Raw genomic sequence first — 118,112 nt, forward strand, 5'->3', positions numbered from 1 at the left:
TCTCATGTCAGAGGTGCTGTCCAGCTTTAGAGTTTTTTTTCTGATAGTGGAAAGAAAGTTGAAGATTTGACATAGTTTTAAAGGCAAAAATTGAACATGTTTTTATAGAAGGTGTGTCTATGTTTAAATTTGATTACCATGATGACAATCCTGTGGTTGGATTTTCACCCTCAAAACAACAGTTGATAACTTTTTTCAAATTCAATGTATTTTTCATGTAGATTCCTTGTCACAATACACATTGACAAATTACATTGAAACAATGTCGATTCAACCAGTTTTTTCCCAGTTATTTGAACCAGATTCTTCTGGTCTTGGGCAAAATATTATCATTATGTTATTGAAATGGCATTATCGTAATGTTCTGCCACAAACCTCATGTTTTAGTATTGTCTTTGTTATGTAGGTGTTGAAATGTAATTGCAAACCTTTCATAGTCACCACTCTAGTGAACATACAGTGCCTTGCGAAAGTATTCGGCCCCCTTGAACTTTGCGACCTTTTGCCACATTTCAGGCTTCAAACATAAAGATATAAAACTGTAAAACTGTATTTTTTTGTGAAGAATCAACAACAAGTGGGACACAATCATGAAGTGGAACGACATTTATTGGATATTTCAAACTTTTTTAACAAATCAAAAACTGAAAGATTGGGCGTGCAAAATTATTCAGCCCCTTTACTTTCAGTGCAGCAAACTCTCTCCAGAAGTTCAGTGAGGAGCTCTGAATGATCCAATGTTGACCTAAATGACTAATGATGATAAATACAATCCACCTGTGTGTAATCAAGTCTCTGTATAAATGCACCTGCACTGTGATAGTCTCAGAGGTCCGTTAAAAGCGCAGAGAGCATCATGAAGAACAAGGAACACACCAGGCAGGTCCGAGATACTGTTGTGAAGAAGTTTAAAGCCGGATTTGGATACAAAAAGATTTCCCAAGCTTTAAACATCCCAATGAGCACTGTGCAAGCGATAATATTGAAATGGAAGGAGTATCAGACCACTGCAAATCTACCAAGACCTGGCCGTCCCTCTAAACTTTCAGCTCATACAAGGAGAAGACTGATCAGAGATGCAGCCAAGAGGCCCATGATCACTCTGGATGAACTGCAGAGATCTACAGCTGAGGTGGGAGACTCTGTCCATAGGACAACAATCAGTCGTATATTGCACAAATCTGGCCGTTATGGAAGAGTGGCAAGAAGAAAGCCATTTCTTAAAGATATCCATAAAAAGTGTTGTTTAAAGTTTGCCACAAGCCACCTGGGAGACACACCAAACATGTGGAAGAAGGTGCTCTGGTCAGATGAAACCAAAATTGAACTTTTTGGCAACAATGCAAAACGTTATGTTTGGCGTAAAAGCAACACAGCTGAACACACCATCCCCACTGTCAAACATGGTGGTGGCAGCATCATGGTTTGGGCCTGCTTTTCTTCAGCAGGGACAGGGAAGATGGTTAAAATTGATGGGAAGATGGATGGAGCCAAATACAGGACCATTCTGGAAGAAAACCTGATGGAGTCTGCAAAAGACCTGAGACTGGGACGGAGATTTGTCTTCCAACAAGACAATGATCCAAAACATAAAGCAAAATCTACAATGGAATGGTTCAAAAATAAACATATCCAGGTGTTAGAATGGCCAAGTAAAAGTCCAGACCTGAATCCAATCGAGAATCTGTGGAAAGAACTGAAAACTGCTGTTCACAAATGCTCTCCATCCAACCTCACTGAGCTCGAGCTGTTTTGCAAGGAGGAATGGGAAAAAATGTCAGTCTCTCTATGTGCAAAACTGATAGAGACATACCCCAAGCGACTTACAGCTGTAATCGCAGCAAAAGGTGGCGCTACAAAGTATTAACTTAAGGGGGCTGAATAATTTTGCACGCCCAATTTTTCAGTTTTTGATTTGTTAAAAAAGTTTGAAATATCCAATAAATGTCGTTCCACTTCATGATTGTGTCCCACTTGTTGTTGATTCTTCACAAAAAAATTACAGTTTTATATCTTTATGTTTGAAGCCTGAAATGTGGCAAAAGGTCGCAAAGTTCAAGGGGGCCGAATACTTTCGCAAGGCACTGTATATTTTATTGGTAGATGTCAATGTTGTTGATAGTTTAGTAAATAGCCTTCTATTATTTTATGGTGAATCTTCATAATTACCTTTTATCTTTTAGTGAGGTGGCAACATGGTAAAAGAGAGTCTCCGAGCCTGGGTCCAGGACGCTGAGGATATCCTGGTGCACATCAATGTTGGAGGCCTGAAGCGCAGCCTGTTCTCGAGCACTCTAAGTAATTTCCCCGATACACGTCTGGGACGCCTGCTGGCCTGCGAGTCCGAGGAGGCCATATTGCAAGTTTGCGACGATTACGACGCTCAACAAAAGGAGTTTTACTTTGACCGCAACCCGGGACTCTTCCCTTACGTGCTGCAATTCTACCAGACCGGCAAACTCCACATCATGGAGGAACTGTGCATCTTCTCTTTCTGCCAGGAAATTGAATACTGGGGAATCAATGAGTTCTTCCTGGACAGCTGCTGTAGCTACCGTTACCATGATCGCAAACTAGAGAGCCGCCACAAGAGCTGGGATGAGGAGAGTGATGTTAGCAGTGTGGACACTTCTGTGGATGAGATCTCAGACCTGAACAAGGACATCCAGCACTTCCAGGAAATGCGCTGTGGAAACGCCCGGAAGTACCTGTGGCTGACTCTGGAGAACCCGGGCTACTCCATTCCCAGTAAGCTTTTCAGCTTTCTCTCCATAGCTGTGGTTCTGACCTCCATATCCATCATGTGCATTAACAGCCTTCCAGAGTACCAGCACTTTGACGAGGATGGCAAACAAGTGGAGGAGCCGACCCTGCAAGCGCTGGAGTTCTTCTGCATCTGCTGGTTCACCTTTGAGGTAGTGACGCGGATGCTTTTGGCGCCCAACAGGAGAAAGTTCTTCCGCCACCCGCTTAACATAATCGACATTGTGTCGGTGTTGCCCATCTATATCACGCTGCCCATTGACCTGGCGTTGGGCAGTGAATCAGAGCTGGGGAACCTGGGCAAATTGGTGCAGGTGTTCCGCCTCATGAGGATATTCAGGGTTCTGAAGCTGGCCAGACATTCAACAGGCCTCAGGTCTTTGGGAGCAACGCTAAGGGTGAGCCATACCACTACAACTACAATACCCCATTATATGTGAAAGTATCATATCACATCTATCATACATTTTCATACAGAACATGACGTTATAATTGTGAGTCATTCTGTGTTGATAGTGTCAAATTCATAATCACATCGTATCTTTATAAGCAGTTTATCCTACGGTGAAATTTAGCGACTGAAATGTAGCACTCTTGCTGTCAATTACATCTGTTTGAGCTGTCTGTTCAGTTTTTTAGGCCTATTTTGTATCACAAATTGCATAATTCAAACTAGAAACTGAACAGGGGTAATCTTGGAAGGCACTGCCTTTATCTCTGATCCATTTGGAGAAGTGTATTACAGGGCATTCAATTCCCAAATCATTCACCACCCAATCCTCACCTGTATTGTCTTACAAAATAAAGTCATAATCTAATATAACATGCAAATGATCACAAATAGAAGAATTTCTGAATTTAATGGAATTTATATCACATACCCACTCTGACATATTGTGTTTATCTGCCACTGTGTGTCTCTGTAGCACAGTTACAGGGAGGTTGGCATCCTGCTGCTGTACCTGGGCGTGGGTGTGTGCGTGTTCTCTGGCTTTGCCTATACTGCAGAGTATGAGGAGGACGTGGGGCTGGATACCATTCCTGCCTGCTGGTGGTGGGGCACCGTCAGCATGACCACCGTGGGCTACGGCGATGTGGTGCCCGTCACGGTGGCCGGCAAGCTGGCGGCCAGTGGCTGCATCCTGGGTGGGACCCTGGTGGTGGCCCTGCCCATCACTATCATCTTCAACAAGTTCTCTCACTTCTACCGCAAGCAGAAGGCCCTGGAAGCCTCGGTGAGAAACAGCAACAAGAAGAAGGTCAAAGTGTGCAGTGACAATGTGCAGGAGGAAGAGGATGAGGATGGGGGTTTGGATAGGGATAGCCAGTGTCTGGAGGAGCTGGATGAGGATGAAGATGATGGAGGAGTGGTAAATTATAGCTATGTTGATCATCCACCGCTGCCTATGGAGAGGTCCAGCCCGTTGGCGAGGAGGAAAGAGTTCTTCAACTCTGAGTGCTTCACCATAAACACAGGACAGATGACAGAAGAATTATTACAGGGAAAGTAAACACAGTATATACATGAACTGAAATGAATTATAAGCACCCCATGTTCTCTGTTCTGTTTGGTGTTACCATAAGGTATTGATTCAGCACTGTGCTGTCTCTGGGTTTGAAGGAACTCTTCCTGAATCCAAAATTGTGACACTGTTAATGGGAAATAATGCCATTGTAATGAAGCTAATATCAAGCCTCCACTAGTTCCTATGGTGTCTTCTGCTTGCCCTGTACAGAACAGAGATTAATTTGGATATGCTCCATCAACACCCCATTCTGAAGTTGCGCAGTGTTCTGTTACTGTATACTTTTAATCACAACTCAATACCAAATTATACCAATGTATTCCTTGTTGGAATTCCTACTTCCTCTTCATATTTGTGAGGGTCTCCTATTACAAAATAGAAAAGAGGCTAGCCTAGGTCTATATTCTACCCTATAGGTTGGAACTTGGAAGAGTTAAGCCAGTGCTGCATTTAGATGAAAGAGGAAAATTATACAAATAAATTGTCTTGCTCAAAACAAATGAATGTATGACACAGCAAACACTTATTATAACATGCAGCTTTAGACAATCCTAACAATTTCCCCTTTTTTAGAGAATGCATACAGTATTGCCACAGCTAGAGCAAGTTTTGAGTGTATAAAGTGTGTAAAAATGTCTGGACACTGCATGTTCTCAAAATCAACATTGTGGGAGGCATTCTCCGCAAGGTCGGCAGAATGCAGATGTTTCCAGGGATCAGGCGTCTTTTTACGCCTGTTATGTTAGGTAAGGTGGGAAGTAATGGCCCTGCTGTACGGTTGAGTGTTGCAATCCACATACAGTGCTGTACCTCCACTAATGCTTTTAGACTGGCCTGCTTGGAGTACCCATCTTTCCGGAAAGTTTGTCCTGTGTCAGAATCCATTAAATGTAACACAAGCTTAGCTCCTGGAACATTAAGGGAATCATTCACCTGATTGAAAACAGATCCTTCCCCCACAGCAACCTTGTCGACTTACTTAAAGACCAACATCTTGTAAGGCAAAGTAGTAGTCTACAGTACTTGTCATTTTGTTTTGCATTATTTTCAATCATTTTGGCAACTATAATTTACCATGTTAAATTTCTATCTTTATGATATGGTAATACTTTCAGACATGGCCGGTGACTCTGCTGGAAATATTCATCAATCATTTTGTGAACTTGACTCCTCATCCAAATTTCTTGCACAACAATGTGCCATAGGACACTATTTGTTGCGTATGTTAATCAATGTCATGCTTCAAGTCTGGCTGCTTCTCCCAGCAGTCAAAATTGGGCACATGACATAATTTTCTTGTTTGGTTGAGAAGATGTCAAAATGACAGAAACATTAACTTGCTTGACCATGCTGAATTTATTCTACCACTGTGTCTTCTTATTGTCGCGGTCTTTAGGCCTATACTGTATATCACGGTCACAAGGCATATGAATTAACAGGTTATAGAACAAACATCGCAATTATCACAAAACATAGGTTGCTGCCAGACAGTCCTAAGTAAATTATTGCTTGAGAAATTGCTCTTTTTAATAAGAAGCTATTTTTGTTTCTGTTGGACCATTTTAATTGAAAACAATCACAGTAAGGTACTACATTAATTGAAAAGATTTGATATTGAGATAAAAGCACATGTATTTTTTCTGGTTGCTGAAATGACTTTAAAAAACTTCCTTTTTAAATTAATATACAACATTTCCTGTTGCTTTTCATCTTCTACTGCTCTCACACCCTTCACATGCCCATCCATATTTTCTAGTTGTTTACTTGAACTGTTACACAGCTTTGTTCATGAAACCAAATTGAGATGTTTCATTGTGGCCACTTGATATGATTTGCTGTTCATGGTGCAATGCAAGTCATATATGAGTGGTCATAAGAAAGTGAAGATACTGAAAGCTTTGAAAGTCAATGCATTTCAAATTAATAAATGCAATATAAAACCTGCTGTTGAGCATTGCTTATAAAGGTCGAAATAGTTTTGTACGTAGTTATGTAACTGCAAAAGCATATTAGGAGTAACTTCTACAAACACAGACACACAGACACAGGCTGAAATAGACACCAATGCTCCAGACAGCTTGAAGGAGACAAGGCTCAAATTCAGAGTGACCCTATTAAAAATGCATCCCTGCTATTTTGGCAAATAAAACACAGGACGAAATGACAAGAAATAAAGGATAGGAAACAACCTTCACCTTTTATGTTTATGAAGGATTTTAGGATTCTATTTAAGTACCAGTATTTCTCTCTTAACAAGAAAATGAAATTGGTAGTGTGTACATGAAACCTAAATCAATATTATCAATATATGACATCCCAAACACTCATAAAAGTACACTGGTTCCAACATTTATTTCACCTTTATTTAACCAGGTAGGCAAGTTGAGAACAAGTTCTCATTTACAATTGCGACCTGGCCAAGATAAAGCAAAGCAGTTCGACAGATACAGCAACACAGAATTACACATGGAGTAAAACAAACATACAGTCAATAATACAGTAAAATAAGTATATTTACAATGTGAGCAAGTGAGGTGAGATAAGGGAGGTAAAGGCAAAAAAAGGCCATGGTGGCGAAGTAAATACAATATAGCAAGTATAAACACTTGAATGGTTGATTTGCAGTGGAAGAAAGTGCAACGTAGAGATAGAAATAATGGGGTGCAAAGGAGCAAAATAAATAAATACAGTAGGGAAAGAGGTAGTTGTTTGGGCTAAACTATAGATGAGCTATGTACAGGTGCAGTGATCTGTGAGCTGCTCTGACAGCTGGTGCTTAAAGCTAGTGAGGGAGATACGTTTTTCCAGTTTCAGAGTTTTTTGTAGTTCGTTCCAGTCATTGGCAGCAGAGAACTGGAAGGAGAGGTGGCCAAAGGAAGATTTGGTTTTGGGGGTGACCAGAGAGATATACCTGCTGGAGCGCGTGCTACAGTTGGGTGCTGCTATGGTGACCAGCGAGCTGAGATAAGGGGGTACTTTACCTAGCAGGGGCTTTTAGATGACCTGTAGCCAGTGGGTTTGGCGACGAGTATGAAGCGAGGGCCAGCCAACGAGATCATACAGATTGCAGTGGTGGGTAGTATATGAGGCTTTGGTGACAAAACGGATGGCACTGTGATAAACTGCATCCAATTTATTGAGTAGGGTATTGGAGGCTATTTTGTAAATGATCGAGGATCGAGGATTGATAGGATGGTCAGTTTTACAAGGGTATGTTTGGCAGCATGAGTGAAGGATGCTTTGTTGCGAAATAGGAAGCCAATTCTAGATTTAAATTTGGATTGGAGATGTTTGATGTGAGTCTGTAAGGAGAGTTTACAGTCTAACCAGACACCTAGGTATTTGTAGTTGTCCACATATTTTAAGTCAGAGCCATCCAGAGTAGTGATGTTGGACAGGTGGGCAGGTGCAGGCAGCGATCGGTTGAAGAGCATGCATTTAGTTTTACTTGTATTTAAGAGTAATTGGAGAGTTGTATGGCATTGAAGCTCGCCTGGAGGGTTGTTAACACAGTGTCCAAAGAAGGGCCAGAAGTATACAGTATGGTGTCGTCTGCGTAGAGGTGGATCAGAAACTCACCAGCAGCAAGAGCGACATCATTGATGTATACGGAGAAGACAGTCGGTCCAAGAATTGAACCCTGTGGCACCCCCATAGAGACTGCCAGAGGCCCGGACAACAGACAACAGACTCTATCAGAGAAGTTGTTGGTGAACCAGGCGAGGCAATCATTTGAGAAACAATACACAAATCAAACACTAATGTTTAACACATGCATGACTTCCACTGCATGATTTAAGGAATGAACATTTCAAAACAATTTTCTTGGAATGAATACTAAATTTAAGGACCCGTGGAGTCTTTAGAGTACACACCAGTTCTTAATTCATATTACAGTGCTGGAATGCTTTCCAGAGATTACAACTTCAAAGAATGCGTTTCAATATAAGAGACAAAAACATTAGCCTGCCTATAGAACGTTACTCACAAAGAAATGGCTGTAACAATGTGATAAATCTCAAATAAACATAATCATAATAACATAATAGCAGAGCAGGTTTAGACTGAGGGATATTTTAAAGGTTTGAAGAGTTATAGCGGTGTGAAAAAGTATTTGCCCCCACTGATTTCTCTATTTTGACACTGAATGTTTTTAGATCTTCAACCAAAACCTAATATTAGATAAAGGGAACCTGAGCAAACAAATAACACAACATTCTGATGGTTATTTCATTTATTTGATAAACAAAGTTATGCAAAACCCAACGCCACTGTGTGAAAAAGTAATTGCCCCATTTACAATCAATAACTGGTTTTGCCACCTTTAGCTGCAATGACTCCAACCAAATTTTCAACTTTCTGTAGTTGTTTATCAGTCTCTCACATCACAGTGGAGGAATTTTTCATTCAGAAATGCTTTAACTCAGAGACATTTTAGGGTTTTTGAGCATGAACTGCTCATTTCAGGTCCTGCCACAACATCTCAAATAGGGTTTAGGTCTGAACTTTGACTAGGCCATTCCAAAACTTTAAATGTGTTGCTTTTCAGACATTCTGTTCTAAACTTGCTTGTGTGTTTTGGATCATTGTTTTGCTGCATGACCCAGCTGAGCTCCAGCTTTTGAATGGATGGCCTGACATTCTCGCTCAGAATTATTGGATACAGGCGAAGAATAGTGCCGGAGGGGATAGCTGCCGTTTTACGGTCTCCTGACCAACTGTGCTATTTTGTTTGTTTTTCTGCATTGTTTCTAACGTATTTCTTTACTTATTTTGTACATAATGTTGCTGCTACCGTCTCTTATGACCGAAAATAGCTTCTGGACAACAAAACAGCAATTACTCACCTCGAACTGGACCCACATTTTTTTTTTGACAAGTCCGACGCAAAGGACATACTGCTTTTTGAGAACAAGCCCCGTCATTTGCGTGAAGAAAAAACTGAGAAAAGGGGGCAGAGGTCGGCCTGCCTTCTGAGAATTCGTAGATGAGTGAGTAAACCTCCACTATCATCTGTTCTATTGACCAACGTGCAATCATTGGAAAATAAAATGAAATCCTGCAACGGCCTCAGACAAACCATCAAATAGGCAAAGCGTCAATACAGGATTAAGATTGAATTCTACTACACCGGCTCCAACGCTCGTCGGATGTGGCAGGGCTTGAAAACCATTACGAACTACAAAGGGGAAAAAGCTGCAGGGATCCGGGGATCCGAGCCTACCAGACGACCTAAATGCCTTTTATGCTCGCTTCTAGGCAAGCAACACTGAAGCATGCATGAGAGCACCAGCTGTTCCGGACGACTCTGTGACCACGCTCTACGTAGCCGATGTGAGCAAGACCTTTAAACAGATCAATATTCACAAAGCCGCTGGGCCAGATGGATTACCAGGATGTGTACTCAAAGCATGCGCGGACAAACTGGCAAGTGTCTTCATTGACATTTCAACCTCTCCCTGACCGAGTCTGTAATACCTACATGTTTCAAGCAGACCACCATAGTCCCTGTGCCCAAGGAAGCGAAGGTAACTTGCCTAAATTATTACCGCCCTGTAGCACTCAAGTCGGTAGACATGAAGTGCTTTGAAAGACTGGTCATGGCTCACATCCACACCATCATCCTGGAAGCCCTAGACCCACTCCAATTCGCATACCGCCCCAACAGATCTGCAAGTGACGCAATCTCAATTGTAACACACACTGCCCTTTCCCACCTGGACAAAAGGAACACCTATGTGAGAATGCCGTTCATTCTCTCTGTATTTAGTGTGGTATACAGCTTATCATGAGATACTCTACCTCAGGCAAGCAAAACCTCAAGAATTCCTTAGATATTGTGCACCAGCTGTTGTTTACAAATAAACATAGTCCACCACTTACCAGACGCTGCTGTTCTATCCTGCCGATACAGCGTATAACCAGCCAGCTGTATGTTGATAAGGTCGTCGTTCAGTCACGACTCCGTGAAGCATAAGATATTACAGTTTTAATGTCCCGTTGGTAGTTTAATCTTACCTCGTAGGTCGTCAATCTTTTTTTGTTGCAATGATTGCATGTTAGCTAGTAGAACGGAAAGCAGTGGGGGTTTATTCGATCCCCTATGAATTCTCAGAAGGCTTCCGTCCTCTTTTCCTCTATCTTCTCTTACGCAAATGACAGGGATTTGGGCCTGTTCCCGGAAAGCAGTATGGCCTTCATGTCAGGCTCGTCGGACTCATTAAAACCTCTCTGGGATACCTGAGGCCTCTCTGGGACACCCACCTGGCCAAAAGCCAGGGAAAATGCAGAGCGCAAAATTCTAATAAATTACTATAAAAATCTAACTTTCATTAAATAAGACATGCAAGACAGCAAATTAAAGCTACACTTGTTGTGAATCCAGCCAACATGTCAGATTTCAAAAAGGCTTTTCGGCAAAAGCATAAGATGCTATTATCTGATGATAGTACAACAGTAAACAATGAGGGAGTAGCATATTTCAACCCTGCAGGCGTGACACAAAACGCAGAAATAAAAATATAATTAATGCCTTACCTTTGACTAACTTCTTTTGTTGGCACTCCAATATGTCCCATAAACATCACAAATGGTCCTTTTGTTCGATTAATTCCGTCCATATATATCCAAAATGTCCATTTATTTGGTGTGTTTGATCCAAAAAAACACCGCTTCCAAATTGCGCAACGTCACTACAAAATATCTCAAAAGTTACCTGAAACTTTGCCAAAACATTTCAAACTACTTTTTTAATACAACTTTAGGTATTTTTAAACGTTAATAATCGATCAAATTGAAGACGGGATGATCTGTGTTCAATACAGGAGGAATACAAACTGACGCTACTTTTCTGGTCACGCGCCTCTATCAAAAAGTACACATGAAGTGACTCTCGTTCTGAGCTGTGCTACTTCTTCATTACACAAAGGAAAAACCTCAACCAATTTTGTACAGACTGGTGACATCCAGTGGAAGCGGTAGGAACTGCAGGAAAGTCGATTAGAAATCAGGATTCGCCATGAAAACCCATTGAAAAGACAGTGACCTCAATTTTTTTTAATATGAATGGTTTGTCACCGGGGTTTCGCCTGCTAAATAAGTTCTGTTATACTCACAGACATGATTCAAACATTTTTCGAAACTTCAGAGTGTTTTCGTTCCAAATCTACTAATAATATGCATATCTTATATTCTGGGGATGAGTAGCAGGCAGTTGAATTTGGGCACACTATTCATCCAAAAGTGAAAATGCTGCCCATTATCCCGAAGAAGTTAAAGGAAAAAAAAGCTTATTTCAGTTCATGGAGAGTAATCGCTGTTCTGATGTCCAGAAGTTAGTCTTCGGTTATAAAAGACAGTAGCAACAACATTATGTACAGAATAAGTTTTAAAAAATAAGTTACAAGCAACGCAAATAAATAAACAAAAAAACACATTTGGTTAGGAGCATGTAAAACGTCAGCCATCTTCTTCGGCGCCATGATATGCCATGATGGTTCCTTCTATTATTAAGGCAAGTTGTCCAGGTCATGGGGCAGCAAAGCATCCCCAAACCATCGCACTACCACAACCATGCTTGACCATTGGTATGAGGTTGTTTCTGTGAAATGCAGTGTTTGGTTTTTTCCAGACATAACGGGACCCTTGTCTTCCAAAAAGTTCCACGTTTGACTCATCTGTCCATAGAACATTCTTCCAAGAGTCTTGACGATCATCCAGGTGCTTCCATGTGCTTTTTTGCAAACTTGAGTCTACTTTTTGGACGGCATGGATCTTGTTATGTCTGGTATGGCATGGGTCCCACAATGGGATAAATCTCAAATAAACATAATCAGATAAATAGAGCAGGGTTAGGTTGGGTCATATATTAAAGGTTTGAGGACTTATACATCTACAGTAATTAAATAATTTGAATTCATTAAAAAACAATTGACATAGATCATTATTCCAATTATAATAATGATCTATGTAATAATACGTTTGGGCTCCCGAGTGGCGCAGCGATCTAAGGCACTGCTTCTCAGTGCAAGAGGCGTCAGTACAGTCCCTGGTCCGAATCCAGGCTGTATCACATCCGGCTGTGATTGGGAGTCCCATAGGGTGGCGCACAATTGGTTGGGGTTTGGCTGAGGTAGGCCGTCATTGTAAATATGAATTTGTTCTTAACTGACTTGTCTAGTTAAATAAAGGGCACATTTTTGTTTAAGTTGGCAGGATAAGGCAATATTTGCTTTTTGTTGGAACAAGCAATATTTTCAGAGAACTCAGTTGTGATTTTTGGTCATCAAACTGGGTTATTTCGATGAATTTCTTAATTAATGTCCTTATACCTTATACTTAAGGTATATTTTGTAGGATGATGTTTTATACTCTGTGGAAGAACAGGCAGTTCTATGACGCCTAATGTGATGTCTGGGCTCACAGGGGTGTGGCCACTGACTAGTCTTTATATCAAAATCCGTAATCTCATTTAGAAGGTTAACATCACATCACATCTTTTCACAAATAGTTTCATGTTTAATCAAATAAGTTTCACAATATTTAGATGTAAACCTGACAGCTGGGAAATGTACACTTTAAGAGATACAGTTATGTGTGTTTCCTATCCCTCACGAGACCATTAAATGAAACACACTAGTCATAACTGTCCCTTAAGTGTCCAGGGACCATTCCCACATTCTCAAAAGTAGAAATATTGTCTAATTCTCCCATTTTGGAGATTAGGAGTTTGGCCAAATCTCTCTTTGTTCTCTCTCCCTCAATACTGCATTTCCAAAGGGGGAGTGGGTCCCTTCCAGGAATGTATGACCTGTCGATGATACTCCCCCAGAGACAGTCATGACAGAGTGAAAAACCCAGCAGCTTTGCGTGTGGCCCAGTATGTGCACACGAGTGTGTGTCTACACTGTGTGTGTATGTCACACTATATTCAGAAGGGAAAGCTATTTGTCCAAAAATGGCGTATCATTCTCCATCACACACACGCATGCACACAGCAGCGTTGCAATTCTTGACACAAACCGGTGTGCCTGGCACCTACTACCAAACCCCGTTCAAAGGCACTTAAATATTTTGTCTTGCCCATTCACTCTCTGAATGGCACACATACACAAATCATGTCTCAATTGTCTCAAGGCTTAAAAATCTTTCTTTAACCTGTTTCCTCACCTTCATCTACACTGATTGAAGTGGATTTAACAGGTGACATCAATAAGGGATCATAGCTTTCACTTGGGTTCCCATGGTCAGTCTATGTCATGGAAAAAGCAGGTGTTCCTAATGTTTTGTGCACTAAGTGTATATTGACCTGCTGAAAGGTGAATTTGTCTACCAGTATCTGTTGGAAAGCAGAGTGAAACAGATTTTCTCTAGGACATTGCCTGTGCTTGGCTCTATTTAGTTTATTTTTTATCCCCACCAAAAAAACAAAGTCCTAGCCGATGACAAGCATACCCATGACATGAAGATAACATGAACATGCAGCCACCACCATCCTCTATGATGTGTTGTGTTGGATTTGTCCCAATCATAACGCTTTGTATTCAGGTCACAAAATGTATTTCTTTGCCACATTTTTTTGCAGTTTTACTTTAGTGCCTTATTGCAAACAGGATCCATGTACTATAATATTTTTACTCTGTAGAGGCTTCCTTCTTTTCACTCTGTCATTTATGTTAGTATTGTGGAGTAACTCAAATGTTGTTGATCCATTCCCATTTGTCTCCTATCACAGCCATTAAACTCTGTAACTGTTTTAAAGTCACCATTGGCATGGTGAAATCCCTGAGTGGTTTCGTTCCTCTGTATCTTTGTAATCACTGGGTGTATTGATACACCATCCAGAGTGTAATTAATAACTTCACCATGCTCAATGGCATATTAAAAGTCTGCTTCTTTCAATTTTACCCATCTACCAATAGGTGACCTTCTTTGCGAGGCATTGGAAAACCTCCTTGGTCTCTGTGCTTGAAATTCACTGCTCGACTGAGGGACCTTACAGATGATTGTATATGTGGGGTACAGATATGAGGTAGTCATAAAAAAATTGTGTTAAACACTATTATTGCACACAGTGAGTCCATGCAACTTATTATGTGACTTGTTAAGCACAATTTTACTCCTGAACTTATTTAGACTTGCCTTCGCAAAGAGGTTGAATAGTTATTGACTCAAGACATTTCAGCTATAAATCTTTTATAATGTGTAAACATAAAAAAATAACATAATTCCACTCAATTATGGAATATTGTGTGTAAAACAGTGACAAAAAAATCTACATTTTATGCATTTTCAATTTAGGCTGTAATACAACAAAATGTGGAAAAAGTCAAGGGTTGTGAATACTTATAAAGGCAATGTATAACAAATAACTGTCACTTATGTATACCAAAAATGTGAATGTAAAAAAAAGAAGTACAAGCTGCTCTATGGAATGTTGACGATGAGTTATGAACAAAAATAGAGAAGTAACTGTACAGTGAATAACAACAAACAAAGTGCACAGTAGTTTCCCTTACATTTTTCAAACATATTTTAACCGATTATGCATTGTACCTTTTTGTCCATTTTCTAATATAATAATTCAGGACCAAATCCCAGATATGTGCATGCAATTTGACGTTTTGTTGAAATCAGCTAATCATGTATCTGAAGTTAGAATTTGGCCGTTAGTGAGGCACAAAAGTACATTTAACGAAGACTGAGGTACTATTTCTTTAATTACATTTTAATGAAATTAAGGTTCTACTGGGTCATATAAAATTATACAGTGTATGGTATAAAAGTGATCTCCAATTTCCAATGCCACACAGTTGTTTTAGGAGTACCAACAGTGGAAGATAATAAAATTGTACCACATGAGTGAAAAAATAGGTAGCGCTGGCAGATCTCCTTGATCTCCTGCTCCATCTGGGGGTCCAGGGAGGCCAGCTCCTCCACGCTCCATGTTCGCATAAAAGGGGTCCCCTTTATTACCGCATGCTATTTACCCTGAAATTTGACACTGGTTCAAGCATAGCATGGAATGTTCACGCAAAGTCATCAATTATATTAAGTTTGTACTTGAGCTGAAAGATGTATAAGAATCACAGGTTCAAGCCATGCACAAACACCACCAATACAATTACAACAACAAAAAAACATTTAGATCCTTACAAAATCCTCAAATACAGGCTCTCGGTAACAATTGATAAGAGATTGACAAGATGGGTGAGCATTGAGGCTCACACACATTGCACCAAATGTGGATGTAGCGTCCGTCTGCCATCTGACTGACAATATTTTCACGATTCCACATGTAAAATCAGTGCGCACTCGCATCGCAAATTAAAGCCAGCACTCAAATCAAATCAAATGTTATTTGTCACATACTTCGGAAAAACAACAGGTGTGGACTAACATTGAAATGCTTACTTACAGGCCCTTCCCAACAATGCAGAGAGAAAGAAAATTGAGAAAGTGGCGCTAAGTGCTCTCGGCCAGCAAATGCTATTGGTGTGTGTGAGCCTTTATAGTAGTTAGGCTATATGCCAGATTAGGATCTCATGTCTGGCTATGTTTCCCCTTGGGATTCCCCCTGAGCTTTTACGAGCAATCTAAAGCTAATTATATCCCCCACCACCACCTCCACCAGTCAATAGAGTAAAAATAACAGTGGTGTCTTCATCATAGGCAGAGAGCCTTGAGAAGCCCCTGACAACCTACTGGGCCAGAAGAGCAGCTGACAGACTCATCGTAGAGCACAGTGGGTAAGATAGATCAAATGGCCAGGTTATTAATTGAGATATGGACACACCTTTGGCTCATCCATACAGGCATGGACGACTGTGTGTTCATGTGAGATACACCCAACAAAGAATGGTAAAGAACCATGGGACAATAACCCAATAGCTATGTGTAACTGATAAGGTTCATTTTTGGATTTGAGACACCTAGAGTTTTATAAATGGGGTGGCCAGGGGGTGGCCAAAACTACTTCAGGGGGTCCATAGACCATGACAGAAAATTTGTATGTAACCCTAACCTGGCATCTAAGGAGCATGAATTAATCCAATGATTGCTGATTAGAGGTAGAAGTGATAATTCACTTCACCCAGAGTTCTTCAATGTGGCAGATAGTGTGGTCCAAAAGGGTTACTTCACTAGAATTCTTTAACATACTATGATTGAGACACTGACTAATCTCGGAACCGCAGCTCAATTTCTTTCTCTCTCACACACACACTGTACTGTACTTACATACATGGAGAGTCTTGGGTCACTCTGTTTTCATGAATATATAATCTGGTCTATAAGTGGTGAACATCCAAAATATTTTCAGAAAATAAAGTTCAAGCACCAAGGAGATAAGATAGCATTTGTGTGTTACATAAATTGCATAGTTTATTTACAAAAAAGTACATTTACAAAAAAACACTGCAACTTGGCATACCAGGTATCAAGCAGAAATGGACTTGAAAAATACAAATCATTTTGGTGCCCATCAATATTACAAATTTACAGTATCATAAACTATCATAAAAAAAGAAACATCCCCTTTTCAGGACCCTGTCTTTCAAAGATAATTCGTAAAAATCTAAAATCCATTGTAAAGGGTTCAAACACTGTTTCCCATGCTTGTTCAACGAACCATAAACAATTAATGAACATGCATCTGTGGAACGGTCGTTAAGACACTAACAGCTTGCAGACGGTAGGCAATTAAGGTCACAATTATGAAAATTTAAGACACTAAAGAGGCCTTTCTACTGACTCTGAAAAACACCAAAAGAAAGATGCCCAGGGTCCCTGCTCATCTGTGTGAACGTGCCTTAGGCATGCTGCAAGGAGGCATGAGGACTGCAGATGTGGCCAGGTCAATAAATGGCAATGTCTGTACTGTGAGACGCCTAAGACAGCGCTACAGGGAGACAGGATGGACAGCTGATTGTCCTCACAGTGGCAGACCACGTGTAACAACACCTGCACAGGGTCGGTACATCCGAACATCACACCTGCGGGACAGGTGCAGGATGGCAACAACAACTGCCCAAGTTACACCAGGAACGCACAATCCCTCCATCAGTGCTCAGACTGTCCGCACTAGGCTGAGAGAGAATGTACTGAGGGCTTGTAGGCCTGTTGTAAGGCTGGTCCTCACCAGACATCACCGACAACGGTGTTGCCTATGGGCACAAAACCACCGTCCCAGGACCAGACAGGACTGGCAAAAAGTGCTATTCACTGACGAGTCACGGTTTTGTCTCACCAGAGGTGATGGTCAGATTCACGTTTATCGTTGAAGGAATGAGCGTTGCACTCTGGAGCAGGATCGAGGCCTGTACTCTGGAGCAGGATCGATTTGGAGGTGGAGGGTTCATCATGGTCTGGGGTGGTGTGTCACAGCATCATCGGACTAAGCTTGTTGTCATTGCAGGCAATCTCAATGCTGTGCATTACTGGGAAGACATCCTCCTCCCTCATGTGGTACCCTTCTTGCATGCTTATCCTGACATGACCCTCATCCTGACATGACCCTCCAGCCATTCTGCTCATCCTGTGTGTGATTTCCTGCAAGACCGGAATGTCAGTGTTCTGCCATGGCCAGCACAGAACCCGGATCTCAATCCCATTGAGCACATCTGGGACCTGTTGGATTGGAGGGTGAGGGATAGGGCCATTCCCCCCAGAAATGTCCGGGAACTTGCAGGTGCCTTGGTGGAAGATTGGGGTAACATCTCACAGCAAGAACTGGCAAATCTGGTGCAGTCCATGAGGAGGAGATCCACTGCAGTACTTAATGTAGCTGGTGGCCACACCAGATACTGACTGTTACTTTTGATTTGGACCCCCCCTTTGTTCAAGGACACATTATTTCATTTATGTTAGTCACATGTCTGTGGAACTTGTTCATTTTATGTCTCAGTTGTTGAATCTTGTTATATTCATACAAATATTTACACATGTTAGGTTTGCTGAAAATAAATGCAGTTGACAGTGAGTGAACTTTCTTTTTTGCTGAGTTTATTTATGCTCATATATATTATGTTAACTAATAGCAAAGAAGTTTTGGAATTGGCCTAATCAAGACCTAATTAAATCTGTGTGACATGATACCCTTTGGATTTATCATTTTAGAATGTCAGTGTACTAGCTAGTACACAGTGCAGGTTTTAATCATGATCAGAGGGACCGCCTAAGTGCCAAATTATCCTAGGTAGATTTAAAACAGCATAATTCTGCAGTTCTGGTGAGAGCTGGCAAAATGTTTCACAAACTCATCCACTCAACACTGAGAATTCCAAGGTGACTTTTTCTTTTTTTATTACACATGGAGTAAACAATTAGAGTTACACATGGAGTAAACAATTAACAAGTCAATAACACAGTAGAAAAAAAAGAGAGTCTATATACATTGTGTGCAAAAGGCATGAGCAGGTAGGCGAATAATTACAATTTTGCAGATTAACACTGGAGTGATTTAACCTGTCATCAACTATTGTTGTCCTAAGGTGGGTTTTAATCAGTTTTAATGCTGAGAAGCTTCTCTGTAACAACAGAAATCTTACAAAGTCGAAATAGCTCATGGATGACCTCTTTATAAGGTTCTAGAAACACAACAAAGTCAAGGAGAGTGGACGGTCTGTCACTTCCACTTCCCTCTCTCCTATCAAGAAGCCGCTTGGTTTAATGAACCTCATGTTTGAGGTCTTCTAAATCTGACTCAAAGGTCTGAGCAAAGGCAAACAGAGGCTCCTCATTCAAGAACGTTGTACTCTTTGGGTTGAGAGACTAGATCCTTTGCATTATCTCGTAATTCTTCTTTGAAAAACGTATCTGCAGTTCAGCTGTGAGATTGTCAAGCAGCTGATAAAAGACAGCTCTTTGGGAGCTCTCACCAACACTTTGGTCACAATTTTTCTGTCCTACAGTGCTCATCATAAATTAGTCGTGAAATCTTAATGTTTTAGGCTGTCTTTTACATGCTGTTTGTACACTTATTTTGCGGTGCTCTGGAATCTCTTCAACCTCTTTCCATAGTTACCCTCACTTCTGTAGTCCTGTAATGTGTCTGTAAGGGCACCTGCTAAATCCACAGCCTTTGCTAGGTCGAGAGAGCTTGATTGGAGCATGTCAGAAAGACATTTGGCATCACCAAGCACGTTACAAAAGTTAACCAGAAGCCATATGAAATGTAAATCTATATGAGAAAGAAGGCCCTTTGCCTCCACTAATCTATCACCACTATTTTCAAGTGTGATATCCTGTAGCACTCTTAGAACTGCTGGAAGCCTGTCCCTCAGATTACGGCAGGCCATGTATCTGCATGTCCACCTTACATCCATCCGTAAGTCTTTGTAGTTCCCTGGGCTGCTGCTGTTTCTGAACTGCAAGCCACTTGAGATGAACGTACGAGCCAGATACAATGATATAAAGCTACTGCAGGAGAGCAAAAAAGTGAACTGCCTCAGGCACTGATTTTACAGCATCGACAATAACCAAATTCCACAAATGTGCATTTCAGTGCACACAAAATGCAAATCTGTTTTTAATCCGTGCAGACACACCAGAATGCTTTCCGCTATACACCGTCATAGCCTTGCCCCACAAGAGTATTTCTGTAGTCCAGACCATGTTTTGCAAGGCGATCAATTATAATTTTTGTGAGACCTGCTGCATCTAAGACTGAAAGTGTAAAAAGCTTTCGTGGATGGCCCTGTTGTAATAGTACCTCACAACTAAAGACATTTGTTCTATTTTCTTTAAATCTTTGGTTTCATCTGCAATTATACTAAAAACTTCACTTTCTTATTATTACTTCACTTTCTCATATTATTTCACTTTGTACCATCTCAGCTAAGCCCTCAAGAACTTCATTCTGGATTTGGTGGCTTTTGTACTTAGCATTGCCAAATGCATTCATCCTTTTCTCTCATGCTTTGCTATTTCTTCTAAGATTGTCAAAAAATTACCCTTGTTGTGAGAGTCATCAGACTCTTGATGACCTCTCTGCGCTATATTATGAGTGGCAGTTAATTAATAGGAGCACATCTGCAATTGTTTTAATGTAAGTACAGTTTTCCTCCACTTTTGTTTTTCTGGTCCTCAATGAGTTGCTGTCAATAGCCCTCTTATGCTGATTCCAAGCATACATAACATTGATATGATGCTCTGCCATCGAATGAAGCTTAAACCCAGAATCTTTAAATAGCGCCGTTTTCCAGTTACAAAAACCTGACAGGCAAATTCAGGTGTATTGGGCAGAGAAAAATGCCTACAGGCGAAACAATAAGTTGAATCTTGATTTACAGAATATTCAAACCATGAATTGTCCTTATACCAGGAGCTGTTGAAAGCCACTTTCCTAGTACCATGCTGAGTTCTGGGAAATGTTTTCAAACACAGCTGTACAGGACCCTCTTCTCTGGATCTTGAAATGTCTGAAATACACGTTAAATAATGTGTCATACCTCTATGGAAATGTATAATTAAGGGATCCACAAGATTAGACACTAACAGCTGCTAACTAAAATGTGTAGTTTAATGTATAGGCCTGGCCTACCATTGGGTCCTTTTGGAACAGAAGTCTGATATCTCTCCCTTTCTTTTCATGTTTAATTGACCCTATGCAAAAATAAGTCTATGGTTACATATAAGCATCCAATTACCCACATTTTAGTTAAATCTCAATCTTAATTACAAATCCCCATTATCATAACTGTACCTTAAAATCAACTACCAGCCTAAATTACTAGTTAGATCATGGCTAGCCATACTCTGCAGTAAGTAACTTAGCTAGCTACAATTTTTTACACCTTTACGACAACAAACAGGGTATCTGAGGATTGCGGTAATCTTTTGAGTAACGTTAACAGATTGATAATAACAATTGTTCGTTTTGAGTTCAAGTACGAAAATCTAACTGAGTTAATGGATTTGAAATAGCTGAATGTTAACTTGCTGAACACCAACAGCTGTTGCCTACTAGTTACCCCACATTAGCTAAACATTTGTATACTGTAATTTACGACACAACACTGTATTACTAGCACAACTTACTTGATGTGAGCTTCAAGTTCCTTGATGTCCACATCACCAACAAACTAGAATGGTCCAAATACACCAAGACAGTCGTAAAGAGGGCACGACAAAGCCTATTCCACCTCAGGAAAACTAAAAAGATGTGGCATGTGTCCTCAGATCCTCAAAAGGTTCTACAGCTGCAACATCGAGAGCATTGACTGATGTCAATTAGCATCAATTAGTACGGCAACTTCTCAGCCGCAAGGCACTACAGAGGGTAGTGCATACCGCTCAGTACATCACTGGGGCTAAGCTGCCTGACATCCAGGACCTCTACACCAGGTAGTTTCAGAGGAAGGCCCTACAAATGGTCAAAGACTCCACCCCAGTCATAGACTGTATACTATCGATAGACTCTATACTATCGCATGGCAAGAAGCACCAGAGCGCCAAGTCTAGGACAAAAAGGCTTCTCAACAGCTTTTACCCCCAAGCCATAAGACTCCTGAACAGGTAATCAAATGGCTACACCCCCCCACACACTTTATGCTGCTGCTACTCTCTGTTTATCATATATGCACAGTCACTTTAACTATACATTCGTGTACATACTACCCCAATTAGCCCGACTAACCGGTGCCACCCAGACTATCTGCATTGTGTCCCACCACCCGCCACCCCCTCTTTTACGCTACTGCTACTCTCTTTTTATCATATACAGTATATGCATAGTCACTTTAACTATATGTACATACTACCTCAATTAGCCCGACTAACCATTGCCTGAATATAGCCTCGCTACTGTTATAGCCTCGCTACTGTTATTATTCACAGTCTTTTTACTATTGTTTTTTATTTTCTTACTTATCTATTGTTCACCTAATACCTATTTTTTCTTAAAGATTGCACTGTTGGTTAGGGCCTGTAAATAAGCATTTCACTGTAAGGTATCACACCTGTTGTATCCGGCGCACGTGACATACTTTGATTTGAGATGTAAACACAATGTTATGCTAAATTGGAAACCGATCTCTCTTATCTGATTAACTGGCTGCTAATGGAGCCAAAGGTCTAACGTTAACTTACACAGTGACTCAATGTCATAAAAGTTGTTCCGGAAACCTAAACCGATGCTAAACCTTAAAATTTACTTCAAATATGATGCTTTCGCCAGTCGCAATTAGGAGCTCATGGAACTGTGGAAATATTCTCTCTTCTGTATGTTCTTCTTATTCTTATACTTCTGTATCTCACAACCAACGTTAATATTCTCTCTTCCTCATCCTCGATTTGAAAAATGCGCCGCCGAACATCAAAATAAATGCATCTTTCAACAAGGAATTAGATGTCAATTAGCATCAAACTGCCAGTAGCGAATTAAATGTCCAGTGCCACCCTGGACACCCCTCTGGCGCCGCCCCTGCTAGAACGTCCTTTAAGAGTTTGCTCCGACCCCAAAACAGACCTTCTAGTGAGTTCCAAAGTCAGGTGAAAGACATGGAGAGTGGAGGATGATGGAAACTAGCCTAACAAATTGGACAAATAGAGGCTATTCTCTATGCTATGTAGTGATAGTACAGTGCCTTGCGAAAGTATTCGGCCCCCTTGAACTTTGCGACCTTTTGCCACATTTCAGGCTTCAAACATAAAGATATAAAACTGTATTTTTTTGTGAAGAATCAACAACAAGTGGGACACAATCATGAAGTGGAACGACATTTATTGGATATTTCAAACTTTTTTAACAAATCAAAAACTGAGAAATTGGGCGTGCAAAATTATTCAGCCCCTTTACTTTCAGTGCAGCAAACTCTCTCCAGAAGTTCAGTGAGGATCTCTGAATGATCCAATCTTGACCTAAATGACTAATGATGATAAATACAATCCACCTGTGTGTAATCAAGTCTCCGTATAAATGCACCTGCACTGTGATAGGCTCAGAGGTCCGTTAAAAGCGCAGAGAGCATCATGAAGAACAAGGAACACACCAGGCAGGTCCGAGATACTGTTGTGAAGAAGTTTAAAGCCGGATTTCCCAAGCTTTAAACATCCCAAGGAGCACTGTGCAAGCGATAATATTGAAATGGAAGGAGTATCAGACCACTGCAAATCTACCAAGACCTGGCCATCCCTCTAAACTTTCAGCTCATACAAGGAGAAGACTGATCAGAGATGCAGCCAAGAGGCCCATGATCACTCTGGATGAACTGCAGAGATCTACAGCTGAGGTGGGAGACTCTGTCCATAGGACAACAATCAGTCGTATATTGCACAAATCTGGCCATTATGGAAGAGTGGCAAGAAGAAAGCCATTTCTTAAAGATATCCATAAAAAGTGTAGTTTAAAGTTTGCCACAAGCCACCTGGGAGACGCACCAAACACGTGGAAGAAGGTGCTCTGGTCAGATGAAACCAAAATTGAACTGTTTGGCAACAATGCAAAATGTTATGTTTGGCGTAAAAGCAACACAGCTCATCACCCTGAACACACCATCCCCACTGTCAAACATGGTGGTGGCAGCATCATGGTTTGGGCCTGCTTTTCTTCAGCAGGGACAGGGAAGATGGTTAAAATTGATGGGAAGATGGATGGAGCCAAATACAGGACCATTCTGGAAGAAAATCTGATGGAGTCTGCAAAAGACCTGAGACTGGGACGGAGATGTGTCTTCCAACAAGACAATGATCCAAAACATAAAGCAAAATCTACAATGGAATGGTTCAAAAATAAACATATCCAGGTGTTAGAATGGCCAAGTTAAAGTCCAGACCTGAATCCAATCGAGAATATGTGGAAATAACTGAAAACTGCTGTTCACAAATGCTCTCCATCCAACCTCACTGAGCTCGAGCTGTTTTGCAAGGAGGAATGGGAAAAAAAATTCAGTCTCTCGATGTGCAAAACTGATAGAGACATACCCCAAGCGACTTACAGCTGTAATCGCAGCAAAAGGTGGCGCTACAAAGTATTAACTTAAGGGGGCTGAATAATTTTGCACGCCCAATTTTTCAGTTTTTGATTTGTTAAAAAAGTTTGAAATATCCAATAAATGTCGTTCCACTTCATGATTGTGTCCCACTTGTTGTTGATTCTTCACAAAAAAATACAGTTTTATATCTTTATGTTTGAAGCCTGAAATGTGGCAAAAGGTCGCAAAGTTCAAGGGGGCCGAATACTTTCGCAAGGCACTGTACCTCACTTGCTTTGGCAATGTTAACATGTGTTTCCCATGACAATAAAGCCCCCTGAAATGATTTTTTTTTACAAAAGGATAGATTTGGAGTTAGATAAACGTGGATTTTTCGACAGGTACATATACAGGTTTGCTACTCTCCACAGCATGGCGTTCGCTCCAGATCAAAACTCCAAACCTACAATCTAATTTTGACCAACGTTAACTGGAGAGATTACTGCTTCCAATGTTTTATTTTTCCAAGCTATAATGGAGGGTGCTCTAGCAAACAAACAGCAGAGACCTAAGGACACCATCCAACCTGGAACTGAGCTGCCAGGCCTGAAAGGACAGACCAGATACAAATTCAATTAGCACTAGGGTGTGAAGTAAAAGGGCTTTTGGCCCAACAAGTGTCAGGACTATTTGTAGTGTCCTCTGAAGCTCCCTCCTGCTGTTCAAAGACCATTCACTGGCATTTTCTACAAGTAATCTGCCTCCAGAAATAAAAGCTTTGTCCAAGTGGCTGTGACACTCATCTACTCCCATTGCCTCCTACACACACTACTGCTTGGATTCCACCTGGCGATCTGCTCACCATCTGTCCTGGCCTGTCTTCACCTGTCTGGTACAGGTACCTTACACCACACACACCCCTCTCTCTCTCGCCTCCAGCACACACGCACTGTTGGGGCGAGTGACTCTGAACTTACAATGGCTAGCCCCAAGTCGTTATATATATATATTTTTTTTCTTGTGCATTTTGCCTCAAGACTCTGTTGCCTCAATGATCTTGTTGCCACCTGATGCACATTCAGATGTCAAATCAGCACTGCAGAGCTCTCCCAGTGCCTTGATTGTACTATCTGGAAATATGCATGTACACCCTGGCCAATCTACTGTTGCTAGCCCCAATTCTGACTCGTGCTCTGATAACTGCTTCACTGATTTCTGCTATCGTAAAAGTCTGGGTTTTCTGTATGTTAACACTAGAAGCTTATTACATAAAATGGATCAATTGAAAGTTCACAGCTCCAATCCAGATGTGTTGGTCATTACTGAGACGTGGTTAACCTTAACCTGGTTATAACCTTTTTCAGCAAGACAGATCTTCCAAAGGTGGGGGAGTGGCAATCTTCACCAAGGTTCACCTTCGGTGTTCGATTGTCTCCACCAAGTCTGTCCCCAAACAATTTGATTTGCTGGTAATTAAGCATTACACTTTCCAATAGCTAATAGTTGACTGTTGCTGGGTGCTATTGTCCTCCATCAGCACCGGCCTACAGCCAAGCAAATACCCCAAAATAGTGTCCAGTGGGGAATGGGGTGCAGTGTGAAAACCCCTGACGTTGGTAATTGGCCACAGCCCTTACCTTCCTTTACTTGGTGTGTTCAGAGTAGAGGAGCTTTTGGAGACAAAAACGTGGTAATTCATAATCTCTCTCGTGCATAATGCAGATAAATGCTATCCCCCAGCTGTTCTAGCACACATTCATCCAGAGTTGCAATTTAAGGTAGCAGCATGGCCACCTGTTCTACAACCATAATTTCATAAGGCAGAAAGTACTTCCATAAAGCATTCTGCCCACAGACTGTCTGTAGTGACATTTAGGTCAGTGTTTCCCAACTATTTCCTTGAGGTCCACCAACCATCAGATATTTGTTGTAGCTCTGGGCTAGCACATCAGATTCAACTAGGTAATGGCTTGATTTTATTTTGTGTACTAGTTGAACGAGGTGTGCTTTATCAGGGTTGCAACAAATATGTTAAAAAGCTGGTGGTTTCTGTGTTTGGGAAACACTGATCTAGGCCTAGACATGTTACCTTGCCTGAAATGTCATTGCAAAGCCAAAATACTCAATGGTCCCAAATAGGTTTTAATAGGCACGCAACAAATACACAAATCAAACACTGATATTAAACACATGCATGACTTTCATTGCACAATTTAAGGGATCAACATTTGAAAACCATTTTCTTGGAATGAATACTAAATTTAAGGACAAGTGGAGACTTGAGTACACACCAGTTCTTCATTCATATTACAGGGCTGAAATGCTTTCCAGTGATTTCTACTTCAATGAATGCCTTTCAATATAACATAAAAACATAGACTGCCTTACTCAGAAAAAATGGTTGTAAGTAACAATGAAATCTCAAATAAATAATCAGATCAGAGGTTTAGATTGAGTGATATGTTTGAGGAGTTATAAACCTACAGTAATTAAATAACTTTTTTTTTTTTTAACTAGTAAATTGACAGGTGATTATTACAATTATAAAGCAGAAAAACAAATAAGTAGGCAGTATAAGGCAATTCAATTACATTCCCTTTTTTGCTTGTAACAAGTAATATTTTCAGATAACTAAATTGTGCTTATTGGTCATCAAACTGGGTTATTTCGTTTAATTTCTAAATTAATGTCCTTGTATACGAACCTGAGAATATCTGACCTGAGAGGCTAGTTTGCACACTGATGCAAATTTCTGTAGCACAACAAATACAAAATGTATCTTCCTCGTAAGGATATAACTGCCTAAACTATATATACAAAATGATTGCCCTTACGTATACCAAAAGTTTGAATGTTAAAAAAATAAGTACAACCTGCTCTATGGAATGATGACGATGAGTTATGAACAAAAATAGAGAAGTAACTGTACAGTGAATAACAATGAACGAAGTGCACCATGGTTCAAAACAAACAGTTTCACTTAAATTTTTCAAACATCTTTTAACCAAACCTCATTGTAATATCTCTAAAATGACATAATTCAGAAACAAATTCCAAATATGTGCATAAAACTTGACGTTTTCTTGAAATCAAGCATTAACATCAGCTATGCCCGTATATATGTTTTTTATTGTGGCACATGCATTCAACTCTGGCTGAGGTACTATCTATTGAATTTAAATTCAGTTTCTCCTGGGTCATACAGTGCCTTGCGAAAGTATTCGGCCCCCTTGAACTTTGCGACCTTTTGCCACATTTCAGGCTTCAAACATAAAGATATAAAACTGTATTTTTTTGTGAAGAATCAACAACAAGTGGGACACAATCATGAAGTGGAACGACATTTATTGGATATTTAAAACGTTTTTAACAAATCAAAAACTGAAAAACTGGGCGTGCAAAATTATTCAGCCCCCTTAAGTTAATACTTTGTAGCGCCACCTTTTGCTGCGATTACAGCTGTAAGTCGCTTGGGGTATGTCTCTATCAGTTTTGCACATCGAGAGACTGAATTTTTTTCCCCATTCCTCCTTGCAAAACAGCTCGAGCTCAGTGAGGTTGGATGGAGAGCATTTGTGAACAGCAGTTTTCAGTTCTTTCCACAGATTCTCGATTGGATTCAGGTCTGGACTTTGACTTGGCCATTCTAACACCTGGATATGTTCATTTTTGAACCATTGCATTGTAGATTTTGCTTTATGTTTTGGATCATTGTCTTGTTGGAAGACAAATCTCCGTCCCAGTCTCAGGTCTTTTGCAGACTCCATCAGGTTTTCTTCCAGAATGGTCCCGTATTTGGCTCCATCCATCTTCCCATCAATTTTAACCATCTTCCCTGTCCCTGCTGAAGAAAAGCAGGCCCAAACCATGATGCTGCCACCACCATGTTTGACAGTGGGGATGGTGTGTTCAGCTGTGTTGCATTTACGCCAAACATAACGTTTTGCATTGTTGCCAAAAAGTTCAATTTTGGTTTCATCTGACCAGAGCACCTTCTTCCACATGTTTGGTGTGTCTCCCAGGTGGCTTGTGGCAAACTTTAAACGACACTTTTTATGGATATCTTTAAGAAATGGCTTTCTTGCCACTCTTCCATAAAGGCCAGATTTGTGCAATATACGACTGATTGTTGTCCTATGGACAGTCTCCCACCTCAGCTGTAGATCTCTGCAGTTCATCTAGAGTGATCATGGGCCTCTTGGCTGCATCTCTGATCAGTCTTCTCCTTGTATGAGCTGAAAGTTTAGAGGGGCGGCCAGGTCTTGGTAGATTTGCAGTGGTCTGATACTCCTTCCATTTCAATATTATCGCTTGCACAGTGCTCCTTGGGATGTTTAAAGCTTAGGAAATCCGGCTTTAAACTTCTTCACAACAGTATCTCGGACCTGCCTGGTGTGTTCCTTGTTCTTCATGATGCTCTCTGCGATTTAACGGACCTCTGAGCCTATCACAGTGCAGGTGCATTTATACGGAGACTTGATTACACACAGGTGGATTGTATTTATCATCATTAGTCATTTAGGTCAACATTGGATCATTCAGAGATCCTCACTGAACTTCTGGAGAGAGTTTGCTGCACTGAAAGTAAAGGGGCTGAATCATTTTGCACGCCCAATTTTTCAGTTTTTGATTGAAAGTTTGAAATATCCAATAAATGTCGTTCCACTTCATGATTGTGTCCCACTTGTTGTTGATTCTTCACAAAAAAATACAGTTTTATATCTTTATGTTTGAAGCCTGAAATGTGGCAAAAGGTCGCAAAGTTCAAGGGGGCCGAATACTTTCGCAAGGCACTGTATACCCATGAAGTAAATTGAACTTCCCTTTGGCAGGATATTGTACTGTGCTGAAAAATGAATAGTATGGAGAACCTAAATACAAATTAAGGAATAAGTACCAAATTACATAAGTGGTAAAACACACAAAATGATACAGTGGATGGTATAAAAGTATTTTTCAATTACCAATGCAACAGTTGTTTCAAGAGTACCAACAGTGAAAGATACTACAATTGTACCACATGAGTGAAAAAAAAGAATACTTGAGGTCTCAAGTGCCCTAAACAAAAAAATTAAAATAACTTAAGACAAAAAAAACATGCATGATTGGCGGCATTAAGTGGTTTTCCTATAAAGAAAAAGACAAGAACAGCAATGAAGGAGTCCAAAGCAATGAACAGAAGTAATCTGTCCGTGTCATTGTCCAGTGTGAATGACCAAGAGTCCACTTAAGACGTTTGAGTATGGGCATGTCAAAGTGCCTCAGAGGTTCTGCTGGCGTCGCTTCTTGGCCTCGATGGCGTCCAGGATGGGCTGGCGCTTGGCCAGGTAGCGCTGGCGGATCTCCCTGATTTCCTGCTCCATCAGGGGGTCCAGGGAGGCCAGCCGTGACCTCAGCTCCTCCACGCTCCATGTTTTCATCTAAAAAGCATACATGTTCACGCAAAGTCATCAATTATACTAAGCTTGAACTTGAGCTGAAAGACATGTAAGAATCCCACCTTTAAACCATGCCGACACCACCAATATACAGTGGAGCAAAAAAGTATTTAGTCAGCCACCAATTGTGCAAGTTCTCCCACTTAAAAAGATGAGGCCTGTAATTTTCATCATAGGTACACTTCAACAATGACAAAAGACAAAATGAGAAGAAAAAAAATCCAGAAAATCACATTGTAGGATTTTTTAAAGAATTTATTTGCAAATTATGGTGGAAAATAAGTATTTCGTCAACTACAAACAAGCAAGATTTCTGGCTCTCACAGACTTGTAACTTCTTCTTTAAGAGGCTCCTCTGTCCTCCACTCGTTACCTGTATTAATGGCACCTGTTTGAACTTGTTATCAGTATAAAAGACACCTGTCCACAACCTCAAACAGTCACACTCCAAACTCCACTATGGCCAAGGCCAAAGAGCTGTCAAAGGACACCAGAAACAAAATTGTAAACCGGCACCAGGCTGGGAAGACTGAATCTGCAATAGGTAAGCAGCTTGGTTTGAAGAAATCAACTGTGGGAGCAATTATTAGGAAATGGAAGACATACAAGACCACTGATAATCTCCCTCGATCTGGGGCTCCACGCAAGATCTCACCTTGTGGGGTCAAAATGATCACAAGAACGGTGAGCAAAAATCCCAGAACCACACGGGGGGACCTAATGAATGACCTGCAGAGAGCTGGGACCAAAGTAACAAAGCCTACCATCAGTAACACACTACGCCGCCAGGGACTCAAATCCTGCAGTGCCAGACGTGTCCCCCTGCTTAAGCCAGTACATGTCCAGGCCCGTCTGAAGTTTGCTAGAGAGCATTTGGATGATCCAGAAGAAGATTGGGAGAATGTCAGATGGTCAGATGAAACCAAAATGGAACTCGTCGTGTTTGGAGGACAAAGAATGCTGAGTTGCATCCAAAGAACACCATACCTACTGTGAAGCATGGGGGTGGAAACATGATTTGGGGCTGTTTTTCTTAAAAGGTAAAGAAGGAGTGGCTTCGTAAGAAGCATTTCAAGGTCCTGTAGTGGGCCTAGCCAATCTCCAGATCTCAACCCCTTAGAAAATATTTGGAGGGAGTTGAAAGTTCGTGTTGCCCAGCAACAGCCCCAAAACATCACTGCTCTAGAGGAGATCTGCATGGAGGAATGGGCCAAAATACCAGCAACAGTGTGTGAAAACCTTGTGAAGACTTACAGAAAACATTTGACCTCTGTCATTGCCAACAAAGGGTATATAATAAAGTATTGAGATAAACTACTTATTTTCCACCATAATTTGCAAATAAAGTCATTAAATATCCTACAATGTGATATTCTGGATTTTTTTCCCTCATTTTGTCTGTCATAGTTGAAGTGTACCTATGATGAAAATTACAGGCCTCTCATCTTTTTAAGTGGGAGAACTTGCACAATTGGTGGCTGACTAAATACTTTTTTGCCCCACTGTAATTACAAAAAACCTGGTCTAAACATTGCATACTAAACCATAGTGTCCTCAGAAGTACTTAGTGCTTTCAGATTGCATAATGTTGAAGTTCATCCTAAGAACTCTTTACCAATGAATGTTAAGATCCTTACAAAATCCCAAAATACAGGCTCTCGATAATGATAGATAAGGCACATGAGCATTAACGCTTTCGCACATTGCACCGAATGTTGATCTATTGTTCTGCTGCTGACATTTTCAAACGATTCTACATGTAAAATCAGTGCGCACTCAGTTCGCAAATTACGGCCGGCACTCTATTCAGAGGTGCTAAGTATTCTCGGCCAGCAAACGCTATTGGTGTGTCTGAGCCTTTGTACTGGTTAGGCTATATGCCAGATTAGGATATCATGCCTGGTTTGGGTGGCAGGTAGATTAGCAGTTAAGAGCATTGGTCCAGTAACCAAAAGGTTGCTGGTTTGAATCCCCGAGCTGATTAGGGGTAAGTAGGAAATTACCCCAAATAACCAAAATACCAATGTAACCCTTTAAATATATGAATCTGGGACCGATGCCTATCGGTGAATCGTTACATCCCTAATAGCCACGTAGGCTAATGGATTAATCTATCAGTAAATGTAGGCTAATTTCCTACAACAGCCTACTTCGGTTGCAAAGTGAGGCCATGAGCTCAATATTAAGGTGAAAAATCTATGATATATAAAGTATTCAGACTTATTAATTTTTCCCACATTTTGTTATGCTACAGCCTTATTCTAAAATGGATTAAATACATGTTTTCCCTCATAAATACACACACACACACACACACACACACAAAGCAAAAACAGAGTTTTAGAAATGTTTGTAAATGTATTAAAAATATAAAAGAGAAATGTTTAATGGACATTTTGGAGTGCCAACAGAAGATCTTCAAAGGGTAAGACATTAATTATATCGTTATTTCGGATTTTTGTGTAGCACCTGCCTGGTTGAAATCTGATTTTCATGTGTTAGTATGCTGGGCGCTGTCCTCAGATAATCGCATGGTCTGCGTTCGCCGTAACGCCTTTTTGAAATCTGACACTGTGGCTGGATTAACAAGAAGTTCATCTTTAAACCGATGTATAACACTTCTATGTTTTATGAATTCTTATGAGTGTTTCTGGTTTTGAATTTGGCGCGCTGCAATTTCACTGGGTGTTGTCAAATCGCTCCCACGAAAGGGATTGGCACGCGAAGGGATCCATAAGAAGTTAAGGCCTCAGCAAGCTTCAGTTCGGCTGGCGCCTAGCCGAACTCGGCTAGCTGAACTGAATGAGTGTGCTCTCATACTCCCTTAAAAGACGTTCACTTGAAAAAAAGCTGCAATTGTAGTGTTTGTCCATTTTGAGATGGCGTACCCAGAAGATACCTCGTTAAAATAGTTAGAATTTATCTAAGCTCAAGAAATCTGTCATTAATTTTGCCAAATAGATCTTAGTCGCGCAAATTTACATTAAGAGGTTTGGTGCAATATCTTTCAATTAAAAAATGTGAATATGTGGCCGAACAGCTGAAAAAACCCTCACCGAAGTCCAAAACTACACAAAATGTCATAATATATGCACAAACTCTTACCGAACTGTTTCGGCTGGGAAGCAGGCAAAAACCTTTACACTTGTTTTGTCATGGGATGTTAATGCAATCCTTGGCCTATCCAGATAGATGGTCCATCCAAGATACTTTGGGCAACATGTTTTGTCATATTGAGATGGTAATGTAATTATTGGCCTGTCCAGACAGATCTATTTGAACAAAAGGACAGGTAGACTAATTTCCCCTCCAGGATAGTTTGGTTGACTTGGGGAAAGTGAGGGGTTTCTTTGGGGGATAGTGCTCCCTTTCATGTGTGCTCAGAGGCACCCTTTTCTAGTGTGGGGCCTGACTATATATCCACTAAATCAGGGATGGGCAAAAGTGTGACACCAATCAGGACCCCGAGGACTGCAGTTGCCCATCCCTGCACTACAATAATATTATCAACTGCATCCAACCTAAGTGCAATATAGCATACCAAGAAGTGTCCCATATTACATTTTTATATGCATGTCAACATCCTTTTGCTTTTCTTCTCTTTCCTCACAGACACGCCAAGATTAAACATTGTCTACCCAAAACAATCAAAACAGTGGATTGCACGGCCAATATATCAGCCCACCACTGATAGTGGTTCATTCAGGAATGACCTAATGGAGCACAGACAAACACTGGGAGCCCAAATCCTGTTGAAAAGGCCGTCCCAAAACCCATCAAGGAGGTCATTGCAGGCCATATAAGATTCAAGGACACTTGGGGGCTATTCTGACACCACCAATTCACCCAGTATTCATGGCCATGGTCCTCATTGCACGACAACCTAATACAAACACACTAACAATTTGTTAGCCTCTGGTCATTATCACTCTGCACCTTTAGTGTAGAAAAAAAAACATTCACTGTAGGCTACTACTGTACAGTCGTGGCCAATGACACAATGACACAAATATTAATTTCCACCAAGTTTGCCGCTTCAGTGTCTTTAGATATTTTTGTCAGATGTTACTATACTGAAGTATAATTACAAGCATTTTATAAGTGTCAAAGTCTTTTATTGACAATTACATGAAGTTGATGATGCAAAGAGTCAATATATGCAGTGTTGCCCCTTCTGCTTCAAGACCTCTGCAATCCGCCCTGGCATGCTGTCAATGAACGGAAGTTTACATAAACTAGTTTTAATGACTCCAACCTAAGTGTTTCAACCACTCCACACATTTCTTGTTAACAAACTATAGTTTTGGCAAGTCGGATAGGACATCTACGTTGTGCATGACACAAGTAATTTTCCCAACAATTGTTTACAGACTATTTAACTTATAATTCACTGTATCACAATTCCAGTGGGTCAGAAGTTTAAATACACTAAATTGACTGTGCCTTAAACCTGTTGAGTGTAGGGTTGCAGTATTTTGATGTTTGGATGAAAAACAGACCCAAATGAAACTGCCTATTTCTTAGGCCCAGAATCTAGAATATGCATATAATTGTCAGATTAGGATAGAAAACACTCCAAAGTTTCCAAAACTGCCACAATATTGTCTGTGAGTATAACAGAACTGACATTGCAGGCAAAAACCTGCGGAAAATTCACCACGGAAGTGCTTTTTTTCCTGAAAGCGCTCTGTTCCATAGCCTGCCTTCGCTCCATTTAGAGGGATATCAACCAGATTCCTTTCCCTATGGCTTCCACATCGTGTGAACAGTCTTTAAACATAGTTTCAGGCTTTTATTCAGAAAAATGAGCGAGTACGATCACATCACGTCAGTGGATGGTTGGGTGCCAACAGAGTTTTGCATGCGCAACAGCTTCGAGCAGACATTTTCTCTCTCTCTCCTATTGAAAAAGCTACGGTCCGGTTTAAATATGATCAATTATTTATTGTAAAAACAACCTGAGGATTGATTATAAAAACATCTGACATGTTTCTACGAACTTTACGGATACTATTTGGAATTTTTGTCTGCCCGTCATGACCTGCACGAGCCTGTGGATTTCTGAACAAAAACACGGCAACCAAATGGAGGTTTTTGGATATAAAAATAATCTTATCGAACAAAAGGAACATTTATTGTGTAACTGGGAGTCTCGTGAGTGCAAACATCCGAAGATCATCAAAGGTAAGCGATTCATTTCATTGCTTTCCTGACTTTCGTGACCAATCTACTTTGCTGCTAGCAGTTTGTAATGTTTTGTCTGCTGAGAGAGATGTCCTAACAAACACTTGGAAAGCTTTTGCTGTAAAGCTTTTTTTAAATTGACACACCAGGTGGATTAACAACAAGCAAAGCTGTGTTTTGCTATATTGCACTTGTGATTTCATGAAAATTAAATATTTTTAGTAATTTAATTTGAATTTGGCGCTCTGAAATTCAGTGGATGTTGACGAAAATGATTTCGCTAAAGGGATGGGTGCGCCAAGAAATTAAACAGCTTGAAAAATTCCAGAAAATGATGTCATGGCTTTAGAAGCTTCTGAAAGGCTAATTGACATAATTTGAGTTAATTCGAGGTGTACCTCTGGATGCATTTCAAGGCCTACCTTCAAACTCCGTGCCTCTTTACTTTACTTTTTACTTTTTCTTTACTACCTCTTTACAAAAGAAATCAGCCAAGACCTCAGAAAAAAGTATGGCTCAATCCCTGAACAACAGCAAAGGACCTTGTGCAGATTCTGGAGGAAACAGGTACAAAAGTATCTATATCCACAGTAAAACGAGTACTATATCGACATAACCTGAAAGGCCGCTCAGCAAGGAAGAAGCCACTGCTCCAAAACTGCCATAAAAAAAGTCAGACTACGGTTTGCAACTGCACATGAGGATCGTACTTTGGAGAAATGTCCTCTGGTCTGATGAAACAAAAATAGAACTGTTGGCCATAATGACCATTGATATGTTTCGAGGGAAAAGGGGGATACTGGCAAGCCGAAGAACATCATCCCAACCATGAAGCACGGGGGTGGCAGCATCATGTTGTGGAGGTGCTTTGCTGCAGAAGGGACTGGTGCACTTCACAAAATAGATGGCTCATGAGGAGTAAAATGATGTAGATATATTGAAGCAACATCTCAAGACATCAGTCAGGAAGTTAAAGCTTGGTTGCAAATGGGTCTTCCAAATGGACAATGACCCCAAGCATACTTCCAAAGTTGTGGCAAAATGGCTTAAGGACAGCAAAGTCAAGGTTTTGGAGTCGCCATCACAAAGCCCAGACCTCAATCCTATAGAACATTTGTGGGCAGAACTGAAAAAGCGTGTGAAAGCAAGGAGACCTACAAACCTGACTCAGTTACACCAGCTCTGTCAAGAGGAATGGCCCAGAATTCACCCAATTTATTGTGGGAAATATGTGGAAGGCTACCCAAAACATTTGACCCAAGTTAAACAATTTAAAGGCAATGCTACCAAATACTAATTGAGTGTATGTAAACTTCTGACCCACTGGGAATGTGATGAAAGAAATAAAAGCTGAAATAAATCAATCACTCTCTACCATGATTCTGACATTTCACATTCTTAAAATAAGTGGTGATCCTAACTGACCCAAGACAGGTACTTTTTACTAGGATTAAATATCACACAAGTACCTGTCAAAACCTACTCATTCTGGGGATTTTCTTTATTTTTACTATTTTCTACATTGTAAAATAATAGTGAAGACATCACAACTATGAAATAAAACATTTGGAATCATGCAGTAACCAAAAAAAGTGTTGAACAAATGAAAATATATTTTAGATTTGAGATTCTTCAAATAGCCTCCCTTTGCCTTGATGACAGCTTTGCACATTCTTGGCATTCTCTCAACCAGCTTCACCTGGAATGCAGTTAAATGTTATCCCTCAGCTGTTCTAGCACACATTCATCCATTGGTGCAACTTAAGCTAACAGCATTGCCACTCTCTGTACCTGTTCTGCTTCCTAGTGAGTTAACCACCATAATTTCATTAAGCAGACTGCCCACAGACTAAGTCTGTAGCGACATCATGGCCAGTGTTTCCCAACCATCTCCTCGAGGACCACCAGCCGTCAGATATTTGTTGTAGCCCTGATCTTCCACATCAAATTCAACTAGTTAATGGCTTGATGTCTTTGGTGGACTAGTTGAATGAAGTATATCAGGGCTGCAACAAACATTTTAAAAGGCCGGTGGTCTTGGAAGAGAAGGTTGATATAGGCCTACACATGTTACCTTGCCTGAATTGTTATTGCAAAAGCCCTCTCTTGAACCACATGGTCCCTTAAAAGTAGTCTAGATATTCTGTCTCCCTCATGCAATGTGGAAAACACCAAAGTCCACTGTGACGTCTTAACCGTCAGACATTAACGTATTGAAGCCACGCAAACAAAATCAAGGCAATACAGGCAAAAATAGTTTGTATGACAGGTCTATATTTAGATCCAGTGCAAATTAGGCTAGCTTCATCTAGCCTATAGTAAAGACCCCAGTCATCATGAAACTTCAAAGAACGACCAAGCTGGACTGATCAAACCAAAATGCTGCATATCGCATCCTCATCTCCAAGTCTAATTTGCAGCTACTGACCCAATTCTGTTGAGTTTTGAAACAAATGTGATGTTTGAATTGTCCAATTGAAGATATTGCCGCTGCCTCGTGCTGCCAGTGTAAGTGACTTCTGGAGTCACTAGACAGTTGTCTGTCAGTCTGTTTTAACATAACAAAACGAGAACAAGAAATACATCTAGCCTGACACGGCAAGAGAGCAAAACTGCTGACTCAAGGATGCCACAACAGGTCTCATCTTTTCACTGCTGAGATGTTCCATACCCATCATCTGTGTGGCCAGCGCACTTAAACTAAACAGAATGTGTAGGCAAGGGATGGAGTTGTAAAAAATAAGATTTACCCTGCACTACATCCTTGGTGTAGGCTTAATCCAACTGTTGATGCTAAACACTGTACCTTATATTTTTGTTTTAAGTCATGGGATTCAATAAGTGAACTCATTGGGCAGTTTCCCAGAATGATTAAGCCTAGTACTGGAATAAAAAGCATTTAAGGAAATTCTCAGCTGAGCATGTTTTCAGTCCAGGAATAGGCTTAATCTGTGTCTGAGAAACCAGCCAATAGGGTTTATTTTAATTATAGCTCATCAGGGGATTTAGTTAATTGGAAGGAATGTCAACACTTAGTTGACCGTTAAGCACGCCATGACTTGCATGACTCCATCACGTTGTAGTTAATTTTGAGGTGCTGAGCCGCGTAGGTTAAAACAATGACAGTTCTATAGGAAGTAGAAGAATGGCTTACTAGAGGCATCGGCATCATGTCACTTAACTTACCACCTCTAGGTCCCCCTCCGCAGGCAGTTTGCGGTTGTCAGCGTTGTGTCCTGGGTCTTCTCCACTGTCGTCGTGACAGTTGGCCTCCTTCTCTTTCTGCTCAAAGTACTCCAGGAAGGACGGCTTGGCGGGCTGCATGGTCTCATCTCTCCCTAGACATGCACCGAAACAATAAGGGCGTTGAAGAAGACCGTTCACGTTCATATTTCATACAGTTTCACAAGGGAGAATTCTATAGATATAAAGGGCTGTTTAATATTTGCATTGAAATGGTTTGAATCCAGCTTAAAGAAGAAAAATACCTTTAACTAAATGCTATGCCTAGTGTTAAGAAATGGTCTTTATCTATATGGCCATATGATGCCTGTACCCCGCTTCCACTGGCGTATCATTAATTCAGCCATTTCCCTGGTCGCTTACAATAGCAGATTTGGTCCATTTGTACAGGAAGAAGAGACGAGCTCCCCACCGTAGCGAAACGTTTTGCAACAAAAAGCTAAAACAAAGTATTTCTTATTGGACAGGTTTAAGCTGGCCAAAACAGGAAGGGACTGTTTTCTTCACGCTGCGTTTTCTGCCTTTTCTTGCCTACTGAACATAACCCAGCACACTACATCCAGTTTGAATAAACTACCATTGGTAGGGTATGGAATATTGTATGACCAAACTGTGTCCCTGTGGCTTGTTTGACAGGGTTGTACTGTATGCTACATTACAATTACATCCACCCTAAAGTGTTTGCTATACTCTCCATGAAGGATCCCTCTCAAACCTCAGTAAAAGCTTTACGTACTCGTGTTCAGTAGGCACAAAACAGAATAACATTTGGTTAAAAAAATGGAGCGGAATTAGGCTACCTGGCCTAGAGCAATAAAAAAAATGCTCATACCCTAATCATGAATACCACCCTGATGCAGCTTACTCTGGTGCTCCCTTTCCTTACAGTAACATGAAAGATGTGCCTTCCCCAACTGACACTTAAGCACATTTGAACTTTACGGAAATAACATGAAGGACACACCCGACTGTGAACCATTAAGACAATATGTGTAAATTTGACCCGAAATCAAAATCAAAGTCAGATGATTCCACAAAGCACTCTAGGCCAACCAAGTTGAGAGACCACCCCAGAATTGACTTAACTCAGAAGTGCTACCGGTTAAAAGTTTTAGAACACCTACTCATTCAAGGGTATTTTTAAAAATTTTAAATACTATTTTCTACATTGTAAAATAATAGTGAAGACATCAAAACTATGATATTAAACATTTGGAATCATGCAGTAATCAAAAAAAAGAATCAAAATATACTTTATATTTGAGATTCTTCAAATAGCCACCCTTTGTCTTGATGACAGCTTTGCACATTCTTGGCATTCTCTCAACCAGCTTCATGAGGTAGTCACCTGGAATGCATTTCAATTAACAGGTGTGCCTTGTTAAAAGTCAACTTGTGGAATCTCTTTCCTTCTTAATGCATTTGAGCCAATCAGTTGTGTTGTGACAAGGTAAGGGTGGTATACAGAAGATAGTCAGTCCTATTTGGTAAAAGACCAAGTCCATATTATGGCAAGAACAGCTCAAATAAGCAAAGAGAAATGACAGTCCATCATTACCTGAAGACATAAAGGTCAGTTAAAATGGAAAATTTCAAGAACTTCGAAAATGCAGTCGCAAAAAACATCAAGAGCTACAGTGCCTTGCGAAAGTATTCGGCCCCCTTGAACTTTGCGACCATTTGCCACATTTCAGGCTTCAAACATAAAGATATAAAACTGTATTTTTTTGTGAAGAATCAACAACAAGTGGGACACAATCATGAAGTGGAACGACATTTATTGGATATTTCAAACTTTTTTAACAAATCAAAAACTGAAAAATTGGGCGTGCAAAATTATTCAGCAAACTCTCTCCAGAAGTTCAGTGAGGATCTCTGAATGATCCAATGTTGACCTAAATGACTAATGATGATAAATACAATCCACCTGTGTGTAATCAAGTCTCCGTATAAATGCACCTGCACTGTGATAGTCTCAGAGGTCCGTTAAAAGCGCAGAGAGCATCATGAAGAACAAGGAACACACCAGGCAGGTCCGAGATACTGTTGTGAAGAAGTTTAAAGCCGGATTTGGATACAAAAAGATTTCCCAAGCTTTAAACATCCCAAGGAGCACTGTGCAAGTGATAATATTGAAATGGAAGGAGTATCAGACCACTGCAAATCTACCAAGACCTGGCCATCCCTCTAAACTTTCAGCTCATACAAGGAGAAGACTGATCAGAGATGCAGCCAAGAGGCCCATGATCACTCTGGATGAACTGCAGAGATCTACAGCTGAGGTGGGAGACTCTGTCCATAGGACAACAATCAGTCGTATATTGCACAAATCTGGCCTTTATGGAAGAGTGGCAAGAAGAAAGCCATTTCTTAAAGATATCCATAAAAAGTGTTGTTTAAAGTCTGCCACAAGCCACCTGGGAGACACACCAAACATGTGGAAGAAGGTGCTCTGGTCAGATGAAACCAAAATTAAACTTTTTGGCAACAATGCAAAACGTTATGTTTGGCGTAAAAGCAACACAGCTGAACACACCATCCCCACTGTCAAACATGGTGGTGGCAGGAACATGGTTTGGGCCTGCTTTTCTTCAGCAGGGACAGGGAAGATGGTTAAAATTGATGGGAAGATGGATGGAGCCAAATACAGGACCATTCTGGAAGAAAACCTGATGGAGTCTGCAAAAGACCTGAGACTGGGACGGAGATTTGTCTTCCAACAAGACAATGATCCAAAACATAAAGCAAAATCTACAATGGAATGGTTAAAAAATAAACATATCCAGGTGTTAGAATGGCCAAGTCAAAGTCCAGACCTGAATCCAATCGAGAATCTGTGGAAAGAACTGAAAACTGCTGTTCACAAATGCTCTCCATCCAACCTCACTGAGCTCGAGCTGTTTTGCAAGGAGGAATGGGAAAACATTTCAGTCTCTCGATGTGCAAAACTGATAGAGGCATACCCCAAGCGACTTACAGCTGTAATCGCAGCAAAAGGTGGCGCTACAAAGTATTAACTTAAGGGGGCTGAATAATTTTGCACGCCCAATTTTTCAGTTTTTGATTTGTTAAAAAAGTTTGAAATATCCAATAAATGTTGTTCCACTTCATGATTGTGTCCCACTTGTTGTTGATTCTTCACAAAAAAATACAGTTTTACATCTTTATGTTTGAAGCCTGAAATGTGGCAAAAGGTCGCAAAGTTCAAGGGGGCCGAATACTTTCGCAAGGCACTGTATATTGAAACTGGCTCTCATGAGGACCGCCACAGGAATGGAAGACCCCGAGTTACCTCTGCTGCAGAGGATAGGTTCATTAACTTCTTTGGGATAGGTGGCAGCATTTTCACTTTTGGATGAATAGCGTGCCCACTAGATGTCAACCGTCTTTAGAACGTTGTTTCAGGATTCTACTGTGATGTGGGATTGGATGGGAGCTCTTTGAGTCAGTGGTTTGCCTACAGCCTCGTTCTCAGTCACGTGCTTTCACTTGAGAGGTAGCTGTCGTTCCATTGCTTTTCTACAGACAATGGAATTCTCTGGTTGAAACATTATTGAACTTTCATGATAAAAACAACCTAAAGATTTATTCTATACTTAGTTTGACAAGTTTCTTCGACCTATAATATAACTTTTTGAACGTTTCGTCCGAATGGACCAGATCGCGCATTTGGATTTGTTTACCAAACGCCTTAACAAAAGAAGCTATTTTACATAAATGTACATAAATGGACATTATCGAACAAAACAAGCATTTATTGTGGAACTGCGATTCCTGGGAGTGCATTCTGATGAAGATCCTCAAAGGTAAGTGAATATTTATAATGCTATTTATGAATAATGTTGACTACCCAACATGGCGGATATTTCTCTGGCTGGTTTGGGTTCTGAGCTCCGTTCTCAGATTCAATTTTTTTTTTTTAAATCTCACACAGCGATTGCATTAAGGAGAAGTATATCTAAATGTCCATGCATAACACTTGAATTTTCATCAACATTTATAATGAGTATTTCTGTGAATTCATGTGGCTCTCTGCAATATCACTGCATGTTTTGGAACTACTGAACGCTACACGCAAATGTAAAATAAGATCTTTGGATATAAATATGAACTTTACCGAACAAAACATACATGTATTGTGTAACATGAAGTCCTATGAGTGTCATCTGATGAAGATCATCAAAAGGTTAGTGATTGATTTATTTGATCTCTATTTGTGCTTTTTGTGACTCCTCTCTTTGGCTGGAAAAATGTCTGGGTTTTTCTGTGAGTTGCAATTGTTTGTGGAGCTTTCGCTGTAAAATATTTTTGAAATCAGACACTGTGGCAGGATTAACGAGAATTTTATCTTTAACCTGTTGAGTGTAGGGGACAGTATTTTGATGTTTGGATGAAAAATGTACCCAAATGACACTGCCCATTTCTCAGGCCCAGAATCTAAAATATGCATTTAATTGTCAGATTAGGATAGAAAACACTCCAAAGTTTCCAAAACTGTCAAAATATTGTCTGAGCATAACAGAATTGATATTGCAGGCGAAAACCTGAGGAAAATCCAACCCGGAAGCGCTTTTTTCCCTGAAAGCTCTCTGTTCCATAGCCTGCCTTCGCTCCATTTAAAAAGAGATATCAACCAGATTCCTTTCCTATGGCTTCCACATGGTGTGAACAGTCTTTAGACATAGTTTCAGGCTTTTATTTTGAAAAATGAGCGAGAAAGATCACATCGCGTCATTGGATGGCTGGGTGCCAGCAGAGTGTTGCATGTGCAACAGCTTGGAGCAGACATTTTCTCTCTCTCTCCTATTGAAGAAGCTACAGTCACTACATAATATTATCGATTATATATTGTACAAACAACCTGATTGATTATAAAAAACATTTGACATGTTTCTACTAACTTTACGGATACTATTTGGAATTTTCGTCTGCCCAGTCTTGACCGCTCGAGCCTGTGGATTTCTGAAAATAACGCGCCAACCAAATGGAGGTATTTTGGATTTAAAAAAATAATCTTTATGGAACAACAGGAACATTTATTGTGTAACTGGGAGTCTCGTGAGTGTAAACATCCTAAGATAAGCAATAAACTGAATTGCTCACCTTTGATTTTCTGACTTTCGTGACCAATCTACTTGGCTGCTAGCTGTTTGTAATATTTTGTCTACTGAGAGAGATGTCCTTACATAAACGCTTGGTATGCTTTCGCCGAAAAGCTTTTTTGAAATCTGACACCAAATAAATGCTTCAGAGTTTAAGTAAGAGACACATCTCAACATCAACTGTTCAGAGGAGACTGTGAAATCAGGCCTTCATGGTCAAATTGCAGGAAAGAAACCACTACTAAAAGGTCACCAATAAGAAGAGACCTGCTTGGGCCAAGAAACATGAGCAATGGACATTAGACCAGTGGACATTTGTCCTTTGGTCTGGAGTCCAAAGTGAAGATTTTTGGTTTTAACCGTCTTTGTGAGACGCGGTGTGGGTGAACGGATGTTCTCTGCATGTGTATTTCCCACTGTAAAGCATGGAAGAGGTGGTGTTATGGCGTGGGAGTGCTTTGCTGGTGACACTGTCAGTGATTTATTTAGAATTCAAGGCACACTTAAACAGCCTGGCTACCACAGCATTCTGAAGCGACACGCCATAACATCTGATTTGGGCTTATTGGGACTATCATTTGTTTTTCAACAGGACAATGACCCAACACACCTCCAGGCTGTGTAAGGGCTATTTTACCAAGAAGGAGAATGATGGAGTGTTGCATCAGATGACCTGGCCTCCACAATCTCCCAACCTCAACCAAATTGAGATGGCTTGCAATGAGTTGGACTGCAGAGTGAAAGAAAAGCAGCCAACAAGTGATCAGAATATGTGGGAAGTCCTTCAAGACTGTTGGAAAAGCATTACAGGTGAAGCTGGTTGAGAGAATGCCAAGAGTGTGCAAAGCTGTCATCAAGACGGCAGGTAGGCTAGTGGTTAGTGCGTTGGACTAGTAAATCGAAAGGTTGCAAGATCGAATTTCCAAGCTGACAAGGTAAAAATCTGACGTTCTGCCCCTGAACAAGGCATTGTTCCTAGGCAGTCATTGAAAATAAGAATTTGTTCTTAACTGACTTGCCTAGTTAAATAAAGGTAAAATACATAAATAAATAAAGGCAAAGGGTGGCTAATTGAAGAATCTCAAATATAAAATATATTGTTATTTGTTTAACACTTTTCTGGTTACTACAAATTCCATATGAAAAACACTTGAATAAGTAGGTGTTCTAAAACTTTTGACTGGAGTGTTGATACCAGGCACCACTTAAGTCCAGCAGTGGGACATCTGGGGATAATATAAATTATTTAACCCATCTTAAGATAAAACAGGGAGAACTCATCCCTGGGATTTGATTCCTGGCACTCAGCATCAGAGGGTCTTCTGCTGAGCATCGTGGGGGAGAGAGGGAGAGCAGATGAGTGGTGAAAATGACAGACTGTTCAGATTCCAGCATCTAAGCCAACATTGCTTATTGTTCCCCATGCACAGAAATTATATCCTACATGTGCACACATATCACTACTTGAGAAGAAACATACTGGAAGTGTCATTTTGGATTCATGTATTCATCAGTAATCATAGCCAATCTATTAAAAATGTGTGTCACTGAAGAACTTAAAAAAAAAAAGTATTGGAAAGTTCTGAGATGAAGCAATTCGAAAGTAACTGATTTAACTCACCAAAATGTTTAAATGTAATTAATGAGTGGGAGAAAGTAGTTACTCAAACAATTACTCATATTTGACGAGTGATTTTGAATTTTGTTTGCGGCTTAATTTATAGCTTGCGAGTCCATCGCAGGACCATGACGGTGTAAAAGGAATAGCCTTCTCATTCCTACAGCCCCATTACGGAAAATCAATAGTCCTAACTTATTCTGGGCAGCTGACTCCAAGACCAAAGACTTACATGGGGTAAGAGATCCGAATTGGAGAGGGACTTCCATTTTGGTGGATAAAGGTCATTCTTACACGTTCATTTGTTAATGTCGCTTTAACAGCTAGGAGAAATCTATACAAACTGGATTCTTTTCCATTAGGGAAGAGAAGGAGAATGTGAGCAGGCCCAGGATTAGTGGATTGATCGCTTAGCTGAAACCAGAGATACCAGGCTGGTACTCTAAAGGCCATCTGCACAGGGCATTAGGTCCTGATCTGTTTTTTTGGGGTACGTTACAGATTCTTTTGGGGGGGGGGGCAAAACTTACCGACATTCAGTACCAGTCCAAATTTTGAGGACCACCAGCAGTCAGATATTTGTTGTAGCCCTGATCTTCCACATTAGATTCAACTAGTTAATGGCTTGATTTCTTTGGTGGACTAGATGAATGAAGTATATCAGGGCTAGAGGTCGACCGATTATGATTTTTCAAAGCCGATACCGATTATTGGAGGACCAAAACAGCCGACACCGATTAGTCGGCCGATTTAAAAATATATATATATATATATATTTGTAATAATGAGAATTACAACAATACTGAATGAACACTTATTTTAACTTAATATAATACATCAATAAAATCAATTTGAATCAATAAAATCAAAAGTGTTGGAGAAGAAAGTAAAACTGCAATATGTGCTATGTAAGAAAGCTAACGTTTCAGTTCCTTGCTCAGAACATGAGAACATATGAAAGCTGGTGGTTCCTTTTAACATGAGTCTTCAATATTCCTAGGTAAGAAGTTTTAGGTAGTAGCTATAGGACTATTTCCCTCTATACCATTTGTATTTCATTAACCTTCGACTATTAGGTGTTCTTATAGGCACTTTAGTATTGCCAGTGTAACAGTATAGCTTCCGTCCCTCTCCTCGCTCCTCCTTGGGCTCGAACCAGCAACACAACGACAACAGCCACCATCGAAGCAGCGTTACCCATGCAGAGCAAGGGGAACAACTACTAGGAGGCTCAGAGCGAGTGACGTTTGAAACGCTATTAGCACGCGCTAACTAGCTAGCCATTTCAATTCGGTTGCACTAGCCTCATCTCGGGAGTTGATAGGCTTGAAGTCAAACAGCGCCATGCTTGACCCACAACGAAGAGCTGCTGGCAAAACGCACGAAAGTGCTGTGAATGAATGTTTACGCGCCTGCTTCTGCCTACCACCACTCAGTCAGATACTTGTATGCTCAGTCAGATTATATGCAACACAGGACACGCTAGATAATATCTAGTAATATCATCAACCATGTGTAGTTAACTAGTGATTATGATTGATTATTTTTTATAAGATAAGTTTAATGCCAGCTAGCAACTTACCTTGGCTTACTGCATTCGCCTAACAGGCAGTCTCCTTGTGGAGTGCAACGAGAGAGAGGCAGGTCGGTATTGCGTTGGACTAGTTAACTGTAAGGTTGCAAGATTGGATCCCCCGAGCTGACAAGGTGAAAATCTGTCGTTCTGCCCCTGAACGAGGCAGTTAACCCACCGTTCCTAGGCCGTCTTTGAAAATAAGAATGTGTTAACTGACTTGCCTTGTTAAATAAAAGGTGTATATATATATATATATATTTTATTTAACAAGGCAAGTCAGTTAACACATGTGTATGTATATATATATATATATATGAATTATTTTTATTTTATTAATCGGCGCCCAAAAATATCGATTTCCGATTGTTATGAAAACTTGAAATCGGCCCCAATTAAAATCGGCCATTCCCATTAAATCGGTCGACCTCTAATCTGGGCTGCAAGAAACATTTTAAAAGGCCGGTGGTCTTGGAAGAGAAGGTTGATATAGGCCTACACATGTTACCTTGCCTGAATTGTTATTGCAAAAGCCCTCTCTTGAACCACATGGTCCCTTAAAAGTAGTCTAGATATTCTGTCTCCCTCGTGCAATGTGGAAAACACCAAAGTCCACTGTGACGTCTTAACCGTCAGACATTAACGTATTGAAGCCACGCAAACAAAATCAAGGCAATACAGGCAAAAATAGTTTGTATGACAAGTCTATTTTTCTCCAAGTCTATTTTGCAGCTACTGACCCAATTCTGTTGGGTTTTGAAACAAATGTGATGTTTGTATTGTCCAATTGAAGATATTGCCGCTGCTCGTGCTGTTGGACTAGTTAACTGTAAGGTTGCAAGATTGGATCCGCCGAGCTGACAAGGTGAAAATCTGTCGTAAGTGACTTCTGGAGTCACTAGACAGTTGTCTGTCAGTCTGTTTTAACATAACAAAACGAGAACAACAAATATGTCTAGCGTGACACGGCAAGAGAGCAAAACTACTGACTCAAGGATGCCACAACAGGTCTCATCTTTTCACTGCTGAGATGTTCCATACCCCTCATCTGTGTGGCCAGCGCACTTAAACTAAACTAAACAGAATATGTAGGCAAGGTATGGAGTTGTAAAAAATAAGAAAAGCAGCCAACAAGTGGTCAGCATATGTGGGAACTCCTTCAAGACTGTTGGAAAAGCATTCCAGGTGAAGATGGTTGAGAGAATGCCAAGAGTCTGCAAAGCTGTCATCAAGGCGGCAGGTAGGCTAGTGGTTAGAACGTTAGACTAGTAAATCGAAAGGTTGCAAGATCGAATTTCCAAGCTGACAAGGTAAAAATCTGATGTTCTGCCCCTGAACAAGGCAGTTAACCCATTGTTCCTAGGCCATCATTGAAAATAAGAATTTGTTTTTAACTGACTTGCCTAGTTAAATAAAAGTAAAATACATAAGAGTGGCTATTTGAAGAATCTCAAATATAAAATATATTGTTATTTGTTAAACACTTTTTTGGTAACTACAAATTCCATATATGTGTTATTTCATAGTTTTGAAGTCTTCACTATTAATTCAACAATGTAGAAAATAGTAAAAAAAAAAAAAAACTTTTGACCGGTAGTGTTGATACCAGGCACCACTAAAGTCCAGCAGTGGGACATCTTCACTGGGGATAATATAAATTATTTAACCCATCTTAAGATAAAACAGGGAGATGTGTCTGTTTATTTATTATATATATATTTTTTTTCACCATTATTTAACCAGGTAGGCTAGTTAAAGAACAAGTTCTCATTTGCAACTGCGACCTGTCCAAAATAAAGCAAAGCAGTTCGACACACACAACACAGAGTTACACATGGAATAAACAAACATACAATCAATAATAGTAGAAAAATCTATAAACAGCATAAACAAATGAGGTAGGATAAGAGCGGTAAGGCAATAAATAGGCCATGGTGGCAAAGTAATTACAATATAGCAATTAAACACTGGAATGGTAGCGTGTGCAGAAGATGAATGTGAAAGTTGAGATACTGGGGTGCAAAGGAGCCAGAAAAATAAATAAATACAGTATGGTGATGACGTAGATTGGATGGGCTATTTACAGATGAGCTATGTACAGGTGCAGTGATCTGTGAGCTGCTCTGACAGCTAGTGAGGGAGGTAAGAGTCTCCAGCTTCAGAGATTTTTGCAGTTCGTTCCAGTCATTGGCAGCAGAGAATTGGAAGGAGAGGCAGCCAAAGGAAGAATTGGCTTTGGGGGTGACCAGTGAGATATCCCTGCTGGAGCGCGTGCTATGGGTGGGTGCTGCTATGGTGACCAGTGAGCTGAGATAAGGCAGGGCTTTACCTAGCAAGCACTTGTAGATGACCTGTAGCCAGTGGGTTTGGCGACGAGTATGAAGCGAGGGCCAGCCAACGAGATCATACAGGTCGCAGTTACTTGAACTCTGTGAAGCATTTATTTGAGTTGCAATCTGAGGTGCAGTCTAATGAAATAATCCTCTGCAGCAGAGGTAACTGGGTCTTCCTTCCCTGTGGTGGTCCTCATGAGAGCCAGTTTCATCATAGCGCTTGATGGTTTTTGAGACTGCACTTGAAGAAACTTCCAAAGTTTTTGAAATTTTCCAGATTGACTGACATTCATGTGTTAAAGTAATTATGGACTGTTGTTTGTCTTTGATAATTTGAGCTGTTCTTGCCATAATATGGACTTGGTATTTTACCAAATAGGGCCATCTTCTGTATACCACCCCTACCTTGTCACAACACAATTGATTGGCTCAAACGCATTAAGAAGGAAATAAATTAGACAAGTTGACTTTTAACAAGGCACACCTGTTAACTGAAATGCATTCCAGGTGACAACCTCATGAAGCTAGTTGAGAGAATGCCAAGACTATGCAAAGCTGTCATCAAAGCAAAGGGTGGCTACTTTGAAGAATCTCAAATATAAAATATATATTTTTATTTATTTAACACTTTTTTGGTTACTACATGATTCCATATGTATTATTTCATCGTTTTGATGTCTTCACTATTATTATACTCGGTAGAAAATAGTAAAAATAAAGAAAAACCCTTAAATTAGTAGGTGTGTCCAAACTTTTGTCTGGTACTGTATCTGCCAATATACAGTTTTACAGCAGGGACAAAGTGTAATTTTTCCACACTGAAATCTCTTGCCATCCAAAACAGTAATTGTCCAATAACTTTGCTTCAAATGTTGATTTCATATATTTTGCCATCAGAAATTTTTACAAATTAATAAAAATACAAAGCTGCAATGTCTTCAGTCAATAAGTATTCAACCCCTTTGTTATGGCATGGCTAAATAAATTAAGGAGTAAGCATTTGCTTAACAAGTCACATAATAAGTTGCATGGACTCACTGTGTGCAATAATTGTGTTTAACATGATTTTTGAAATGACTACCTCATCTCTGTACCCCACACATACAACTATTGGTATGGTCCCTCAGTCAAGCAGCGAATTTCAAACACAGATACAACCATAAAGACCAGGGAGGTTTTCCAATGGCTCACAAAGAGCACCGATTGGTAGGTGAAAAAAATAAATAAGTGGGTGGAGAGGAAGGAAACAGTTTGGGGATTTCATCATGAGGCAAATGGTGACATTAAAACTCCTACAGAGTTGAATGACATTGTTGCAACACTAACCTAAATGACAGAGTGAAAAGAATTAAGCCTGTATAGAATATAAATATTCCAAAAACATGCGTCCTGTTTGCAATAAGGCACTAAAGCAAAAAATGTGGGTTTTAAAAAAAAACTTTACGTCCTGAATACAACGCGATACGTTTAGGGCAAATCCAACTCTTCAAAATATCAAGCATGGTGGTGGCTGCATCATGGTGTGTTTTGTAGGATAAAAACACAAGGCCAAATATACAATGCGGTTTCTTACCAAGACAGCCTAGAATGTTCTTGAGTGGTCTAGTTACTGTTCTGACTGAAAATCGGCATGAAAATCTTGAAAAATGCCCGCCACATGTGGCAGGGGCTACAGTACATTACGGATTATAAAGAAAGACCCAACCTTGATCTGCCAAACGATGACACTACCAGACGAACTCAATCCATTTTATGCACACTTTGAGAACATTGTGACGGGTGTGAGGACCGTCACCGACCCAGAGGATTGGGTGATCTCACTCTCAGAACGGTAATTTTCAACGTCTCATTGTCCCAGTCTGTAATCCACACATGTTTTAAGATGACCACCAACATTCCTGTCCAAGAACTCTAAGGCTTCATGCCACAATGACTACCCCCTGTAGCACTCACTTCTGCAATCGTGAAGCGCTTTGAGAGGCTGGTTATGGCACACATTAACTCCACCATCCCAGACCCACTCCAATTTGCATGCCCCCCCAACAGATCCATAGATGGCACTCTCTCACTCACCTAGACAAGATGAACACCTATGTGAGAATGCTGTTCATTGACTACAGCTCAGCATTCAACACCATTGTCCCCTCCAAGCTCGTCACTAAGCTTAGGACTCTGGATCTGAACACCTCCCTCTGCAATTGGATCCTGACGGGCCGACAACATCACCTCCGCCACACTGACCCTCAACACAGGGGCACCCACAGGGGTGTGTGCTTAGTTCCCTCCTGTACTTCCTGTTCACCCACGAATGCGTGGCCACGCACAACTCCAATACCAAGTATGCTGACGACACGACGGTGGTAGGCCTGATCACCGGTGACGATGAGTCAACCTACAGGGAGGTGGTCCCTCAACGTCAGTAAGACCAAGGAGCTGATCGTGGACTACATGAAACGGGGGGGCGAGCAGTTCAACATCTTCAAGTTCCTCAGTGTACAAATCATTAGACTTAAAGTGCACCAAACACACGCACACAGTCATGAAGGTGGTGCGACATCACCTCTACCCCCCTCATGAGGTTGAAAAAGTTTGGCATAGGCCCTCAAATCCTCAAAAAGTTCTACATCTGTATGGTATGGCAATAGCACCGTCATCGATCTCATGGCGCAACCGAGGGTGGTGCGGACAGCCCAGTAAATCACTGGGGTCGACCTCCCTGCCATCCAGGACATCTATATCAGGCGGTGTGGTTGGAACGCCCTGAAAATTGTTAAAGACGCCAACCACCTAAGCTATAGACAATTCCCTCTGATTCTGCACGGCAAGTGCATCAAGTCTGGCACAGACAGGCTCTTAAACAAATCTCCTATCACCAAGTAATAAGACTGACAAATAGCTTACAAAATAGCTACACAGCCTCTCTTTATTGACCTTTTATTTACCCCTATACATATCTATCTCCGTCACTCCAGTATCACTGCACATTGTAAATAGGGTATTGGAACTGACCCTGTACATCGTATGCTTACTTATTGTGATCTTCATATTCCTTGTGGATTTTTTTCTAGTATTACATTGTTATTGATTATTGAATTGTTAGGTTTTGAGTTAGCAAGAAAGGCATTTCACTGTACCTATGCATGTGACATTAAAACTAGAAACTATAGAAAGTTACTGAGTACCACCATAATACATTGACATTTAGAAGACATAGACAAACAAATAGGCAACACCCAAAGGCAAATAGTCCTTTCCTCTCCAATACCTTTTTCTGCCTGAGCCCCATAGAAAAAGCCGGGGATTTTGGCCCCTGGTGACGGGAGCTGAGCCCCGTCTCTGCCACTTTCTTGTCTGTGCCCCTCTACTTGTGACTACTTCCCTCTCCACCTTCCCACTGCTCTTTCAATAAAAATAAAATACAACTCTGATCTCTTACACCATTAATCTGAAACAAAATATAATCAACTTAAAATGATCATGTTACATATCTGTGCATAACTAACGTGTGCGGTACCCACACACTTCAACCAGTCTTTTTACCCAAGGGAAAAGCTGACAGGAAGGTTAAAACACATCCAAAGAGTCACATACAATATGTGTCTTTGATTGGCATCAGGAGTAGGATTGAAAAATAACAAATCACTCAGAGAACTCATCATTGTCCAATCACCAGACATCGATTTTGGACAAAAACATATTTTACATATTATAACCCATGAGGTGTTTTCTTTGGGAACTCTACATTCCCATTCATTCACCCCCAACTCCACCCGCTTGGCATTCTCCAGATGAGGGTAATATGGGTCATATCTGGGTAATATGATCATATCTCGAATTTTGTTCAATTTTTTCCTCTCTAAATAAGAGTTGTACAGTTAAAAGGTCACAAGCATTTCGCTACACTCGCATTAACATCTGCTAACAAATCAAATTTGATTTGATTTAATGAACAGTCCACAATAATTGTATTAATTCAGCGCTTACAAAATTATACGTAGGCTAAATAAGCCTTCCACAACCATAACCACAAAAAAATTACATTTGATGAAAATAGTTTAACTTATTTTGCAATAATCACTGATCTGACTTAAGTCTACGAAAATGCCCCCTTTGTTACAAATATAACAAGAACCATGCACAACTGCACACCCACTAATAATTACTTCTTGTAGCAGGTGAATGCATTATAGCAAAAAAGGCTAGCTAGCGAGCGAGGTAGAACAGTTAAACTGTTATGAACACACCCTCCTGTCTGTCTCCACCTGTTTTAAGAGCATGTAGCCTTATTTCTCAGAATGAGAACGAGTTGCCAATTCCTTATGAATTAGTATTTGTAAATATATTAAAAAAACAGACTAGCCACAGCTTGATATGTGCTAGCTGTCTAAAATGCTGCTAACGGTACATGGTACGGCAATGCCATGTACTGAAACTGAGGATTTGCCCAGGATTAACATTCATTGATACTACCGTTTTAGTAAGGTCTGCTGTGAGGTCAATTTTAGGTGCTTTCGTAGAAAGATTAAATTCACCTCTGTTACAGTAAAATATTGTCTCACTGTGTTTTGGTGTCCACGTGACTAATTATGTTGGACCAAACTTAAAATACAAATAGCGAGTTGGTACTGCTTACTGTCAGAGAGGAAGAAGCGATCTCTAATCTTTGTCGTCGTGAGTGACGGGGAGGGCTCAGTGTGTGAGTGGGAAAGTGCTGCACAGCAGTCAGAAGGAGCGAGGGAGACGAGACAAAAAGGCAACATTAGAACAAGTAGACATAAATGCTCATAAGAAAAGAAATACTGCGATACAGGCATTTTCAATTTCGCGCATTCTTTTTTTATTTGAATGAACTCGATATATCACCCAGCTCTACAGTAAACCCTCTTTATTCTCTGGAACGTCACACCTCTGGTATTAGTCTGAGCAGCCATCAGCACTATGCAGCAAGGGAAACAATCTACCCTTCAGACCAGTGAAATATCCATGCCATCTAGTGGGCCTTGGAGAAATCAGCTAAAGCTGTCAGTCCTATATACCATGGGCAGCCACTCTAGGGTCACACGGTGCACTGGTTCAATGTGTGTCTCCAAGCCTAATGAAGTAACCACAATCTCACTGTATGCATAACAGTGGTTTTAAAATGGAAGCATTCTAGCAACAACAAAAAATTGGACGGATCACATCTGGACTTGCGTACAGCACTTCTAATTATAGAGACAAACTTTGTTGAATTGTATTTGTTAAATTTATTTAAATGTGGTTTCACATTTACTTAAACTTATTTAACCAGGTAACTTGACAGGGAACACTAATTTACAACATGTTGCAGGTGAGATGAAAGGGTTTGAATGAGCTAATTTGATGCTGGGGGTGATGAATGAACCACACCGTGATAGAATCATGTGACATCTTTTTGTGTAATACTTTGACAACTCATTATCTTTTGACACCAAAAGTCTCCAGTGATCACGTAAAGGCTAGAAATGACATTCACAGTAACTCCAACAGGGAATTATTAATTTACAATGACATTGTGGCTTCTGTCGCTTACGTTTCATGGTGCCGGCCTCCTCGTCCTCGTCATCGTCTGAGTTGATCACCATGGTGCCCAGCTGAGACTCCATGGTGCCCATGTCGCTCTGCTCGATCATGGTCCTCGCCGTGCCCCCTAGCGAACCGGCCTCCCGGATGGTGCCCATATCGCTAGTGCCCGCCCTCACCATCGTTCCCTGGTCTACCTCGTCCTCGTCCTGATTGAGCAAAACATCATCTCAAGTCAAGACTGTTCCTAGGCCGACATTGAAAATAAGAATTTGTTCTGCAACTGAACCACACAGTCACTCAAACAAAGTTACATGGAAATACATTTGACACAGTGATTTTGAAAAATCATGTGACATCCAGTTGGTAAGGTTTTTTTGTAAAGAGGCAGTTCGATGTTTCAAGTGTATAATATCAGGGCAGAGCAATAGCAGTATGCCAACGAAGCACAAGCTACAACTTTCTGCCAGTCATTTCAATCACTAGCTATGTTTCCATTAACTTGTCCAGAGAATTTTGGCTGAAATTTAGAATGTTTGCAAAGAAAATATGTATATTTACTAAATAAACTAAAGTAAAAAAATTTATTAAAAGTAACAATAACGAGCCAATATACAGGGGGTACCGGTACCAAGTCAAGGTTAGTCGAGGTAATTTGTACATGAAGGTAGGGGTAAAGTAACTATGCATAGATAATAAACAGCGAGTAGCAGCAGTGTAAAATCAAAGGGGGCAATGTAAATAGTCGGGGTGGCCATTTGATCAATTGTTCAGCAGTCTTACGGATTGGGGGTAGAAGCTGTTAAGGAGCCTTTTGGACCTAGACTTGGCGCTCCGGTACCGCTTGCCGTGCGGTAGCAGAGAGAACAGTCTATGAATTGGGTGACACATTTTTGGGCCTTCCTCTGACACGGCCTAGGATATAGGTCCTGGATGGCAGGAAGCTTGGCCCCAGTGATGTACTGGGCCGTACGCACTACCCTCTGTAGCACCTTACGGTCAGATGCTGAGCAGTTGCCATAGCAGGCAGTGATGCAACCGGTCATGATGCTCTCGATGGTGCAGCTGTAAAACTTTTTCAGGATCTGGGGAACCATTACAAATCTTTTCAGTATCCTGAGGGGAAAAGGTGTTGTTGTGCCACCCTCACAACTGTGTTGGTATGTTTGGACCAGGATAGTTTGTTGGTGATGTGGACACCAAGGAACTTGAAACTCTCAACCCGCTCCACTACAGCCCCGTCGATGTGAATGGGGGCCTGTTCGGCCCTCCTTTTTCTGTAGTCCACGATTAGCTCCTTTGTTTTGCTCACATTGAGGGAGAGGATGTTGTCCTGGCACAACAATGCCAGGTCTCTGACCTGCTCCCTATAGGCTGTCTCATCGTTGTCGGTGATCAGGCCTACCACTGTTGTGTCGTCAGCAAACTTAATGCTGTTGGTGTTGTGCTTGGCCACGCAGTCGTGGGTGAACAGGGAGTACAGGTGGGGACAAAGCAAGCACCCCTGAAGGGCCCCAGTGTTGAGGATCAGCATGGCAGATGTGTTGTTGCCTACCCTTACCACCTGAGGGAGCCCCATCAGGAAGTCCAAGATCCAGTTGCAGAGGGAGGTGTTTAGTCCCAGGGTCCTTAGCTTAGTGATGAGCTTTGTGGGCACTTTGGTGTTGAACACTGAGCTGAAGTCAATGAACAGCATTCTCACATTGGTGGGAAAGGACAGTGTGGAGTGCGATTGAGATTGCGTCATCTGTGGATCTGTTGGGGCAGTATGCAAATTGTAGTGGGTCTAGGGTTTCTGGTATGATGGTGTTGATGTGGGTCATGACCAGCCTTTCAAAGGACTTCATTCAAATTTGGAAAACGGAACCTCAACTTCTGTCAACAAAAATTATAGCTAAAAATTACTACACTTCCATCAAACACCAAGCTGAAAAATGTCAAGCAGGTATTTTCTGGGACTATCTGAGGAGGAGAAACAGCACTATCTGCAGAAATGACTTGATGTGCCAGGGTTACCGGACCCTATGGACCCCGCTGTGAGAAAGGAACAATTCTAACTGACCTCCCTGATGTCAGTCAGCTAAATATCTTTTGAGTATCTTGTTGAAAGGCAATGTTATTACACCCGAGAATCCTTAAGTACATATCGAAGCCTAGATGGGTACAAGTACTTTCAGGCTGAAAAGGTCAAAGTGTGCTAACCTACAGCGTAGAGGATGTCAGTTGTTACTGTGAGATCGAGGCTAAGCAGATGCTGTCTAAATAATACTCTGCCTGGGCCTCCCAAATGTTGTAACAATGCAGAGGGCTCCAAATAGCTTCGCATTGACGTGATTGGTTGATGTTAGGTGGGTGCGGGAGATCCTGTATGAACACAAAGTCACTTATTTGACAACTTTCCTCACAACAGCTCTGCGCTGCTCCCCAAAGTGCAAGAAGTATGAATGCCCTGACCTCTGCAGAGGCCTTATCACCGTAAATATTGCATGGCCAATGCAGACGATGGATCAACCACTCAGCGCCTTTAAGTAGCGTTACTTAGCTAAGTTTTAAATGGGCATCCTATTAGAGCTCACGTGATACTCACCATCTAATAAAATAAATAAAGTCACATACTCTGTGATGCTAGCTCGATATTTCATGCACTGGCTAAACTCAGGACTGAATCACATTGTCATTTGGATCACATTGTGGACAGTCAAGAATGAATAATCAATCAACAACTCCAATCTGAACTGATAATAAAGCTGGAATGAATCATCTTAATAAAACTCCTGTTCATGCCGAAACTATTGTGTATGAAGTTACAAATTTAGTCAGTCACAGTCACTGAATAAAATGTAGTTCCAAGGGAACATCGCAGCAAAGCATTAGAGAGAAAATGAGTCACTTGCTTTTCAGCACATGCAACAAGTGATGAGATATGCCAATGAACGCAAAGAGCAAGTGGTGTGCATTGAAGATCCATGTCTGGCAGCAAGCCCTGATGGCATTTTAGACAAAACAGCAATGCTAAACTGTCCAGTGACCCCCCCCCACCCCACAACACCCCCTCAAGGAAGCTCTCACAGCCAAAAACCCTGACATTAAAGTGCAGGATGGACTGTATGTAGTGCACCCAAAGGAGCCCAGAGGTTACAAGTACAGATGGCCATGTATTGCCTGGGGCTGCATTCAGCCAAACTTGTTATTTGGGCACAATCAGAGCACATTGAATTGGAGGTTCCATTTGGCAAGTTCTTTGTCAACACCCACATCAGGAGGCTCAGAAGACATCACCGGCAACAACGTCGCCTGTGGGCACAAACCCACCGTCGCTGGACCAGACAGGACTGGCAAAAAGTGCTCTTCACTGACGAGTAGCGGTTTTGTCTCACCAGGGGTGATGGTCGGATTCACGTTTATTGCCGAAGGAATGAGCGTTACACCGAGGTCTGTACTCTGGAGCGGGATTGATTTGTAGGTGGAGGGTCCGTCATGGTCTGGGGTGGTGTGTCACAGCATCATCGGTCTAAGCTTGTTGTCATTGCAGGCAATCTCAATGCTGTGCGTTACAGGGAAGACATCCTCCTCCCTCATGTGGTACCCTTCCTGCAGTCTCATCCTGACATGACCCTCCAGCATGACAATGCCACCAGCCATACTGCTCGTTCTGTGCGTGATTTCCTGCAAGACAGGAATGTCCGTGTTCTGCCATGGCCAGCGAAGAGCCTGGATCTCAATCCCATTGAGCACATCTGGGACCTGTTGGATCGGCGGGAGGGTGAGGGCTAGGGCCAATCCTCCAAGAAATGTCCGGGAACTTGCAGGTGCCTTGGTGGAAGAGTGGGGTAACATCTCACAGCAAGAACTGGCAAATCTGGTCCAGTCCAAGAGGAGATGCACTGCAGTACTTAATGTAGCTGGTGGCCACACCAGAAACCGACTGTTACTTAAAAAAAATATATATATTTTACCCCCTTTTCTCCTCAATTTCGTAGTATCCAATTGTTAGTAGTTACTATATTGTCTCATCGCTACAACTCCCGTACGGGCTCGGGAGAGACGAAGGTCGAAAGCCATGCGTCCTCCAACCCAACCAAGCCGCACTGCTTCTTAACACAGCGCGCATCCAACCCGGAAGCCAGCCGCACCAATGTGTCGGAGGAAACACTGTGCACCTGGTGACTTGGTTAGCGTGCACTGCGCCCGGCCCGCCACAGGAGTCGCGAATCGAATCCAGAGACTCGAATCCAGAGACTCTGGTGGCACAGCTAGCACTGCGATGCAGTGCCCTAGACCACTGCGCCACCCGGGAGGCCCCCGACTGTTACTTTTGACCCCCCCATTGTTCAGGGACACATTATTAAATTTCTGTTAGTCACATGCCTGTGGAACTTGTTCAGTTTATGTCTCAGTTGTTGAATCTTGGTATGTTCATACAAATATTTACACGTTAAATAGACGCAGTTGACAGTGAGAGGATGTTTCTTTATTTGCGGAGTTTACTTTCAACATATGCTGCCAAAGTTGGTACATGACTTTATGAAGTGAAGGCTGCAGGTATTCAACGGACACCTGGACATTGCTCACAGGCATTAAATAGAAGTGCAATGAATAGAAGCGAGGCAATTCCTAACTGTAGATGTCAGAGAGGAATGTGTGTTCTATGTTATATTTCAATGATCTATATGTTTTTTTCCCAACATATACTTATGAGCAGTACTCATAAAATCATATCTCAATGCACTTAATAATTCAGTCAAATATTCAAACAATTTATTAAAAATGTATCTAACTTCTAAAAACATTCTGTACAGTAATTGAAGTCCTGACTGATTAATATTTACATTCTCCCTCCCTCTCTCTCAGCATGGGCGCTGTTGTAAGGTAAGTCACAAGGGTAAAAAAAAACTGACAGAGGGAAGACTGGCGTAGAATCTGGTGACATCTTCATTGTTCAAAACACGTTCCGATTGCAATATTTTTTGCTTCTTCTTGTACATTTCTTTTGAGCACCATCGGTGGTGTGGTGATGGCTCACCTAACACATAATAATGAAAGAATAAACATCTTTGAATATGCCTAACTCCAAAAAGTTGTAGTCATTCCAAATTGCAGATTAATTTAAACCTCTACTGTCTTTACTTTGTGGATCTGCCGGACTCCTCATTATCTACTAACAATTGGATACTACGTAAAAATTGATAGTGCAAGTTCCTACATGCATTTCATATACATTGAATCTACAGATAGCTGCTGTACACTGTTATTTGCCAAATATTTTAATCTAAACAAACAATGAACACAAACATTACACATAGTAATGGCAGTTTTCATCCTAAACCATCTTTGGTAATGGGGTAAAATAGGTTAAGTGCTTCATATGCGAAACCCTGCTTAGTTACTACAAGTTAGTTAATCTAGCTAACTAATGTTGGATGCTAAAAACAACGCTAGCTTGTTAAGTTATCTAGCAAGCTAGCAAACTGTATTGAATAGATTTGTCGTATTTCAGACGTTGCTAATAATGCTCGTCTTTCAAGCTAGGTATATTTTAAATTAATTGTGTACTAGTGAGCTTACCTGAAATGAAGTGAGTGCTGCAGACCTGCTATGATTTTTTGACTCCCAAGCCTCCATTCAGACTGCAGTGACCCAAGCTCATCGCGATCCTCGTTTTTTGGAAATCTGAACATTTGAATCTTTGATAAGGCATTTTTGCCTGACATCACAACACAACTAACAGAACAGCAACTACCAAAGTTGGTCTGATCATTTTACTTGTTTGGTTGTGATGGATACTGTGTTATAAACTTGAAATATCCTTAAATCAAGTCACTAAGCAAGAGGGGAGAATGCAGAACATTTACATTCTGTCAGAACATGCTATTGTTAGACATCAGGTATCCTATGGAAAGGAGAAGGGCCACAGTCTGGTACAAGTCAACAGGTCAGACGTGAGAAAGAACATGTGTAAGAAGGAGACTCCACATAGGAGGAAGGTTTAAATACCAGTGCTTGTGTGAATATGTTTTTGTCTCTTCAGCTGTTTGACCCATTGGGTGAATAAACTTGTTTTATTACAATAAACCTTGTTGTCCGTTTGTTTATTTAGAACCCGAGTAAAAACGAACAGTTTGAAGAGAGGCAGGCTAGTAATAAGAAGAACAACAAGTTTCCGGAGAGGAAGTCATCAGGGGTCCCATAATTATTTAGAACGGAAGTGTGCATTCCATTATAACAGTATATAGCTGCCGTTTCCATTACATGTCGCAATGTTTTTTTTTGCGACATTGCGTTTGTTGAATAAACCTGAGTGAGTGGAAACCTGCCTAATGATAATGAATTGCATTTGTTATTGAATATAAGTTATACATGCCTTATGAGCTTAATCCTGTATCTAAGGCTGTGTTACTCCATTGTGTATGTTTTTGTTGTAATTTGTAAACAAATGTAAGGCTCCAAAATATGATGTACACTGGGGAGAACAAGTATTTGATACACTGCCGATTTTGAGTTTTCCTACTACGATTCCGAGTTTTCCTACTTACAAAGCATGTAGAGATCTATAATTTTTTATCATAGGTACACTTCAACTGTGAGAGACGGAGTCTAAAGATACAGAAAATCACATTGTATGGTTTTTAAGTAATTCATTTGCATTTTATTGCATGACATAAGATTTGATCACCTACCAACCAGTAAGAATTCCAGCTCTCACAGACCTGTTAGTTTTTCTTTAAGAAGCCCTCCTGTTCTCCACTCATTACCTGTATTAACTGCACCTGTTTGAACTCGTTACCTGTATAAAAAGACACCTGTCCACACACTCAATCAAACAGACTCCAACCTCTCCACAATGGCCAAGACCAGAGAGCTGTGTAAGGACATCAGGGATAAAATTGTAGACCTGCACAAGGCTGGGATGGGCTACAGGACAATAGGCAAGCAGCTTGGTGAGAAGGCATCAACTGTTGGCGCAATTATTAGAAAATGGAAGAAGTTCAAGATGACGGTCAATCACCCTCAGTCTGGGGCTCCATGCAAGATCTCACCTCGTGAGGCATCAATGATCATGAGGAAGGTGAGGGATCAGCCCAGAACTACACGACAGGATCTGGTCAATGACCTGAAGAGAGCTGGGACCACAGTCTCAAAGAAAACCATTAGTAGTAACACACTACGCCGTTATGGATTAAAATCCTGCAGCGCACGCAAGGTCCCCCTGCTCAAGCCAGCGCATGTCCAGGCCCGTCTGAAGTTTGCCAATGACCATCTGGATGATCCAGAGGAGGAATGGGAGAAGGTCATGTGGTCTGAGGAGACAAAAATAGCTTTTTGGTCTTAACTCCACTCGCCGTGCTTGGAGGAAGAAGAAGGATGAGTACAACCCCAAGAACACCATTCCAACTGTGAAGCATGGACGTGGAAACATCATTCTTTGGAGATGCTTTTCTGCAAAGGGGACAGGACGACTGCACCGTATTGAGGGGAGGACGGATGGGGCCATGTATCGCAAGATCTTGGCCAACAACCTCCTTCCCTCAGTAAGAGCATTGAAGATGGGTCGTGGATGGGTCTTCCAGCATGACAACGACCCGAAAACACACAGCCAGGGCAACTAAGGAGCGGCTCCGTAAGAAGCATCTCAAGGTCCTGGAGTGGCCTAGCCAGTCTCCAGACCTGAACCCAATATTAAATCTTTGGAAGGAGCTGAAAGTCCGTATTGCCCAGCAACAGCCCCGAAACCTGAAGGATCTGGAGAAGGTCTGTATGGAGGAGTGGGCCAAAATCCCTGCTGCAGTGTGTGCAAACCTGGTCAAGAACTACAGGAAATGTATGATCTCTGTAATTGCAAGCAAAGGTTTCTGTACCAAATATTAAGTTCTGCTTTTCTGATGTATCAAATACTTATGTCATGCAATAAAATAAAAATTAATTACTTAAAAATCATACAATGTGATTTTCTGTATTTTTGTTTTAGATTCCGTCTCTCACAGTTGAAGTGTACCTATGATAAAAATTACAGACCTCTACATGCTTTGTAAGTAGGAAAACATGCTAAATCGGCAGTGTATCAAATACTTGTTCTCCCCACTGTATGTCGATCTCATTGATTTTCAGTCCTGCATCCATAGCCCCATCTATGAATAGATCTACAGTATTTGAGAGTGGTTACATTTCCCCAGCCCCATTATTCAGCTTATAAAATAAAGTGGTAGAGTAATGCTGTTCATAGTCTGCTGTCCGTTGTGACGTAGGCAGGCGTGTTGATAAAAAAAATTCAATGAGGCTCATAAATAGCTGATAAATGGGCCAGTGGACTGTCATGGCCATGCAGCCTAAGCTTTAGTGGGGTTTGTGCGTGTGGGTCTGTGTGTGTTTACCGAGTTGTCTTCGTCCTCTTGGTCCTGTTCTCTCTGCTCGGCCTCCACTTTCTTCAGTTTAATTTCCATGGCATCTGTGATCAAAGCTCTGAGGATGCTGCTGGGCTTAGCAGCCTTAATGAATGGATGCTGCAGGAGGACAAACACACAATGTACAAACACACAATTGAGCCAACATCCAGTGTTTACCTCAAAAGTTTCGCATTGTCGGTAGTGCAGTGCGCAGCAACGAGTCTTTGAATTAATCTCGCCCTGAAATCAACTAGAAAAAATAAATAATAATAAATCGATACCATCCAGGTGATCTATCGTAACAAACACGCGTTTAGAAGAACAGGGGCAAGAATGTTGCTCTTGCAAAGAAAACAGTTTGGGGGAGAAAACTAGCCATTACATTTTTCAAAACAGTGATTTGTTTAATTTTTTTTTTCTCCGATGTCCATGGAAAAGAGGCATTTATAATCTTTTTAACCCGAGTTTAAAGCAATGCAACCGCGAGTTGCAGTTTTACTCGGTAATGGCCTCAGATAATGTGCTATCCCATGTAAAATATTAATGGTTAGTTGCAAAATTTAATCCAGAGAGAAATTATGGTAGGACAAATAGGAAATTAACAGACAGAAAGTGAGAAAAAGAGGAAGAGAGAGAGAGAAGGGAGAGACTGACGTAGTAGGCTGAGTAAGGTAGTTTTGGTATGGGTGCCAGAGGGGACAGTGGCTTCGCCCCATATGGCATCCTATTCTCTACATTGTGCACTACTTTTGGCTGTCAAAAGTAGTGCACTATATAGGGAAAAGGGAGGCATTTGAGATGCAGACAGTGTCGGTGAGATGGGGTCTTCTACCTGTAGAAGCTGTGTGGCAGTGGCTCTGTTCTCTGGGTTCTTCACAAGACACTGGGAGACAAATTCTTGGAACAGCTCCGACCACAAGTCTGGGTTTCGGAACGTCGGTGGAGGATTGGTAGGAATCATAAATATGGCCTATAAACGAAGCAATGTAACAGACAGAACAGAAACAAAGTCACATACGTGGACAATTTAACAACACAAAATCACATTTCAAGTCGTCTCTGTTTTCGCCACTATACTCAGATTGGTTTTAGAGGGGTTGAAGCCTGAGACTGAGAAGTCTTTGACAAGTTCAATCACTAACAAAATCAGATCTGTACACATTAACAATAGACTCACCCTCATAGGGTGGATGTCTGCATAGGGAGGCTTTCCCTCTGCCATTTCTATGGATGTGATGCCCAGGGACCAAATGTCTGCCACACAGTTATAACCAATCTCCTGGATCACCTCAGGGGCCATCCAGAATGGTGTGCCAATCACTGTGTTCCGCTTGGCCATGGTATCCTGAAAAACAGACAAGTAGTAGACATGATTTACTAATTATATTTGCACATGATATACAGAGAACATTATGAAAAATATACACCTCATGGCATCCTAGTCAGTCCTGGATTGCTTAAGCATGATTTTTGTCTATCCACAATTTTTTTTGCTATATTAACTAAATTGCAGGATGTTAAAAAGGGACTACAGTATGGCACAGAAGACCAAAATTCCCATTTTAAAAGGTAAATAAAAAAAAGTTAGTTGAAGGGAAGCATCTTTTGGTTGGGCCCAGTCCAGATCAAAAAGGCTTCAACTGATGAGACTACTAGACAAGACTTGCCAGCTTTCAGCACGTTCAAGCAAGATGACGAATAAATGTAAAACTATTTCCATTGGTTGAGCAGATACGTCTTGTTTCTGAACCTCTTCCCAAGATTTTACATAGTGAATCTTGGGAGACAAAAACAGTCAAAAACAGATGTAATTTGATAGTTCAGATAAATCAAACCAAGGAATAAAATCAACATTCTTGATCAGTGGTATCAAACATAATTCCTGGAGAGCCCTGGGTCTGCTGGTTTTTGGATATTTCCTTTAAAAAAAAAATTTTGTTTGTTGAATTTTAGCCCTTTTTTCTCTTCGTGGTATCCAATTGTTGTAGTAGCTACTATCTTGTCTCATAGCTACAACTCCCGTACGGACTCGGGAGAGACGAAGGCTGAATGTCATGCGTCCTCCGATACACAACCCAACCATCCGTACTGCTTCTTAACACAGCGCGCATCCAACCCGGAAGCCAGCCGCACCAATGTGTCGGAGGCTACACCGTGCAACCTTGGCTAGCGCGCACTGCGCCCGGCCCGCCACAGGAGTCGCTGGTGCGCGATGAGACAAGGAGATCCCTACCTAACCCGGACGACGCTAGGCCAATTGTGCGTCGCCCCACGGACCTCCCGGTCGCGGCCGGTTACGACAGAGCCTGGGCGCGAACCCAGGGACTCTGATGGCACAGCTGGTACTGCAGTACAGCGCGCTTAACCAATGCGCCACCCGGGAGGCCATTTCCTTTTAATTATCCTACAATTAAGACCTAGACAACCAGGTGAAGGGAGTTCCTACCTAATTAATGAACTTAATTGATCAATCAAGTACAAGGGAGGAGCAAAACCCAGACATTCAGCCCTCCAGGAATTTAGTTTGACACCCCTGTCCTAGTTCAAACATTCATCTCATTAACGTATGACTCAATGGCTGCGTTTAGACATCCTGACAAGTTCTGATATTTTTTTCACTAATTGGTGTTTTAACCAATCAGATCAGTTCTGAAAAAGATGTGATTGGTCAAAACACCACAGTGGAAAAAAGATTGGAATTGGGTTGCTTGTGTAAACGCAGCCCATGATCTGCACCAGCTATCTTCTGATGAATTCCTTACGGTCAGCTGTCCCGCCACCCCAAAATCAGCCAGCTTGGCCTGGCCCTCTGCGTTTAGCAGGATATTCCCTGCCTTGATGTCTCTGTGGATCTTCCTCATAAAGTGCAGGTACTCCAGTCCCTTCAGTGTGGACTGCACTATGGTGGCGATCTCATCCTCTGTTAGCTACAACAGACACGTGAGGCAAGAGACACTATAAAGACATAATTCTACTTATTTTAGGGCAACGATTTCCACTACTGATTGCATATGCCCAGCACTCAAAATAAATATTTTAAAATGTACAGCAAGCAGAAATCAAAAACAATTAATACTTTTTTGTAATGTTAACTTAAAATCTGTAAAAATAATGTTGACATTGTTAAAATAGTCAGGTCTAAAATAATTGGCACCATCAATAAAGATCAGCTAAAAAGACTACACAATTTTTTGCAAAAACAGAGATATATCGACCCTTAATATTCAGTCAGATTGGACATGTTGGATGTAGCATGTTACCGTTTTGTTGCGCAGGCGAATGATGTCGGAGACGGAGCCAGCTCCGCAGTACTCCATTACGATCCACAGGTCACTGTTCTTAAAGTAACTTCCGTAGTACCTCACAACATGGGGACTAAGGATGCAAAAGAGCCTAATGAGTTTGCCTATTTCTGGTACCTTGTCTATATTACACTAATCATATAAACCATAAGTTCCACTCTTCTTCTGTTCACAAATAATGTTACCAACACAGCAACAGATTGTTCGATCTGACGACACAGAGGCAGGTAGAGGAGGTAGAGTGGAGGGTGCCTCACCTGTTACACTGCTGCATGATGGAAATCTCTTTGATGATCTCCTGCAGGTCAGACTCCACAGGGACCTGCTTGATGGCAACAATCTCCCCAGTCTCTTTATAGTTGGCCTTAAATACACTGCCATAGGACCTGCATATAAAACAGGTGTGAAAACATGATTTAATATTTTTTTTATCTTGGCTACTACTGAATGAGTCAACTCGTGTCATGCTCCTCAAATAGTATACCTTCAGCGAGAAGGCTGTGTGGTCATAGGGCCGACATGGTAAGTGGTTTGTTTGAGAGGTAAATAGATTAATGAATGTGGTCTTATTCTAGCACAGTGGGTTAATTTTACAAATTATTGAAATAGGCACATCAATGTTGGGTTCTGAGAATATTTTTCAAATCAAATCAAATCAAATAATCAAATATGAAATATACTTATTCATGTCACTGAGGGAGGTCTTAGGTATAGAGGGTCTACACCATAAGTTAATGGTTATCTGTAGGAGGAAGGTATATAGTGGGTGCAATTAAGCTTGGAATGTGCTGAGCGCAGGGACGCGATCACATGCGGCAGGCATTGATAAGGGCAGAGGAGCCATGGATTAGTGATGAAGGGGGTCGAGGCCGGGTCACGTTAAGGGAGAAAGAAAAGTTTATAGCCGTATTACTTAGTTTCATGCCTAGCAGTAAAGATAGTTTGTTCAGATGGGTAGGAGGAGACTCAGCCTAGGAGAAAGGGTTAAATATCAGTGCTTGTGTGAAAATGTTTGTCTAATGCAGCTGTATTGATCATCTTGGAAGAATAAACTTGGGTGAGCTTTCATAGTGTCCGTAGAGTTTTTATTCTGAAAATTAGAACCTAACACTTGGCGCTAAGAGCAGGGTTCACCACGAGTTGTTGTCAAACCAGAGAGTCCTGATCAGTGGAGCTGGCAACAAACAAGGTAGACAGTTCCTACACCTGTTTCCACTCATTTTGACATCTTGGGGAGATGAGAATCGTAGGCTGAACAATTATAGGATACGGACCTAGAAAGAGTTTATTCAGTAGGCCCATTGTGTAACGACCGGTCGTAAATATCTGGTGTAGGGTAGGTTCCATAAGGATAGGTCCCGAGTGGAGGTTTTCCTCTGCAAGATCCCGGTAAAAATCAGGTGTAGGGTGTGTTCCTTTAAGGACAGGTCCCAAGTGGAGGTTTTCCACTGCGAGATCCATGAGTGACAATACAGTATAGGTTCCGTTTAGGATAGGTGCCTAGTGGGGGTATTACCCTGCGAGATCTGTAAGAGGGACAAAACTCCCAGCTGCAGTGACAGTGAGTTTTAGGAAGATGAGAGTTCTAGCAGCTAGTGAGTAAAAAAAAAAAAGGAAAAAGGTAAAATAAGAGGAAAAATAAGATACTTGAACACTGTTTGAGTTACGTGTAGTAGCAATTCGGAGAGAGGTTGGTTTATGCCCTATGGGGAGGGGGAACCACGAAAGATTATGTGGATAATAGGAAGACAAGTGTGAATAATTTTTGTAATGTGGGTTAACAACAACAGTGATATTTGAGGCGCAATACTGGAATAAGACATGAAGTAATCCGTATTCTCCAGTAATACATTTGCAGACGCTATAGTATTGGTTCTAATACAAGGTGACCGTGACCAATTAATAGGCACAAATACCATAATTACTCTCCGGGGATGTGGGTAGCGCAACCTTGGAAAATAGTTAATAGAAGGTGTTTTATAGACGGGAGTGAAGAAATCTAAAACACCCTGGACACAGTCAGGAGAGGTTTGGGAGTAATTACTATTGATATGGCGACAGACGGCCACAATTTTCCCTGTAAAGAGAGCTAGAGGATTTGAATAAAGCCATGTAGGCGCTGAAAGAAGCGCACAAGTATTCTACCAATTCGGCTAAAACATGGGAAAAATTTAGCTAACTGGATAAGATTGGTCAGCATTTCCCGACTGACGGAAAATTTAAATCTGATAGAAAATTCAGGGAGGCAATTACGACTTGGCATAATAACATAAAAACAGAATCAAAAGCTCAATATACCAGCGTTTTGATGTCAGCATTCTATCAACAAAAAATACAAACCAATAAACACGGAATAAGGAGAAGTACTCAGCCACAGAAAGACTAGGTATGTGAGTATGTTGATTGAAACCTGTGATCAAAACGGCTTTTGCGGGGGTTGTGGATGAAATAGAGCAAGATGCTTTGAGAGTGGAGTATAACTCCACATGCTGCCATGCAAGTGTTTGGATCTTTTTCAAAAGAGCAACAACGAATTCTCCAGAAAGTAGCTGGACAGGAACTTTAGTGTATGTGTATAGTGTATGGCTCGGTTCGATCGATAGTGGTTCATAGAGATTCCAGTTTCTATTAAAAGGAAGACGTATGAGATCACGTCTTACCCATCTTTTTAATAGATGTCAGGGAACAAATATTGCAGATTCCTTAGGATGACAAATTGGCTAAATTTGCCACAGGAAAAATTATTTGGGGTTGAAGAATCTAGGCAAAATGCCAGGGGAATGGATTCTAAAGAGGTAACAAATGTATCATAAATGTAAGAGTTCTAAACTTCCTTAATAAGCAAGTCTTGAGTCAAAGCCAAATTGGATTTATACCAAAACATCGTACAACTGATATATATATTCACACCCTACACTGTCTCATGAGATCAAAAAAAAGAAGGTTTCTGAGTCTGTAAGGAGTGTTTGCCAGATACGTCATGCCAATAAAGCCAATTGAATTGAATTGTAACAATGTACTGTGGGGCAAAAAAGTATTTAGTCAGCCACCAATTGTGCAAGTTCTCCCACCTAAAAAGATGAGGCCTATAATTTTCATCATAGGTACACTTCAACTATGACAGACAAAATGAGAATAAAAAAAATCCAGAAAATCACATTGTAGGATTTTTAATGAATTTATTTGCAAATTATGGTGGAAAATAAGTATTTGGTCAAAAACAAAAGTTTCTCAATACTTTGTTATATACCCTTTGTTGGCAATGACTGAGGTCAAACGTTTTCTGTAAGTCTTCAGACACTGTTGCAGGTATTTTGGCCCATTCCTCCATGCAGATCTCCTCTAGAGCAGTGATGTTTTGGGGCTGTTGCTCCAGGACCTTGAAATGCTTCTTACGAAGCCACTCCTTCGTTGCCCGTGTGTTTGGGATCATGCTTGTCATGCTGAAAGACCCAGCCACATTTCATCTTCAATGCCCTTGCTGATGGAAGGAGGTTTTCACTCAAAATCTCACGATACATGGCCCCATCCATTCATTCGATACATGGCCCCATTCATGATGAAAATTACAGGCCTCTCTCATCTTTTTAAGTGGGAGAACTTGCACAATTGATGGCTGACTAAATACTTTTTTGCCCCACTGTAAGTGGCTCGGAGACTTAATCTTATTGAGAACTTGTGGTCAAACCTCAAGAGGCCAAACAAACAAAAACCCACAAATTCTGACAAACTCCAAGCATTGATTATGCATGAATGGACTGCCATCAGTCAGGATGTGGCCCAGAAGTTAATTGACAACATGCAAGGCCGGATTTCAGGTTGAAAAAGAAGGGTCAACACTGCAAATATTGACTTTTTGCATCAACTTCTTGTAATTGTCAATGAAAGCCTTCGACACTTATGAAATGCTTGTAATTATACTTCAGCATTCCATAGTAACATCTGACAAAAATATCTAAAGACACTGAAGCAGCAAACTGTGGAAATTAATATATGTGTCATTCTCAAAACTTTTGGTCACGACTGTACAACTGTTGTATTCAGCGCACGTGACAACTTTGATTTGATACCTAAAATGAACTTTTATTTTTTTTTGTTAGTTCATGAACATTGTGGTGCAGTGTTTATGGAGAATAGTACATGCATAATAAAGGATACAGACGATGGGGAGATTAAAACAAACGTTTGATGATTGGAGTAAGGAAAGTGGATTTACCGTTATCATGTTTGGTTTGTAATTAATACTTGTGGATTGCTAATTAAAATGTAGCATAGTGAATATTAACGAAATGTACACTTTCTTTTCCAGGAGAGGGGGTTTCATTATTGCTCGTTGGAATGTTCCCGGAGACTGTGGTCTAGGGGAGAGCAGTTAGTGATTTTTGGCAGTTTTAAGTATGAAAGTATCTGGATTAGACCATAAACGGAGTTCCCAGATTGGTAAAGCTTGTTCATGTGTTTTGACCTACGGTTTACCACACACAGACAAATACAACTTACCGGTTGTGAATATGCGTTAAGTGGTGTTGATAACGTGGGATATACACTGCTCAAAAATAAAGGGAACACTTAAACAACACAATGTAACTCCAAGTCAATCGCACTTCTGTGAAATCAAACTGTCCACTTAGGAAGCAACACTGATTGACAATACATTTCACAAGCTGTTGTGCAAATGGAATAGACAACAGGTGGAAATTATAGGCAATTAGCAAGACACCCCCAATAAAGGAGTGGTTCTGCAGGTGGTGACAGCAGACCACTTCTCAGTTCCTATGCTTCCTGGCTGATGTTTTGGTCACTTTTGAATGCTGGCGGTGCTTTCACTCTAGTGGTAGCATGAGACAGAGTCTACAACCCACACAAGTGGCTCAGGTAGTGCAGCTCATCCAGGAAGCACATCAATGCGAGCTGTGGCAAGAAGGTTTGCTGTGTCTGCAAGCGTAGTATCCAGAGCATGGAGGCGCTACCAGGAGACCAGCAGGCCACAAATGTGCATGTGTCTGCTCAAACGGTCAGAAACAGACTCCATGAGGGTGGTATGAGGGCCCGACGTCCACAGGTGGGGGTTGTGCTTACAGCCCAACACCGTGCAGGACGTTTGGCATTTGCCAGAGAACACCAAGATTGGCAAATTCGCCTTTGGCGCCCTGTGCTCTTCCCAGATGAAAGCAGGTTCACACTGAGCACGTGACAGACGTGACAGAGTCTGGGGACGCCGTGGAGAACGTTCTGCTGCTTGCAACATCCTCCAGCATGACCGGTTTGGCGGTGGGTCAGTCATGATGTGGGGTGGCATTTCTTTGGTGGGCCGCACAGCCCTCCATGTGCTCGCCAGAGGTAGCCTGACTGCCATTAGGTACCGAGAGGAGATCCTCAGACCCCTTGTGAGACCATATGCTGGTGCGGTTGGCTCTGGGTTCATCCTAATGCAAGACAATGTTAGACCTCATGTGGCTGGAGTGTGTCAGCAGTTCCTGCAAGAGGAAGGCATTGATGCTATGGACTGGCCCGCCCGTTCCCCAGACCTGAATCCAATTGAGCAAAACTGGGACATCATGTCTCGCTCCATCCACCAACGCCACATTGCACCACAGACTGTCCAGGAGTTGGCGGATGCTTTAGTCCAGGTCTGGGAGGAGATCCCTCAGGAGACCATCCGCCACATCATCAGGAGCATGCCCAGGCATTGTAGGGAGGTCATACAGGCACGTGGAGAACACACACTACTGAGCCTCATTTTGACTTGTTTTAAGGACATTACATCAAAGTTGGATCAGCCTATAGTGTGGTTTTCCACTTTAATTTTGAGTGTCACTCCAAATCCAGACCTCCATGGGTTGATACATTTGATTTCCATTGATCATTTTTGTGTGATTTTGTTGTCAGCACATTCAACTATGTAAAGAAAAAAGTATTTAATAAGAATATTTCATTCATTCAGATCTAGGATGTGTTATTTTAGTGTTCCCTTTATTTTTTTGAGCAGTGTATTTAGTGGGGTCTTTCCAATTTGGTTTTAAAATTGGGTATGCAGAAGGATGGAAATGTTTGAAATGTTTAAAGGGTTTCTGAAGGACAGGGAAAGAAAAGGGAGAGGAAATATTTAAATGGTGTCGAATGCCCTTCATCCTGACTTTCTGGTGAGGCCTGATCAATCTCAATAGAAATTATTGAAACAGGTGGGATATAATTATAAAATGAATGAGAAACACCCGTCTCTATTCAACCATTACTTAATGAGACAACTCCATAAGGAAATATTAGTTTATTTTTGATTCACAATGTGAATCATGGGTTCAAAGGGGAAATTACCAGTTCCCAGGGCCCTGGTCCTTGGGTAAATATACAAATATATTTTGTTCAGTCTGCATATAGAAGGAAAAATATATGTTAATAAGGGATGACAGTTACTCCAAATGGATTGTGATATGTGTATTGCTGATTTCATTTTTGTCTTTGTTTTCGATACAAACTTCACCAGATTGGGTCTACTGGAGTGTGTGATTCCCCGATGGGTTAGGGTGCTAACTTCCTGATCTGGTAACTCTTCCGAGAGGTCGCCAGTAAAATAAGGGAGTATGACCTAATTTTGAAAGTGGTTTCAAACAGTAACAGTATGTTATGCTCTTTGACGTTTGTCGCAGAGATAATGTTATTAAGAAATTGGGAATGTAATAATTAGTCATATAGTCAATGCTTGTCTTGATTTCCTGAAACAGAAATTAATTGAACTAAAGTGTTGTTTTCATCATGGAAGGTGACGTCAGATGGTGTCAATGCATGTAGGAATAATTTGGCCACAAACAGTATGTGTTTGTGGCCAACGGGTGACAAAGGCGTTCAATGCGACAGTGATTTTTAACACTGAGTCCGAGCCATTAACCTGGGTACCGGCAGCAGGAGTGCAGCAGAGTCCTGAGACCACGCATGTTGAGCGAGCGTGGAGAGAAATATCATACACATTTCTCTATTGTTCCTGGGTGCTGGTGGGAGAAATGGACCAGAGAGGATGGTGATAGCAGCTCAGATGAGAGACTCGTGTACGTGGGAAAAACAGATGTATCTATTTGGATATTGAAATCGGGACAGTATCAAAGGCCATCAAATGTGACAGGCAAGAGTTACATGTGCCGTTGGGAAGATGAACTGTGATGCTATCTGAAGAAAACTGTCTAGAATGATAAGTGAGGGAGAAGGGGGGGGGTCTACACACTGCGAACAATTTAGACTAAGTTTGCACTGAGATACCGATCTTTCATTAACAGTGTTGGATTCGGGGTAAACTTTGAACATTGAGATATTAAAGACATGATAGATCAGACGCATAGTATATAAAGGAGTGAGAAGTTAATGGTTCTCTGTAGTAAGACAGAGTGGCTGTGGAATGTGCTGGGTGGACGGGAGGGAGTCATGGGAATGCGATAGGTGATACGAGAGGCCATCTGTGGATTAGGCGAAGGCGGGGTTGAGGTAAGGAGGTCAGGTCAGATCCCCTGAAGGGGGATTTATTATCCTGTTACCCTCTTCCTGTCGAACCATAAGATACAAGGTTTGGAGAGGAGGGGTGTTGAAAGTGGAGTATATATACACTTGTGATGATGGGAACATGTCTTTGTCTGAATTACAGATGTAACGACCCTTTGGGAAGAATTAAACTTGGTTAAGCTTCTCTAGTGTCCGTGAGTTATTTACTCAGAAAAATTAGAACCTAACTCCAGGCCACTTGCGACAGGAAAACAGGGAGAAAGGGGAGCTGTAATGAGAAGAGTTCTTACCGGGCAAAAAAAGGTTCTGTTTATAAATGTACATTCTAACAGAGATGATGTGTGCTAAGTTGAGGAGCTTGAAAATCGAGTCATAAAGTCAAAGTAAGCACTAAGGACTGTCATTCAGAATTTGGGTTGGATCATTTATAAAATATTTTAGTTATAATTTGGATACATCAAGAGAGTTGCTTTCAAATGGTGAGGGGTGTAGGCATTGCTCAAATTTATTAGGCCTAGGGAGGATCTAGAAACCGTATCTTTAAGTATCCTCTGGCAGGGAGGTTATTAGAGAATTTACTGGATGATAGCTTAGGTCAACCATGAAGGTTTTTTCATTTTCTTTTGTTTTCCCATGTTATCATAATTTTAATGTTAAATCACATCAATACATATAGATTGCTGGATGATATGGTTCAAGGCTCATAGTCTGTTTGCGATAACACCCAAGGATGAAAATGAAGGAGAGGGTATGGAGACCAGCATCACATGGGTATAGAACGTAACGGATGGACGGTTCTTTCCCTAGTTTTAGTCACATCAAGAGAGGGTGTGACTAAACATACTTTTTTCCCCCTCTTTCCTTTTTAAGTCAACATGTTTTTAGGTTTCGTGGAACATAAGAGTGATCATTGTTCTAGAGGAGGGACTGATGTATATTGACTAATTATTTGAGAATGTTTTAGTATGTTTATAACTTCATAAGTACATTAGGAGTAGTGACCATTGTGTTACGGGTTAGGTAGAATAGTATCTGAGGTAGAAGGCGAGGTACACATGAGGCCTGTGGTTGACACAAAATGTTTACATAGGGCTGTTAAGTGGGATGGAATGTGTTTGTGGTGATCTGTTGGGGCTCATAAATTAAGGTTGTGGTGGGGTATCATTCCCAGAGACTATGTATATTGTTACAGGAAATAGCTCATAGGAGGGAGGACAGCTAACTGTGCAATATTGGGACTATGAAGCTAAATTGAAAGTTACACATACCCAGATCATGGTGAGAGTAGAATAGATAGTGTTGGCATTTCAGACACCATGGTAAACTTTCAAGAAACCTGTGACTCAAGAGTTTTGTTAGATTGGATATACTTCCAACTCATTAAAATCGCTTTCCCAATTTCGAACAGCCGGCGAACACTTGACAGATTACATGCATCAGGTATTCTCACGGCAGTCACTGTAGGGACAGTAATTGAAAGAGGCTATAGTCATGGGCCATGTTAGTAGTAGTAGTAGGGGTTACTTTTGTTGGGTTCTGAGAATATGAAATACACTTTTGTCAGAGGGAGTGCTGAGGTTTAGAGGGTCTTCACCAGAAGTTAAGGGTTATAGGAGGAAGGTGGGTGCAACTAAGCTTGGAATGTGTTGAGTGCAGGGAAGTGATTACACGTGGCAGGCATTGATAAGGGGAGAGAGCCATGGATTAGTGATGGAGGGGGATTGAGGTCAGGTCGCCTTAAGGGAGAAATAAAAACATTTATGGTCTGTATCACTTAGTGTCCTGCCTAGCAGTAAAGAACAATGTTTGTACAGATGTGTAGGAGGAGACTCAGCCTATGAGAAATGGTTAAATATCAGCGCTTGTGTGAAAATGTCTTTGTCTGATGCAGCCGTATTGAATAAACTTGGTTAAGCTTTCATAGTGTCCGTAGAAGAACACTTTAGTAGCATTGTTGGGATATCAGTTTATGAGGACTCTTGCCACATGGAATTGGTAGCTGGTAATTGGGAGACCAATGAGTGATTTGGCCATAAGGGGGGAGTCTATGTATGTTGTCAGGACGTAACCCATGCATCGCAGTGTGTATATCCTCAGGTGAAAGCAGCACATGAGGAGCAGGAGATAACCGAGGGCACGGGCTGAATTCTGGAGATTGATTGTACACACCAGGTGGGGGTGTTGGGACAGCGTTGGTCTGGTCCACACACAGTACTCCTTATAGCACCTGCAGCGGTGAAGATCGTCATGTCTCTCCTCAGTGGATGCATAGTTCTCACGAGATGTAAGGTTCAGCTGAATAATGGGTGAGCTTGAAAACACCATGACAGAGGAAGCGGAGCTAAAGAGAGAGACTAGAGACTAGCTACTTTAAACATCATAGTTGGGTTAGCTGCTGTATTGGTTAAGGCATCACATGAAAAGGATAGATGTTGGGGTAATCGTACTCTAAACAACATTTTGGAGGCATAGATGTGAAAGTCGGCAGGGTAGCCTAGTGGTTAGAGCATTGGACTAGTAACCGAAAGGTTGCAAGTTCGAATCCCAGAGCTGACAAGGTACAAATCTGTTGTTCTGCTCCAGAACAGGCAGTTAACCCACTGTTCCTAGGCAGTCATTGAAAATAAGAATTTGTTCTTAACTGACTTGCCTAATTAAATAAAGGTAAAATAAATAAAAAAGTCTATACAGTGCCGAGTTACCTGAAGAGGATATAGCGTTGATTAGAGTTAAGCACTTGTCTCAGGTAAGGTGCCTATCAGGTGGCAAAGAAGGAGGTGGGGAGCAAAGTGAGAATAACTTGGCTTGTGAACACCTCTTGGATCCAGTGGTCTAACGGGGAAGACCGGGCCAAAGCATAAGGCGGCTTTTTAGGGCTTTCATTTTTGCCGAACTCAGCAGAAAAGTATTCTGAAGGCATAGTCAGGTGAATAGAGAATGAGAATTGTTATTAAACTTTGGGTTTGCATGCATATATAATTATGCATAGCTTACCACATTGTTAATACCGTTATGTTTTGTGTTTCTCGTTGCGTTGCAAGTCTTGTGCTATAACTCTCTTAGGAACCAGAAGGAGAATGTTGAACTGGGAGAAGTCAACGGATCCAGTGGACACGTTATTATCAGTGTTCTATGAGAGATGGAAATAAGATGTGTGTGATCATAGAACAGAGGCCATAAGTCTCTGAGAATGTAAACCTCACTGTGAATGTTATGTTAATTTTGTGTTCATGTTTTATTATCATTGTTTGTCCATTTACAAGTAATTTACAAGTTTATTTACAGTTGAAGTCAGAAGTTTACATACACCTTAGCCAAATACATTTAAACTATTTGGCTAAGTTTAAATGTAAGTTTTTCACAATTCCTGACATTTAAAATTCCCTGTCTTAGGTCAGTTATGATCGCCACTTTATTTTAAGAATGTGAAATATCAGAATAATAGTAGAGAGAATAATTTATTTCAGCTTTTATTTATTTCACCACATTCCCTGTGGGTCAGAAGTTTACATACACTCAATTAGTATTTGGTAGCATTGCCTTTAAACTGTTTAAATTGGGTCAAACGTTTCAGGTAGCCTTCCACAAGCTTCCCACAATAAGTTGGGTGAATTTTGGCCCATTCCTCCTGACAGAGCTGGTGCAACTGAGTCAGGTTTGTAGGCCTCCTTGCTCGCACAAGCTTTTTCAGTTCTGCGCACAAATGTTCTATAGGATTGAGGTCTGGGCTTTGTGATGGCCACTCCAATACCTTGACTTTGTTGTCCTTAATCCATTTTGCCAAAACTTTGAAAGTATGCTTGGGGTCATTGTCCATTTGGAAGACCCATTCGCAACCAAGTTTTAACTTCCTGACTGTTGTCTTGAGATGTTGCTTCAATATATCCACAATTGATGCCATCTATTTTCTCCCTCATGATGCCATCTATTTTGTGAAGTGCACCAGTCCCTCCTGCAGCAATGCACCCCCACAACATGACGCTACCACTCCCGTACTTCACGGTTGGGATGGTGTTCTTTGGCTTGCAAGCCTCCCCCTTTTTCCTCCAAACATAACAATGGTCATTATGGCCAAACAGTTCTATTTTAGTTTCATCACACCCAAGGACATTTCTCAAAAAAGTATGATCTTTGTCCCCATGTGCAGTTGCAAACCGTAGTCTGGCTTTTTTATGGCGGTTTTGGAGCAGTGGCTTCTTCCTTGCTGAGCAGCCTTTCAGGTTACGTCAATATAGGACTCGTTTTACTGTGGATATAGATACTATTGTACCCTTTTCCTCCAGCATCTTCACAAGGTTATTTTCTGTTGTTCTGGGATTGATTTGTACTATTTGCAACAAAGAACACATCTCCTTCCTGAGCGGTATGACGACTGTGTGGTCCCATGGTGTTTATATTTGCGTACTATTGTTTGTACAGATGAACATGGTACCTTCAGGCATTTGGAAATTGCTCCCAAGAAAGAACCAGACTTGTGGAGGTCTACAATGTTTTTTCTGAGGTCTTGGCTGATTTCTTTTAATTTTCCAATGATGTCAAGCAAAGAGGCACTGAGTTTGAAGGTAGGCCTTGAAATACATCCACAGGTACACCTCCAATTGACTCAAAATCATGTCAATTAGCCTTTTAGAAGCTTCTAAAGCCATGACATTTTATGGAATTTTCCAACCTGTTTAAAGGCACAGTCAACTTAGTGTATGTAAACTTCTGACCCACTGGAATTGTGATACAGTGAATTATAAGTGAAATAATCTGTCTGTAAACAATTGTTGGAAAAATTACTTGTGTCATGCACAAAGTAGATGTACTAACAGACTTGCCAAAACTATAGTTTGTTAACAAGAAATTTGTGGAGTGGTTGAAAAACTAGTTTTAATAACTCTAACCAAAGTGTATGTAAACTTCCGACTTCAACTGTAAGTTGAACAGTAGGAAGGTATTGTTCAAGAGGGACAGTTGGGTTCTGAGAATATGAAATATCCGTCTTCATGTCACTGAGGGAGAGCTTAGGTTTAGAGGGTCGACACCAGAAGTGAATGGTTATCTGTAGGAGGAAGGTATATAGTGTGTGAAATTAAACTTGGAATGTGCTGAGTGCAGGGAAGCGATCACGTGGCAGGCATTAATAAGGGCAGAGAGCCATGGATTAGTGATGAAGGGGGTCGAGGCCAGGTCACGTTAAGGGAGAAAGAAAAGTTTATGGCCGTATTACTTAGTTTCATGCCTAGCAGTAAAGATACCATGTTTGTTCAGATGGGCAGGAGGAGACTCAGCCTAGGAGAAAGGGTTAAATATCAATATTTGTGTGAAAATGTGTGTCTAATGCAGGTGTTTTGATCCTATTGGAAGAATAAACTCCGTTGCGCTTTCACAGTGTCCGTAGAGTTTTTACTCTGAAAATTAGAACCTAACATCAGTAAGGAGCAGTACTGTGACTCGTGCAGCACAACTTACTCATACACCGATCAGCTGTCATTCATGACGCAACACAAGAGGGCATGTTAATCACAGACACTAACAAAGTTGAGTAACAAGAAACAAGGAAGCGGCTTAATGCATGAGTGACACGTATGACGTGGTGTTATGTTGCTCTTCTTCCTTGAGTCTAATGTAAGTCAGAGAGAGATAGCGGTGCTTCTCAGAACTGAAACATGGCATTTCAGCCCCAACTGTCCATAACAAAACCCGTCCAGGACTCACCCTTCGCCAAGTTTCTCTAGCACATCAAAGACTTCCTCTGGCTGCTTGGTTAAACTGTCTTCACTGAGCTTCTTTAGCTGCCTGTAGAGTGGAGAAAGTTTAAAATTGTTATTAGTCATATGTACAGGATACACATGGTGTTCCAATGAAATGCTTACTTGCAGGTTCCTCCTCGACAAAGCAACAACAATAAATAAAAGATACAAAGTAAATGGCTCAGTATAAATAGATTAAACATTTTATCATAAGTATAATACCGGAAGGAACAATTCATTTACATGTGTTTTTGGCAAGGGGGGATTGGAGGGAAAGTGTTAATTTTGCAATCATAATAAGAGTCCGGTAGCAGCAGCTGTGATGGGTGTGTTGCCTGAATGTATGTGTGTGTGTGTGTGTGTGTGTGTAAACTCAGCAAAAAAAAGAAACATCCCTTTTTAGGACCCTGTCTTTCAAAGACAATTTGTAAAAATCCAAATAACTTCACAGCTCTTCATTGTAAAGAGTTTAAACACTGTTTCCCATGCTTCCTCAATGAACCATAAAACATGTATGAACATGCACCTGTGGAACGGAAGTTAAGACTAACAGCTTACCAACAGGTAGGCAATTAAGGTCACAGTTATGAAAACTTAGGACACTAAAGAAGCCTTTCTATTGACTCACCAAAAGAAAGATGCCCAGGGTCCCTGCTCCTCTGCGTGAACGTGCCTTAGGCATGCTGCAAGGAGGCATGAGGACTGCAGATGTGGCCAGGGCAATAAATTGCAATGTCCATATTGTGAGATGCCTAAGACAGCACTACAAGGAGGCAAAGCTGATCATCCTCGCAGTGGCAGACCACGCATAACACCTGCACAGGATAGGTACATCCAAACATCACACCTGTGGGACAGGTACATGATGGCAATAATAACTGCCTTGGTTACACAAAAAACACACAATTCCTCCATCAGTGCTCAGACTGTCCGCAACAGGCTGAGAGAGGCTGGACTGAGGGCTTGTAGGCCTGTTGTAAGACAGGTCCTCACCATACATCACCAGCAACAACGTCGCCTATGGGTACAATCCCACCGTCGCTGGACCAGACAGGACTGGCAAAAAGTGCTCTTCAATGACAAGTTGCAGTTTAGTCTCACCAGGGGTGATGGTCGGACTCGTGTTTATCGTCGAAGGAATGAGCGTTACACCGAGGCCTGTACTCTAGAGTGGGATCGATTTGGAGCTGGAGGGTCCGTCATGGTCTGGGGTGGTGTGTCACACGCTGTGCGTTACAGGGAAGACATCCTCCTCCCTCATGTGGTACCCTTCCTGCAGGCTCATCCTGACATGACCCGCCAGCATGACAATGCCACCAGCCATACTGCTCGTTCTGTGCGTGATTTCCTGCAAAACAGGAATGTCAGAGTTCTGCCATGGCCAGCGAAGAGCCCGGATCTCAATCCCATTTAGCACATCTGGGACCGTTTGGATCGGAGGGAGGACACACCACTGGGGGGCCCCTATGTTAAGAGTCAGTGGGGAGGAGGTGTTGTTGCCAATCCTCACAGCCTGTGGTCTGCCCGTCAGGAAGTCCAGGATCGTTATAGAGGGCGGTGTCCAGACCAAGGATTCTGAGCTTGGAGGGAACAACAATGTTGAATACTGAACAGTAGTCAATGAACAGCATTCTCACATAGGTGTTCCTCATGTCCGGATGTGTTATGGCAGTGTGAACAGCGATAAAAATGGCATCTTCCATGGATCTGTTGGAGCGACAGGCAAATTATAGCAGGTCCAGTTTGCCTGGCATGCTGGACTTGATGTGGGAAATGACCAGCCTCTCAAAGCACTTCATTATGACTGGGGTGAGTGAGAAGGGGCAATGGTCATTTGGGCATGTCATCTTGTTTTTCATTGGTGGTTTCCTTGAAGCAGGTGTGGACTACAGCCTGGGACAGGGAAAGGTTAAAGATGTCCAAGAAGACGTCAGCACACACGCGTCAGGGATGCCATCTGGGCCAGCGGCTTTGTGAGTATTCAATTAAAAGTTTTCCGGAGCATGCCCAGGCGTTGTAGGGAGGTCATACAGGCACGTGGAGGCCACACACACTACTGAGCCTCATTTTGACTTGTTTTAAGGACATTACATCAAAGTTGGATCAGCCTGTAGTGTGGTTTTCCACTTTAATTTTGAGTGTGACTCCAAATCCAGACCTCCATGGGTTGATAAATTTGATTTCCATTGATCATTTTTGTGTGATTTCGTTGTCAGCACATTCAACTATGTAAAGAAAAAAGTATTTAATAAGAATATTTTATTCTTTCAGATCTAGGATATGTTATTTTAGTGTTCCCTTTATTTTTTTGAGCTGTGTATTTTACCTTTTGGTGATGTAATTCGGAAACATGATGTTAACTTTCACTGCTATGCGGATGACACACAGCTGTACATTTCAATGAAACACAAAATTGCCCTCGCTGGAAGCCTGTGTCTCAGACATAAGGAAGTGGATGGCTGCAAATGTTCTACTTTTAAACTTGGACAAAACAGAGATGCTAGTTCTAGGTCCAAAGAAACAAATAGATCTTCTGTTGAATCTGACAATTAATCTTGACAGTTGTACAGTCGTCTCAAATAAAACTGTGAAGGACCTCGGCGATCTCTTTTGACGAAAATATCAAGACTGTTTCAAGAACAGCTTTTTCCATCTACATAACATTGCAAAAATCTGAAACTTTGTCCAAAAATGATGCAGAAAAATGTATCCATGCTTTTGTAACCTCTAGGTTAGACTACTGCAATGCTCTGCTTTCCGGCTACCTGGATAAAGCACTAAATAAACTTCAGTTAGTGCTAAACACGGCTGCTAGAATCTTGACTAGAACCAAAAATTATGATCATATTACTCCAGTGCTAGCCTCTCTACACTGACTTTCTGTTGAGGCAAGGGCTGATTTCAAGGTTTTACTGCTAACCTACAAAGCATTACATGGGCTTGCTCCTACCGATCATTCCAATTTGGTCCTGCCGTACATACCTACACGTACGCTACAGTCACAAGACGCAGGCCTCCTAATTGTCCCTAGAATTTCTAAGCAAACAGCTGGAGGCAGGGCTTTCTCCTATAGAGCTCCATTTTTATGGAATGGTCTGCCTACCCATGTGATAGACGCAGACTCGGTCTCAACCTTTAAATCTTTATTGAAGACTCATCTCTTCAGTAGGTCCTATGATTGAGTGTAGTCTGGCCCAGGAGTGTGACGGTGAATGGAAAGGCACTGGAGCAACGAACCGCCCTTGCTGTCTCTGCCTGGCTGGTTCCACTGTCTTCACTGGGATTCTCTGCCTCTAACCCTATTACAGGGGCTGAGTCACTGGCTTACTGGTGCTCTTCCATGCTGTCCCTAGGAGGGATGCGTCACTTGATTGGGTTGAGTCACTGACGTGATCTTCCTGTCTAGGTTGGCCACCCCTTGGGTTGTTCCGTGGTGGAGATCTTTGTGGGCTGTACTCTGCCTAGTCTCAGGATGGTAAGTTGGTGGTTGAAGATATCCCTTTAGTGGTGTGGAGGCTGTGCTTTGGCAAAGTGGGTGGGATTATATCCTGCCTATTTGGCCCTGTCTGGGGGTATCGTCGGATGGGGCCACAGTGTCTCCCGACCCCTCCTGTCTCAGTCTCCAGTATTTATGCTGCAGTAGTTTGTGTAGGGGGCTAGGGTCAGTCTGTTATATTTGGAGTATTTATCCTGTCTTATCCGGTGTCCTGTGCCCTGCGTGAATTTAAGTATGCTCTCGCTAATTCTCCTTCTTTCTCTTGGAGGACCATGCCTCAGGACTACCTGGCGTGATGACTCCTTGCTGTCCCCTGTCCATGCTGCTGCTCCAGTTTAAACTGTTCTGTCTGCGGCTATGGAACCCTGACCTGTTCACCGGACGTGCTGCCTGTCCCAGACCTGCTGTTTTCAACTCTCTCGAGACCGCAAGAGCGGTAGAGATACTCTGAATGATCGGCTATGAAAAGCCAACGTACATTTACTCCTGAGGTGCTGACCTGTTGCACCCTCAACAACCACTGTGATTATTATTATTTGACCCTGCTGGTCATCTATGAACATTTGAACATCTTGGCCCAGCCAGAAGAGGACTGCCCACCCCTGGTTCCTCTCTAGGTTTCTTCTTAGGTTCTGGCCTTTCTAGGGGAGTTTTTCCTAGCCACTGTGCTTCTACACCTGCATTGCTTGCTGTTTGGGATTTTAGGCTGGGTTTCTGTACAGCACTTTGAGATATCAGCTGATGTAAGAAGGGCTTTATAAAAAAATAAATCTGTCTCGAATCGAGCATAGAATGTGTTGAGCTCGTCTGGGAGGGAGGCGTCGGTAGGCACCAGACAGCTGGATTTGCATTTGCCCATGATAATCTGTAGTCCTTGCCACATGCCGAGTCAGTTGTCGAACATCAACTCAAGTTTGAGTCTGAGGTCTTTTTGCATCCCTATAATGGGTTTGCAGAGCTCGTTCCTGCTTGCCTTGTACACATTGTGCGCTACTGAGTCAGAGTTCTTTCTGATGACATTGAATGCTACAGTAGGTCTCTCAGCATGGTATGGATATCTCCGCTCATCCCATAGACATTAAAACTAGTAGATAGTGATAGGAATACGTGGATGAGGTGAGCGCTGTCTTAAACTCCAGATGGTGCATGAAGCCGTAAGTATTTGAATTTGAAGCACGCCATATTACTGAATGGGGCTGAATGGCACCAACAATGTTTTTGCTAAGGATCATGGTGAAAGTGGCCGTAACTAGCAAAGGATCACGGTCGATGCAGTCGTTTTCATTCTGCCAGAGAAAGTCAACCTTGTTTTAATGTCTATGAACCAGATGCTAGCCAACTGTTAAGCTTTTGCAGCAGAAGGTTCATTTCAAAGCTCAGCCTTACCAGGTCAACATTGTAATACAACACGGACTGTAAATATTAAGCATGACAATCAGAATTACAACTGACTACCAGAAAGAAAATAAAGATTAGACTCCCTATCTATCTAGTCTAGACATCATATGACCATGATCCTTCCACCTGAAAATAAAAAGTTAATGGGCTACCATCACAACAACTGATCACAACTCAGTTTGGCTAGATTGAATTACCTCAGAATAAAGTGGACTAACACACACACACACACACACACACACACACACACACACACATACATACATACACACATATACATACATATACATAAATAACAATTATTTCATCTCAATTCTGTATTTTTTTATGATTTTAGTATATCATTTGTGAAACTGCAACGTCATCATAAATAAATTGAATTCTAAATGGATTACATTTTAATCGCATACTAAATAGATAATTCAAACAGTGAGAGCCCATTACATCACCATTCTCCGCACTGTCATTCTCCGTCAGCCCATAGACATTAAAACCATGTCAGCCCCATAGACATTGGTTCAGCCCATAAATCTCCACTTGACTGGCTCGTTGACGCAGCACTTGACAGGCTCGTTGACAGCACACCACACCCCCTTAGGTGCACTTGCAAAGAGCGTGCACAAGGGCGAGCCTCCTTGTAGCCTGCCGGACCGTGATCGGTCTGTGTGACAATAATTGTACTAGTCAAAATGGATCACTATAATTACACGTCTCGATTTGTAGCAAACTTTAAAATAATAACTCACCGTGGGGATTGAACTTGATTATAAACACATTTTTGAGCACATTATTTTTTTTATGGGGGGGGGGGGGCTATCGTAATTTGCATAAGCATTCTTGTACAGACCAGGGCTTTTGGCAACACTAAGTTGCTAACACAGTAGCCGACAAGCATAGCTCATGGCTTCGAGCTGGCTTCAAGCTCCAGACCGGACACTGGAGGCCTGGTTCATCCAGGGATTTTGGTTGGGGTATGTCCAGATTGTTGTGCCCACAATAACATCAACACATTTCCTAATGAAGCCTGTGACTGAAGATGTTGATGAATGAGTCCTGAGTGGATGAATCTTTGAACATATTCCAATCAGTATTTTCAAAACAATCCCACAGCAACAAGTCTGCCTCCTCTACCCAGCACCTCGCTATTCTCTGTGTTGGTTGCTCCCTCTTGAGTTGCTGCTTGTAGGGCGGGAGTAGGAACACAGACGTGATTTGATTGGCCAAAGTGGGGGATGCTTTGTACGCATCACAGATGTTTGTATATACTGTACATGATCCAGCATGACGGTACCTCTTGTGGGCCAGGATACATGTTGGTAATATTTTTGGAAAAATGGGCTTTAAACGTGCCTGGTTAAAGTCATCCACGACAATAGACTGCTTCCGGGTGAGAGGATTCTTGCTGGCTAACGATCTTGTTCAGTTTGTTGAGTGCCGCCTCGGTGTATGCTTTTGCAGGTATGTAATAACACACGTGAATGAACTCGGCATACAGTATAGTCGGGTCGGCATTTTTGCATCAGAAACTCCAGGTCGGGAGGACAAGAGCTTGAGATACTTTCAACTTTGGTACAGCAGGAATTGTTGATGAGGAAACATACTTCGGACCTCCCAGTCTTAGCAGAAGCCACCGTTTGATCCATACGTCAAATGAAAAAGCAGTCTGGTAGAATAGCAGAGTTGAGCGTTTCGTCCGTAAGATCTGTCTCTGTAAAAACAAAGACATAGCATTCCCTGAAGTCCTTCATCGATTGAAGACTTTCTCAGAGTTCAAAGTTTATTTTCCAGCAATTGAACATTAGACATCAGGATACTAGGAAGAGGAGACAATCCTTACAGCCTAGCTTGGAGTCCCCCTTCCCTTCCTCTTCTTTGTCACCTACGTTGCCTTCTGTCTTCTTGTTCAGCAGCAACAGGTACGCCTGCTGTGCGGGGAACAAAGAAGCGAATGTAGCATTCCTGATCTGGGAGGCTGACAAATACAGTTGAAGTCGGAATACACTTAAGTGGGATTCATTAAAACTCGTTTTTCAACGACTCCACAAATTTCCCATTAACAAACTATAGTTTTGTAGATGTAATTTTTCAAACGATTGTTTACAGACAGATTATTTCACTTATAAATTAACTGTATCACAATTCCAGTGGGTCAGAAGTTTACATTCACTAAGTTGACTGTGCCTTTAAACAGGTTGGGAAATTCCATAAAATGATGTCATGGCTTTAGAAGCATCTGATAGGCTAATTGACATAATTTGAGTCAATTGGAGGTGTACTTGTGGATGTATTGACATAATGGGAAAAACAAAATAAATCAGCCAAGACCTCCACAAGTCTGGTTCATCCTTGGGAGCAATTTCCAAATGCCAAGGTACCACGTTCAACTGTACAAACAATAGTACGCAAGTACAAACACCATGGGACCACACAGCCGTCATACCGCTCAGGAAGGAGACACGTTCTGGCTCCTAGAGATGAACTTTGTTGCGAAAAGTGCAAATCAATCCCTGAACAACAGCAAAGGACCTTGTGAAGATGCTGGAGGAAACAGGTACAAAAGTATCTATATCCACAGTAAAACGAGTCCTACAGTGGGGCAAAAAAGTATTTAGTCAGCCACCAATTGTGCAAGTTCTCCCACTTAAAAAGATGAGAGGCCTGTAATTTTCATCATAGGTACACTTCACCTATGACAGACAAAATTAGAAAAAATAAATAAATAATCACATTGTAGGATTTTTAATGAATTTATTTGCAAATTATGGTGGAAAATAAGTATTTGGTCACCTACAAACAAGCAAGATTTCTGGCTCTCACAGAACTGTAACTTCTTCTTTAAGAGGCTCCTCTGTCCTCCACTCGTTACCTGTATCAATGGCACATGTTGGAACTTGTTATCAGTATAAAAGACACCTGTCCACAACCTCAAACAGTCACACTCCAAACTCCACTATGGCCAAGACCAAAGAGCTGTCAAAGGACACCAGAAAATAATTGTAGACTTGCACCAGGCTGGGAAGACTGCATCTGCAATAGGTAAGCAGCCTGGTTTGAAGAAATCAACTGTGGGAGCAATTATTAGGAAATGGAAGACATACAAGACCATTGATAATCTCCCTCGATCTGGGGCTCCACGCAAGATCTCGCCCCGTGGGGTCAAAATGATCACAAGAACGGTGAGCAAAAATTCCAGAACCACACCTAGTGAATGACCTGCAGAGAGCTGGGACCAAAGTAACAAAGCCTACCATCAGTAACACACTACGCCGCCAGGGACTCAAATCCTGCAGTGCCAGACATGTCCCCCTGCTTAAGCCAGTACATGTCCAGGCCCGTCTGAAGTTTGCTAGAGAGCATTTGGATGATCCAGAAGAAGATTGGGAGAATGTCAGATGGTCAGATGAAACCAAAATATAACTTTTTGGTAAAAACTCAACTCGTCGTGTTTGGAGGACAAAGAATGCTGAGTTGCATCCAAAGAACACCATACCTACTGTGAAGCATGGGGGTGGAAACATCATGCTTTTGGGCTGTTTTTCTGCAAAGGGACCAGGACGACATCCGTGTAAAGGAAAGAATGAATGGGGCCATGTATCGTGAGATTTTGAGTGAAAACCTCCTTCCATCAGCAAGGGCATTGAAGATGAAACGTGGCTGGGTCTTTCAGCATGACAATGATCCCAAACACACCGCCCGGGCAACGGAGTGGCTTCGTAAGAAGCATTTCAAGGTCCTGGAGTGGCCTAGCCAGTCTCCAGATCCCAAGCCCATAGAAAATCTTTGGAGGGAGTTGAAAGTCCATGTTGCCCAGCAACAGCCCCAAAACTTCACTGCTCTAGAGGAGGTCTGCATGGAGGAATGGGCCAAAATACCAGCAACAGTCTGTGAAAACCTTGTGAAGACTTACAGAAAACGTTTGACCTCTGTCATTGCCAACAAAGGGTATATAACAAAGTATTGAGAGAAACTTTTGTTATTGACCAAATACTTACCTGTGATCATTTTGACCCCACGGGGCGAGATCTTGCGTGGAGCCCCAGATCGAGGGAGATTATCAATGGTCTTGTATGTCTTCCATTTCCTAATAATTGCTCCCACAGTTGATTTCTTCAAACCAGGCTGCTTACCTATTGCAGATGCAGTCTTCCCAGCCTGGTGCAAGTCTACAATTATTTTCTGGTGTCCTTTGACAGCTCTTTGGTCTTGGCCATAGTGGAGTTTGGAGTGTGACTGTTTGAGGTTGTGGACAGGTGTCTTTTATACTGATAACAAGTTCCAACATGTGCCATTGATACAGGTAACGAGTGGAGGACAGAGGAGCCTCTTAAAGAAGAAGTTACAGGTCTGTGAGAGCCAGAAATCTTGCTTGTTTGTAGGTGACCAAATACTTATTTTCCACCATAATTTGCAAATAAATTCATTAAAATCCTACAATGTGATTTTCTGGATTTTTTTTCTAATTTTGTCTGTCATTGTTGAAGTGTACCTATGATGAAAATTACAGGCCTCTCATCTTTTTAAGTGGGAGAACTTACACAATTGGTGGCTGACCAAATACTTTTTTGCCCCACTGTATATATAAAGTCTGATTTGATAGAGCGGTCTGACTGAGCAGCAGAAGCAGGCCTGTAATCATCCATTCAAACAGCACCTTAGTTCATTTTGCCATCAGCTCTTCGCAAGCACAGCGCTGTTTATGACTTCAAGCCTATCAGCCTAATGGCTGGTGTAACCAATGTGAAATAGCTAGCTAGTTAGCTGGGTGTGCGCTAATACCTTTTCAAACGTCACTCGCGTTTAGATTTGGAGTAGTTATTCCCCTTGCGCTGCAAGGGCCGCGGATTTTGTGGAGCGATGGGTAACGCTGCTTCGAGTGTGGCTGTTATTGATGTGTTCCTGGTTCGAGCCCTGGTAGGGGCGAGGAGAGGGACAGAAGCTATACTGTTACACTGGCAATACTATAGTGCCTACAATAACATCCAATAGTCAAAGGTATATGAAATACAAATGGTGGAGAGAGAAATAGTCCTATAAATACACTGCTCAAAAAAATAAAAGGGACACTAAAATAACACATCCTAGATCTGAATGAATGAAATATTCTTATTAAATACTTTTTTCTTTACATAGTTGAATGTGCTGACAACAAAATCACACAAAAATGATCAATGGAAATCAAATGTATCAACCCATGGAGGTCTGGATTTGGAGTGACACTCAAAATTAAAGTGGAAAACCACACTATAGGCTGATCCAACTTTGATGTAATGTCCTTAAAACAAGTCAAAATGAGGCTCAGTAGTGTGTGTGGCCTCCACGTGCCTGTATGACCTCATTAACAACGCCTGGGCATGCTCCTGATGAGGTGGCGGATGGTCTCCTGAGGGATCTCCTCCCAGACCTGGACTAAAGCATCCGCCAACTCCTGGACAGTCTGTGGTGCAACGTGGCGTGGCGTTGGTGGATGGAGTGAGACATGATGTCCCAGATGTGATCAATTGGATTCAGGTCTGGGGAAGGGGCAGGCCAGTCCATAGCATCAATGCATTCCTCTTGCAGGAACTGCTGACACACTCCAGCCACTTGAGGTCTAGCATTGTCTTGCATTGGGAAGAACCCAGGGCCAACCGCACCAGCATATGGTCTCACAAGGGGTCTGAGGATCTCATCTCGGTACCTAATGGCAGTCAGGCTACCTCTGGCGAGCACATGGAGGGCTGTGCGGCCCCCCAAAGAAATGCCACCCCACACCATGACTGACCCACCGCCAAACCGGTCATGCTGGAGGATGTTGCAGGCAGCAGAACGTTCTCCACGGCGTCCCCAGACTCTGTCACGTCTGTCACGTGCTCAGTGTGAACCTGCTTTCATCTGTGAAGAGCACAGGGAGCCAGTGGCAAATTTGCCAATCTTGGTGTTCTCTGGCAAATGCCAAACGTCCTGCACGGTGTTGGGCTGTAAGCACAACAACCACCTGTGGACATTGGGCCCTCATACCACCCTCATGGAGTCTGTTTCTGACCGTTTGAGCAGACACATGCACATTTGTGGCCTGCTGGAGGTCATTTTGCAGGGCTCTGGCAGTGCTCCTCCTGCTCCTCCTTGCACAAAGGCGGTGGTAGCGGTCCTGCTGCTGGGTTGTTGCCCCCCTACGGCCTCCTCCATGTCTCCTGATGTACTGGCCTGTCTCCTGGTAGCAACACGCTCCATGCTCTGGACACTACGCTGACAAACACAGCAAACCTTCTTGCCACAGCTCGCATTGATGTGCCATCCTGGATGAGCTGCACTACCTGAGCCACTTGTGTGGGTTGTAGACTCCGTCTCATGCTACCACTAGAGTGAAAGCACCGCCAGCTTTCAAAAGTGACCAAAACATCAGCCAGGAAGCATAGGAACTGAGAAGTGGTCTGTGGTTACCACCTGCAGGACCACGCCTTTATTGGGGGTGTCTTGCTAATTGCCTATAATTTCCACCTGTTGTCTAACCATTTGCACAACAGCATGTGAAATGTATTGTCAATCAGTGTTGCTTCCTAAGTGGACAGTTTGATTTCACAGAAGTGTGATTGACTTGGAGTTACATTGTGTTGTTTAAGTGTACTATATTAACTACAACCTAAAACCTCTTACCTTGGAATATTGAAGTCTCATGTTAAAAGGAACCACCAACTTTTGTATGTTCTCATGTTCTGAGCAAGGAACTTAAACGTTAGCTTTTTTTACATGGCACATATTTTACATGGCACACGTTTTTACATGGCACATACTGCATATTGCAACATATTACTTTCTTCGACACTTTGTTTTTGCATTATTTCAACCAAATTGAACAGGTTTCATTATGTATTTGAGGCTAAATTTATTTTATTGATGTACTATTTTAAGTTCAAATAAGTGTTCATTCAGTACTGTTGTAATTGTCATTATTACAAATAAATAAATAAATAGGCCGATTAATCAGTATCGGCTTTTTTGGTCCTCCAATAATCGGTATCGGCGTTGAAAAATCATAATCGGTCGACCTCTACTCTGGAGATACCTGAAAATAGCTGTGCAGCAAAGCTCCCCATCCAACCTGACAGAGCTTGAGAGTTTCTGCAGAGACGAGTGGGAGAAACTCCCCAAATACATTTATGCCAAGCTTGTAGCGTCATACCCAAGAAGACTCGAGGCTGTAATCAACAGGACAGCAACATCAGAATCCATTACCTTGCAAAGAAGAACAGAGAAGGAGTAAAGGCGCCAGAGGAGACGGCTGCTGTTTTACGATGCCCTAACCACCAATTGTGCTACTGTGTGTGTGTTTGTGAGTTATTTGTAACTTATTTTGTACATAATGTTTCTGCCACCATGTTTTATGACCGAAAAGAGCTTCTAGATATCAGGACAGCAATTACTCATCCCATACTGGAGGAATACTTTTCCTTTAACGAGTCTGACGAAGTGGCGGTATATGTACCCGCAAAACACCAGTCTCGCTGTCAACAGTGAAGAGGTGACTCAGATTTTGAGTGAAAACCTCCTTCCATCAGCAAGGGCATTGAAGATGAAACGTGGCTGGGTCTTTCAGCATGACAATGATCCCAAACACACCGCCCGGGCAACGGAGTGGCTTCGTAAGAAGCATTTCAAGGTCCTGGAGTGGCCTAGCCAGTCTCCAGATCCCAAGCCCATAGAAAATCTTTGGAGGGAGTTGAAAGTCCATGTTGCCCAGCAACAGCCCCAAAACTTCACTGCTCTAGAGGAGGTCTGCATGGAGGAATGGGCCAAAATACCAGCAACAGTCTGTGAAAACCTTGTGAAGACTTACAGAAAACGTTTGACCTCTGTCATTGCCAACAAAGGGTATATAACAAAGTATTGAGAGAAACTTTTGTTATTGACCAAATACTTACCTGTGATCATTTTGACCCCACGGGGCGAGATCTTGCGTGGAGCCCCAGATCGAGGGAGATTATCAATGGTCTTGTATGTCTTCCATTTCCTAATAATTGCTCCCACAGTTGATTTCTTCAAACCAGGCTGCTTACCTATTGCAGATGCAGTCTTCCCAGCCTGGTGCAAGTCTACAATTATTTTCTGGTGTCCTTTGACAGCTCTTTGGTCTTGGCCATAGTGGAGTTTGGAGTGTGACTGTTTGAGGTTGTGGACAGGTGTCTTTTATACTGATAACAAGTTCCAACATGTGCCATTGATACAGGTAACGAGTGGAGGACAGAGGAGCCTCTTAAAGAAGAAGTTACAGGTCTGTGAGAGCCAGAAATCTTGCTTGTTTGTAGGTGACCAAATACTTATTTTCCACCATAATTTGCAAATAAATTCATTAAAATCCTACAATGTGATTTTCTGGATTTTTTTTCTAATTTTGTCTGTCATTGTTGAAGTGTACCTATGATGAAAATTACAGGCCTCTCATCTTTTTAAGTGGGAGAACTTACACAATTGGTGGCTGACCAAATACTTTTTTGCCCCACTGTATATATAAAGTCTGATTTGATAGAGCGGTCTGACTGAGCAGCAGAAGCAGGCCTGTAATCATCCATTCAAACAGCACCTTAGTTCATTTTGCCATCAGCTCTTCGCAAGCACAGCGCTGTTTATGACTTCAAGCCTATCAGCCTAATGGCTGGTGTAACCAATGTGAAATAGCTAGCTAGTTAGCTGGGTGTGCGCTAATACCTTTTCAAACGTCACTCGCGTTTAGATTTGGAGTAGTTATTCCCCTTGCGCTGCAAGGGCCGCGGATTTTGTGGAGCGATGGGTAACGCTGCTTCGAGTGTGGCTGTTATTGATGTGTTCCTGGTTCGAGCCCTGGTAGGGGCGAGGAGAGGGACAGAAGCTATACTGTTACACTGGCAATACTATAGTGCCTACAATAACATCCAATAGTCAAAGGTATATGAAATACAAATGGTGGAGAGAGAAATAGTCCTATAAATACACTGCTCAAAAAAATAAAAGGGACACTAAAATAACACATCCTAGATCTGAATGAATGAAATATTCTTATTAAATACTTTTTTCTTTACATAGTTGAATGTGCTGACAACAAAATCACACAAAAATGATCAATGGAAATCAAATGTATCAACCCATGGAGGTCTGGATTTGGAGTGACACTCAAAATTAAAGTGGAAAACCACACTATAGGCTGATCCAACTTTGATGTAATGTCCTTAAAACAAGTCAAAATGAGGCTCAGTAGTGTGTGTGGCCTCCACGTGCCTGTATGACCTCATTAACAACGCCTGGGCATGCTCCTGATGAGGTGGCGGATGGTCTCCTGAGGGATCTCCTCCCAGACCTGGACTAAAGCATCCGCCAACTCCTGGACAGTCTGTGGTGCAACGTGGCGTGGCGTTGGTGGATGGAGTGAGACATGATGTCCCAGATGTGATCAATTGGATTCAGGTCTGGGGAAGGGGCAGGCCAGTCCATAGCATCAATGCATTCCTCTTGCAGGAACTGCTGACACACTCCAGCCACTTGAGGTCTAGCATTGTCTTGCATTGGGAAGAACCCAGGGCCAACCGCACCAGCATATGGTCTCACAAGGGGTCTGAGGATCTCATCTCGGTACCTAATGGCAGTCAGGCTACCTCTGGCGAGCACATGGAGGGCTGTGCGGCCCCCCAAAGAAATGCCACCCCACACCATGACTGACCCACCGCCAAACCGGTCATGCTGGAGGATGTTGCAGGCAGCAGAACGTTCTCCACGGCGTCCCCAGACTCTGTCACGTCTGTCACGTGCTCAGTGTGAACCTGCTTTCATCTGTGAAGAGCACAGGGAGCCAGTGGCAAATTTGCCAATCTTGGTGTTCTCTGGCAAATGCCAAACGTCCTGCACGGTGTTGGGCTGTAAGCACAACAACCACCTGTGGACATTGGGCCCTCATACCACCCTCATGGAGTCTGTTTCTGACCGTTTGAGCAGACACATGCACATTTGTGGCCTGCTGGAGGTCATTTTGCAGGGCTCTGGCAGTGCTCCTCCTGCTCCTCCTTGCACAAAGGCGGTGGTAGCGGTCCTGCTGCTGGGTTGTTGCCCCCCTACGGCCTCCTCCATGTCTCCTGATGTACTGGCCTGTCTCCTGGTAGCAACACGCTCCATGCTCTGGACACTACGCTGACAAACACAGCAAACCTTCTTGCCACAGCTCGCATTGATGTGCCATCCTGGATGAGCTGCACTACCTGAGCCACTTGTGTGGGTTGTAGACTCCGTCTCATGCTACCACTAGAGTGAAAGCACCGCCAGCTTTCAAAAGTGACCAAAACATCAGCCAGGAAGCATAGGAACTGAGAAGTGGTCTGTGGTTACCACCTGCAGGACCACGCCTTTATTGGGGGTGTCTTGCTAATTGCCTATAATTTCCACCTGTTGTCTAACCATTTGCACAACAGCATGTGAAATGTATTGTCAATCAGTGTTGCTTCCTAAGTGGACAGTTTGATTTCACAGAAGTGTGATTGACTTGGAGTTACATTGTGTTGTTTAAGTGTACTATATTAACTACAACCTAAAACCTCTTACCTTGGAATATTGAAGTCTCATGTTAAAAGGAACCACCAACTTTTGTATGTTCTCATGTTCTGAGCAAGGAACTTAAACGTTAGCTTTTTTTACATGGCACATATTTTACATGGCACACGTTTTTACATGGCACATACTGCATATTGCAACATATTACTTTCTTCGACACTTTGTTTTTGCATTATTTCAACCAAATTGAACAGGTTTCATTATGTATTTGAGGCTAAATTTATTTTATTGATGTACTATTTTAAGTTCAAATAAGTGTTCATTCAGTACTGTTGTAATTGTCATTATTACAAATAAATAAATAAATAGGCCGATTAATCAGTATCGGCTTTTTTGGTCCTCCAATAATCGGTATCGGCGTTGAAAAATCATAATCGGTCGACCTCTACTCTGGAGATACCTGAAAATAGCTGTGCAGCAAAGCTCCCCATCCAACCTGACAGAGCTTGAGAGTTTCTGCAGAGACGAGTGGGAGAAACTCCCCAAATACATTTATGCCAAGCTTGTAGCGTCATACCCAAGAAGACTCGAGGCTGTAATCAACAGGACAGCAACATCAGAATCCATTACCTTGCAAAGAAGAACAGAGAAGGAGTAAAGGCGCCAGAGGAGACGGCTGCTGTTTTACGATGCCCTAACCACCAATTGTGCTACTGTGTGTGTGTTTGTGAGTTATTTGTAACTTATTTTGTACATAATGTTTCTGCCACCATGTTTTATGACCGAAAAGAGCTTCTAGATATCAGGACAGCAATTACTCATCCCATACTGGAGGAATACTTTTCCTTTAACGAGTCTGACGAAGTGGCGGTATATGTACCCGCAAAACACCAGTCTCGCTGTCAACAGTGAAGAGGTGACTCTGGGATGCTGGTGTAACGGATGTGAAACGGCTAGCTTAGTTAGCGGTGCGCGCTCAATAGCATTTCAATCGGTGACGTCACTTGCTCTGAGACCTTGAAGTAGTAGTTCCCCTTGCTCTCCGCGGCTTTTGTGGAGCGATGGGTAACGATGCTTCGTGGGTGTCAGTCGTTGATGTGTGCAGAGGGTCCCTGGTTCGCGCCTGGGTATGGGCGAGGGGACGGTCTAAAGTTATACTGTTACATTGATGCTGTTGACCCGGATCACTGGTTGCTGCAGAAAAGGAGGAAGGTCAAAAGGGGGGTGAGTGTAACGGATGTGAAAAGGCTAGCTTAGTTAGCGGTGCGCGCTAAATAGCGTTTCAATCGGTGACGTCACTTGCTCTGAGACCTTGAAGTAGTAGTCTTGCTCTGCAAGGGCCGCGGCTTTTGTGGAGCGATGGGTAACGATGCTTCGAGGGTGACTGTTGTTGATGTGTGCAGAGGGTCCCTGGTTCGCGCGAGGGGACGGTCTAAAGTTATACTGTTACACTGGCCTTCTAGGCAGCATTGCAAAGAAAAAGCCATATCTCAGACTGGCTAATAAAAATAAAAGATTAAGATGGGCAAAAGAACAGACACTGGACAGAGAAACTCTGCCTAGAAGGGCAGCATCCCGGAGTCGCTTCTTTACTGTTGACATTGAGATTGGTGTTTTGCGGGTACTATTTAATGAAGCTGGCAGTTGAGGACTTGTGAGGTGTCTGTTTCTCAAACTAGACAGTCTAATGTACTTGTCCTCTTGCTCAGTTGTGCACCAGGGCCTCCCACTCCTCTTTCTATTATGGTTAGAGACTGTTTGCGCTGTTCTGTGAAGGGAGTATATTCAGTTTCTTGACAATTTCTTATATGGAATAGCCTTCATTTCTCAGAACAAGAATAGACTGACGAGTTTTAGAAGAAAGTTATTTGTTTCTGGCCATTTTGAACCTGTAATCAAACCCACAAATGCTGATGTTCCAGATACTCAACTTGTCTAAAGAAGGTCAGTTCTATTGGTTCTTTATTCAGGACAACAGTTTTCAGTTGTGCTAACAATTGCAAAAGGGTTTTCTAATGATCAATTAGCCTTTTAAAATTATAAACTTGGATTAGCTAACACAACATGCCATTGGAACACAGGAGTGATCGTTGCTGATAAAGTGCCACAGTACGCCTATGTAGATATTCCATCAAAAATAAAAATCTGCCGTTTCCAGCTACAATGGTAATTTACAACATTTACAATGTCTACACTGTATTTCTAATCAATTTGATGTTATTTTAGCGGACAAAACAAAACATGTGCTTTTCTTTCAAAAACAAGGACATTTCTAAGTGACCCCAAACATTTGAACGGTAGTGTACATATGAGATGAGTAATGTAAGATATTAAAGTGACTAGTGATCTATATATTAAGTGGCCAATGATTCGAGTCAGTATATAGGCAGCAGCACTCTGTGTCAGTAACGGCCTTGAAATATACTTTTTTTACTTTGTCATTATTGGGTATTGTGTGTAGATGGGTGAGAGAAAAAAATCGATTTAATCCATAACGCAAATTTATTTTGGAATAAGTCAAGGGGTATGAATACTTTCTGAAGGCACTGTATATCGTCAGTTATGTGTCCAATAATGTTGGCCTATGTGGTTGTGTCCCTTGTCACTCCTGCTACATTACAGCAGTGATCCACTAAATGGATAGCCAAGCTAATTTCGCCCTCATGTCGGTACTAGCAAGCACGCTATGTAGTGTTAGGTATCAACAGTCAATCTAGTAGGTGCTGGAAACTATAGTGAGCTTCCATTGGTCAATAGCAACGCGATGTCGCGGAGAACAACTTTGGTCCACTTTTTCGCCCATGCTTGCATCGCCCAATGGTTTCCGCCCACGTCCCTTCTTTTAATTGAAAATGAATCGGGCTCCGTTGTTTCATAGCCCCCAGCGTGCCAAATCAAATGCTAGATGCATTTCTGCTGTTAGGTTAGTCGTTTGTCAACATTGTATAGCTATTAGCTAGCTTATGTACAGTAGGTAGTTAACACCATTTTCAGTTGACAGTAGGCATCAGGGAAGAGCAAGTGTTGACCCAGTGTTCCCCAGTCCTGTCTTACCATCTCCAACCATAGGTGCGGAATGATAGGAGTTGGCAAGACGACACAATCAGATCTGGAGCCAGGCAATGTTGTGCCATTTCAAACTATCTTCCTACAAATATATCTATGTGGTGCAATAACAGGTATGTTACACTAGCAGTAACAGATAACTAACTACCAAGCATGTAGACAGTTAGTTGATAACGTTGGAGCTTGGTAGTGTCTCTCCGCTGTAAAATGCTAGCTAGCTATGTTTCGCTTAGCTAGCTTATATTAACCCCAACACGATCAGGCTAATATTCAAACTGGAGAAACAAACTTCTGCAGACAATTTAACTAGGTTGTACGGATTCATTACCTGCGTGGGTGTGTCCTCATTTGTACTTTGTCCTTGTTCTCCATTGTTTTCTTCAAGATAGTTCACTTCTGTAAAGCTAGCCAGCTGCGATGATACGCGTTTCTGAATGTTTTACAGTTGTCTCTCAGCTTCTCATTCGTGTTTCATTGTGTAAAGCCAAGTTTCCAAAATCTGAAATTTTCCTTAAACTACTGGCATCTCATTCGTTGCTCCATCCTCCTCTGACTAGGCTGCTTTTGACTTTTTTGACAATTTGTAGCCAAGTGTCTTGACATTCAGTTAAAACCAGGAAGAGCGTTTTGAGACTGGGCGCGGAATGAGGGGGGCCAAAGAGAATAGCCTACCACAGCATGAATCATAATACCCATAAAACCTACCGTTCAAACACGGAAATGGTTATAATCGTTTTTCTACCATTCATTTTATCACGGCATTGTAGATTTTAGAAACACTTCAAATAAAAGTGTTTCGCGTAGGCTTACGTTTTGATAACCATGTAAATGTCTATCGTTAAAGGTGACGTTTATCAATATATTCGCCTGTATTTAGCCCCCCCAAAAATGAAAAGCTAATTAGCTGCTAATGTAGCTATCATACAGAACTACAAATGCCTGTCTCAAGCGTCATGTCACTCATCAGGGTCATGATAATCTGGATGTGTCTGCCGAATATAGGCAAAAAGTAAGAATCTCTGGATTAACTATCTAATGTTAGCTAAATTGGCTAAAGTTATTTAAATGGACAATTATGTGAATTACATTTCTTATATAACTAGCTAACATTAGCTTTCTATTTGTCTAGCCATTTAAATGAATAAGAAATTCATAAAAACAAGTTACGTTTTATTTGGCTTTTATAAACCACCAGTCTTACTTGCTAGGTAACTAGGGCTACGTGTTCTTGATGGTTAGGTGTATTTTAGTCTGATTTTTTAGATTTCAGGGATTGATTTTTATTGATTTGATTTAACCTTTTATTTAACTAGGCAAGTCAGTTAAGAGCACATTCTTATTTACGATGACGGTCTAACCTGGGCGACGCTGGGCCAAAAGTGCGCTGCCCTATGGGATTCCAAATTACGGCCGGTTGTGATACAGCCTGAAGTCAAACCAGTGTCAGTATTGACGCCTCTAGCACTGAGATGCAGCGCCTGACAGCTGCACCACTCGGGACAATTGATACGTTTGCTGTTACCCTCTGGACAGCAGATCATTAGCCTTCCCTTGTAACTATACTATGTAACCTGATTTAGTCCTACATGGTATGGTGGGTTGTAAGTTGTTATTCACACTTGTTTTTGAGGTAGAATTACTGTCATGTTATTGATGCCTAATTGCAAACCTTATTTGAACATTCTCTATTCCAGAACCAATGGGTGTGCCTGAGTCTTATCACCTTTCAACTAGGTTAGCTGTTTCAACCTGGAACACTATTCTCCTGCTTTGGTCAGTTGTCATTGCAGGAAGTCCTGAAGAGCATGAGTGTGTGTTAAACGTTTTGTTCCAGCCCAGCTCTAACACCTGACTTAAACAATCAACCTGCCGAATTACGACAATAGGCTATGATTTTTATTAAGTACAAGCTTATACACACTCATCCCAAGGGTCCCAGTACTGGTTGATGTGAAGGCCTAAGTGACCACACACAAACGGATCTACAGCTGTGATAGGATTATTCTATCATTCACACACTGTAGACAGTGTAAAACACAATTTCAACAATGCTTAAGTTGTATTGTCTATGGCTCAATTTGTGGAAATGCTGTCATAACTCATGGTCTTTAATGTTGTGATTCACAGACACGTGAGGACCTCGATTTGAACACCGCAACTGAGATGGACTGATGTTGACGGACACACGCTGAGACCACGAGTATGACTGGACATGGGATGGATATTTGTGAAGACCTAAAAGGGGTGCAAAAGCACACCAACTTATTTTTTATTCCATGGCCAACCATCTCGGGCTGAAAGCCTCAACCTAATGGGTTACAACTGACAATTTCTCATTAGATATTGCGTCTTACACAGATCACAGGTTAGGGTATATATTCCATGTCAGACTTTTCAATGCCACCCTGAAGGTTGCCAGGGCAAGCTGTTTCTTGTACATACATTCAATTGTAAAATGCACAAACATTTTAGTAAAATTAGTATTCTTGAGTGAATAACATAAAATCCCACTTTTGTATGTCCAATAGGTTATGAAAAGCATCAACAATTTAACATGACCTTATGGTGAGTGACATTTAATGAAGTGAGATGACTGGATTATTATTTACATTCAAGTTCTCTCTGTACACATACAATTGCTTGAAAAATCAACCCCAATATGAATGAAGAAAAGATCCATGGAAGGGTGATCCAGAGGGGGTTGGTTGTATCTACACAGTAAAAAAACATATATTTGGCTTTCTATTCGTGCATATCTATTCCGTGCTCTTAAACTGAGCTCATATCTCCCATGGTCTTAACTTAAATAGATAAAGTTTTGACCAGTTCAAATCCAGGCTGAAACTCCCCATAAAAGAGTCTTTATCAACAGGATCATATTGCCCTATCAGGTTAGAATGTTGTTTAAACAAGAGTAAAACTGTGTTAAATGAGACCTATTCTTAGTTTGAGGAACAGCACTTCATGTAAGTCCATCTCTCGTGAAGTATAAGCTGCATTATCTGCTGTATGGAAACTATTCCACAATGGGTGGTACCACAAACACTGAACAAAAATATAAACACAACATGTGTTGGTCCCATGTTTCATGAGCTGAAATAAAAGATCCCAGAAATTGTCCATGCGCAGAAAGCTTATTTCTCTCAAATGTTGTGCACAGATTTGTTTACATTCCTGTTAGTGAGCATTTCTCCTTTGCCAAGATTATCTGACTGATTTCCTCACATGAACTGTAACTCAGTAAAATCTTTGAAATGGTTGCGTTTATATTTTTGTTCAGTATAGTTCTGCAGTAGACTTGTCATGCTATAAAAACACCTGTTGCCAGTCAACATGCATGAGAACCTGTCTGCCTGTCATCTGATCATGCAGGTAACATCAGTGGCTCAGTCCTATGTTGTGAACAGGAAAGGATAATAACGATTATAAAAATCATGTACAGAAACACAGAGATGGGGGGGGGGGAAAAGCAGAGGTACATTTTTAAAAGCATGAGTAAAAACACTTTACAAGCTTTGTCCCACTCTCAAAATAATATCACCCAGGAATGCAGTGGGTACATACAATAGCTCTCCTTTTCTTTGGAACAACCAAAAAATTGTTAAACAAATCAAAACATATTTTAGATTTTAGATTCTTCAAAGTAGCCACCCTTTGCTTTGATGACAGCTTTGCACGTCCCTGGAACCGGGACACGTTAAAGGCAGCTAAAAGCTCCACTCCATTGATCTATGGGTGAAGTCTGTTTTTTGGGGTGTGGACTCTGTTGAGAGGAAGTCAGTCTTGTATAGTGTATATCCACTAGAGGGCTTGGGGAGTCAGACTAGCATACCAAGCAGGAGGGGCCAAAGCACACTTTTTGACTCTAGCTAGTGACAACGTTTGAACTTCCGGATCCGGTGTCGTATGCCTGTCAGGCTAGTCTGGTCTTCTATGCTTTACGAATCTACTTTTTAGTCGCAGAAGCAAACATCTCTTTTTGAATTGCAATAACTAGAGCTTTAACAGCAAGAGCGTGAACTGCTCTTTGTCATGTTCTGACCTTTATTTCCTTTGTTTTGTATTTATTTAGTATGGTCAGGGCGTGAGTTGGGGTGGGCAGTCTATCTTTGTTTTTCTATGATTTGGGGATTTGTATGTTTCGGCCTAGTATGGTTCTCAATCAGAGGCAGGTGTCATTAGTTGTCTCTGATTGAGAATCATACTTAGGTAGCCTGGGTTTCACTGTTTGTTTGTGGGTGATTGTCTATGTTGATTGCTTGTGTCAGCACAGTTCTCATTAGCTTCACGGTCGTTATTTAGTTTATAGGTTTTGTATAGTGTGTTTCAGTGTTCTCTTTATTAAATTTCATAATGAACACATACCACGCCGCATTTTGGTCCTCCGATCCTTCTCGCCTCTCCTCTTCAGATGAAGAGGAGGACGCCCGTGACACTCTTATTACTCAGGAGAATAAGAAGCAGAAGAAACTGATAAAATGGAGAGTTCATCCACTGAACACTACAAGAGGGGAATATGGAGAATACACATCTCTTGTCCAACCTATGCGAAGCATTGACAAGGAAACACATTTTCAATACTTTCGGATGTCCGTTTCCAGATTTGACAACTTGCTTCAGCAGCTTGCCCCTCACATTTCGCACGAGAGAACTCACAGCTTTACAGTAATTGCTGCGGGAAGGCTGTCTGTGACCATTTGGTTTTTGGCGAGTGGTAGCACACAGCAAAGTATTGCTGCGAGTTATAAGTGAGGAATCTCAACTGTTTGTGCTATCATCCCAGAAGTATGCTGGCATATCCTAAAGGGGGATTTTGTTGCTTATCCCTCTGTGGAAAAATGGGCTTCACCGTGATCAACGTGGGTACATAGTTGGGAGCAAGTTTGGCTCCCAACTCATTGCAGGCCAGCTGCCGATACCAAGGCCAGAGCGCTTGCCGAGGGACCCAAGCACCGAGCACATACAGTATGTCTTCGTGGGAGATTAGGCATTCCCTCTGATGCGACCATATCCAGGTAAGATACGCAAAATAAATGTCATGTGAAAATTATACCAATATTAACATTATAATTATATGCCTCACGTTAAAGTCTTTTGGCATCCCAGTAAGAGGATAATTGCAAATGTCCAAAGCATAGGCTACACAGTTGTTACAGTACACATTTGATAGGCTTCATGTTCCTGTTCAATAACAATGGAAACACTTATTTTATTCAAAAGGTTGTCGTGACGTGACTCATTAATCTGATGACTGTTATTTATTTTATCAACTAACTATGTTTAATTGTTACTCGATTAAATTAATCGTGTAAGAATGAACTCATTAAGAATTTGGGACACAAAGTTGTTTAATGAGTTACTATCTCCCGACTTAAACTCTAAAGACATATAGATATCCTTTACATCAATAACAGTCACTTATTAATCATCATTACCTCGTATCAGTCTCAGAAGAACCCTAACCTTATTGATGAATCAGCAATACACAAATTGGCTTAATTATGTATTTACTTACTAAGTAAATAATAACACAGAATACCTAAACACAGGTTATTGAATACTAACGTAATACAATGAAAACAGGTTCCTAGTGGACAAAAGTGTTTGGTTATAAAAGATGGAGGGATGGAAAGAGAGGAAAAGGGTGAGACAATGAAAGTCAACTATCGTTGTTTACATTTGGAAGCTACGGAAATACAAATACTTACCACCCTAACCACCGCTCATTCGGATTAGAAAGGCAAAATATATATTTACACAAAGCTGTCTTTCTCTGTTGAACTCGATGGGTCCTTTGGGGAAGTTGTCGAGGGATGTAAGACTCTGGTTTGTCCACCAGAGTTCACAATGTCCTTTGTAGAGCTTCTCTGGTAGTGGATTGGTTGTTAGAACATATACTTCAAGGGCCTCCCGGGTGGAGCAGTGGTTAAGGGCGCTGTACTGCAGTGCCAGTTGTGCCATCAGAGTTCCTGGGTCGCGCCCAGGCTCTGTCGTAACCGGCCGCGACCGGGAGGTCCGTGGGGCGACGAACAATTGGCCTAGCGTCGCCCGGGTTAGGGAGGGCTTGGTCGGTAGGGGTGTCCTTGTCTCATCGCGCACCAGCGACTCCTGTGGCGGGCTGGGCGCAGTGTGCGCTAACCAAGGTGGCCAGGTGCATGGTGTTTCCTCCGGCGCATTGGTGAAACCGGCTTCCGGGTTGGATGCGTGCTGTGTTAAGAAGCAGTGCGGCTTGATTGGGTTGTGTATCGGAGGACGCATGACTTTCAACCTTCGTCTCTCCCGAGCCCGTACGGGAGTTGGAGCGATGAGACAAGATAGTTGCTACTACAACAATTGGATACCACGAAATTGGGGAGAAAAAGGGGTAAAATTCCCCCCCCCCCCAAAAAAGAGAACATATACTTCAGATGTTCCAATGGTTGACTGTTCTTCCCCCTCGTGTTTTTGGTCAAATGTCAACTTTACATGCCAGCTGGTAAATGCTACGGTCTAGTGAGTTTCTTCTTGTTTCAGAGTTTCACCATTTCAAACGTATGGACTACCGTCTCATGTTTTCTGGTCTGTAAAGTTTAAACCATTTGTCACGTTCAGCTCGCGCTGTAAGTTGGTCTCGTAGTCTCAAGGTTGATTATTCAGGTTCAGGCTCCCGACCACTTTACACGCCAGCAGCATGTCACGTCCTGACCTCAGTTCCTTTTTTTATGTCTCCATTTTAGGTTGGTCAAAGCGTGAGGGTGGGCATGCTGTGTTTTGTTCTATGTTTGTGTTCTATGTTCTATGTGTTTGGCCTGGTATGGTTCTCAATCAGAGGCAGCTGTCAATCGTTGTCTCTGATTGAGAACCATACTTAAGCAGCCTGGTTTCGCCCTTGGGTTGTGGGTAGTTGTTTTCTGTCTCTGTGTCTGCACCAGACAGAACTGTTTCGTGTTGGTCTATTTTTGTTATTTTGGTCTTAGTGTTCTGAGTTAAAATAAATATGAACATGGACACTTATCACGCTGCATATTGGTCCGATCCTTCCTACTCCTCCTCAGACAAAGAGGACAGCCGTTCCAGAACTACCCACCACAAAAGGACCAAGCAGAGTGGTAAGAAGGAGGAATAGACATGGGAGGACATTCTGGACGGGAAGGGATCCTACACATGGGAGGAGATCCTGTCCGGAAGGGATCGCCTCCCATGGGAACAGATGGAGGCAGCCAGGAAAGTGGAGGCAGCAGGAGAGTTGAACCAGCGGTACGAGGGAACACGGCTGGCAAGGAAGCCCGAGAGGCAGCCCCAAAATGTATTGGGGGGTGGCACACGGGGAGATTGGCAAAGTCAGGTAGGAGACCTGAGCCAACTCCCCGTGCTTACCGTGGAGAGAGAGTGACTGGTGTTATGCGGTGAAGTGCACGGTGTCCCCAGTGCGCATACATAGCCTGGTGCGCTACATTGCAGCTCCTCATATCGCCCGGGCTAGAGTGGGCATCAAGCCAGGAGGGATGAAGCCGGCTCAGCGCATCTGGTCTCCAGTGCGTCTCCTCGGTCCGTGTTATATGGCACCAGCCCTACGCACTGTGTCTCCCATGGGTCTGCACAGCCCAGTGCGTCCTGTGCCTGCGACCCGCAAGTCCCAGGCTAAAATCAACATCCAGCCAGGATGGGTTGTTCAGGCCCGTGGTTCGAGACCTCCAGTGCGCCTCCACGGACCGGTCTATCCTGTGCCTCCTCCAAGGACCAGGCTTCCAGTAGATCTCTCCAGCCTGGTGAGTACTGTGCCTGTTCTAAGAACCAAGTCTCCTGTGTGTCCCTCCAGTCCGGACGCTCCAGAGCCTCCCTCCAGTCCGAACGCTCCAGAGCCGCCCGTCAGTCAGGAGCTGCAAGAGCCGCCCGTCAGTCAGGAGCTGCAAGAGCTGCCCGTCACTCCGGCGCTGCCAGAGCCGCACGTCACTCCGGCGCTGCCAGAGCCGCACGTCACTCCGGCGCTGCCAGAGCCGCCCGTCACTCCGGCGCTGCCAGAGCCGCCCGTCACTCCGGCGCTGCCAGAGCCGCCCGTCACTCCGGCGCTGCCAGAGCCGCCCGTCACTCCGGCGCTGCCAGAGTCGCCCGTCTATTCGGGGCCCGCTGAGAGGGTCCCCAGTCCAGGGTCGGTGGCGAGGGTCACCGCTCAAAAGGCGCCACCTAAGTGGGCCCAGGTCTAGCTTTCAGTTAGACCTGACAGACCAACTCCTGATGACACTGATGAAGCTGAAGCTCAACTTGCTGCATCAGTACCTAGCAGAAAGTTTTGGTGTTTCCCACAGTATTGTCAGACAAATTATCAGTTATTGGATTGACATGATGGAAGAGAATCTGAGGGAGTGCATTCCATGGCTGCCAAGGGAGACCATAAGTGCTACAATGCCACAGTGTTTTAAGGACCACTACCCAAAACAATCTGCATTATTGATTGCTCATAAACTGCTTTACAGAAGTGCAAGAATCTGGATTCAAGGGGGGAGTCATTCAGCCATTACTTTGAACTGAACACTATCAAGTACGTGGTGGCCATTGCACCTTGTGGTCTAGTGATGTTCATCTCAAATCAAATCAAAGTTTATTTGCACGTGCGCCGCATACAACACCTTGTAGTGAAATGCTTACTTACAGGTTGTCACGCCCTGACCCGAGAGGCTTTTTACGTCTCTATTTTGGTTTGGTCAGAGTGTGATTTGGGTGGGCATTTTATGTTTTGTTTTCTATGTTTCTTTACTTCTATGTTTAGGCCGGGTATGGTTCTCAATCAGGGACAGCTGTCTATCGTTGTCTCTGATTGGGAATCATAATTAGTTAGCCCTTTTTCCCTCCTTCAGTGTGGGTAGTTAACTTTGTTAGTGGCATTATCGCCCAGTTAATCTTCATAGCCTTTGTTTTGTTGGCGACATTCATTCAAATAAAAGGATTATGTACGCTCACGACGCTGAACTTTGGTCCACAATTTAAGACGCCTATGACACAGGCCCTAACCAACAGTGCAATTTTTAAGTAAAAAATAGGTATTAGGTGAACAATAGTTAAGAAATAAAAAACAACAGTAAAAAGACAGTGAAAAATAACAGTAGCGAGGCTATATACAGTAGCGTGGCTATATACAGACACCGTTTAGTCAGGCTAATTGAGGTAGTATGTAGGTATGGTTAAAGTGACTATGCATCTATGATAAACAGAGAGTAGCAGCAGCATAAAAGAGGGGTTGGTGGGTGGCAGGACACAATGCAGATAGTCCTGGTAGCCAATGTGCGGGGTCACCGGTTAGTCGGTCTAATTGAGGTAGTATGTATATGAATATATAGTTAAAGTGACTATGCAATAACGATAAACAGAGAGTAGTAGCGTAAAAGAGGGGTTGGGGTTGCGAGAGAGGGGGATCCACACAATGCAAATAGTCTGGGTAGCCATTTGATTACCTGTTCAGGAGTCTTATGACTAGGGGGTAAAAGCTGTTGAGAAGCCTTTTGGTCCTAGACTTGTCGCTCCAGTACCACTTGCCATGCGGTAGTAGAGAGAACAGTCTGTGGCTGGGGTCTGTCATGACGTGGCCCTTTTCTGGGTATAGAGCGAGGCATCCCCCTCTCTCTCCCTCCTACACCCAGGTTCTGTTATTTCAGGTCGTAAATTCCTGGAGGAGACTCTCTCCTCCTGGCCATGCAGTATAGAGAGAGTTTCACCGTAGAACAAAGGAACTTCTTCTACAACACAGAACTTGAACTGAACAATATCCATGTTTTGGAGTATGTGTAAACAGTTAGTTGGAGAAACCAGCTATGACCCAGTTCATTTTGTTTCATGTTTGTGACCTCATGAAAGACAATACAGCCACATTACCATAACTCTGTTTGCACAGGTGCCCCCATTATGAGATTTGCGTCTAATTATTGTATAAAATTAATGAGTAAAGATTAAGCTATTTGTGAAATTATGTAATGATGTTATTGTGAGAAAATTGTATTCCCTTTAAAGTTTAACTAAGTCATTGGCCCGCCCCCATGAGCACAGACATGATCTGGCATCATGGTACAGTACTTTTCTGCTGTTACGAATAAAAATCCCACCTGAAGAAATCCTCTTCAGACCATGCATACCTCGGTCAGCTGAGGGGGCAAAGGTTTGAGTAGAGACCACAAGAACCTCAGTCTAAGCTAAGGTTTAATGGTTGTTGAATTCCTAACCGTACCACGTGGAGCATTGGCTACACGGCGGGAAATGGTTAAACTCTGAGACTATCGATCCCGACAGAATAAGAGCAAATCTTAGATACTAATTACTAGTCTGCAGCTAGAAATTATGTCAACCTGAGATGCGAGGACCGACAACCGCCAAAACATCTATACTATAAGAACATTTCTGAATGGTACTCTGAAGTATCCATTCTAACCATAAAAGACTTCAGGAAAGCAGAGAGACGCTTGGATGAACTTTCCAACAAAAAGCGACAGACGATTCCAACAGAGATAAAGACACACTGAGCGTAAATAGATATTGATTGTAATTATTCCCGAATGAGTGAGCGTTCATGTGCAAAGGATTAGCATTTCATTTAATATAATTATCAATTGTGTAGTGACTTTTTGTCTTCCCGCCCTTCTCAGTCCACACCCACTTCCCTTTGTCCACCAAGCCGTCATATCGGCTTAGCCCACTAGGGAACCTCCCCTATCATTTCCTTGTAACCATATCTACTGTTTTGTTTGTTTATGCATTTCTGTGATTATTTAGTTAGTTAGTAAATAAATGATTAAGACAATTGATGTATGGATGATTCGTAGTAAAGGCTGGGTTCATGCAGATAACCAACAATTTACGACGTTTGGAATGAGACTAATGTGAGGTAAACAATTAATTAATTAGAAGACTAATTGATCAGATATAAAAAATATCTAAAGAGTTAAATTAAGAAAATTATAACTTTTTGTAATGTGAAGATTTTTCTTGGTGCCCCAACTTCCTAGTTACTTACATTCTCATGATTAGTTTAATCACAATAATTACAGAGAATGTATTTGATAAAATAACAGTCTTCAATTGAATGATGCCAAAGACACGACAGGTCTTTTAACATTTTTAGGGCCTTCCTCTGACACCGCCTGGTCCTGGATGGAAGGCAGCTTAGCCCAAGTGATGTACTGGGCCGTACGCACTACCCTCTGTAGTGCCTTGCGGTCGGAGGCTGAGCAGTTGCCGTACCAGGCAGTGAAGCAACCAGTCAATATGCTCTCGATGTTGCAGCTGATTTAGACTAAAGCCAAATCTTTTTCGTTTTCCTGAGGGGGAATAGGCTTTGTCGTTCTCTCTTCACAACTGTCTTGGTGTGTTTGGACCATTCTAGGTTGTTGGTGATGTGAAAACCAAGGAACTTGAAGCTCTCAACTTGCTCCACTACAGCCCCGTCGATGAGAATGGGGGTCCTCCTTTTCCTGTAGCTCACAATCATCTCCTTAGTCTTGGTTACGTTGAGAGATAGGTTGTTATTCTGACACCACCCGGTCAGGTCTCTGACCTCCTCCCTATAGGCTGTCTCGTCATTGTCAGTGATCAGGCCTACCACTGTTGTGTTATCTGCAAACTTAATGATGGTGTTGGAGTCGTGTCTGAACAGGGAGTACAGGAGGGGACTGAGCACGCACCCCTGAGGGATTCCAGTGTTGAGGATCAGCATGGCAGATGTGTTGCTACCTACCCACCCCCCTGAGGGCGGCCCGTCAAGAACTCCACGGTCCAGTTGCAGAGGGAGGTGTTTAGTCCCAGGATCCTTAGCTTAGTGATGAACTTAGAGGGTACTATGGTGTTGAATGCTGAGCTGTAGTCAATTAATAGCATTCTCACATAGGTGTTCCTTTTGTCCAGATGGCAAAGGGCAGTGTGGAGTGCAATAGATATTGCATCATCTGTGGATCTGTTTAGGCAGTATGCAAATTGGAGTGGGTCTAGGGTTTCTGGGCACTTCATTCAAAGCACTTCATGGCTACGGACGTAGCCATTTAGGAAGGTTGCCTTACTGTTCTTGGGCACAGGGACTACGGTGGTCTGCATGAAACATGTTGGTATTAAAGACTCAATCAGGGACATGTTGAAAATGTCAGTGAAGACACCTGCCAGTTTGTCAGCACATGCCTTGAGCGCACGTCCTGGTACTCCATCTGGCCTTGTGTATGTTGACCTGTTTAATGGTCTTACTCACGTCAGCTATGGATAGCGCGATCACACAGTCATCCGGAACAGCTAATGCTCTCATGCATGCCTCAGTGTTGCTTGCCTCAAAGCGAGCATAGAAGTGATTTAGCTCGTCTGGTAGGCTCGTGTCACTGGGCAGCTCGATGCTTTGCTTCCCTTTGTAGTCTGTATTAGTTTGCAAGCCCTGCCACATAAGACGAGCGTCAGAGCCAGTGTAGTACGATTCAATCTTAGCTCTGAATTGGCGCGTTGCCTCTTTGATGGTTCGTCAGAGGGCATAGCAGGATTTCTTATAAGCTTCCGGGTTAGAGTCCCGCATCTTGAAAGCGGCAGCTCTACCCTTTCGCTCAGTGCGAATGTTGCCTGTAATCCATGGCTTCTGGTTGGGGAATGTACGTACAGTCACTGTGGGGACATCGTCCTCGATGCACTTATTGATAAAGCCAGTGACTGATTTGGTGTACTCCTCAATGCAATCGGAAGAATCCCAGAACATGTTCAAGTCTGTGATAATCAAACTGTCCTGTAGTTTAGCATCTAGAGTCACTGGTGCTTCCTGCTTGAATTTTTGCTTGTGGCTGCTTTGTGTGATGCATTGTTGTCTCCACCTTCTTGCCCTTTGTGCTGTTGTCTTTGCCCAATGTTTGTACCATGTTTTGTGCTGTTGTGTTGCTGCCTTCTTGTTGTCTTAGGTCTCTCTTTATGTAGTGTTGTCTCTCTTGTCGTGATGTGTTTTGCGCTATATTTATATATTTTTATGTATGTATGTATGTATATATGTGTGTGTATATATATATGTGTGTGTGTATGTATATGTATGTATGTGTATATATGTATACGTGTGTGTATATATATATATATATATGTATGTATGTATGTATGTGTATATATATGTGTGTGTGTGTGTGTGTGTGTGTGTATATATACACACACACACACACACACACACATATGTGTATATATATACACACATATGTGTGTATGTATATATGTATATATGTATGTATATATGTATGTGTGTGTGTGTGTGTGTGTGTGTGTATATATGTATTTTTTAATCCCAGCCCCCGACCCCACAGGAGGCCTTTTGCCTTTTGGTAGGCCGTCATTGTAAATAATAATTTGTTATTAACTGACTTGCCTAGTTAAATAAAAACATTTTAAAAATGAAATTCCACTTCCCACTATTTTCCTCTGATCACAGCTACGCTAGACAGGGTCATCTAGACTGGCCACCAGCTGCTCTTGATTAGAGGTTGACCAACTAATAGCCGATTAATTAGGGCCAATTTCAAGTTTTCATAACAATCGGAAATCTGTATTTTTCGACACCGATTTGGCTTATTTTTACATTTTAATTTTTTTTCACCTTTATTTATCCTTTATTTAACTAGGCAAGTCAGTTAAGAACGCATTCTTATTTTCAATGACGGCCTAGGAACGGTGTGTTAACTGCCTTTTTACCTTGATTTTTACCTTGTCAGCTCGGGGATTCAATCTTGCAACCTTACAGTTAACTAGTCCAACGCTCTAACCATCTGATTACATTGCACTCCACGAGGAGACTGCCTGTTACGCGAATGCAGTAAGAAGCCAAAGTAAGTTGCTAGCTAGAATTAAACTTATCTTATAAAAAACTATCAATCAATCATAATCACTAGTTAACTACACATGGTTGATGATATTACTAGTTTATCAAGCGTGTCCTGCGTTGCATATAATCGATGCGGTGCGTTTTCGCGAAAAAGGACTGTCTTGCTCCAATGTGTACCTAACCATAAACATCAATGCCTTTCTTAAAATCAATACACAAGGATATATTTTTAAACCTGCATATTTAGTTAATATTGCCTGCTAACCTGGCTCGTTGCGAACTCTGTGAAGACTATTTCTTCCTAACAAAGACAGCCAACTTCGCCAAACGGGGGATGATTTAACAAAAGCGCATTGGCGAAAAAATCACAATCGTTGCACGACAGTACCTAACCATAAACATCAATGCCTTTCTTAAAATCAATACACAGAAGTATATATTTTTAAACCTGCATATTTTGTGTCACTTCTCTTGCGTTCATTGCACGCAGAGTCAGTGTATATGCAACCGTTAGAGCTGCCTAATTTGCCAGAATTTTACGTAATTATGACTTAACATTGAAGTTTGTGCAATGTAACAGGAATATTTAGACTTATGGATGCCACCCGTTAGATAAAATACGGAACAGTTCCGTATTTAACTGAATGAATAAACATCTTGTTTTCGAGATGATAGTTTCCGGATTCGACCATATTAATGACCTAAGGCTCATATTTCTGTGTGTTATTATGTTATAAATAAGTATATGATGTGATATTTGATAGAGCAGTCTGACTGAGTGGTGGTAGCGTTTCAATCGGTGACGTCACTCGCTGAGACCTTGAAGTAGTTGTTCCCCTTTCCCTGCAAAGGACGCTGCTTTTGTGGAGCGGTGGGTACCAATGCTTCGAGGGTAGCTGTTGTCGATGTGTTCCTGGTTCGAGCCCAGGTAGGGGCGAGGAGAGGGACGGAAACTATACTGTTACACTGGCAATACTAACATGCCTATAAGAACATCCAATATTCAAAGGTATAGGAAATAGAAATGGTATAGAGAGAAATAGTCCTATAATAACTACAACCTAAAACGTGTTACCTGGGAATATTGAAGACTCCTGTTAAAAGGAACCACCAGCTTTCATATGTTCTCATGTTCTAAGTAAGGAGCTTAAACGTTAGCGTTTTTACATGGCACATAATGTACTTTTACTTTCTTCTCCAACACTTTGTTTTTGCATTACCAAATTGGACATGTTTCATTTTATTTGAGGATAAATTGATTTTATTTATGTATTATATTAAGTTAAAATAAGTGTTCAGTCAGTATTGTTGTAATTGTCATTATTACAATTACTTTATTATTTTTAAATCGGTCGATTTAATCTGTATCGGCATGGAAAAATCATAATCGGTCGACCTCTACTCTTGATAGCTCCATTCTGGCCGAGACCACCATGCTTTAGCCTTCTGTTGTCCCCTCTCGGGGACCCCATGGCAGCTGACCCTGAGGCTCGACCTACTCTTTCAAGCTGGGGGGGAACACTGTGGATCAGGAACTTCACCGCCTCCAGCTTGGCCTCTGAGAGGTGTTGATGGACCCGTCTAGGCCTTCAGGATAATGTGTGAACACGTTGCGGAGCGCCATGGTTTCTTCCACCAGTGCGTCATATCAAATGTGGTTGAGCATATTCTGTACCTGGTGTGGGTGTCATATGTGCAAACGGTTTTATATTTTTCACATTCACTGCTCGATGCAGGCCGAGTGGCATCCACATTGAGAGTGTATTTCCAAGAGGGACCCATGAGTGGCTACCCATTGTTCTCCAAATTTATGAAGGTAGTTCGATGTCTGTTTCTAGCAATGGCTCAGTGCCAGAACCTTGACGTGGGGCAGTCAACGCTTGCTAAGCCGCCTCGAGCCCCTAGAGACGATGACTTTGAAGCACCGATCTATGAAGGTGGCATTCCTGTTGGCTATTACCTCCACTGAGAGGGTGAGTGAACTTAATTTTACAGTGAGCACTGAATGTTTTTCCGAATGGGTCCAGACAAGGAGTGTCACCCTCTGTCTTAACCCCTCATTCTTGCCAAAGGTCCTGTCCACATGCCCCTTCTGTGGGTGAGCTGGTTGTTTTTTTCCCAAGTGTGCTGTGCCCGGTCAGGGCCTTGGACACTTACATTACACACACACAGGCAATACGACAGTCTGATCAGCTATTAGTTTGCTATGGTGAGAGAGTTCTCGGCCAGATCCTATCAATACAAAGACTCTCACATTGTATTGTGGGCATTATTACTACAGCATATCGGCTGGCCAGCCAGCCTCTGCTGTCTGCTGTAGTGGCGCATTCTACTAGAGGAGTAGCTATCTTGGGCCTCCCTCAATGACATTTGCGCCTCGGCCAGTTGCGGTTCGTCTAGCACTTTTTCTAGGTACCACCAAGTTATTGTTGCACCCGCCATTGAGGTCGGGGCGGCTGTGCTGGGTGTAGCCTCCGCTTCCCTGAGAGTTGACAGAGGGACATAGCAACTATGACTGCCCTGAGCTCAGTCCTACAGACTTTGCTCTCTGTCTGGCCCGTACCTAGTTCACCAATTAATCTGGTACTGTGATCCCATATTGTACTGATCCAATATAGTGCTACATAACGAAGGTCACATGAGGTATTGGATCACGCCAATCTTCTTCTTTGTCAGTGATCTACAGTGATCTACGGTGCCTCGAAAAGGACACAAGGTGGAAGTAGTGCTTCGGAAGCTATTTAAGGGGGTCAGCCGCAGCGCTACACAGGACTAATCTGAAATTCTTACTCGGAATGTATTCTGCTGTGGGGAAGGATTAGAGTGATCCAATAGCTCACATGACCGTGGTTACATACAAAACCTTCGTTTTTATTTTCTTTACTATTGGTTCCCCTTTACATCTGTAAGAACGTTTCACAAACCCTTGACAAAATCAAATCAAATGTATTTATATAGCCCTTCGTACATCAGCTGATATCTCAAAGTGCTGTACAGAAACCCAGCTTAAAACCCCAAACAGCAAGCAATGCAGGTGTAGAAGCACAGTGGCTAGGAAAAACTCCCTAGAAAGGCCAAAACCTAGGAAGAAACCTAGAGAGGAACCAAGCTATGTGAGGTGGCCAGTCCTCTTCTGGCTGTGCCGGGTGGAGATTATAACAGAACATGGCCAAAATGTTCAAATGTTCATAAATGACCAGCATAGTCAAATAATAATAATCACAGGCAGAACAGTTGAAACTGGAGCAGCAGCACGGCCAGGAGGCCTGGGGACAGCAAGGAGTCATCATGTCAGGTAGTCCTGAGGCATGGTCCTAGGGCTCAGGTCCTCCGAGAGAGAGAGAGAGAATTAGAGAGAGCATACTTAAATTCACACAGGACACCGGATAGGACAGGAGAAGTACTCCAGATATAACAAACTGACCCTAGCCCCCCAACACATGAACTACTGCAGCATAAATACTGGAGGCTGAGACAGGAGGGGTCAGGAGACACTGTGGCCCCACCCGATGACATCCCCCGGACAGGGCCAAACAGGAAGGATATAATCCCACCCACTTTGCCCAAGCACAGCCCCCACACCACTAGAGGGATATCTTCAACCACCAATTTACCATCCTGAGACAAGGCCGAGTATAGCCCACAAAGATCTCCGCCATGGCACAACCCAAGGGGGGGGCGCCAATCCAGACAGGAAGATCACATCAGTGACTCAACCCACTCAAGTGACGCACCCCTCCTAGGTATGAAAGAGCCCTAGTAAGCCAGTGACTCAGCCCCTGTAATGGGGTTAGAGGCAGAGAATCCCAGTGGAAAGAGGGGAACTGGCCAGGCAGAGACAGCAAGGGCGGTTCGTTGCTCCAGAGCCTTTCCGTTCACCTTCACACTCCTGGGCCAGACTACACTCAATCATATGACCCACTGAAGAGATGAGTCTTCAGCAAAGACTTAAAGGTTGAGACCGAGTTTGCGTCTCTCACATGGGTAGGCAGACCATTCCATAGAAATGGAGCTCTAGAGGAGAAAGCCCTGCCTCCAGCTGTTTGCTTAGAAATTATAGGGACAATTAGGAGGCCTGCATCTTGTGACCATTGCGTATATGTAGGTATGTACGGCAGGACCAAATCAGAGAGATAGGTAGGAGCAAGCCCATGTAACGCTTTGTAGGTTAGCAGTAAAACCTTGAAATCAGCCCTTGCCTTGACAGGAAGCCAGTGTAGGGAGGCTAGCACTGGAGTAATATGATCAAATTTTTTGGTTCTAGTCAGGATTCTAGCAGCCGTATTTAGCACTAATTGAAGTTTATTTAGTGCTTTATCCGGGTAGCCGGAAAGTAGATCATTGCAGTAGTCTAACCTAGAAGTGACAAAAGCATGGATTAATTTTTCTGCATCATTTTTGGACAGAAAGTTTTTGATTTTTGCAATGTTACGTAGATGGAAAAAAGCTGTCCTTGAAATGGTCTTGATATGTTCTTCAAAAGAGAGATCAGGGTCCAGAGTAACGCTGAGGTCCTTCACAGTTTTATTTGAGACGACATTAACCATTAAGATTAATTGTCATATTCAACAGAAGATCTCTTTGTTTCTTGGGACCTAGAACAAGCATCTCTGTTTTGTCTGAGTTTAAAAGTAGAAAGTTTGCAGCCATCCACTTCCTTATGTCTGAAACACATGCTTCTAGCGAGGGCAATTTTGGGGCTTCACCATGTTTCATTGAAATGTACAGCTGTGTGTCATCTGCATAGCAGTGAAAGTTAACATTATGTTTTCGAATGACATCCCCAAGAGGTAATATATATAGTGAAAACAATAGTGGTCCTAAAACGGAACCTTGAGGAACACTGACATTTACAGTTGATTTGTCAGAGGACAAACCATTCACAGAGACAAACTGATATCTTTCCGACAGCTAAGATCTAAACCAGGCCAGAACTTGTCCGTGTAGACCACTTTGGGTTTCCAATCTCTCCAAAAGAATGTGGTGATCGATGGTATCAAAAGCAGCACTAAGGTCAAGGAGCACGAGGACAGATGCAGAGCCTCGGTCTGATGCCATTAAAAAGTCATTTACCACCTTCACAAGTGCAGTCTCAGTACTATGATGGGGTCTAAAACCAGACTGAAGCATTTAGTATACATTGTTTGTCTTCAGGAAGGCAGTGAGTTGCTGCACAACAGCTTTTTCTAAAAAAATGTTGAATGGAATGGGAGTTGAATGGAAGATTCGATATAGGCCGATAGTTTTTTAAATATTTTCTGGGTCAAGGTTTGGCTTTTTCAAGAGAGGCTTTATTACTGCCACTTTTAGTGAGTTTGGCACACATCCGGTGGATAGAGAGCCGTATATTATGTTCAACATAGGAGGGCCAACCACAGGAATCAGCTCTTTCAGTAGTTTAGTTGGAATAGGGTCCAGTATGCAGCTTAAAGGTTTAGAGGCCATGATTATTTTCATCATTGTGTCAAGAGATATAGTACTAAAACACTTGAGCGTCTCTCTTGATCCTAGGTCCTGGCAGAGTTGTGCAGACTCAGGACAACTGAGCTTTGAAGGAATACACAGATTTAAAGAGGAGTCCGTAATTTGCTTTCTAATAATCATGATCTTTTCCTCAAAGAAGTTCATGAATTTATTACTGCTGAATTGAAAGCCATTCTCTCTTGGGGAATGCTGCTTTTTAGTTTTTTAGTTTTTAGCTTTGCGACAGTATCAAAAAGGAATTCCGGATTGTTCTTATTTTCCTAAATTAAGTTGGAAAAATAGGATGATCGAGCAGCAGTAAGGGCTCTTCGATACTGCACGGTACTGTCTTTCCAAGCTAGTCAGAAGACTTCCAGTTTGGTGTGGCGCCATTTCCGTTCCAATTTTCTGGAAGCTTGCTTCAGAGCTCGGGTATTTTCTGTGTACCAGGGAGCTAGTTTCTTATGAGAAATGTTTTTAGTTTTTAGGGGTGCAACTGCATCTCGGGTATTGCGCAAGGTTAAATTGAGTTCCTCAGTTAGGTGGTTAACTGATTTTTGTCCTCTGGCGTCCTTGGGTAGACAGAGGGAGTCTGGAAGGACATCAAGGAATCTTTGTGTTGTCTGTGAATTTCTAGCACGACTTTTGATGTTCCTTGGTTGGGGTCTGTGCAGATTATTTGTTGCAATTGCAAACATAATAAAATGGTAGTCCGATAGTCCAGGATTATGAGGAAAAACATTAAGATCCACAACATTTATTCCATGGGACAAAACTAGGTCCAGAGTATGACTGTGACAGTGAGTGGGTCCAGAGACATGTTGGACAAAACCCACTATGTCGATGATTGCTCCGAAAGCCTTTTGGAGTGGGTCTGTGGACTTTTCCATGTGAATATTAAAGTCACCAAAGATTAGAATATTATCTGCTATGACTACAAGGTCCGATAGGAATTCAGGGAACTCAATGAGGAACGCTGTATATGGCCCAGGAGGCCTGTAAACAGTAGCTATAAAAAGTAATTGAGTAGGCTGCATAGATTTCATGACTAGAAGCTCAAAAGACGAAAACGTAATTTTTTCTTTTGTAAATTGAAATTTGCTATCGTAAATGTTAGCAACACCTCCGCCTTTGCGGGATGCATGGGGGATATGGTCACTAGTGTAGCCAGGGGGTGAGGCCTCATTTAACACAGTAAATTCATCAGGCTTAAGTCATGTTTCAGTCAGGCCAATCACATCAAGATTATGATCAATGATTAGTTCATTGACTATAATT

The 118,112-nt window shown here is 42.0% G+C and overlaps 2 protein-coding genes across 4 annotated transcripts; one reads left to right on the top strand and one right to left on the bottom strand.

The window, feature by feature from the left end:
* The first annotated feature begins 2,192 nt into the window (after positions 1 to 2,192).
* On the top strand, positions 2,193 to 6,102 carry si:dkey-43k4.5 (potassium voltage-gated channel subfamily S member 2). Its single transcript, XM_021609111.2, has 2 exons — positions 2,193 to 3,161; positions 3,690 to 6,102. The coding sequence occupies exons 1-2, from the start codon at positions 2,196 to 2,198 to the stop codon at positions 4,272 to 4,274; spliced, it is 1,551 nt and encodes a 516-aa protein (XP_021464786.1). The 5' UTR covers positions 2,193 to 2,195; the 3' UTR covers positions 4,275 to 6,102.
* A 22,797-nt stretch (positions 6,103 to 28,899) lies between these two features.
* Positions 28,900 to 98,256, bottom strand: LOC110527676 (serine/threonine-protein kinase 4). Of its 3 annotated transcripts, XM_021609113.2 has the most exons (12): positions 97,914 to 97,974; positions 79,103 to 79,183; positions 76,397 to 76,532; positions 66,172 to 66,300; positions 65,873 to 65,987; positions 65,375 to 65,539; positions 63,790 to 63,957; positions 63,445 to 63,582; positions 62,601 to 62,729; positions 54,242 to 54,440; positions 38,008 to 38,159; positions 28,900 to 29,619 (listed from the first exon to the last, which is right to left on the bottom strand). In XM_021609113.2, the coding sequence occupies exons 3-12, from the start codon at positions 76,399 to 76,401 to the stop codon at positions 29,461 to 29,463; spliced, it is 1,359 nt and encodes a 452-aa protein (XP_021464788.1). In that variant the 5' UTR covers positions 76,402 to 76,532; positions 79,103 to 79,183; positions 97,914 to 97,974; the 3' UTR covers positions 28,900 to 29,460. The 3 variants fall into 3 exon arrangements, with proteins under 3 accessions (XP_021464788.1, XP_021464787.1, XP_036839055.1); XM_021609112.2 differs by lacking the exon at positions 76,397 to 76,532 and having other exon boundaries at positions 28,901 to 29,619; positions 97,914 to 98,255; XM_036983160.1 differs by lacking the exons at positions 28,900 to 29,619; positions 76,397 to 76,532 and adding an exon at positions 33,728 to 33,845 and having other exon boundaries at positions 97,914 to 98,256.
* Between the last annotated feature and the right edge of the window lie 19,856 nt (positions 98,257 to 118,112).

The sequence above is a fragment of the Oncorhynchus mykiss genome, chromosome 7 (genome assembly GCF_013265735.2).
Source record: "Oncorhynchus mykiss isolate Arlee chromosome 7, USDA_OmykA_1.1, whole genome shotgun sequence".
NCBI lineage: Eukaryota > Metazoa > Chordata > Actinopteri > Salmoniformes > Salmonidae > Oncorhynchus > Oncorhynchus mykiss.

Excerpts from the sequence above, each read along its gene's own strand:
- LOC110527676 (XM_021609112.2), bottom strand. The coding sequence starts at position 97,957 with ATGGAGAACAAGGACAAAGTACAAATGAGGACACACCCACGCAG. Across the intron at positions 63,958-65,374 it reads GGGTGGCGGGACAGCTGACC|GATACCATGGCCAAGCGGAA; the intron begins GTAAGGAATTCA and ends TCTGTTTTTCAG. Across the intron at positions 62,730-63,444 it reads CTGCCACACAGCTTCTACAG|CATCCATTCATTAAGGCTGC; the intron begins GTAGAAGACCCC and ends GTCCTCCTGCAG.
- si:dkey-43k4.5 (XM_021609111.2), top strand. The coding sequence starts at position 2,196 with ATGGTAAAAGAGAGTCTCCGAGCCTGGGTCCAGGACGCTGAGGATATC. Across the intron at positions 3,162-3,689 it reads CTTTGGGAGCAACGCTAAGG|CACAGTTACAGGGAGGTTGG; the intron begins GTGAGCCATACC and ends GTGTCTCTGTAG.